General features: G+C 49.3%; 1 protein-coding gene and 2 long non-coding RNA genes across 4 annotated transcripts; 2 read left to right on the top strand and 1 right to left on the bottom strand.

Annotated features, from left to right (window-relative positions):
* Nucleotides 1-21,566: 21,566 nt before the first annotated feature.
* TRPM8 (transient receptor potential cation channel subfamily M member 8) lies at nt 21,567-102,844 on the bottom strand. Its single transcript, XM_042995728.1, has 25 exons — nt 102,728-102,844; nt 97,595-97,668; nt 91,467-91,623; nt 90,322-90,499; nt 86,761-86,933; nt 80,784-80,958; nt 79,011-79,078; nt 76,562-76,759; nt 71,551-71,653; nt 70,338-70,456; nt 65,639-65,929; nt 63,546-63,641; nt 62,585-62,714; nt 60,654-60,799; nt 57,840-57,952; nt 57,233-57,449; nt 51,370-51,461; nt 49,790-49,931; nt 48,566-48,737; nt 47,254-47,431; nt 36,661-36,851; nt 31,747-31,846; nt 30,620-30,653; nt 26,107-26,199; nt 21,567-22,540 (listed from the first exon to the last, which is right to left on the bottom strand). Exons 1-24 carry the CDS (start codon nt 102,842-102,844, stop codon nt 26,149-26,151), a joined length of 3,315 nt encoding a protein of 1,104 aa, XP_042851662.1. The 3' UTR covers nt 21,567-22,540; nt 26,107-26,148.
* On the top strand, nt 78,201-80,746 carry LOC122241066. Its single transcript, XR_006221012.1, has 2 exons — nt 78,201-78,478; nt 80,488-80,746. It is a non-coding gene; the product is annotated as an uncharacterized LOC122241066 (long non-coding RNA).
* On the top strand, nt 86,829-112,035 carry LOC122241067. 2 transcript variants are annotated; one of them, XR_006221013.1, is made up of 4 exons: nt 86,829-87,249; nt 109,261-109,401; nt 109,906-110,476; nt 111,617-112,035. It is a non-coding gene; the product is annotated as an uncharacterized LOC122241067 (long non-coding RNA). The 2 variants fall into 2 exon arrangements; XR_006221014.1 differs by lacking the exon at nt 86,829-87,249 and adding an exon at nt 105,610-105,700.
* Nucleotides 112,036-117,242: the final 5,207 nt, after the last annotated feature.

The raw sequence follows: 117,242 nt of genomic DNA, 5'->3' as shown, positions 1-117,242 counted from the left end.
CGTGCATTTGCAACGGTCGTCCCTTTGGTTCCCCCTCCTGTTCCTAAAGATCTTGCGGTTGATGGCATACGGAAATGGTGTGGCTACCGCAAGGCGTTTTTGGAAATGATGGCGGTAAAGGAGATAATTTGATATATAGGAGCTAAGTGTGTCAGGCAGGTACACGTGCAGCAGGAAGCTTCCTGGCGACCAGGCTCCTCTGCTAATGGACCTTTGTGCACATCACCTAGACCAAAAGGTGTGCGCGTGCTGATGATTTTCACGTGGTGTAAGAGCCCAACGTCGCTGGTGAGTCTTAAAAGCGACAGATACTTTATGGTCAATGGTGCATGTTCATGCACGAGAAGCTGCGTTGTGCTGTGGCTCAGGAAGACCTAGCCCGGAATCTCGGCTCCACACGCATCAAGCGTCTACCCTTGTGCACAGCACTCGATGCCTCTGAACCTCAACTTCCTCGTCTGTGAAATGGGCACAAATAGTAAAATATAAAGTGAGCTATTTTTAAAATTTTTTTTAAGGTTTATTTTTGAGAGACAGAGAGAGAGACTGGAGCAGAGACGGGAAGAGGGAAAGAGACACGGAATCCAAAACAGGCTCCAGACTCGGAGCTGTCAGCGCAGAGCCTGATGCAGGGCTCAAACTTAGAAACCGCAAGACCGTGACCTGAGCTGAAGAAGTCAGATGCTTCACTGACTGAGCCACCCAGGCACCCCTGCAGTGTGTTATCAATCGGAGTTCTACAGAGAAACAGAACCAACAGGGTGTTTAGAGAGGCAGGCAGACAGACAGAGACAGAAGCAGAAAAAGAGAGAGACAGAGAGATTTGTTTTAGAGAATTGGCTCACCTAACGGTGGAGGCTAGAAAGTCCAAGATCTGCCAGGTGGACCAGCAGACTGGAGACCCAAAGAGAGTTGCAGTTGAATTCAAAGGCAATCTGCTGGCCCAGTTCCTTTCTGCTCCGAGGAGGTCATTTTTTGTCGATTGGTGCCTTCAACTGATCGGATGAGGCCCACCCACGGTATAGAGACGAATCTCCTGTACTCAGTGAGACTGCGGCCGTTTACCAAGGACGCGGTGCGGGGAGGGATGCTGGTCGGAGGCAGGCCCGCTGCTACCGCCAGGAAGGAGGAGGAGGAGGAGACACGGGGTCCGTTGACCACCGCCGCTGTGCCCTAGCGGAAGTGGGGTGGGCAAGCGTTAAATGGACGCTACCACAGGAGGCAACGTGATCCATCAAAATATTGCGTCTGTTTTGCCTGCCCTCTGCACAAAGGGTCAAAATCGTGCGTCTCGTGACTTCGCCTACCGGCCGGTTCACGAACATCTACCGCCCCGAGCCCAAGGGTGCTCTTTGCACACATCCCATTCATCAGCACATTGCCACAAAGGTTGTTAACAACTCAGGAGACAACAGGTGTCGGGGAGGACGCCGCGGAGAAACGGAGAAACGGGAACCCTCCTGCACTGCCGGTGGGAATGCCAACTGGTGCAGCCGCTCTGGAGAACAGTGCGGAGGTTCCTGGAAAAATTGAGACTCGAACTCCCTTACGGCCCGGCAATTGCACGGCTAGTTCTGCGTGCAAAGGACACAAATACGCTGACTCATAGGGGCACATGCACACCAGTGCTTACGGCAACGCCATCAACAACAGCCAAACCGTGGAAAGAGCCCAAAGGTCCATCAAAAAGAATGAAATCTTGCCGTTTGCAGCAACCTGAATGGAACTAGAGCGTATCATACTGAGCAAAATAAGTCAGAGAACGACAAATGATTTCACTCACATGTGGAATCCAGGAAACACAGCAGATGAACAGAGGGGAGAGGAAGGAAACATCAGAGAGGGAGGAAAACCGTAAGAGGCTCTTAAATCCAGTGAACAAACTGAGGGTTGCTGGAGAGATGTTGGCTGGGGGGATGGGCTAAATGGCTGAAGGGCATTGAGGAGGGCACTTGCTGGGATGAGCGCTGGGTGTTGTATGTAAGTGATGGATCACTAAACTCTACTCCTGAAAACCCTGGTGCACTAAACTTGGATTTGAGTTAAAAATTTTGAGTTAACAAACTTGGATTTGAGTTTAAAAAAATAAAAATTTTGAGGGCGCCCGGGGGGCTCAGTCGGTCAAGCGTCCGACTTCAGCTCAGGTCATGATCTCGCGGTCCGTGGGTTCGAGCCCCGCGTCGGGCTCTGTGCTGACGGCTCAGAGCCTGGAGCCTGCTTCAGATTGTGTCTCCCTCTCTCTCTCTCTCTGCCCCTCCCCTGCTCATGCTCTGTCTCCCTCTGTCTCTCAGAAATAAATAAATGTTAAAAAAAAAGTAGTAAGTAAATAAATAAATTATAAATAAATAAATAAACAAAGACTTTTAAAAATCCCTGGTAATCTCAGGGTCTAAATGTCTGTCTGCCCCATGCAACACCTCTGGACCCAGCAGCTTTTGGCCTCCTCTCGGGCCACCGGCCTTCCTGGACGGGTCCCGGTCATGCAGGTGCCCTCGCAGTTCCTTGGGGACACAAAACAACCTCCATTCCAGAGCCCTTCTGTGCCCGATTCCTTCTATCTGACAGTGAGGGCCTCCCTTCCTCGTGTTTTTCCCAGGTCAGCTCCTTCCCATCATTCGGGTAGCAGCGTTCAGTAGCACCTCCCTGGAGAGCTTTCCCGAGCACCCCTGAAGTTCGCGTACCCTTCACCCCTCCATATCAGCTCTCCTCTTCCTCCCTTCCGAGCCCTCATCGCAAAGCCTGGCGGTCTTGCTTGCTTGTTTGATATCGTCCTTCATCGCTAGACTACACGCTCCATGAGGCAGGGACACGCCTGTCCTGTCCACGCCGGACTGCAGCATCCAGACAGGCGCACACGTGATCTCTCGGAACCTTCATCCAAGCTCTTTCCGATTCAAGCCAGCAGTGACTTCCGAGGCGCCAAAGGTCACACAAAGCAGTGTGCCACGAGATCTATAATTCTCTTAACTCTTAACCTGGTTTGAACTCAATTCCATTAGAGTCTTCCAGATTTAACTAATGGCACCACCTGGCTCCAACCTCCAAGGTCCCATTAAGTGAGCAGTGCTAATTAAAGTAATTGCAAAAGAATAGAGGAGATGAAGGAGGTAACAGTGAAACAATGTTGCCGGCACAGGGCGATGGGTTTTGTTTGTAGTTTGCTGGCACCAGAGACTTTCCAGGGCTGGATTCACTTGGCTACAATAAACAATGGAGAGCAGGGGCTGGTTGGTGCTACGGAGGGATGATCCGGGGGCGCCTGGGAGGCTCAGTCGGTTGAACATCTGACTTCCGCTCAGGTCATGATCTCATGGTTCATGAGTTCAAGCCCCGCACCGGGCTCGCGGCTGTCAGCCCCTCAGTGCAAAACCCACTTCGGATCCTCTGTCCCCCCCCCCTTCGCCCCTTCCCCACTTGCGGTCTCCCCAAAATGAATAAACGTTTTTTTAGAAGAAGTGATGATCTAAAAATGCATCATTTCTGGTAAACCTAGAAGATTATATATAAGCCAGCCAATGAAATTCAGGCCGTCATGATTTATTTCATTATTACCTTTTTTTTTTTTTTTTGCCTGTCTTCAGCAAGGTATACGGCATTAATTCCAGCAATTTTCTGCCCTTCCCACAAAAATTATTTAGTTAAGCTCTTAAGTTACATGGCAGCAAGTGAAGAAGGCCTTAGAACTTTTTTCTTTTTATTTTTTTATTTTTTTATTTTTAAAAAAATTTTTTTTAACATCTTATTTATTTTTGAGACAGAGAGAGACATAGCATGAACGGGGGAGGGGCAGAGAGAGAGGGAGACACAGAATCGGAAGCAGGCTCCAGGCTCTGAGCCATCACCCCAGAGCCCGACGTGGGGCTCGAACTCACGGACCGCAAGATCGTGACCTGAGCCGAAGTCGGACGCTTAACCGACTGAGCCACCCAGGGGCCCCAGAACTTTTTTTCTTATATAGCTCCTGGATGTGTATATAACGTTTATCATGGGAAGCTTAACAAGCAATTGGAAAAAGTTTGAATAAAGACGGTGGTGGTCCATAACACAGACTAATAAGGTTCATTGCTAACATCTCCATCATTTCTCTTGGGAGTGCTTCTTTTTCTTTTGGTCACATCTACAGTAATATTACTTGAGAAAAATCGCTAAGTTTAGAGCAAATGTAAACCAAGTCTTTGTCTGAACCAAAAATCACAAATTTTGCCTCTATCATGCAGTCTCTTATAACGACACAGTTTCTAAACTCCTGGGGGCGCCTGGGTGACTCAGCCAGTTAAGCAGCCGACTTCAGCTCAGGTCATGATCTCGCGGTCCGTGAGTTCGAGCCCCGCGTCGGGCTCTGTGCTGACAGCTCAGAGCCTGGAGCTTGTTTCAGATTCTGTGTCTCCCCCTCTCTCTGACCCTCCCCCATTCATGCTCTGTCTCTCTCTGTCTCAAAAATAAATAAACGTTAAAAAAAAAATTTCAAACTCCTGAACTCCACTGTCAAGATGTCCCTCAATTGCCTACGGTCACAGCCTTTCCATGTTCTGGAAATGTCAATACTATTGTTACTTTTATATTCTAGGGGCGATGTGTTTTTGCCAGCCAAAGCTTACAGCTCAGAGATTCTCCAGGTGTGGTCCCCAGGCCAGCAGCTTCAGCACCACCTGGGAACTTACTAGAAATGCAAATTCTCAAACCCCACCCGGGGCCAATTATGTCAGAAATTCCAGGGAGAAGACCCAGCCATCTGTGTTTGACAGACGCTCTAGGTGGTTCTGATGCACGCTCAAACGTGAGACCCCCGCGCAGAGCAGTGGCTTGCAACCCCCGGCTGACTCTGCTCCTCAAGGATGTGTGGCAGTGTCTGGAGATATTTGGGTTGTCAATAACTAGGGCACAGGATGCCACTGGGCATCTCGAAGCCAGAGCTGCTGCTGAACTTCCTGCAATGTGCAGGCCCCCGTAACAAAGAATTATCCAGTCCAATATATCAAGAGTGCCAACGCTGAGAAACCCTGGGTAAAGGAAAGAACCTTTTTGACCAGCAGCCCTGAGTTTTAATAATGGCTTCCTATTAAAATGTTTTAATGTTTATTTACTTTTGAGAGAGAGAGAGACAGAGTGCGAGCAGGGGTGGGGCAGAGAAAGAGGGGGGGACACAGAATCGGAAGCAGGCTCCGGGCTCTGAGCTGTCAGCCCAGAGACCGACTCGGGGCTCGAACCCACGAGCCGTGAGATCATGACCTGAGCCGAAGTCGGTCGCTCAACCGACTGAGCCCCCCAGGCGCCCCTAATTACAGCTTCCTATTAGTTTTCACTCATTTTGTTTTTGGTGGTGTGATATGTCCTAGGAAAGATTTTATTTTTGTGTTTACATTTTTGTTAAACTTGTTGTTGGTTTCTACCATGGTCATCTTTTGAAAGCCTCCAGGTCGAAGTCATAATTGTTCACCTAGATGTTTCAATTTCCCGTTTTACGTTGTACTTATTCAATCGGCTTGGAATGGATTTTGATGAAAGTTGTGAAGTGATGATTTAACAACTTCTTCTATTTCCTAACCAAACCATGATAGATAAGAGGATGTGCTTCACCACGACAAAAGAGCTAGCTAAGCGTCAGGACGGTTTATTCAGAATCGGCTTCACCTTCATGTGACCAAAACTTCAAAACCAGATTAAATAAAATATGTTTATGTTTCACATTTAAAAAAATAAGCGTGGGGCATCTGGGTGGCTCAGTCGGTTAAGCATCCGACTTCCACTCAGGTGATGATCTCACAATTTGTGAGTTCGAGCCCCACATCGGGCTCTGTGCTGACAGCTCGGAGCCCGGAGCCTGCTTCGGATTCTGTGTCTCCCTCTCTCTCTGCCCCTCCCCCATTCATGCTCTGTCTCTGTCTCTCAAAAATAAATAAATGTTAAAATCAATCAATCAATCAATCAATCCATCCATCCATCAATAAAAGTGTGATAGGCAGGTCAGTGCTTGTTTGGAGGCTCCACAATTACCAGGGATCTGGATTTCTTCAAGACATCCTGTCACTATGGTCCAAAAAGGCTGCCAGAGCTCCAACCATCACATTCTATCCCATGCAGCTTGAAGAAGGAAAGAAAAAGATGGGCTTCTTCTTCTTCTTCTTTTTTTTTTTTAAGCTTATTTATTTATTTTGAGAGAGAAAAAGAAAACACAGGAAGGGCAGAAAGAGAGGCAGAGTGAGAGAATCCCAGGCAGGCTCCACAGTGTCAGGGAAGAGCCCGATTCGGGGCTTGAACTCACGTGCTGTGAGATCATGACCTGAGCCAAAACTAAGAGCTGGACGCTTAATCAACTAAGCCACCCAGGTGCCGTGAGCCTCCTCTCTTTAAGGACATTTTCCAAAGGTCACGCACAACATTGCTGCTCACAACTCATCGGCCAAAAACAAGTTAGCAGGGGATTTATGCCCCACCGGAGAGAGGAGGAGGCGGTCTCCAGGAAGACCATTGTGCAGGAGGCTAGAAGGCCACCCCTGAACAGAGAGCCCCAAAGAAAAGATGAAATTAATAGAGTCTTTGACAAAGAATACTGAGAAGAGATTTATACCCTTAGTGTAGACTTTGGAGTTGAATTTCTGATTGGCACAGAGAAAATTAAGCAAACCTTTGAAAATGACGCATTGCTATTTCCAGGAAAAATAAACATTTGCTCAGGAAAGAATTCAGTTAGGAAAACTTTGGTTACAGTGTGCTAACCAACATGGTCCCCAAAACCATAGGAGCTTAAAACAACCAGATTTTATCTTTTGCTTATGGCTACACGCGCACCGCCAGTTGAAAAAGGGACTGTCCTCATCGTAGTCACAAAAGGACCCAGACTGATGGAGCAAACACCTTCTGGAACGCGGTTAACTTGCGGTGCCTGATGCAAAGAGACCCCTGGAGAATTTCACATCAGCAATTAAATGCCCTGGAGCCTGTTGGCCAGATCAGTCACACGACCCCCAACCCCCCGCCCCCCACGCTGCCCTGCCTGGATTCAAAGGGAGCAGAAAAAAGTCTTGCCACGTACCCTGAAGGTAGACCCCCAAACGTTTGACATCGAGCAACAGTGACAACCACACAAGGACACGGGGAGTTGCTGTGGAAAATACAGATAGAACCATGATCACATAAGCATCGAACAATGATGTTTGGGAGGATGGCTGTTGTGGGAAGCGTTTACTACATCGAGGTGGGGGTGGCGAAGGGGCATTAGAAAAAGGAGTCCTTGGGGCGCCTGGGTGGCTCCGTTGGTTAAGCGTCCAGCTCTTGGTTTTGGCTCAGGTCATGATCTCACGGCTCGTGGGTTCGAGCCCCACGTCAGGCTCTGTGCCGACAGCTCGGAGCCCGGAGCCTGCTTCAGATTCTGCGTCTCCCTCTCTCTCTGCCCCTCCCCTACTTGCACTCTGTCTCTGTCTCTCAAAATAAATAAACGTTAAAAAAATTTTTTTTTAAAAAAGAGAGAGATGAAAAGAAGAAAGCAGAACAGACAGGCAAAAGGCTTTTCAGTGTTTGCCTCGGTTCTTTGTTGGGGGTGGGGGTGGGCAGGGCACAGACTGTTATTTTTCACCATGAGCCTTGTGGTGCTTTTTGGCTTTTTAAAATATGTCAAATATTATTCTGGAAAGGCAAGAAATTAAATTTCAAGTTTCAAGAGTGGGAGGAAATGCCTCGAATGTTTGATAGCAAGCGTCTCTTTATCGTTTGAATGCACAGCCCCACACGTCGCCCTCCTAGGACAAAAAGGGAGGAATGCAGTGAGATGCCATATTGGTGCCGTTGCCCCTCGACCCCGGGTGCTCAGCCCTGGAACAAATCCTGGGTCTGTTTCCATTTTCACAAGCAGCCAATAAGCACCATTTAAGAGCAAGGCAAACTAAAGAACTCAATCACCCCCAAAGGAAGGATAATTTGCAGACTTTTCTGCTTCCAGCAACCATGTCTAATCTGGCGCTAACCCCTTGGAAGCACCACAGCGTTTCTAAGAGACAGGAATCCAGAGAATTCTACAACACGCTCCCCTTTTAAAAATGCAAATCAGCGGACATGTTTGCCGGCTCAAGCACGGTATGCACTCCGGAGATTTGTCAAGAAGCTTCTGCGATGCTTCCAAATTCTTGGGATGGCTTCGTGCCTCCCTGAAATTAATAAGAGATCCCCTATTTTTTTTTTCTACCTGGTAGTCATTTTCCAAGCATATGCTCGCTTGAAGAACGTGGGGGGCAGGAGCTGTTTGGAAGGCCAGCATGGCCCTGTCCCCCTGCAGGCTTCTGGAAGGGCAGCCAACCCCCCGTGACTGAGACTGTTAAACTCTTTTCATTGACTCACATGGATGTAAATAATGACAAGAGTCTGGCATCGTCTCACCAGATGCCCTGCATTGCCCTGCCTTCCTTCTGTCATCTGTGATGAAGGTGATGGCGGGAGGGAGAATACTCAAGGTAAGGGAAAAAAGAATTTGTGATTCCACCTCAAGACATTATCCCGCTTCTCCAGGCTGACCTCTTGCTGCTTAATCCTATTAAGCACGTTGGAAACTTGAGAATTACCTCTGCCCTCCTGCGGGATTCTCCTCTCAGCTCCCTCCTCCCAGCCCAGGCAGATGGAGATCCTGGGCCAACTAGGGAGAAGGTCATGTTCTCAAAGAGGCAAAAACAAAGTCATGGATAATTTCCAAAACGTTGCCCTGTTTTGATGCAGTCGTTTGGATGTTTGCCAAGTGCCAAGGACCGTGGTGAACACTCGTCCCACAGCCAGCCCCTGGGGAATACTGACCCGATCCCTTTTGGGCAGACAAGATGGCCGGACCCAGACTGTAGGGCCAATGGCAGAGTTTATCGTGCTGTCATGCCGCCTTCCACACTTTTCACGGCCCTACGGGCGATAAAGACTCTCCCCTAGGGACACCACTGGAGGGCTGGGCAATCTACTGGTAGAGGCAGAGCCTGGTAGGTCAAGGCTCAACAGGAGTCATTGGGACTTTCTCCTTCCTTTGACTAAAATCTCCTTCCTGGCCTTCTTCATGGCCAAGCACCTGCTCTACCAGAGTCGGCTCAGGTCCCAGCTGCCTGCACGGTTCCCTGCGGCTCACTCTTGCACCTCTGTCTGCCCCCACAGGCCCTCCAATGAGTCCCAGGACTTCCTCTGTCACCACGCCTTTCACATCATGTGAGGGTTGCAGTTCTCCTGTCTGTCTCCTCATTAGAGTGTGAGTCCTTTGAAGGAAGAGTGGCGTCATTTATTTTAAATAATTTAACGAGTGATGGCTGATGAATAAGTGAGTGCAAAAATGAATGAATGAATGAGTGAATGCATGAGCTCAGGTGAGGAAATCAGAGTTTCCTGACCTGCCCCGCTCCACATAAGCAGCGATGCCAGAACGGATCTGAATGTTGTGCCTCCTAACTTCTGATCCGGGGTTTTTCCCACCACCGCCTACCAAACCTGGAATGTTTTCCCTCTTTACGAGCCCCCTCTGCAACTCCGCTAACACTGGGCGAGCACTTCGCTTCAGTACTTGTAAGGGAACAGAGCACAGATGAAGGAACTCCGAGGGAAAAGAATTGCGCATCAGAAGAAGAGAACAGAGAACCCACAGAAACAAGAGCAAGGAAGAGAGATGGTCAGCAAAACCAGTGCTTCCTTCAGGAGATCGCGTAGCCGCGATCCGGGGCTGAGGTTTGTCTCGTGGAAGCAATTTACAGGGCCCGGGACTCGCGCTTCCTTTCTTCACATCTCGACACCAAAGTTCAAGGAACGTACGGAAGGAGTAAAGTACAATGACTTGAATTAACGTCAGGAACTCCGAAAGGTCTGAGATGTCGCCCAACCAGGGGCGGGCATGGAAGCTGGGAGAAGGTCCACCCTCCTGCGCCGGAGACGAAAGACAGCTTATTCGTGACGGCAGCAGCTGGAATGTCCGCATGCCTTGCGTCGGTTACCTGAGCCCCAGCTCCCCCCAGACGACAGGAGCCAGATTACACCTGCTCCACGAAGATCCCTGCTCCTGGCGACCCCGAATCTTCCCTGGCACACAGTAGGGCTCCCGACCCTTCTCTCCAGAGGAGAACGTTACCTTCATAGCAGAAAGTTGGCACGCCTGTCCTTGGTTTTGAAGGGAGACATTATCTCTACCTTCCAAGGCTGTTCATCGTATAAGAATCCTTAAGGGGCACCTGGGCGGCTCAGGGGGTAGAGTGTCCAACTCTCGATTTCGGCTCCAGGTCATGATCTCAGGGTTCAGTTCGTGAGATCGAGCCCCACGTCAGGCTCTGCAGTGACAGCGTGCAATCAGCTTGGGATTCTCTCTCTGTCTCTCTCTCTCTCTCTCTGTCCCTTCCCCCCCCCCCCTTCAAAACCAAGTAAATAACTAAAACGTGAAAAAGAGAGAGAATCATTGAAACAAAGGCAGATGTGCAGAAACCTGAAAAACCGATGGATGATCGCCCCCCCACCCCCACCCCAGGGAGCATCTGACTTCCGCATTCACTCAGCTATTGAACACTATCGAGCAGTCACATGCCAGGCACCGTGCTGCTTCCTGGATGTACACAGAGAACAAACCTGACATACATAGCTACTGACTTCGGGGAGCTTGCACTTCGGCAGGGATAAAAAGCATTCATCCAAGATCCCATAAGTGCATGCAAAACACGGTGACAAGGAACGTCAGCGGAGGCTCCGGGCACCGCAGAAGTCTATCGTGGGATGCTGCGAAAATGTGTCACCTCTGAGTCGGGCACACAGCTTCCCCAAGACAGTCTTGTCTCGTGCCTATTGTCCCAGACTGACTGTTCACAGCATCCCTTCCCCTCTGCATGGTGCCCTGTGAGGAACTGGGGGGAGGGGGGTGGGCAGGGCTCAGGGAGGGAGAGCGTGTCAGATGAGGCTACAAAGGTGAATAGGACAGGAGCACACGGAGGCTCACGGTCTCTATTAATACCTATGGTCATTATCTGCAGAGCATCAAGAAGCTATTTAAGGGTTTTAAATAAGAGGGTCACATGATTAGAGGCTCCTGGGTGGCTCAGTCAGTTGAGCGACCGACTTCGGCTCAGGTCGTGATCTCAGGGTCTGTGAGTTCGAGCCCCGCGTCGGGCTCTGTGCCGACAGCTCGGAGCCTGGGTCCTGCTTCGGATTCCGTGTCCCCCTCTCTCTCTGCCCCTCCTCTGCTCATGCTCTGTCTCTCTCTGTCTCAAAAATAGATAAAAGATGAAAAACAAGAGACAGAGTGTGTCACATGATCAGATTTTTGTATTGAAGAGGGCACTTGGGCCCAGATGGGGAGTTTAGAGGAAGTGGCTAGTGAACGAGGAGGGTCAGGGTCCATCGCTGCCTCTGGGAGGAGACCAGTAGTGGTCGAGGAGAGAATGGTTAGATTTGAGAGACACTCGGGGGTACGCCTACCAGGGTAATGACGTGAGAGGAGAGAGGCCACCAAGGAGGACCCGAGGATTCCCATCTGGCATGGCGGGTGGAAACACTGGACAGTGTAGTCAGAGAGGCAGCGAGGAAGCGAGGCCAGCGGCTGAACAGGCCTGCAGGTCAGGTGGTGGATCCGGGCTGGAGTTATTCACCAGAAAGTCAACATCACAGGGATAGTGGCCGAAGCTGTGAGGGTGAACGAGAGGCCCCACAGCGGCACAAAGAGAGAGCCCAGGCCAGAGCCCTCAGAAAGCCAACGTGAATAGACACGTAGGGTGGAATGGGTCCCCAAGGCAACTGGGAAGGTGCCATCAAAGGTATGAGGAAAACCAGGAGACTGTGGCTTCCTGAAAGCGAAGCAAAGCGAAGAGAAGCGAAGAGGAGAAGGAGACGGAAACTATCAACCGTGTCGAATCTGCTGGGTCATGAGGGAGGAGGAGGATTGGAAAACTCCATTAGACGTAAAGACATTGGACTCACTGGTGATCTCAGGAAGGCGTGTTCTGGGCAGGAATGAGGGCTGAAGCAGCCTTGGGGAGGACTCGGCCATGAGCCAGAGGGACAGAAATGGAGGCCGCGAATACAGGGACCGTGAGAATCCAGACGACGAAAAGGGGGGACAGAAAGGCCAATGGAGAGAAGGAGGGCAGAGGCTTTGCATTTTGTGGCTAGGAAAGGTTAGAGCAGGTGGAAATCTTCTAGAGGGAACTAGTCACTGGAGACGGGACGAGGTCAAATAAGGGTGGGGAGAGAGTTCACCCGAGGTTCCTGAGACGCACAGAGCTGAGCAGGTGGCGTCCAATGGGAAAGAGGAAGAACTGAGTTGGAGAAGAGGGGGGCCGGGCCCGGGTGGTGGTGGGGAGGAAGGAGGAAACCCCGGGTCCGGGTGTAGGGCAGTCTCCAAATCTGGAGGAGGGAGGTTGAGTGAGCGCTCACGGGAATGGGGGGGTAGGAGGCCAGGCTATTTGCCAAGAAGGAGATGGCGGAGGCGGGGCCGGAGCTTGGGAGGTTGGCGGAGGCCTGGTGTGGCCACCGGAGCAGGGGGGAGGGGGGAAGGGGCAGAGGAAAGCAAGGAGGGTCGGACAGAGTTTATGTGTGCCCGCACACGTGCCCAAGCACACACACTCAGGACACGATCCAGTCTCCACCTGCCTTAAACTGTCTCTCAAATCCAGCCGGCCGGGCCTCCTTCCTCCCGCCCGGTGTCCGTTCCCGAACCGTCCCTCGCCAGGATCAGCTCCTGATGAAACCAAGCAAGAGCGTCTGCCCCTCAGAGGGCTGGGGGAGCCCGCAAGGGGGTGGAAAACTGCAAACACTCACCACTTCACATCCGTCCTCCGTCCCCGCTTCACCTAGAGAAATGAATTCAGAGCAACCCACATGGCCGAGAAGAGAAAGCCCATCCGTGTTTCGATCAAAGCGGTCTCTGCTTGCTTATCCAGGCAGAGGCCGGCCCCGAGGGTTTCGGGGAGCAGGGGGCTGGGGAATGGCTCAGGTCGAGCTCTCCTTTTTCTACCATCTCAGCCATGGGCTGTCCGTGTTCCCTGAGAAGGCGAAAGAAGGAAGAATGAGTCCAGGCACGTTGGATCCAGGGGCGGGCGGTGGGTGCTGGGTGAGAGCGAATTTATCTTCCCCTTTCAGAGTGTAAAAATGCTTCCCCCAAGTCAGATGTACTTCGAGCCTGAAAATGACTCTTTCTAACAGGGAAACTGTGTCACCTACTCACAGAAGGATCTGAAGAGGAGAGCTGACAAAGAAGGGACTTAAATCCGCCGGAAAGCAAAGTGCCATCAGGAGTGGGAGGAAATGGTTCTCCTGACCTGGAAACGACCCTCACTTGGAATGAGTCTCCTGCTTCCTGACACGCCAAGGACAGGGGGGCTCAGAGCCTGGGGCTGTGAAGGGCTGGTGGGGTGGCGGGAGGGAGGTGGGAGGCCTGCAGGGAGCAGACAGCAGCCCCCCAGCATCCCCAGGGAGGGGGCTGCCAGGGGCACCTGCAGGGGCTGCCGAAGCCCGAGGCAGGAAGCCCGGGGTGTCTTCAGTTCGGGGGTCACTGAAGGCCCGCGACTCAGAGTGAAGCATCCGCAAACCGCCTAATCCGCCTGAGGGAAACTGACAGCGGGGCTTGAAAGGAAAGCATTTCTGGAATAATCCCAGAGCCTGCAGTTTCTGATGGGCAGATTCTAGGAAAAGCAGAGAGCCTGGGGGCCGGTGGGGGGCGGGGGGGCTTCATGTTGCACAGGGAGGTTTCTCCAGGAGCCCTCCCCACCAGCCCGGGAGAGCGGATTCTCTCTCATCTGTCACTCATCTCGGAAAGAATTAACCAGACGTCGGGGCCATTTGCCAGCGCTGAGATGGAAAAGGACAGAGGAAGCTTTGGGGGCGGGGCAAGGACAGCAGGGGGTGGCAGGAACCGGGAGGCAGTGCCCAGCCCCTCACAGTGGATCAGGCTGGAGTTGTGAGGGTGCTGGGCTCGCTCGGACACACTGCTTTCTTCCGCATTTACTTCCAAGCAGGACGGCAGAATGGGCCCGTGCAATTTCCCTTTCATCCACGCAAAATTACTGCAAACCCTATTTCCCCCACCTCACAGCTCAAAAAGAGAAAAAAAAGAAAAACAAAAAAACCAAAAGGCTACTAAAACTCTTAATTTGGGAGCTCTGTCTGGCACCTGGGTGGCCCCGTCGGGTAAGCGTCCGACTTCGGCTCAGGTCATGATCTCACAGTTCGTGAGTTCGAGCCCCGCGTCGGGCTCTATGCTGACAGCTCGGAGCCTGGAGCCTGCTTTGGATTCTGTGTCTCCTTCCCTCTCTCTCTGCCCCTCCCCAGCTCATGCTCTGTCTCTCAAAAATAGAAACAATAAATAAATAAATACAAACAAGTCTCTGCACTCTGGGAAGAGCCACACGCTGGGGTTGAGGTGGGAAGGAGCCGTCAAAAACGCACATCAGTGCCACCATCTGTCCACAAGGGTCCCCTGTGACCCTGCAGGGAGCCCCGTCCTCTCTATTTACACAGGTAGAGTTGCCTGGAGGCGTTTGGTTTGTTTGCAGTTTCCTGGCAAAATCTCTCCCAAGGGTGAATTTCACAGGCTAGCCATAGGGTGACACGTTGTGCCCAGAACACAGAAGTTAAACCAAGTTAATAAGTGACAGGCAGATACAGTAACTAACGTGGTGGGCGGGGCGGGTGGGTGCTGGGTGAAAGATACAATAACTAACGTCGTGTGGGTTTGGCCTGCCTGCGGGGCACTGGGCTCTGCAAGGTTCAGAATCGGGATCTGAACCCAGGCGAGCTGGTTCAAGTTTGTTCTCTTCACCACTGGCCCGTGTGTCTTTCCCCTACCTCAAACACTCTTCCCTGGAGGAACCCTCTTCGAGAGCCCTTAGCTGGTTCCAGAAAATGCTTCCCTGCTCTCTTCCCCAGAGCTCCGTTGGAAGCCCTTTCTTTCTGTATGTTCCCCTGCAGCCCTGTGCTGAAGGGCCCGCCAGAGGGCAAGACTCAGGACTGAAAACTGGTGGATTTGCCTCTTCCTGTAGACGGTGAGGTCTCTGAGGACAGGGTCGGCATTATATCCACACTGCAAGGCACCCCATTGACGTGTCTCAGCGCGCGGATTAATGAAACGATGAGAAAGACCAGGTCTTTGTCCCACGAGAGCCGCGAATCCAGGGGGGGACAGATCGGTGTACGAGGACCCTGACCCCTCACAGACGGGCTGCAAGGGTTGCAGCCAAGTTGACAAGTCAGGTGCCAAACCCACGTGGGGAAGGGCTGGTGACCTCCGCCCAGGGAAACAAGGAAAGAAGCGATGGTGTTTAATTAGGGCTGAGTAATAGCTGAGCCAGCCGAGAAGGGAGAAGAAACAACGCGAGTGAAGACAGCTCAGGACACGCTGGAGAGCGGCGAAGAGTATTCCACTTCTGTCATACGCACACCTAACCGAGCTCCTGGGAGAGACCAGCATCGTCTAGCTACGGTGACTAAAACAAACCAGTAGGACAATGTCCCTTCGCTCAGGAACTCCACGCAGAGGGAGCGGGGAGACCACGGTAGGAGCTGATAGCCACAACTTCCCCGGCCAGGATTCTGGACCAGGAATGGATTACCGCTGTGCCGAGTGCTGACCACCGCCCCCCACCCCCACCCCGGTCTGGGCCTCTGGGTAGGGGCCTGGCCAGGGCTTGTGGCCTCCAGAAGCCTTCATCTAGCACGCCGGTGACCCCCCAGATATCAGGAAGCTAGGGAGTGGGGGATCCAGGCAGGCTTTCTGGAGGAGGCGATTCTTGAGTTGGGCCCTGACAGTAGAGTAGGAGCTCACCAGGACAACAGGTGGAAGAGACTTTGGACAAAGGAACAGTGCAAAGTGGTGACGATAGATAGAGATGCTGAATCCACGGAGCAGTTACCCAGGGCCAGCTGGACCTGAGATTCCCCCTAAGCTATCTTGTTTAATCCTCTTAACCCTCCGAGGTACGGACGAGGGTGGGTTTGAGGTCCTTTTGCAGATGAGCGGATCAGGGCACAGAGAGTTTGTGTAACCTCTGCAAAGGCACACAGCCAGCCAGCCAGCAGTGAAGCTGGGATTCACGGCCAGCGCCCTTGTCCCGCAGTTCCGGGCCGGGGGCACCACACTGCCACCTGTTCAAGAATCCACTGAGGCATGAATCCAAAGAACAGAGGCAGGCCACGGGGAAGGGAGGGCCAGGTAAGTCATGTGGTTTCCCTGTGCCGTGGAGCACTGGGCAGTAAGAGGTAAGAAACGGACTGGGAGGAGGACACAGCATTCGGCCCAGGCCGGGAGGGCCACATGGGCAGCGGCCTGGGGTCTGTGTGAGACGGCTGTTTCTGGAGTTTGGGGACTAGATGGAAAGGTCGGACCAAGTGTCCGTGGACGTGGGTAAGGGCCAGGCTGCTGATGGTGCAAAGCTCCATTTTGGGAGCTGGGCAGGAGTTAACGGAGAGCCATTGAAGACTCAGGAGCAGGGCCCGATAGGCTCCGGGGTGATGTCAGGAAGACAGTCTCAGAGTCGAGAGGGGAGGTGAGACTTTGGCAGAAACATGCCTTGGAAAGATGCTGCTGTAATCCGGCCTTGCGGGAGGCCACGGGGGCTCACGATCTAGATTACCTGTGATCTGCCACAATCGCTTCGCGGTTCATATGTTCCTTTTCTGCAGATGTGCACCGTCGCAGGGAGGAGGGTCCCAAACACAGCGTCCGGCTCCCCCCTAAACGCCCCCCACCGAATGCTCCCTGATGTCTCCCGCCGACCCCACACGCCTGGCTCCCGCCTGTGCACAGCAAGCAGTGCCCATCTGTAGCCACTCAGACTTCACTCTGCACCCCCAGGAGCTCCGCCAGGCATCTGTGCAAACACCAGAGTGGTCTCGTGAGCAGAACTGGGGGGCAGCAGATTTCCTCCATCGATTTCGGAGCAGGTGCTGCTCGGATCCTTCACGGGATCGCTCCCTGCCTAGCGTGCGTCCCACCGCTCCTGCACCCGTCCCCGCACGGGGCAGACTGCATCGTGGTGTTAATTCCGTTTCTTAAATCCATCCCGTCTCCTCTGGGAGATGGTAAGACGGTGGAGGGCAGGGGCCTCCCATCGCTGTCGTCTACTCTGAACCAGTCTTATTACCCAGGAAGGGCTCACAGCGGACAGTTAATGGAAACGCATTGTACGTGTAAGGGAGCGAGGGCGGCTTCTCCTGGTCAAACAAGAGTCCCGTAGCGGGAAGAGACTGATTTTTGCAAACTGATGCGATAAAACGTGTTGATCGGAGCAGAGCGCACGTTTCTGAACAGCTGTTCTGAATTCTGAACACAAGTCTGAACAGGATCGAGCTGGGGGGGGGCTTTGGGGCGCTCTGGTCTGATCGATGAATGGGGCAGGCCACCGAAGGTTGATTTTCCCCCAGAGATTTCCATCTTCAGGAGAATAAAGGCCCAGGTGGGAAGGGAAGGAGGCCGCTGGAGCGTTTGTCTCTGAATCAGCTCCAGCTCAGCCGAGGGCCGGACTTTGGAGCGTTTTATTTTTGAGACACAGGCTGCGGGCAGAGGCTGTCTCCATGGCAACCAACAGCTCAGTCCCTACTTGACCCAGAAGAAGCTGAGAGGGGTAGGGGGACACACACTCCCTCAATTCTCCCTGGAAAAATGTGCTGGCTTTGGAGCAAGAGGATCCTGCCTCCATCCAGGAAAGCATGTCCCAGGCGGGGCTGAGGCTCCATTATCACGTGGGGTTGTGGACGATGGACATCCATTTGGCCCCCAAGATAAACCTTGAGAACCTGTTGTGAGCCCACAGGGGATGTCCCTAACCTCAGAAATAACTAGGCATGTCTGAGGGGTGGTGATATATGGGGGACTTCTTAGAGAAGTCAGCTCAGTAGAACGAAATCCCTGTAGAAACAAATCTGACTAAACTAAGGGATTTGAGGGGCGCCTGGGTGGCTCAGTCGGTTAAGCTGCTGACTTCGGCTCAGGTCATGATCTCACAGTTCGTGGGTTTGAGCCCCACGTCGGTCTCTGTGCTCTCTCAGAGCCTGGAGCCTGCTCGGATTCTGTCTCTCCCTCTCTCTCTGCCCCTCCCCTGCTCACGCTCTGTCTGCCTCTCTCTCTCTCTCTCAAAAATAAACATTAAAAATTTTTTTAAATAATAAAAAAATAAACTAAGGGATTTGAAGCCTTCTCCAATGCAACTGACCTGTGTCCAGACCATCCACGTGGCCAGAGATCCAGACACCATCAAGCCCCCAAGATGGACATCCCAGTGACCGAAGGGAAGAAACCACCACCACGGACCCATAATCTCAAACCCTGTGACTTGAATGCATCACACTCACTGGCATCTAGAGCTCTTTGTACTCCAGAGGCTCTGGATAGAGGGTACCTCGTGCCCAGCTCCCCTTTTACCTTGGCTCTGACATGGAAAGGTTGTTCATTCTTTTTTTAAACTTCTTAAACCAAGGCTAGGGCTGGAGACATAATTGGTTTTCGAGAAGCGTCAGTACAAAGCTTGTCCTTCGGTGGAAGAAGCCATCTTGTACTGTTTCGTTTACAGTTAACCTACGTAATCCTAGCAGTGATATATGGGGACCTCATGACCCATTTTTGTCTTATTTACCGTAGGCAAGAACTTCCCCCACTAGGTAAGCGACGTCTGTGTTGTTCCAGAACTGGGGCTTCTCCGTTTCTTTACCTCTATCAACAGGAGCACGGACAAGGCATGGAGTAGAGGTGTTCACGGACCAGTTTAGACTCCGGCTGACTTGACCAGGATCCTCTGCGTGCTCCAGCCCTGCCAGTTGGGGGACCTGAGATCCGTTTGAGACCTGGGTACAGTCAACAGCCAGACTTGGCAGGGACCCCTCTTCCTGTGCTGAATCTGGAGTGTCCTTGCATTTTGGGAGGCCTAACGGGTCACTTCACCCCGCAGCCCCTTCCTACTGGAGCACCTCTTCAGCCCCTGCTATCGGAGGGATGTTTCCATTTAGGCGTCACAGAACAGACATTTGTCTTGAATATCCTTTTTTTGCCCTCTTAAAGCGAGAATAATTTAACTCCAGTTCGGCTGAAAACTTCCTAGGGGAGAAAATTCGGTCTACTGGTTTGGTATAGATAAATGGACATGAAACTTTTTTTTTTTTTTTAATTTTTTTTTTCAACTTTTTTTTAAATTTATTTTTGGGACAGAGAGAGACAGAGCATGAACGGGGGAGGGGCAGAGAGAGAGGGAGACACAGAATCGGAAGCAGGCTCCAGGCTCTGAGCCATCAGCCCAGAGCCTGACGCGGGGCTCGAACTCACGGACCACGAGATCGTGACCTGGCTGAAGTCGGACGCTTAACCGACTGCGCCACCCAGGCGCCCCGAAACTTTTTAAAAGTAAAGACCATTGTCGAGTTTCGTGTGAAGCTAGTGTCACCCTATTTTGACTTTCTTGTTCAGGCCAGGCGTAAAACTTTTTTTCCCAGGAGGTGGAAGGATTTTAAAATTTCCTATACGAAATCATCCCCCCACACACAAAGGGCCGTGTGTTTTTATGAATACAGTAAAACCTTGGATGGCGAGTAGCTTGTTCTGTGAGTTCCACAAGACGAGCAAACATTTCTAATAAGTCTTAACCTGATAAACAAGTGAATGGTCTTCGATGCGAGTAGTATGTGACGCCGGGCATCACATGATCACAACTGAGCCAATGGTTCTTGAAATTCGCTTTGATATACAAGCGCTTTGGATGACAAGCATGTTTCCAGAATGAACTATGCTTGCAAACCAAGGTTTTACTGCCTATAACTCAGTAAGGAAAGAACTAGAGAAGCCACCGTTTTATTTCTCTTCTCACCATGTGCATGTTTGGTCATTGTCTTACGCACTGTCTCAAATTCCCCTGGTTTTTTGTTTTGTTTTGTTCTGCAGTGTTGTGTCTACCTAAGGAGCTGAGCTGACCTTTCCACAGAGAGGCCCTGGAGTCTAAAATGATCAGGATCATTCACTTATTTGTGTCTTCTGTTACACTCGTGTCTCTTCTTTGTGTCGACAATAAAAATCCTTACTGCTTTCTCAAAAAAAAAAAACACACACACAACTAAGTAATTTCATTTTATTCTCACTGTCGATAAAATGACCAAAGCAACACATGACAGTTCTTCCTTGTTATTTAATTCATTTACACGCTCGTTTAAACCAAGTTGCCCATTACCAGCAGTGGGGCACAGGACAGCAGCTCAGATTAGATGCACGTTCTGTACCTGTGCTATTTCCTACACCTTAACGTGTTAGAGCTACACCTAACGTAATGACTTTGAATACGCAAAACTCACGTAGAGTGGCCGTGCAAAACCAGCTAACAGACAAGCCGAGCTGAAAACACTCAGCCAGTCCTTCTCTAACACCAGTGGATTTTGAGTATCTGTCCAGGTTCTGTCATGAGCGCCAATCGGAGACGTTCTTGTGCTGCTGATACTGATGGGCATGTAGACGTCTCTCTCAAACTAATAAAAACATGGGCAACGGACATAGGAATCTGTGGCCAAATGCATTTTAGCGGGTCCACCGATAGTTATGCTAAATTTGGTCTTATGAGAGGTTTGCAGTGTGATTTCCTGATTTTATTCAAATTCACTACTCGAATGAGGGTAAGAGGCCAAGACTGTTTCTCCCCGCACAGTGGTATATATCCAATGTGCCACACACTTTATTTTTTCCCGCCAGCACAGAGAGGACATAAATCTCTTCTTGGCTTCAGAAAAGGCAGATACTCCAGTTGCCGTAGTGAAACAAAAGTAACGTTCTCCCACAAGCAGAGAAATTTTTGAAAATTCCACTCATTGGCAGTTTTTGCCACATAAATTTCCCATCTACTTTTAGCATCCAAAACCATGAACCCATCAACCCTTTTGAGGAGGATTCCCCTTTAAGCCATCAATAAAGTTTAAGTAAAAAATAAGAGTGTATAATAAATAAAAATAAAAAATAATATAGTCATTCCCATATATTCGTTCCTTGCCAGCATTCTGAATGTTGTGAGTAATCATTTTAACTAATGCCCAGACAAAATGATAAAACACTTTTGGGGGGGGTTCGTGCTTTTGTAGTTTTTCTAATTAGATGATCTTTTAATAGTTTCCTTCTACGATTTCCTTCTGCAGCCATTGAGTTTATAGTGTATTCAAAGCGGAGAAAACTAATTCTGGACATTTCAAGTGCCTTATGTTCTTTGAGCACATCTTTTGGGCAAAGACACCACCTCTTGCAGAGAAAGCTGGAACGAGAAGTGTCTGATAAGATCATCTCCCCAATTCTATACCGATAACTCCACTACCTGCGATATTCATAGAAGGATGTTGGTTTCTGCCTAAACCAAGGGTTAAATATAATATCTTATGTTAAAAGAGTTCTAAGTTCATGTATCTTGCAACTTAGACGAACGTTAATAACTCCTATTTGCTATACAATTATGAAAAAAGCCTCGTAAATGGTTTGATCATAAATACACGCTCCTGGGGATCCAGCCACAGCAAAATTTCCCAAGTGCAGGAAAAGATTCATACGCCAAGATGCTTGTCCCACTGACCAGTTGGAAACAGCCTTCAACGACCAGCATTACGGAAATCACTGGAGGTTGTATATTATGCCATTATTCACATAATGTGTTAGAAGACCAGGAACGTAACAAAACATCCTTGATAAAATACTCAGTGAAACAGCTTATACAAAATCGTATATGTAGTATGATGACATCATGTGCAATTTTAAAAGACAGATAAAACATGCATAGAGGAAAACAGATTTGGAAACGCCTCCTAAAATGTTAGCAGTGATTATCTTGAATCACTAACAGGAGTATTTATAGTCTCTCTACTTGTCTATGTAGTCTGAATTTTCTACAACATCCATGAATTATCTTTACCGGGAAAAGAAGAAAGAGGAGAAAGGAGCCTCCACTGAAAACAAAATCAGGGGTACCTCTTAAGGTCCCATTTTTGGGTGATTATTCACACCGTTAAGAATGGGGGGCTCCTGGTGAGGGTAAGAGGGTAAGACGTTGCTACATCACCTCCGCTGAGAGATAAAAAGCATAATGAGAAGTGAGAACAGTCTTTCCTGAGCAGAGCGGGCCCCTCTTGTCCCGGCAGGTTTTAGAATCTGCCCTGACTGGGGAGACTTTTTAACGACATGCCGACTAATTAGTCACATATTCCCAAAAGGAAAATAGCCGGGGATCAGTTGAGCTAAACAAACCAACCGTCCAGGAGGGAACGCACGACCGGGTTCTTCTTCCCGGGAGAGACTTTCTGCAACGCGCAGGGGTCAGAAGTAGGGAAATCGAAGAAAGATGGGGGGGGTTCAGGATCATACGCCGATCACACAGCAAGTCCGCGGGACCGAGACTCAGGAAGTAACCGGGCAGCCTTGAGGGGAAGCTCTTCCTTAGTGCCCATCTTCCTGTGTAAGACCAACCACACGTCCGTTTCTCAGATTTGAGTACACTGGGGTGATTAAAGCCATTTACTTGGTACCCCAGGCCTGAACAGTTCTTACTGAGTCCTCAGTAACAAAACTGTTCATCAGCACTTGACTTTTTCCCACGTAGATTTCTGAGATCACCTGTGAAACAGAGAAAGAGCACCGTTTTAGGAACGGACTTCCCACTTCCGTTCTCAGGAGACGATTTGCTTCTAAATTCACTGGTAACGTACTGGTCATGGGTCCAAATACACTTCCAAACATGGATTTTCTTTCGGTACTGAATTGGCTACCAGACCGCTTTCTTTTTTTTCTCTTAAAGGTGTGAGTTCTGACCCGTTTGCCATGAGGACACAATGACCACAGGTGAGTGACAGAGGTTCAGCTCAGCCCAGGTTAAGACCCAGAATGGTTCTGAGTGCTTTATTCACTGGGTGGTTTTCCACTAATAAAAGGATGAATTGAAGGAGCGTCTAGGTGGCTCAAGTCGGTTGAGCGTCTGACTCTTGATTTGGGCTCAGGTCGGGATCCCAGAGTCACAGGATTGAGTCGAGTTCCCCACTGGGCGTGAAGCCTGCTTAAGATTCTCTCACTCTGGGGCCCCGAGTGGCTCGGTCGGTTAAGCATCCGACTTCGGCTCAGGTCACAGTCTCGCATTAGGTAAGTTCGAGCCCCCGCGTTGGGCTCTGTGCTGACACCATGGAGCCTGCTTCGGATTCTGTGTCTCCTTCTCTCTCTTCCCCTCCCCTGCTCACACTCTGTCTCTCTCTCAAAAGTAAACATTAAAAATATATATATATATTCTTTAAAAGATTTCTCTATTCTCGCTAATAATAAATAAATAATTTTTAAAAATAAAAGGGTGAGTGGAAAATAAAGTTAAAAACTGCAGCAACTTATTGAAATAAAGTTTTGTCATGATATCCAAGGGAACGTCACATTCTTTCACTGACCTAGAATTTCAGTGTAGCAAGGGCAAGGATCAATGGATTATTGTGTAAGGATCAAACCATTTCCGGTGACTGCCTTTCCCAAACCTCAACCCTCGGGTCCTCAGTTCCACTCTAAGTGTAAAGGTCTGAGAAAACGAATGGCTTTGCGCTGTCCCCAGTTCTTAATTCCTTTCAACCTTAGTGTGCGAGAAAGGAAAATAGCTGTACAACCATCTGTTGATTTTATTCCAAGTTACTGGATCAACTTGGGGATGGAGAGCCTAGACGGGCCAGTTGGTGAAGACCTGCCCCTACCAAAGCCAGTTCACTCCCACCTGCAGCTGCATTCTCTTTCCTTGCCCTTCCCCCCAAAAAGATTACCGCCATCCCTCCAGAGAGAGAAGTATAGAGAGACACTACAAGAATAATGCTTTAGGGGTGCCTAGGTGGCTCAGTCGATTGAGCGTCTGACTTCAGCTCAGGTCATAATCTCATAGCTCGTGAGTTCGAGCCCCGCGTCGGGCTCTGTGCTGACAGCTCAGAGCCCGGAGCCTGCTTCTGCTTCTGTGTCTCCCTCTCTCTCTGCCCCTAACCCACTCACATTCTGTCTCTGTCTCTCTCAAAAATAAATAAACATTAAAAAAAATAAAAGAAAAAAGAATAATGCTTTAGCAGCATGTAGATGGTTGCCTATAAAATTACATTTTCAGTGAACTGTATGATATGCCAGATAGACAACAGAAAAGAAAAGAAAAAAGAAAAGAAACGAAAGAAAAGAAAACGGGTCTTATATTGAAAAGAAAAAAAATATACAAAAAAATTGGGCACGCCAAATTCATTGTTTCTAAAGATACCAGTGGTGATGAATTTATAGGATTTCTGTTTTCTCATATATTCCTCTTCTTAGCTTCTTTCTTTCTTCTTTTAATGTTTATTTATTTTGAGAGAGAGAGGGAGAGAGAATGAGCAGGGGAGGACAGAGACAGAGAGGTAGAGAGAGAAGCAGGCTTTATACTGTTAAGGCTCTATGCCTTTCCGATTGAATACGACACGCAGCCGTCTTGCTCTAACAAAGTCCTCCATATACGATCCATAATTGTCAGAACCCAAGGGAAAGTATGGAGTGACCAGAAATATTGAAAGGAGCCTAACGCAACACAATTTCCCCTGTAACACGATCAATCCGCAATGAGAAATTCTACAGTGTAAGTGTTTAATGCACAGCCTGTAATCAGTGTCTGAGCCTCAGCACAGATCCTGACACAGGACGTCTCTGAGAAGTTCATGGGCACTCAGTAAACAGTAAGGGAAGGGAGGGAAGAGGAAGGAAGGAGGGAGGGAAGGAAGGAAGGAAGGAAGGAAGGAAGGAAGGAAGGAAGGAAGGAAGAGGGAGAGGGAGTCAGGAAACCTTAACTGCGTTTCCATTCCTTGCAATTCACTTTCTCAACAAATTCTAGTCAAATGGAATCCCCACTGCTGTTTTTTCCTATATCTACACGTTAACATTTTAACACTTAGGTTCAGAAGGTGGACAGGTCATGGAAACACAATATTAAAGCAAACGGTAAGATCACGGAGCAAAGCCTTGGGTTCAACTGCCAGTTCCCTGAATCACATTTTTACCGTGCAACTGAGCTATGGCTGAAAAGCCTTGAATGGCTCACTAAAACATTTGTTGGTAGGAAAAACATGACCAACATACATTTGTCTATCCCACAGCAATAAACATGTATAGTGTATAGTGTATCATGAGAATAAGGTACACGTTTTAGGCACTGATCCATAAAAATATCCATAAAAGAGAATTAAGTAGCAAGGAAAAATGCCACGTCTTGGACAGTGGGACCTTGATTCGATGAATGCCAAAAGAGCTACATGGTTTGTAAGTAACTTTCCAAGATTCAAAAGGACATTTGCACCCTATTGCTGCCAGTGCTAACCTCTGTGGCAGAGCATCGCTGATGGAAAAGTAATGTGAATCCCGGCTTCTGCTTCTTCCTTCCTATATCCCTACGTTGTTTGAATTTTGGTAACAGTGCATCATTTTCAAATCTGATGACACAGGAAAATAAAAGAACCGAAAAAAATATCATGATTTTATTTATTTATTTCTTAAGTATAATTTACTGTCAAATTGGCTAACATACGGTGTGTAAAGTGTGTTCTTGGCTTCCGGAGTAGATTCCCATGATTCATCACTTGCATACAACACCCAGGGCTCATCCCAACAAGTGCTCTCCTCAGTGCCCATCCCCCGTTTCCCCCTCTCCCCCACCCCACCCCCATCCACTCTCAGTTTGTTCTGTGTATTTAAGAATCTCATGGTTTGGGGGCGCCTGGATGGCTCAGTCGGTCAAGCGTCTGACTCCGGCTCAGCTCATGATCTCACGGTTCGTGGGATCGAGCCCCACGTCGGGCTCTGTGATGACAGCTCGGAGCCTGGAGCCTGCCTCGGATTCTGTCTCTCTCTCTCTCTCTCTCTCTCCCCCTCCCCTGCTCACGCTCTGTCTCTCTCTGTCTCTCAAAAATAAATAAATGTAAAAAAAAAAAAAAAGAATCTCATGGTTTGCCTCCTTCTCGGTCTGAAACTATTTTCCCCCTTCCCTTTCCCCATGGTCTTCTGTTAAGTTTCTCAAATTCCACATATGAGCAAAAACATATGATATCTGTCTTTTCTGACTTATTTCACTTAGCATAAAAAAAATCACGATTTTAAATTAGCCTTAAAATATGTAAATTTTCAGAACAAAAATATAACCCATTAAAATGACTTACCTTGCTGTAATTAGATTTTTCTCCATTAGAGTCCATGAAGTTCTATTTGATTTTATTAGCAATCTCTTTCAGAAGACCCTTGAGATCATTAATCTTGAAAGGGGAGGAAAAAAAAAAGTCAAACTGGTCTTAAGATGAATTTTCCAACTTTCAATTTTAAATTATGACTTTTCCATGAAACAGATGTATATACCAAATAGAAAGTATGGCACATCTTAGAACAGAGTGAGTAGCGTGTGATATGGACCCTGTCCACTGCTTACTTTCCAAAATCGTGTCACTAGCCAATACTCGTTAGCACGATTAGTGGGAGCTTTTCTCAAAGGTAAGTCAAAAATGGTTCCCACGTCGAAATGATAGGTTTTAACAACACAGGGAAACGATGTGTAGAGATAATAATGTCATGTGCGATGAACACTAATAAAATTATAAGATACTAACAAAGTTTCACTCTGACAGAAGCATAATACTAATAAAAATGATGTGATATAATACTAACGAATCAAGTTTTTGCAAATAAAGTGTCCACTCCCACCAAAAAAGCATAAATTGTAACACAATTTAAGTAAAAGGCAAAATAAAATTACTTTCAATACATGCATCTTTCGCAAACTTACTGCACCAGACGAAGGAAGCTTGTTCTTTTTTTAAAATATTTTTTAAAATGTTTATTTATTTTTGAGAGAGAGACAGAGAACGAGCAGGGGAGGGGCAGAGAGAAAGGGAGACACAGAATCTGAAACAGGCTCCAGGGGCCGAGCTGTCAGCGCAGAGCCCGACACGGGGCTCGAACTCCTGAACTGTGAGATCATGACCTGAGCCAAAGTCGGAGGCTTACCCGATTGAGCCACCCGGGCTCCCCGAATGAAGCTTGTTCTAAATTACATGCCACATCAGTGCACTCGATAAAAGCTTGCGTACTGGGGGATAGTGGAAGGGCTTTAATAAGCTGTTCGAAGCGGATGCCAGATTCCCAGAGCTGGCTCAAGGAATAAGGGATGATCCCCAAAGTTCTCCGTGGTTGGAAAGGAGAAGATTCTTTTGTTGCTCAGAAGAGGAGGGCACAGGATCCAAGAGGGAAGAGAAAGGGGAGGGGAGAGGGGAGCAGGAAGAGAAGGGCGGAGAGAGGTAGTGGAATCCTGTGCAGTTTGAGGGCTCCCTGGGACCCACCCAAATTCTCCCCAAACCTACAAAACTCATGGTGTCGGTGGGCTTCTGGTAGGAGCCGGCAAAGGGGCTGAGCTCCCCGGCCAGGGGCGTGAAGTGGACGGAACCCGCAAGCTCTTCTCTGAGGCCTGCACAAGGGGGCGGACGGCCTTCAGCTATGCTTTCAGTTCCAAGAGACTTCCTCAGCCCCCACCTCGCACAACCCCGCGGCTCAGGCCCACCGTCCCCACCGACAGTGTCACCGCCAGGCCCTCGGTCGTCAGGAGACCTCGGTCCCCAAGCAGCCTGGGCCGCGGGAGACAGGTCAGCCTGTCCGGTCCCCTGGCTCTCCCGATGACCTCTGACCCAGGCCTGGTGGTGACCAGGAGACCCGAGGCTCTGCCCTGCCCCTCTCTCCCTCCAAAGCCACCCCAGGGGAAGCCACGAGGGAAACAACACGACAACCAAAAACAGCCTGCTTTCTCCACACACACAACACCCAGACAAGGCCCAGCCGCCTCTATTCCCAAACCAGACTGTCCAAGCTGCTCTTTGTGGCCACCCCGAGGGCTCGGATTGGTCTTTGAAAGCATCCGCCAGGTACGTCCTTCTCACGCTGAGGCTTCCCCTGCCCAGGAAGAAAATCCAACTCGAAAGAGGCAGTTCCCACACAGGGCGGCCCGGCCACCCCCGCTTCCTTCCACTCAGAGCCGTGCTTCGTTAGCTGCCCGGAACCCTCCGTGCTTCTCTGAACTTGGGACCTTCACAGCTGCTGACCCTGCCCCCCGCTGACGCAGACACGGGCGGCCTGTGGGATGCGTGCCGGATACTGCATGAAAATCATCGTCGCCGTCGCATCCTGCACACCTCGGCTCCTACGACCAGCCCGCCCCACAAAGGATCCAGTCGTGACATTTGGGGGCCACATCTGCTTTGATGGCACTTAGCCCCAAGCCTGGCACGTAGCAGGGGCTCCTTCAATATTGTGTGCTATGTGACCTAGGCACAGAAGCAGCAGACGACATATTTAAATATAAAAATACATGAGGTAGAAAAGTGAATATATCATTTACGGATATGTATACTATTTATTACACATTATATGTCTAATATAAAGCCTCAATCTTAGAATACTATCCCCTGCTGCTCCTTTCATGTATTCTCTTAAAATTCCCTAAATTGTCTGTAGTCTTTAAAAAATATCCAGCAGGGCACCTGGGTGGCTCAGTTGGTTAAGCATCCGACTCTCGGTTTCGGCTCAGGTCACGATCTCGTGGTTCGTGAGTCCGAGCCCAGCGTCGGGCTCCATGCTAACAGTGTGGAAGCTGCTGGGGATTCTCTCGCTCTCCTTCTCTCTCTGCCTCTCCCCTGCTGACCATGTCTCTCTCTCAAAATAAACCTTAAAAAAATGTCCAGCACTTTTCTCTTCCCTCCCCATTGATTATAATCCTGGTACACATCTTCGCACGATCATCCACGCACAGCCCTCAAGTCCAAGAAAACAGGAGTCTTCCCAGCCCCTCCATTAACAACAAACAACACAACTTCAGAAGGAGAGCAGCTGTAACAAAATATACCATCGTGTGATAGCGTGTCCCCAAAGATGGAGGCCACCACCAGTTCCTTTTGGCCCCCACGCAAGTGCCACTCTCACTTCAAGAGGTGGGTCACGGAATCTGGGCCAGCCTTGACCGCTTTGATCAATAGACTCTGGTGGAAATGACATCATGCCAGGTGGAGGCCTAGCCTTCCAGGGCACTGCCAGTCTTTGCTTCCTCGCTCTTGGAAGCCAGCAACTGTGGACGAAGGGGGACAGCCCCAAGACCACCATGCGGCGACAAGCCCAAGCCACAGGGATCAGACGTCACACGTGGGAGAGAAGCCACATGGAGGAGCATAGGGGTGCCAAATCCTGGCCTTGCCACCCACTGAATCCAGCCCGATAAATCCAGCCGAGCCCACAGGAAGCGGAACCGCCCGGCTGATGAGCCCCCAGACTCTTGACCCACAAAAAAACAAGAGCCAAACAAAATGGCTGCTGGGAGCCACTGAAGGGTGGGGGGGTGTTTGTTACGCAGCAGTAGGTAACTAAAGCAAATTGTGATGGAAGCATTTGATTGTCGGCACAAGACAGACCATCATCCGGAGTAGTCGACTCCAATGTTCACAGCTGGCAGTTCCAGAGAAAGGGAAGACGAAGATTCCGAAGGAAGACAAGAGCTACTCTGGGGGACCAGACACAGACACACCGTCCAGACAGGACCTGTCAGGCAGGTGACCTGCCTCGCATCAGGGGCGCCCGGGTGGCCCAGTCAGTTAAGCACCTGGCTCTTGATTTCGGCTCAGGTCATGATCTCACGGTTCGTGAGATTGAGCCCCGTGCTGGGTTCTGCACTGACAGCGTGGAGCCTGCTTGGGATTCTCTCTCTCCCTCTCTCTCTACCCCTCCCCTGCTCAGGTGCTCTCTGTCTCTCTCTCTTTTTCTCTCAAATTTAATAAACTTAAAAAAAAAAGAATTCTGGTGGTAAATAACACATAAATAACCCCCAAAATTTGAATTGGATAACTTCTCATGTAAGAGCTCTACGACGGGGTAGCTTTCGGTCATTTCTTCACTCAATAAACATTCATTGAGACCCTAGCGGTCCAGGCAGGGTGCTGGAGAGTCTGCCTTACTCGATGGGGTACCGTCTAGCCACCACACGGCATGGCCCTGGGGCAGAATGTGATTGCCGTCATCCAGGATGCCGTTCTCAAAATACCGTGATAAAACACCAGGTATCATTTCCCCCACAGAGCCTACCAGGGATCCGGTACTTATGAATCAGTTGTAATGTCTGCTAATCCTAAGTCACAATTTCCGGCCACCCAGCTCAGGGAGGACGTGGGCACACTCTCCCCACGCCTAATGCTCACGTGTGTATCCGTGCATTCGCAATGCCCTTCAAATTAAATAGCTAACAAATTAGAGCAGCATCGAGGACGAGCACAGAGGCTCACAGCCTCCCAAATCACTCTTCTGAGCCTCGCTGGTGTTTCTGGAACTGCAGGCATCTTACACCTGCTTTCGCAGCTGAGAGAAAGCGCAGAGGGGGCCCTGGGTCAGACAGACACAGGAGACAGTCCAAAGGTCGGGAAATAGGACTTTAGCACACAGGGGGCTATCTGAGAAGTCACTCCGCTCCAGCCCCCAGACCCTGCACGCTGAACAAACACGGAACAGGGTCACTTCTGTCTTTTTCTCTTTTTTTTTAATAATTGACTTCTTTTGTTTTCAGACCACAACCACTGGCCTCCCGCTGAAAGATCAAAGACAACACAGATTTAAAAAAAAATAATGTTTCCCAAACTATCATCAGAACTATACCTTTGTATCCAGCTGTCTAAACCGATGCCTCATTCTTCAAAGAAGTTAAAAGAGAGACAGAGAGAACAAGAGAAGGGCAGGGGGGAGAGAAAAGGCTATTAGACTCCATTTTACAGTCTTTTAAAGAACAAAACGCCGATCGTTTTCATTTTCAGCTAAATCCGTGTCAGCTACGTCCTCTCGCCGACACCCACACGAAGCGGGATCCCACACTCACCCCCGTCAGAAGTACAGCATACACATGCTATCTCCACTGGCAGAGTTGTGGAATCTGACCTGTAAGGTCCACCCCCCCCCCCCGTCCCCCCCATTCCAGAATCAAGATCTCCGAGACCAGGAGTGGAGAAAACCTTAGGGCATCTGCCTTGTCACTCAGAGAAAGAGCATGCCATCCATCCCACGTAATAGCTGGGTTAAACTCGGCAAAGGGATTGGTTGTGTTTCTATTTACTCTTTCTTCGTTAGAGTGAATTTTGAGCCATGTTTGGAGCTCTCAGGAAGAGTGACATCATCGGACCGTTAGCCACGTTAACCCGCATAATGAGAAGGGCACCGCTCCTAGAGGCCCTGCATGCCCTTTACTTGGGGACCGTCTACGGATGTAGCTGTGACATAGCTCATTCTATGGCATGTTTACAATGACTCCATGCAACTCATAACTGAGCTTCAGGACTTCTCAAGGACAGCCCGTAACGGACCCACCAAATGGTCCCCCGTTCTAGTTCTTCATCACAGAGACAGGTGTGCGTCACCTGTGAGACGATGCCAATTGCCCGAGATGGGTGGGTGGGTCTTCCCGGAATCCACCTCTGCAGCCATGGCAGAGCGACCCGCGCTCTTGTCACCTGGTTCCAAGGCCCCGCCCTACAGCCTCCAAGTACCTCTTCCCTCCCCGGGGCCTCAGAGGGCAATCGGGATGGCAAGTGGGTGGTCCTGCCCTTCTGGAAAGGCTGATACACACTCACGTGTTTCTCATCTTCAATTGCCCAGGTAATACCTTTTTGGTGCTTTTTCTTTCTGCCGTAAATTCTCTTCCCAGAGCTTACTCAAAGAAGCTACTTATGTTCTACAAACTTAATGTACGCAAGGGGGGGGCCGTGCAAAGCAGAAGCGAACGACTGACATACTCCTCTGAGGTGTCATTGGCTTTCGTGTTGATCTTGACGAGGTAATTTTCTTTCATGACACCCTCCCAGGCCAGAGTCTCGTTGTCTTCGTTTTTGAAACCTTGAATAATGAGACCAAAAAAAAAAAAAAAAAAAAACATCACACTGTTTCTTCTGTCCCTTACCTCCTAAATCAACACCTGCTCGTCATTTGGTGATACCCTGGACCCGGAAGATTTAGATTCGTCCCGCACAGGCTGATGTGAGTGACGTTACTTGCTAGTAACAGCCGCAAAGCGATGGAATGCTAATGAATTTCTTGGTAACAATGCAGAATTGGAGCTGTCTGAGTGAAATAGGAATGCAATCTTTATTCTAAACAGAAATCAATCAAAAGCCTGTCTGGGTGTTTTTGTGACTTAGTAAAATCATTTCACCAATGAATTCTGTCCTCACGTTTTATGGGTGCTCCTCTCCCATTTTGATGACATAAAAAGGCTATGTCAACCAGTCGGTTGGATAATTACGGATGGATCGCTACTCTCTCAACCTACAAGGGGCGTAGGGACTTTGGAAGAGAGGACCATAAAGCCCGGACATCATTCCTACCCTTGTGAAATAATACGCAGTCTGGGTGTGGACCTCAAGGAAAATTCTTCCACTCAGTCCTTTTCCTTTCATCTGAGGCAGGGCCTGCTGTAAAACTGGCCTGGGGCATGTTCCAGCAAGATTCTCAGTTCAATTTCTTACAGTACCTGGGCCTCTCAGAAGGCAAGCAAACAAAATCACAGATCAACAAGGCGCCTGCGTTTCAGGTAATGGCACAACGGACAGCAATCCTCCGTACGAACTCGTGGGGGGAAAAAAGCACCTAGGTTCAGGAAGGCGTCCACTTGCGGAAAAAAAAAAAAATCTAGTTTTATTTTTAAATTGCCTTCAAAGTGTAAGATCTTCCTGGATTTAAAAAGAATTAATCGGGAATCAAAAGCAGAGCCGATAGGCAAGTGACGGATTTCAGCAAATCCTATATAGCAAATGCCGGTTTATAGAAAATAATTCCTAACTGGATTTTTTTCCATTGGATTTTTCCTAGCAAAGTGGTTGCCAATGTCTTCTGCTCAAACCGCGATGCACGTAGAAACCCAGTGAGAGCACTTAACAACCAACACGGAAAGGAACAACGCACACTCCTGGACACAGATGGCCAAAGAGTGACAGTGACAAATGAGCGACGGTCACGAACGACAGTGACCAAGACAAAATGGCAAGTTGTTTAGCAGTCGAAATAATGCCGTTGAGATGATGGCATGGCACTTTCACCACCCAACGTGGAAAATTAGCAAGGTCTACAGTAATAACTATGGCCTGTGTGGGCAAAGATGTGGATGAACAGGTGTCCCGTAAGTTGGGGAAAAAGATCTGTAAATTGTTACAGCTGCAGCACATGATGGAGAAGGTGGAGGAGGGTGGCAGACAATATCAAAAGATTTAAATCTGTAAGTACCCTTTATCCAGAAATTTCTCTCCTATAAATAACTCCAAGGGGAAAAAAATCAGCAGTACGCTAAAAAATGAAGGCATATAGCTATTTATCGTCATGCCGTAGGACACGGAAAGCACCGAAACCCTCTACGTGTGTAACAGCGAGGGACTGGTGACGTTGAATGTGGCGCATCCGTAGGCCGGGAGAGTCTACGGTTCAAAACTGTCGTACAGGTTGATATTTATGTGTATGGAAAATGTGCATGTATTATTAACTAAATGAACAACTTAGGTTATGGATGTGTCTGTACAGAACAACCTAATTATCATCCACCCGCACGAAACTAATAGAATAGATACCATTATGTTAACAATATCTATCTCTGAGTGGTGGCTTACGTGTGTTCTTGTTCTTTCTTATTTACGTTTTTCTGTATTTTTCAAATGTTCCATAAGGAATATGGATTGGTTTTTTCTCATGGAAAGCAATATATTTTCTAACAGTGCAATTACTGGGAAGGGGCGGCATACTTTGTCACTGTTACTTTATGATGTCACCAAAAAGCAGCAAAAATGGAAGCCTGGGGGACGCCTGGGGGGGCTCAGTCGGCTGAGCGTCCGACTTCGGCTCAGGTCATGATCTCACGGTCCGTGAGTTCGAGCCCCGCGTGGGGCTCTGTGCTGACAGCTCGGAGCCTGGAGCCCGCTTCGGATTCTGTGTCTCCCTCTCTCTCTCCCCCTCCCCCACTTCTTCGCTCTCTCTCTCTCTCTCTAAAAATAAACATTAAAAAAATTTTTTAATGGAAGGTTGGATTCTACCTTATCTGAAAAGTTGTTTGAAAAATCTTGGCATCTTTCTCCAAAGGACAGTTTCGAGCTTAAATCCCACGACGTCCCGGTGACTTGGAGGCAAGTGCAAGGTGCATTTGGGAAACGAGTTAGCATGGGAGGCTCTGGCAACCACCGAGTTCCGCGGTTTCTGGAATCCATGATCTCCAAGCAGCGACAAATGAATGAATGGCGAGCAGGGCGTCCAGAAGTCTCCAGCGAGTAAACGGGGCCCTCGGCTCGCCCTCTCCCGCCATCACTGTGCCCGGCATGGAGAAGGACCTGTCCCGCTGTGCCCCCCTATTCCCTCTATTTCTTTATTCCTCCCTGAGACTAAGAACTATATGGGGAGAGAGGATGTCATCTTTTTCTCAAATGGTTGTAAGAGCATCATTCTCCCAAGGAAACAGGTGCGGATTCACATAGCTCATTTCTGACCTGTTTGCCTCCCGAAGCTGAAGTCCTGCCCGTTTGATGGCCAAATTGGGGGTTTTGCTCCCATTTTTATGTTCTTAGCGCGCTTACTTCTTGACTAAGTTTTGGGGGAACAGAATGCATTGGGTCGTCGAACCCATCCAAATTCAGAAGACTGATTTGCCCTTAGTGATACACTGGATTTTCTGGTTGCACTGATCTTGGACAGAGCACAGGGCACGTGTGGAGAGTGGATCTTCATTCCAAATCCACCTGCCCAGCCCCAGCCGGAATCCAACCAGTGATGGGGATTCACGACCTCACACAGCTATTCATTTCATTTACTGATAATGTGATTTGTTGGACACTGTCTTAAACTTTTACCAACTCAAAATCTTCCTCCCTGAAATTTTTATCCACGGTTCTTTCTCTGGAACCATGTAGGTAAAACTATGGGCCAAGCAGCCCTCACATGCTTCTGTTCGCAACTGGTACCCCCAGAACAGAGTTAGTATTTGTGAAGGAAGGAAGACTTTGAGCAACAGGACTGTTTTTACACTGTTTCTTCTCTATGCGCGACAGGGTGTATCCCTTTTCGTGCTTTGCTTTCCTTGACTTAAAGTTTGTGACCGAAAAGTTCGTGCTTTTCCTGATGATTTTTAAAAGAAATTTATGGGATGCCTGGGTGGCCCAGTCGGTTAAGTGTCTGACTCTTGATTTCAGCTCCAGTCGGGATCTCACGGTTCGTGAGTTCGAGTCCCACGTCAGGCTCTGCGCTGACAGCGTGGAGCCTGCTTGGGATTCTCTCTCTCATCTCTCTGCCTTCCCCTGCCTGTGCTCTCTCAAAATAAATAAATAAACTTAAAAAATAAATAAAAGAAATATAAAGCCTCTCACGGCCCCGAAACACACAAGCCCTGGTGCCGTGCGTGATGAAGAGGTCAGCCTGCAGGCCTCCCCCAGAGCCAGATCCCCTGGCTTAAATCCGAGGTCAGAAGGCAAAATGAATGGGCTGGCGGTGCCCTTTCTATCTTTTCCTCTGTGCCCAAACACCCAAATGAATAAAAATAAGCCTCTCCCTCCTTTCCTGCTTAATTTGGTCGAAACGTGTCTGCAAGCTAGGAAGATCTGTCTGGGTCCGTGGCCCCAGGATCAAGGGTTAAGAAAACCTAGCCTAGTGCAGGGAAGAGAGCTGTACCGGGGGAGGGTGTCCCCCAGGGTGACTGAGAATTCCCTGATGATAGATTCTGGCTCCCACAGCGGTGGGGGAAGGAGAGGGAGCCCAGTGGGGACCCTCCTGCTCCTTACCCCTTATCGGGGCTAAGGAGGTGGGTAGCCACGGGAAAAGGAGAGCTGTGGGCGTCCCCGCCTTCCCGAAGGAAGTGGGTCCCCATCAGGGAGAGTCTGCGTGGTGTGGACTAGAGGTTAAGGGGACGCAGCGCTGGAGAAAGTACCGGCAAGCCCTGGGAGTCGAGGGGCCAGCCAGGGAACAGCTGAAGGACCCACCAGGTGCCCACACAATAAAGGGTCAGTTGTGCACACACACCAGATCAGAGAGCACGGAGCCGGCCTAGAGCAGTACCACTGTTTCCAGAAAAGACTTTCTGCTTCTTTCCCCTCCTCCCTCCCAGTGCTCCAGCCCACAGAGGGTCCGTGACGGCAGCTGGCGGGTGGGAGAGAAGGGGCGAAGAGAGAGGCAGAAGCCAGCGGCCCACACTTCCTTCCAGCTCTACCAGCTGAGAGGGGGTACAGCAAAAAGGGGAGCCTCCCGCCTGCATGGCCATCAATGGGCGGGTGAACAGACCAGACCGCACGTGCAGTGAAGTAATGATAAGATTTTCGATTTCGCAAAGAGCGACCAGGAAAGTCAGGAGCTCTGCTGGGGCGGGGCTAACGCCTACCAGAGTCGACATCTCACGGAAGCAAGACCGAAGTCGCGTCTCCACGTCACACTTGTTCGACCTACTATTTGCACGATTATGATGCTCACCCGAAAGTTATCCCCCCAGAATGAGACCAGCCCACAGATCTGCAACGCTCCCTTAACCTACTCTCTCCCTCGGGTAATTCCCTGTCTCTACGGACATACGCATGGGAGCGAGGCCGTGACTATGACGAAGCCCCTTCCCGCTGCCCCGCGCGGACCTGGCGCGCGTCCCCCACGACCGATCACTGCTCCTGTCCCCGGGCACGGAACGGACAATGACTCACAGCAAGGAGAGGGCTCCGTGTTTTTCCTCTTACAGCAGCACTGGAAACACTTCTTCACCACCATGTAGAAGTAGGCAAAGACCACGAAGGGGAAGGGGATGTTCAGACGGTTGCAGTACTCTTGCACCAGGAAGTATCTCTGGAACTTCCAGACCTGGTCGTTGTTCTCCTGGACGGTGCCCACGGTGTAGCTGGTAGGAGGGGAGACAAGGTCAAGCCTCAGCCTGCCACGCGCCTCCTCATTTGATTGCCAAACACGGTGGCATTGATAATGAGGCATGACTGCGATATAGCTTAATGATAGCTTAAGTCCAGGCAGGGGAGGAGAATCCGTGCCGAGACCGGGGCCAGCACAGCTCAGCATCGGGCACTCTTCAGTTGGGGCTGGGCCAGAATTGTGTCTACGGCTTTGGGGTCTGGGGCTTGGGGTTTTAGCGCACAAAAAATACTGTCCAGGGAACTTTTAAAAAGCTTTTTACTTCAAGACCTTTCAAGGATTCCCTTCGGTCGTCGGTCTGTTATTGCGTTAGTCACAAAGAGGCGAAGGTATCGACTCTGTTAGGAACAATTTGCTCCTCATATGTTGCTAACGGGAGTTTAATTATAAACAGTCTGGGAAGGAAGTTTGTTCATATTTATCAAGGGCCTTAGAAATGTTCATCCCTTAGGGGATGCTCTATCTCCAAAGGATTTGGTTGGACAACTTAATTGAAGAAAACGATGAAGCATTTTACCAATTGGGAAGTTCAACCATCCCTTAGGGGCACCTAAGCGGCTTAGTCGGTTAAGCCGCCAACTTTGGCTCAGGTCATGATGTCACGGTCCATGAGTTCAAGTCCCACGTCGGGCTTTGTGTTGACAGCTCAGAGCCTGGAGCCCGCTTCGGATTCCGTGTCTCCCTCTCTCTCTGCCCCTCCCCTGCTCACGCTCTGTCTCCCTCTCTCTCAAAAACAAAATAAACATTAAAAAAGAAATGTTCATCCCTTTGATCCAATGACTTGATTTCTGGAAATTTAACCTAAGACTATGGAGGTACTGAGAAAAGGAAATATATCAAAGGATATACACGCATGGCCGTTTTCCACACCCTGAAAAAACCAGCTTCCCCAACCTCCCACCTCAATAGAACGGGACAACAGAAATGCTCGACACTAAGAAAACGAATCAGCCATCATGGTTAATCAATAGGACTGCATTACGTGGCTGTTCAAACGAATGATTACTAGTAATTTTTATACTTTGGGGAAAGGCTTATAACACATGGTAAGTGAAATAATTAGGCTCAAACTCACACTTACCACACCATCTTACTACGTGAGTCACAACTCCCAGGGAGAAATAAATCCGCCAATCACAGTGGTGATCTCCAGCCCACATCGTGAATGTTCTCTATTCTCTTTTGTTCCCTTCCTAAGCATTACGCAATGGGCATGAATTATTCACGTAATTAGAAAAAACAGCCACTGGCCAGAAGAATGTCTCATTGTGCCACCGATTTATCAGTTACAGATCAAACCAACCATAACACAGCTAACGCTGTGCACCAGATGCTGCTCGAAGCAGCCTACTTCTACTAACGACGTCATCTGCAAACAGCTCTCCATGGGATAAGAGTCCTACTTTCGTCTACGACGGACGGATCAGAGAACTGAGGTATAGCAGGCATAGGAATCTTGTCTGAATTTCCCAACTCGGAAATGGTAAGGCCAGGCCTTGGGCCCCGCGGTCCTGCCCAGCGTCTGCCTGCCTCATTACCACATAATACCACCTCCCAGAGTAAAGCAGGAAAGGTTCTGAGCTATGCTGTGTCTCCAAAGGATTTGGTTGGACTACTTAATTAAAGAAAACGATGAAGCGTTTTACCATTTGGGAAGTTCAACCATCGCAGATACTTGTATTGCTGATATCAAATAACCACCACCCCCACCCCCTGCCGCCCCGAGAGCCAAAGAAGCAGCAATCAGTCTTTGAAATCTATAAGCAAATTCTGACTGGGGTTGCATTCAGTTCTCCCAATTCTGGCTAAACACTTCGCAGGCCAGGCCTGGATGAGGTGACCAGGCAGGGGACCCGGGTCTGTCTGTTGTGAGACCTCATTCTTGCCCCGTGGCACGCTACGATCTAAGGCTTAAATACCTTTAGCTAAGAAACGATCACACACACGGGCAAAACACTAACCTACACAGCTATGGCTTTGGTTACAGAAGCTTGGCTTTGCTCGTGCTGGAGCCTGCTGATGAACGGGACACCCCGGGTCCTGGATTCCGTGCAGGACTGGTGTCAGCGGCAGGTGCCCCTTCAGCACCTGTAATAAGCCCAGCCCCAGGGAGCCAGCCGTCTTTGCAGGAAGGGAATTCATGTTTCTTGAACATCTATAACACATAAACTCCTACACGAGGCACATAAGACGGTCGCTTGGCTGATTCTCATGTCAATTGTGTCCATTCTATGCAGATTTTTTTTTTAGGTGGAAAACAAGACTGTGCTGTATGAGACCAGAGCAGAGTGAATTCGGCAGCTAGCTTGCAGTTTCTTCCGGATGTAGGTCAGGCTGCTCTGAGGCCACCACCAACATCTTTATCTGTCCTCGCGGGTCCCCGCTGGCTCTTCAAACGGCACCGTAGGCCCCTGCACTGAAAGCGGGGAGGGTGGCGGGCACACCCCGGATTAATGAAGTCCAGGCTGAGAACTTGCCAGAGGTCCGTCTGTTACGTTGTGACAGAACAAATGCCACCATCCAAATCACTGTCACTGGAGGATCTCAAAATGCTAACGTAACTAGTCAAACAGGCAAAAGCCACAGCATCTATTTTAACGCATCAGATGTTGTTCTCTGAGGTTCCGCCCGGAAGGAATCAACCACTCCTGTGGAAGGGAGGGACGTGTCGGATGCTTTCGAGCTGGGGGAGCCGGCCTCTCCGGCAGGTGGACCTCTCTCCCTTCCTCGGGAGCTCAGCACCGCACTCGGGCCAAGAAGAGTCCCAGTGGGAAACGATTTGCATCTTGGCTTCTTAACTAGTCGCTCAGAAGCTGCGAGAACATCCCATGTCTTCCGGGTCATCTAGAGAAGGGATTGGCCAGCTGTGACCGGGGGGCCAAATCCACCCCCCACCCCCACTGTTCTGCAGGGATCGCCACATTAGAATGGTCTTTGCCGAGCAGAAAGGTGGGGGTGGATGCTTGGCACTGGGCCAAAGCCAAGACCCTAGCTGGCCCTCACAGGAAAAGTCGCCTGTCCCTGGTCTAGAATGGATTTGGGCCCATGCCCATAAACTAAGGTCTCCATTGGTATCATCCTCCTGGGCAAACAGTACAAACCCTTATCCACATCCCAGGGGGCGACAAGCAAGCCAGCTGATTACTGGACTTGAATACCCAAAAGCCACTTTGCATAAATAACACATTTCTGGGGTTGGCCATGCTGGGGCTTATTTATACTGAGGCCCACCTTCCCCACAGGGCAGGAGCTTCTAAACTTCTCCACCCCTCCCCCCGCAGATGAGTTCCGGACTCAGCCAAAGAGAGAGACATGAGCGTTCCCCAGGGAAGGCCAGTCGATAATTGAGCACCGCTTCAAACTGCTTTGTTAAAATAATTTTTATATTCTTTAGGCACTGCGTTCCATCTCTGTAAAAGGAGAGGCAGGATCCTGGTGCCAATACGTGAGCACCACCCCCCTCAGCAAATGTCCAGAGCAACTCAGACACCGTCTCTCCCACCCAGGTTCTGGGCATCTCCCTGTCGGCCGCTGACCATCCAGAGCCTTCCTGGAGAGGAAGTCCACGATGTTCCCTTTGACCCTACGACTCCACGGATATCATGTGCCCTCCGCTACCCAGCTGGTGGGAGATCTGCAGTGATGACTGAGTTTGGTCCCCTAAGACCACCCAAGTGCCTTCTGTGGAGCAGGACTGAGGAGGCAGGAACCTCACAGGGACACAAAGTTTCAGAGATTTGCTGACACTGAAAATGTTACCAAGAGATAACAAATGTTTAGGATTCAGATAGCCTTGAACGTAAATGAGATCCAGCAGCACGTTAACAGGATAATATGCCATGACCAAAGAACAGAGGACGACTAAATATTAAGATCATTTATATAATATATCATTTTCCTAATACATCGCAGATCAAAAGGAAACATGCCATTTCCCTAGCTGCTAGAAAGTCTTCTGGCAAATTCAACATCCATTTCCGATTAGAAAAACTAAAAAAGAAGTAGGAGGAAAAGAAAGGAGTTTAATAAATAAGAAACAGGAGGAACCTTCCATGGCACAATTTAAAAAAGGAGAGAGAGAATAAAAGAATTCAGTAAGGAGACTCATTCCAAAATAAATAAGCAAATCTGTAACAGCCTTCCTACATGTCAAAAATTACTTACTGAAAAAAAAAAAATAGGAAACAATGTCTTGTTCACAATCACAAACGGCTAGGAGAAAAGGTAACCAAAAATCTTCCAGATCCATAGAGTAAAACTGTTAATTGTCACCAGGAAACCACGTATCTTTGAAAAAGTAGAGAATCACACCATTTTTTTCTGGATGGTAAGATACCATTTTTTTTTCAGCATCCCCTGAATGATTCTGTCAAGTTCACATCATCACAATAAAATTCACAAGGGTTTTTTTTTTTTTTTGAAGGGGAAAGAATAAAGAGTTTTGGAAGATGAGCCTTAGGCGCCTCCCTGTTATTAAATGTACAAGAAAACCCAGGAAAAGTTTTGAATGAGAATAAGGAGGGGGACTTGCACAACAGATGCTCAAATCATTTTTTTAAGTCAGTAATTAAAGCCATTTGGTAGTAAAAACCAAAATAGACTGATCAACAGACCAGAACAGCAAGTCTGCCAAAAAAAATCACGAAGAAAAAGAAGACGCTAAAACAATGGCAGAATTTTAGAATGAACTGAAAGACGAGAAACTTGCCAGCTAGATCTCAATCAGGAAACACCTCCTCTGAGCTTTTCGCAGATTTCACACGCTTTCCATCTGTTACTTCTTCCCAGACACGCCAGCAATATCCGGCCAGACCTGCCCGGTGGCCTTGGTGACCCCGACTTCTGCTGCCTCCCCCCAGACCCCTCCTGCACATCTCTGTTCCCCTCTCATTCCACAAGATCAAAAAAACAGGTTCAAAGTCAACAGTAAGAGACAGCCAACCATTTCACTACGCTGATTTTTTTTTTTTTTTTCAGAGAGAGAGAGAATGAGCAGGGGATATAAGCAGAGGGAGAGAGAGGGAAAGAGAATCCCAAGCAGACTCCACGCTCAGTACAGAGCCCAACACGGGGCTCGATCCCACAACCCTAGGACCAGGACCTGAGCCGACATCAAGAGTCAGACGCTCAACCAACTGAGCCACCCAGGCGCCCCTCACTCCACTGATTTTGGAAGTGCAAACTCGGTTTAGTGGTTTGCTCTCAGAATCACACGACTAAGACTGTGCCCTGTGCCCTGCATCAAGACCCAGCAGATGCTCCTTCATCTGCGAGAAAATGTCCTACTTCTTTAACGTGGCATAAAAGACACCCCACAACCTGGCCGCTGCCTCCCTTTCCACCCCCTTCAGTGGCTGATTCTCCCCAGACTAGCTTTATCTCCCCTGCTTCGCCCCCCACCCACCGCCTTGAGTCAGGCTGTGAGCTCCCCCCAGTAAGGGGTCCTCTGAGTGAATGTTACCTCTGCTCAGTGCCACTGACCCTGGCCCCACCTCCAATGTTCTGTCACACCTAATAACGCTGCCCTGATCTCCAGTCTCTGAAAACAGCCTTTTTAGTACTTCTTATATAATATTCTATTATAATATGTTATATTACATAATATCGTTATACTACCTTATGTTATGTATTGCATTATATCGCACATTGTACCATATCATACTATATGAATATGTCTACGTGCCCCTCAACTCCTTTAACAGCACAGACTTAACTTCTCTCTGCCTCCAACTCCTCATCTGCAAAGTGATAAGAAAGCCACACCTCCACCAAAATGGTCAATGACAGGCACCTGCATGGCCGCACCAGAAGAGAATCAGTAAACACGAGCTATTCTTAAGACCACATTATCTGCTCTTTTCTTCTTCTCACCCCTTTCAACAGCGCCCCCTAGCCAGCCGAAGTGTCACCCAAACCTCTAGTTGGTCCTGGTGATTATTTTCTTTTTTTCTACTTTTCTGCATATTGTAATGAACGCATATTCCTCCTAAGATGGAAACATATTTTGGTTACAGAAATACTCCTAGATGAGGACATGTTTGACGGATCCCCTTTGGGAAAAAAAGGCAAAGGGTGGAATATCTCCAGGACGGTGCCCGTGAGCATCACGGCTGCGTGTCAAGATGACCCGGAGTCATCTACTGACTGTAAGTTCACTTCATGCTCTGATGAGCTGCACAGGGCCCGTGATCGATAATTTTAATGCAGAATAATCACAGAGGTTTACATCCATTACCTCTCCCGTTGAATGCCATCTAGAGAGCGCTCGAATGCTGCTTTAAAATTCCCAAGTGCTCCTTTACATTACAGTTCATAAGGTTGCCGTTGTGTACGGTTAAGCTTTCACATGAATGCTTGGATGTGATGCGAGACAGGGGTCACCGCCTGGCGGCCACTGGCCCACAGAGCCCAGAACAGCTCCCACGGCCGTCAGAAACAGTGTTCCGAAGATTCCGCCCAAGGGTGGCGGGAGGGTGGCTCCTGTTACTCACAAGTTCCCAGACAGGCATCAACAAAGAAAAGGTCTCTGGTTTAACCCGGGACTATTCTCTTTTCTTTTTTCTTTTTTAATTTTTTACGTTTGTTTATTTAAGTTGAGAGAGAGAGAGCGAGTAAGGGGGAAGGGGCAGAGAGAGAGAGAGAGAGAGAGAGAGAGAGAGAGAGAGAGAATTCCAAGAAGGCTCCGTGCTGACAGAGGCGGGGCTCAAACTCACGAACCATGAGATCATGACCCGAGCCTAGGTCAAGAGTCGGACGCTCAACCAACTGAGCCATCCAGGCACCCCTCACCAAGGACTATTCTAGGAGACCCCCCCAAGGGAGGGATGCCCCTAAGTTGTCACACCTAAGCGCCGAATAGGGCAACAGTAGGGTACCATGCCATGGTTGGGTGTCTTGGGGAGGAGGATTGCATTCAAGACCTGAATGGACACAGGTAAGCTGGACGGCCGTGTGGCCAGACCCATGGCCAGGCATTCACTTCCTCAACCTGAAAATGACACGCTGGGCTCCAGTCCCTCCAGGCTCTGGATTCTATCAGTTCATCATTATAATGCGGATAATGGATTAGAAATGTGGCAAGGTCCTCCCTTCACAGCACACAGACCCAGGACAGATCTAAGTCATATTCTACTCTGTGCCTCTCTGAGATTTACCGAATTAGTGCAACTCAGATGTCACGGCTTTGGGAGCTATCAGCCCCTTTGGTTAATTTCTGGGGAAACTGCATGGTGGCCAGTTTTCACACGGCCTGTCCCGTGATCGGTGTAAAGGTTGTAAGGGCGTGTCCTCCCTCCCTGGTTTTCATGTGGACACATAATCACCCAGCAGCTGCCACTCTCTCTGCAGCTCAGACTGGGACCTCAGGCAGCATGACCCTGTGTAGCCTCTTGACTCCCGAGTCCTTCCCTGCCTGGCCACCCGTTGGGGTGGTGACGGAGAGGGTTGCACATTCTCTCCTTAGGTCCACGTGGACACAACAACCACATGATCTCCGTGGCCCCCCCAGGCACAGAACAGACATTATACATCTATGTGCTACAGCCCCCGCTGGTCTGTGACCCACCAATGACACGTCTCAGGAAATGTAAAGACCTGGCAGCCAAGCTCCCAAGGTGTAACTGAATAATGAACTAAACACAGGAAGGGCCCTGTTCTCATTCATCCAACCCGCAAAGGTCCAGGTGCTGAGCCTGACCCGTCTCCATCCTCTAGAGCTTACGGTCCAGAAGGACAGAAGGTTGTCACTGTGTGGGGGGGTGCGGGGAGTCTCTACACAAAGTGGGGAGGGCATCAGGGACCACTCGGGCAGAGGATGATGCTCAGCTCCTTAAAAGGCGAGCAGGATCGGGGCAAGAGAGCAGGCAAGATGGAGTAAGTAATCCCGACAGAAGGAACAGCACTTGCAAAGCGTCAGATGTCGTAGGTCACCACCCTGTTTCAGGACGGACACCCAGGTGCTCCCCAGGGACAGACCGTGAGACGTCTGACTGTTGCTCAAAAGCCAGGTCATGGACAGCCTTGGAAAAAGCTGAAGAACCTGAAATTTACCTCAAAAGCCATGGGGAAATACCGACATCCTCTCAGAATTTTAAGTAGAGCAGTGACATTTTAGAAACATTACTGCGGCCACAGTGTAGAGGTGGGACCGAGGGAGGACGTCTTTGTACACGGGTAGACCAGATGGCCACTCACTGCTCAGCCTGCTAGATGGGTGACAAGTCCAGAGGCATGTGGCCCCACCCACCCCTGTGCAAAAGGAGGCCACAATCCTTGTGTCTCTTGGGAGCCCAGGGCTCTATGCAACAGTTGTCTTTTTCTTATTTTTTCTCTACATTATAGAAGCTTTATGCGATTACTGTAACAAGTGAAATACATACCTGTATTTTTTTTTTATTTTTTACATGTTTATTTATTTTTGAGAGAGAGAGAGAGTGGGAGCCGGGGAGGGGCAGAGAGAGAGAGGGAGACACAGAATCCGAAGCAGCCTCCAGGCTCCGAGCTGTCAGCACAGAGCCTGACGTGGAACTCGAGCTCAGGAACCGCGAGATCATGACCCTAGCCGACAAAGTCGGATGCTTTACCAACTGAGCCACCCAGGCACCCCATACATTTGTTTTTTTAAATTAATTGTACTAATTCTTTTAATTTCTTGGTTTTTACTGCAAGAAAATGAGATTACACCATAAGAACTAGTCTGCAATTTGCTTTCTACATTTAACAAAATATCATTCTTTCAAGTCCATAAAAAGAGATCTATCTTTTTTAAAACCTGCGCGATACTCTGTCATCTGTAACAAGCTTTCTTCGGCCATCCCCCCAGTCAACAGGGCATCAAACAATGATCCAACAAGCATCCTTGTATATATGTCCTTAGGAAAGAGTCCCAGATGCGAGAGAGCTGCCTCAAAGATTTGTGTGTGTTTTCTTTTAATAATTCTTTTCATATCACTTTCCAGAGACTGAGAGGCAATTCACATTGCCAGCAGCGATGTCCATTTCTCAGCATCACCCCCAACACAAGAGGCTTTTTGAAATTTCTGTAGATCTGATGGGTCCTAAGCCAGCATCTCGTTGGCTTTTCTGGCCTTTCCCATCGACAAGACGGAGGCCCTTTTCGTGTTTCCTTCTCTGAATTGCCGTTCCTCTGCCAATTTCCTATTGCATCATCTTTCTGCCATCCACCTGCAGACGCTCTTTCTACATCGGGAATTAAAAAGTCTTCGTTCCTCTCATGCCACCGTTTCCTCCAAGCTACCACTTATCATGTGACTTCACCTGAGCTTTCCTTTACCTTCAACACGTGCCGTACGAAACCAACGGTGTTTACCTTGCCTTTCGTCGTTGCTGGGTTTCTGACTCCGACAAGGTGTTTCTCTTCCACCCCAACGTTTAACAACGATACACTATTGCTAAATTTTCTGTCTGTCTGTGCTGGGATCACATACCCAAAATGACTACCTACCTTGGGGCACCTGGGTGGCTCAGTTGGTTAAGTGTCTGACTTTTGATTCCAGCTCAGATCGTGACCTCACAGATTCGCGAGTTTGAGCCCCACATAGGGATCCACAATGATAGTGTGGCGCCTGCTTGGGATTCTCTCTCCCTTTCTCTCTCCTCTCTCTCTCTCCTCCTCTCTCTCTTTCTCTCTTGGAATAAATAAACTTTAAAAAAATGACTACCTGCCTTAAAACAACAACATACAACTAAGTAGCTCGCACTGAAACTACCACAGAAACCCGGTGAAACCCTCTTAAGAAAGATGAAGGGAAATGAAGACCACGATTTTCTGAAAGTATTAGGGAGAACTGCCAAAGGCAATGAAAATATTTTAGAGTCACCGTCGCATTCTCTCTTCACCTCATGAGACATGAGCCCCAAAAGAAAGTCACTCTCCTGACTCTGCTCTTATGATTTGTATTTAAACTGAAAATTGTTAAAGCAGCCACTAACTAGAGGCTGAGTCCTTTAAACCCTAGAATCCAAGCCACCGAATCCCTAGAAAATAAAGACATCGGAGAGGAGCTGAACCCCACTGCATCGGTATCATGTCCACATCGTGGCACCCGGGAAGATGGCTACGTGGACGCTAGACGTACAGAGTCTGGATGTGCTGGAGGGCGTTACAGGTACCTGTCTTTGGTGTCATAGAAACTGGCAGCACAGCTCACAGGGACTCACTCGCTGTGTTGTCAATATAGTCCCTCGAAGGCCGCACCCCCTCCCGTCCCCTATGCCCTAAGCTCTCACCTAACTCCCTCACGGGTGGGCTTCTAAGATCTTGCCCCCGGTGCCTCCGGCCCCGCCTGGTACACCGTGAACACCCGGGAAAGTCACGACCGAGCACGTGCTCAGACTGGACGCGAATGAGCCCGTACCCGAACATGGCGACGAGCAGGTTGACCAGCAGGATGTTAGTAGACAGCATGTAGATACACACGAGGGGGATGGTGATCCACTCGGGGAACCGAGGCAGATTGTGCTCGTCCAGCTCCACACACAGCGGCTTCGACTCATTGCCAGTGAAGGTGCAGTGGGCAAAGTCGTACGTGGTACCTGCGGATGTAGAAACCAAGAGGCAACGTGAGGACCCTCTGGAAGAGGCAGTGCCACGGCACCTGGGGTGAGGGGGTGGGGGACACAGGACAACCCAATGAGGATGGCTTGGGGGGGGGATGGCGATGATAAAAAGCATTTGGGTTTTGTGGACATTTGATACCTAATCAACAACACTAGCGGATGGATTGGAGGTGAGGGATGAGGTCACAGGAGGGGTCAAGGATAGGATTTGCACAACTGAGTGGCAGAGCCCAGATGGGGGGGCCTTGAAAAAAGTCCCAGTCCTCACAAAGGACTAACACTACTGGGTGCAGTGGGACTAAAGCCACGAGGATGAAACGTACTCCCTGATGAATAATGGTGAGCACAGTGTGCAGAAGGGAAGTTAACGATAGCAAGGTGCCTTTCCATCACGCACAGGAAAAGAGCAAAAGTCTTGGAAAAGGCTGCAGCAGAAGAGGCCAGGGCTGCCCAAGGCCACAGGGCTAATCGAGAAAACACCAGGGAGCTGAGAAATGTGACCAACAGGGCAGGGGAACATCGGGATCACTGTGTCGTGGCAGGACCGAACACGACAAGCCCGGGCTATCGTCGGCATCACAAAGATGCTTTCGACAGCTCGTTCAAAACACACGCTGGCCTGCACATGCCCCACTCCTTCCTTACGTAAGCTGGGTGTGGGCACATCCGTGTCATCCGTGCTGCCACTAACCTGCCTCCAAAAGAGAGCTGACCGTGGGCCACAGCTGGATGTTTAAATTCCAACCGCCAGTGCAAAAATTTCAATATTGCTCCTTTTGAAATAAATGGGCTCCCAGTTATACAAGAGAGTACAGCTCACAACACCTGTTCCTAAACTAGCGAGGCTTGTTGCTGTCAACTGCCACGTCGCTGTTGAAAACACAAGAAACGCTATTTTTTGAGAAGTCGAAACGTCGCAGACTACGCTGCTGAACACGTCTGCAAGGCGGGCGTAAAGTCCTGCTCAAAGAAAAGGTCATGAGGGTCAGCGTTCACTCCCTGGTGTTGACTCAACGCCAGCTGTGGATCAGAGCAGGGAGCCCTGGAGGCCGGTTCCGGAAGCAACCCCCCTACCCCCGGCTGTCCCCACCCGGGCCGGGTCACGCTCACCGTCCACGTCGCTGGGCACTTGGCCGAACATGGCCAGGTAGGGCTCGTAGATGACCGAGCGGAATATCCACCTCCAACGATGCTCGTTTTGCCTGAGGATCCCTTGCCTGGCCACGCCAAAGGCCACCATCCACACCGCAAACAGGAACAGGAAGAAGAACACGTCAATCAGCTGTCAAGGGAGGACAAGAGAACAGAGTCAGGACCGTGCCCCGCGGGTGGCTCGTCTGCTCAGCTGACCACAGGGAAGGGTCGAAGTTCCAGTCACCCTGCGTTCCCCCTAATTTGCCACCTTTGGGTCTTGGGACAACTCTTTTCCAGAATTAAAACCAACGGATGTATTTTGGCTTTAGGTCTCCCAACCAGCTCAGCCACAGAAACCTTCTGGATGAGAGAGCCCAGCTCGAGAGCAAAAGAGGGGCCTAATTCTGGAGCACCTGTACCTCTACTCCTCATCAGGCTCCCTTTCTTTAAACCCCTACATTGCGTCCTCGGTATTCTTTTTTTTTTTAAGAAAAATTAAAAGCTGTCTTTATTAGACAAGAACGCACGGTTTAATTTCTTTTTTGACTTTTTGCACACACAGCATGACTTCATGGTGACATGGTGCCTCAGATATGCTTTGAATTAAAACCGCAAACTCAGAGGACCTCAGCGTTGGAAAGCAACCTCCAGATGAGCTAATCCAAACGCCCATCTGACTTACAGACAGAAGCACAGGAGGTTTGGGTCATCTGGAAAACAAGCTTAGGAAACCCGCATCGTCAGTGGATAATTATCTTTCTGTTGGACGTCCCTGTGCAAGGGGGCTGGTAGGGCTCGCCCTACATCTATACTACGTGGCTACAGAATCGAAGCTCTGATCATCGCTGTGCTTCTAGCCCCCTGCACGCTTCCAGACGAACATTAACCTCTGCGGTCCGCATCTATAAGATGGGTATAAATGTCGCACTCCTGCCTCTTCTCTGAGTTGTCCAGACTCAAATGAAAACAGCTGGTAAAGACTGACATCTGGACAGATCGCTTCACTGGCAACACATTTAATTAGCCACTTGCTCTTACCAGCCACCTGTTAAATTTTAAACCGGGGGAGGCCCCTGATGAAAGCACGTCGGAGACAGCAAACCTTGCCAACTGTGACCTGCGGGGGGACCAAGCCCCTCTACAGACAACTGGAGGCGTCTAGCAAGCAGAATGCGAACCACAAACACCCTCCATTCTTACCATTCTCTGCAACATGATAATCTTGGGTCCTAAATTTCTGCTTACGGTGAAAATGTGGATCAACCTTAGAGTGAATATGATATAATCCAGGCAAAAGATCACCCGTCCGGAATACAAAGAGGTTTTATTCGAAGAGTGGAGCCTATGGAAGGAAGAGAAGCAGGGCCCGTGAGACTTTGACAAAAGAGTTCAAACTTTTGTTTTTAAAACTGATTATTTATTTTTGAGACAGAGAGAGACAGAGCATGAATGGGGGAGGGGCAGAGAGAGAGGGAGACATAGAATCGGAAGCAGAGTCTAGGCTCCGAGCCATCAGCCCAGAGCCCGACGCGGGGCTCGAACTCACGGACCATGAGATCGTGACCTGAGCCGAAGTCGGACGCCCAACCGACTGAGCCACCCAGGCGCCCCTGTTTTTAAAACTGACCGAACACGAAGAAACAGGGTCAGGGTGCCGAGAGTGAGTGGCAGCAGACCAAGGACAACACGTGTCAGTCACTGAGGACCGAATGCCCTGGTCTTCTGCCCTCGTGGCCCCCGGTGGAGCAACGACAGGGCACACAAGGCTTGCAGAGGTTTTTGCCGCGTCCTCCTCAAACTCTACCCACTGCAAGAACGCCGTCGCATTATCGCTAACTTCCTGGCTCCCTCGGCCACCATGATGATCCCGGTCCCCAGCCCAGACCAGCCGCTTGGGACTAGGTTCTGCCAGGTTTCCCCTAATGAGACCTCACCTCATTTGCACCAGATCATTTGACTCGCTGACCACCTGCGAATGTGTTAATCGGGAGCCATGTGTTCTCGCCGCCTGGAATTCTCTAGAAATCACGTCCAACCCACCGTGATTCAAACGCTGAGCCCCAGCACAAAGGAAAGGTACCAGAGGGGGAAACGGGGCTCTCACTCACTTGAGACTGCGGAGTGAGCAACGGGTAGGCGTTCGTCCAAAGAGTCAGGCTTCTCTGCAAGGGATGCCGTGTGCACAGCTCGAATACGACCACGAGCTTTACCTTGAGGCTACTCGGGGAAGGCAGGCCCGGAGGGGTGCGGCACGGGCGATGTGCGCCATGGTCTGGGTGTACCTCAACTTCCCTTTCACGTGGCGTGCACATTGCTTTTTGCCTTCAACGGTGATGCTAGATGGGTTTTTCTAATCATCCGCTCTGACTCTGGGAGGGCGGGCTCCACAGCCAGCACTCACGCGGCAGTTAGGTACATTTTAGAAGATTACGTGGTCCGAAAGGAACACGTTACACAACATTTCACGTGCTCATCATCCTCTGCTTCCTCCGTCTCTAATCATCCCCCTCCCCAGAATTCTGCGAGCACAGAGAGAAAAACCGTGAGGAACTTTTCGATTACAGATCACCAGGAGGGAGGAGAGGAGACGTAACTCCATGCCGACCACGCTGGGTCTCTAAGAGGCTCAGACGGTGGCGTTTGCAGTAATCTCGAGATGGAGGGGGAAGGGGAGTCAGGTTGATCTTGGGCTTGAAGTAGAAAAGATCTTTTCTTCACCTCTTCACTCAAGAAAATCCAAAAAACGCCTGAAACTGGGAAAGGGGGTGAGGCCAACTTACCGAAACACAATTCCTGCTATGAAGTAAAAAAGCCCGAGCGTATCCATGACATTCCACAGGTCAGTGAAATAATTCACCCCATTCATGTACCACTGCAGCGCAGAAAGGGACAGAGAGAGAGAGAGAGAGAGAGAGAGAGAGAGAGAGCGCATCAGCAGCAGGGAAACATCGACTGCTTCCAGGTTTTTTTTTTTAACGTTCACACATTTTTCCCCACATCCTTTTTGAGCCACATGTCCCATGTGCCCTGCCACATGCCCCGTGATATTCTGGGGGGATTGGAAAGTAGGTTGCACACTTGCTGTTCCGTTACTCATGTGTTGCTGACAAAGTCAGAAAAAGGACTCATGCACCATCGCCGTTCTTTAAAGATGAACCGGAAGACAGTGAGCACAACCTGCGTGGACAAATGTGGAACACCCAAGCTGCCCAGTACAGTGGTATAAGTTGTGCACTGCACAACTGACGACTGTTGTCATCATAGATTTGCGTATTTGTTGTAAATACTTTTTGGCACGTGGCAATAAAACATCTTGATAAAAGGAATTTTTTTTCTTTTATTATTTTAACGTTTATTATTGAGAGATGGAGAGAGACAGAGCACGAGCATGGGAGGGGCAGGAAGAGGGGGAGACACAGAATCCGAAGCAGGCTCCAGGTTCTGAGTTGTCAGCACAGAGTCCGACGTGGGGCTCGAACTCACAAACTGTGAGATCATGACCTGAGCCGACGTCAGATGCCTAACCGACCGAGCCACCCAGGCGCCCCAGGAATTTTCTTTTTTACTTTGCACACAGGTGTTCTATGCGGCACCTGTGAGGACAGGCGTAGTCGCAGAAATGACTGACAGGAACAGTGTGCCTCAGGGACCCTTTCATCATGACTTGTGGGTATTGGGTATGATTTGTCAGAAGAAAACTTGTCAGGAGATAAAGAGGGAAAAGACGATCCAGTAGAAGGACAGCCCCTTGGTGATCTGTCTGCTGGGTCTGGGGGACTCCAGGGTAGTCACCTGACCCTCCCGTCCGTCCCTCTAATTTCAAACATGTTTACCGAGAGCCCACAGGATTCCAAATGCCTGTGCCGGGCTCCTGGCACACAGCATGTCGGATTAGGTGCGACGCTGATTCTCAAGGAATCCACTGGCCCCGGGGAAAGGCAGTCATTGGACATGTTTGAAATGAAATGTGGTAAAGGCTGGAGGGCTGGTGACACCAAGCCCAAGTGAGCTCAGATAAGGAAACCACCAGACTTACTTGAGCGACGCAGGAAAACATCGGCAAGGACGTGTCCTCAAAGGTACTTGGCACTTTTCAATTTCACTACGAAATCAAGCACCAGGGAAATAAAATCTCCCAGCCCCGGTTCGACCACGTTCCTCTGTGGGATGGCTGAACGCGCGGGCCCAGAAACCGCATCAGCATCCCTCGCCGTCCATGTGGGCGGCCCCAGTCTCACCGATTACCCGCCAAGAACCGTCTGTAAGATGAGAGCGGTTGGGACAGGCCCCAGCCACCTGCTCCCCCTTTAAAACCCTGATCCGGGAGGCAGATAGGAACACGGCAACCAGGTAGATCCAGTCCAGCTCGGCCTCTCAGAATCCTGGCCTGAGCCGGGGGAGAAACCCTGAATAGATCGAGCCCGGGGGTTGGAGGCACTGTTGTGGTAAGAAAGCAGGGTTTTTTTTTGGGAGGGGGGGTTTAATGAACAGAGGCCTCTTTTCTGGGTGGAATGACAGACAGGGGCTATACTCACCAAATACCAGAACCATATTCCAGCATATCTTTCAGGATTTGGGGATTCATTGCGCCTTAACACTGAAGGGATGATGGAACTCATCTCGTGTTGCATAAAGATCCACAATTTGATCAGTGGACGATTGTACATACGAACTGCCTTGGTTGAAAATGTCAATTTAGCCTATTACAGCCGCCCCCGGGGAAGGAGACATCAGGAGAGTGCACTTTGGGATACCCAGACACAACCTGAAACAGGTAACATCCTGTCTGGTTCCGGGTTTTTCCTAACGAGGGTGAATTCGGTTCATTAAGACGGTGCCAGGATAGCAAAGCAGATTCCCGGAGGAAACCAAACTGAGGATTCCAGCCGCACGAGTCTGCAGGCAGAAGAGAAACAGCGACCCCCAGTGTCGGATTCCTTGAACGACGAGAAACCCGGAGGCCATGCTCCGCAGTCTGGCTCACAGACCTCAGGGTCAGCTGTCCGGGTGGGGGGCAGAGACGGACTTGAACCCTTTCATCCCTCCGCCTCTCTCAACCCTCAGCCCGAGGCACTCCCATACCATCGCCTTAACGCACACAGGATCGATGAATGAAACCGGTCCGTTCCAAAGTGATGTTTAAGAGGAAAAGAAGAGGGGCGCCTGGGTGGCTCAGTCGGTTAAGTGTCCGACTTCGGCTCAGGTCACGATCTCAGTCTGTGAGTTCGAGCCCCGCGTCGGGCTCTGTGCTGACAGCTCAGAGCCTGGAGCCTGCTTCAGATTCTGTGTCTCCCTCTCTCTGCCCCTCCCCTGCTCATGCTCTGTGTCTCTCTGTCTCAAAAATAAATAAAAACATTAAAAAAAAAAAAAAGAGGAAAAAGAGGAAATATTTGCCCAAAGCTGGATGCCCACATCATCACCCTCCGTATCAAACATCACCCATTATAAACGTACACAGGATAGCGGGACTGGGTCAGAGCTGTGGGCATCACCTCCTCCCGGCAGGCCCCCGGGATGACTGGGAAGTGCTTCTCCGCAGCCCACTTCGCTTCCCGAGGCTCCTGCCCCCCACTCTGTCTACTCTGGGTCTCTCCCAGGGAACACGTCACACTACACCTGCCCAGGGTCCTTCTCCAAGCAAAATGCACTTGTCCTGAGCCTCCTTCGAATAAATGACTTCGTAGTTAAACGTCCATACAACTTTGGATGGAGATATTTGTGACCTAAGGACTTCTAATTTTACAGCTGCAACCCTCTAGGCCAACCTTCCAGTAAATGTAAGACTCTGGGCAGTGCTGTTCTTTCCTCGGAAACTCCCAGAAACGACCCCCGCCGATCCTCTCTAACCGGTAAAAAGCTCCGTAAGAACAGAGAGATTTGCGTGCTTGGTCCGTTGCTGTATCTCCAGTGTCTAGAACAGTGCCTGGCATCTGGTAGGTGTTCAGTAAACACTTACTGAAAGGCAGAAGGCACGAATGAAGTGTTTAGCTTACGCCAAGACGTGTCTCCCTGCGTCTTCCAGCCGCCGGGCCAAGCCCCGCCCTCTCACGCAACCCAGAGTAAGTCCTGTCTCTGGGCCCACGACTTCTCTAGATGCCTGGAGGAACCAGACAATGGCTGCAGCGTCTGTGCCTTCATACCATGCGGGAGGCAGGGTCAGCCCCGAGACTAGTGAAGAAATGCCTGGGAGCAGGAATGAGCGAGAAAAGAACATTCCGAGAAGCAGCCACCGGTAGCACCCTCTGCTCCAAAGGACACCCTCGAGCCCCTTGATCCCGGGCTTCCCAAGTCTCCCTCGCTCTGGCCTCATGAGCCACCGTCGCGGCCCCCGCTTGCTCCCAGCCAGAGCACCGCCGTGGGACTGAATGAGGAAGACCCTGCCTCGCCAACTCACCTCTTAAAAAACATACACTCTCGGGGCGCCTGGGTGGCTCAGTCGGTGAAGCGTCCGACTCTTGATCTCAGCTCAGGTCACGATCTCACAGTTCATGAGTTCAAGCCCCGCATCGGGCGTGGAGCCTGCTTGGGATTCTGTCTCTCCTTCTCTCTCTGCCCCTCCCCTGCTTGTGTGCACACGGTGTGCATGCACTCTCGCTTTCTCTCTCTTTCTCCCTCTCTTTCAAAATAAATAAATAAACTAAAAAAAATATTTTTAATTAAAAAAAAAAACAAACAGAGGTGCCTGGGTGGCTCCGTCGGTCTGGCATCCGACTTCGGCTCAGGTCTTGATCTCGCGGTCCGTGGGTTCGAGCCCCGCGTCGGGCTCTGGGCTGACGGCTCGGAGCCCGGAGCCCGCTTCCGATTCTGTGTCTCCCCCTCTCTGCCCCTCCCCCGCTCACGCTCTGTCTCTCTCTGTCTCAAAAATAAATAAACGTTAGAAGTTTTTTTAAAAAACTATACATTCACTTGCCAGATATGCATCAATGTCATCCCTTGAGCTAAGCCCCTCTGGGTCGCATATGAATACGAAGCAAATCTCTGCATGGGGTCATTTTCGTGCCACTCGCTTCTGGACAACAGCAGCATATGTATGAGGAGCTGAGAAACCACACCCGGGAGTGGAGGAAAAGGAGGAAGGCACGGCCCCAGAGCCCGGCCACACCAGGCCAGGAGAAGGGAACACGCGTGACCCCACGTGGAGAGCCAGCTCAGCGCCTACAACGGCCTCAGGAGGTTCCCAGTAAAAACGGTGCTGTTCCCTTACTTCCTCACATCGGCCTGGGCCCCTTCCTGCCTTAAATGTGGAACCTCCTTCCGTCTTTGCTTCTCCCGAGCAGGACGTTTTCACCCCCTGGCCGCAGACACATAGTAAGTCAAAGCCAGCAAGTAAAAGACAGCTGGGAGAAAGAGCCTTTACAGAGGGGTTATGGGGTGAATCGCACCCCCCCAAAATTCATACTTTGACGTCCCAACCCCCATGTACCTCGATGGGGCTGTGACCTCACGAGCCAGTAGGTGGGGCCCTCAAGAGGCCGACGTGAAGTCAGAATCCTCTGTGCGTCAGCAGGACCCTGACCTGGGGAACAGTTGCCGGTAGACAGAAAGCCTGATATCTTCCCACGCGCGACACCCATGTGGGTCGTTCATGTTGCTCGAACCCCCACCTGTCCCCTATCTCCATCCCCCACCTGCACCTACGGGGCCAGGGAGGGCAGGCGCAGGGCCCTGGCGCAAAGACTCCCTCCCTCCCCCCGGCCCACAGCAGACATTGAGAACCGATCAAGACACTCGCCGGCTGAGAACAGAAACAGACTCAAATCATCCTCAGTCGAGGGCTCCTAGAAGCCACAAAAAAAGTCTATTAGACTTGGCATGATGGGTGAAACCACTTTGGGATTGCCGGACCAGGCAGCGGCACTGTGAGGTCAAGGACGGCGCTCTATGGCCCTCCAAATCTCTTGTGGCACCTGCCGTAGCATCGCGTACACATAAACACCGAGGCCATGCTTACTGAATGGGTATGATGTTGGGTCTGGGCTCAGAAAGGGGGCGACAGAAGTGACAGCAACAGCACTGCTCTCAGATCATCACTAAGTCTGAAAGGGTTTCCCGGGACTTTTCATAACGGTTTAGGGACAGCATCACCCCTGCCGTCAACGCTCATCTGTCCAACAGTTACCAAGGGGGCACCTGCTATGTGCCAGGCATGGGCTAAAGCTTTGGATTGAGTGGTGGGGAAAGGATGCCACAAGACGCAGATCCCAAAGACACTGCAGAAAAGCACCATGAATAATTCACACGCACTCCCTGAACCCCACAGGGACTTCTATGACTTTCTACCACTGTCACTCTGACACGCTGGGCATTAAGATGCTCTTAGCTTGAAAGTCCCCCCATCTCCCCTGCCTCCCTTGATGACGGTAACGGTAATGGCAGGCGTGGGTTTGCCGTCCAAGGTCAATCTTCTCTTTGAACACATTCCCAATCCTGAGTAATTCATTTCCATCAATTAACATTAATCAGCAAGGAGCGAGCTTGGTGCTAAGAAGTCTCACCGGAGGGCTGAGGTATTGAAAAGGCCCCATTTACTTTAGGAAAACCATGACTTTGGAACCTCGGAAGCAACTTCTGCTCCTCGCTGGCTGTGGGAAGACAGCACCTACTGAGCAAAGGAGGAGGTGCCCCACGTGGGGACGGTCCTACCTGTCTTACTTCATCGCAGAACAGGACAAAGACCAGGGCGTAGAGGACCAGCTCGGGGGAGTGTGGCACCGAGTGAAAATCCATGAGCAGCACGTAGGCGAACAGCAGGAGGAAGGCGATGTAGAAGACCACGTTCCAGGCAAAGACCACAAAGGGGGAGGTGAAGAACGCCACGTAGTACCACAGAATCTTCTTGTGCTTGTCGATGGGCTTCTTCCTGGACCAACAGATAAGAGCACCGCCATCACCGTCCGAAGCATCGCGGCCTGCGGGGGCCTCGGACCCACGGCCAGGGAAAGGGGAGCCAGATCGACCCCGCCAACACTCAGCCCTTGGCATTTCAGGATTAACAAATCCGAATTCTGCCTTGGGTACTGAAGATGTAACTCTATCTCCAACTTTTTGGATCAAACCCGGGAAAAGCCAGAGAAGATTCCCAGTCCTACTGTGTAGGGCATGCTGCCTACAGTCCCATCATACATTCCAGGCTTTATAATCCTTTACCTAAGGATTTACCTAAGGATACGTGCGCACACTCTCTCTCTCTCTCTCTCTCTCTCTCTCTCTCTCTCTCTCTCACCTGTCATCATATGTCTCAGTTTCATACCTAAATGACACAAAGCCACAGCCAACCAAGGGTATAATAAACAAACACAGGATAATCTTCCAATTCTTGGTGTCTCGGGAGATCTCTCCATACCACTGCTTGGAAAGAAAATTCTACAAGGAGACAGAGACAAAGGACACAAGTCCTTATTAATGCAGCGAAATGCAGGATGGTTTGTAACCCTTCTTCCCAACCCTCACACCCCTTCAAAAGAAATAACTCTCCAAATCAAGGTCCTATCCTTTTATATTAGTTACCTGGACTCTGAGGGGCTTCGATAAAATGATTCACGAGTCTGTTTGATTGTCAACCCTTTCCTGACTTGGGTTCTGTGAACTTTAACGCTTATTTATTTTTGAGAGAGATAGAGAGACACAGACCGTGAGCGGGGGAGGGGCAGACAGAGAGGGAGACAGAATGTGAAGCAGGTTCCAGGCTCTGAGCGGTCAGCACAGAGCCCGACGCGGGGCTCGAACCCACGAACTGGGAGATCGTGATCTGAGCCGAAGCTGGAAACTTAACTGACTGAGCCACCCAGGCGCCCCAAGGTTCTGGGAACTTTAAAATAGAAGTTGTGTGAGTCCAAATTCCCTAAAGCCATGATTTTTAACCACTTCTAATTCTTAAGAAAGTTTAAACATGTGTCCTTCTAGCACCTTCCTTCCCCCGATTGCAAATTCACACACCCGTCCAGCGCCACCTGCAGGACCCCCGGGGTTATGTCCGGAGGCGGACAGGTGACAGGAAGGGGGAGACAGTTGGCATCGCAGCATCACTCAGAGTCCTAATGCATGGATAAGCTTCTCCCAGACTGTGCCAACCCCTGAGAGGTGGGACGGGGGCCCCCCAAGAACGTGGCAATGAGAAACCTCAGGTCGCCTCTGGGAGCCACACCCCACATCAACACAAAAGGGCGAGTGTAGACCGGTCCTCATCAAAGGAACACACAGCTTCAAAAAAGGCCTTTGTTAGTCAGGAGGGGATTGGCGCTGGCTGGGAGGCTCAGGGCCTGTGTGCCCCGCCAGACCTTCCATCTCGGAGAAGCCGCTTCCCCCGGGGAGCCCGCCATGCTCTGCCGGGCGGCTGCAGCCAGGAGCGTGCCCGGCCCAGGAGGGGCAGCCGCAGCAGAGGACGGCCTGCAGCTGGTGGGCAAACACCAGCTGGCCTGTGCCCACACGGGCCACGCCAGGGCAGGCTCCCTGCGGCCCCCACAAGTCCCCGCAGGGTTGAGCCCTGTTGATCAAGGCGACAGCGTGCTCCTTAGCGTACCTGTGTCTGCCTCCTTCCCTCGCCCCTCTCACCGTCCCCACCACCCCGTGCACTTCCTGGGTTCACCGCCAGAACGAACTATTTGCATTTAAATCCTTGCTTTGGGGCCTCTCCCTCAGGGAGCCGGACGAAGACAGGTCATACCTGTCCAGCCCTCCGCACCCTCGTATTCCTGCCGAGGGGACGAGCACATCCAGCGGCACCGCTAGGTCCCCAGTCACGGGAGGCTCTTCCCTAGCTCAGCCTCCACGGCCACCAGCAAATTCGGACCCCAGGCAGCAGCCTGCACACAGGAAGCCAGCTCCCTGGGCCCACGTGTCTGGCAGCGAGATTTCTCGCGAACATTTATGGATCGGCCTCTGGTTGAAACCCCTGGGACTGGAAAACTTGGAACAAGAGCAAGAGGCAGCCTCCCCCAGGCCCAAAGCTCTGGGGGCACCAGCAAGGTCAAAGCCTGAGGTCAAAGGCGCGGTGAGCTGAGCGTGGCCCCACCTCGGCATCCAGCCCCGCCTCCAGGCCATCCTGCCCCCAGGGCGGGCCTCACTCTCCCCCCCTTATGGTGCAGACCCTAAAACAGCAATAGCAAGACTCTTTGTGCCTTCCTGGTCACCGATGACTGTCGCCATTTACTCTGGCTTAGCTGTATAGCAGCGAACGCGTTTTGGGTTGTTTTTTCCCACAAACGCTTTGCTAACTTTGCTAATGATCGGTTGCACCGTGTAACGGAAAGTCCACCTGACGGACAATCAACACGGATTCAAGCCTCAGCTCTGCTACTTCCTGGCCGTGCAACCGGGAGAATGTTCCAGAACCTTTTCTGAGCTGTTGCGTCCCTATCAGCAGAATGGGATGACCTCCACCTCCGCACGTGCTGTGAAGGCAAAACGTGGTCACGCGCATCACGTGTATGACACGTAAGGGTGAGCCCGCCCGCCGCTTCACACCCGGGCCCCTCCAACTGGGATTGTGGGTGGGGGAAAAACCTCTCCTCGGCGACCGGAGACGCCAAGTGCAAACGGCCGGTGGAAGTCGGTGCGGAAAACCTCTAGTTAGGCCTCACCCAGTTCGAGCTGGTTCCTCTAAGTGCCGCTCCTACCAAGAAGAGCTATGACAGCATCCGCCGAAATAAAGGGCCGGCACCTGTCACATCCCGCCTCCCCAACCCTCACGGCAACCTTCCTTTACAGAGGAGGAAACTGAGGCTCAGAGGGCTCGCGTGCTTTGACCCAGCACCACGCACATAATTAGGGATCCGGTGGGTGGAGACCCAGGCGCGGGATCTGGGGACCCAGCCCTCCGTTACGGTGCAGCGCCCCCGCGCGCTTGGCGGAAAGTCAAAGAACGTTCTCTCTCCTGCACGGTCTCTGGAAGCAGGGGTCTCTACCCGCGTCTATGTGCTGCCACCTCCTGGAGCGTCACTCAACTTTCCCTGCTCCGGCTTCTCCATGGGAGGCGACGGTTTTGTTTTAACGCCGCGCGGACAGCACCTGGCGGAAAAGGCCCACCTCCGGCGGCGGCGACGTTGGGCGACGGCGCGCCGTTTACCTGGACGCCAGGCTGGGCGATGAAGTGCTGGTCCGTCGCCTCCACCGCCAGCTCCAGGCAGTTGCTGCCGCCCCAGGCTTCACAGGAGTACACCAGCAGCTGCTCGGCCAGGTCCTCGTCGCTGCTGTAGCACTCCGTGAACAGCTCTGCGGGGACAGTGTCGCCAGAGGGACCGAGGCTGCGCGCGGGGCCGGCGGAGGCGCACACAGCTCCCGCCCCGCCCCCCACACCCCAGCCTTGACTTTGCGCGGAGCCTGGTTCCCAGCAGGCTTCCGCAACGCCAGCGCAAGGCACCGCGTCGTCTCCCAGCCAACAGAGGGGCTCTCGAGGCACACCAGGCCCAGCGCCGCCCTTGACGCGGCAGGTGTCCGCACGCGCCCCCTGAACCGAGCGGCGCTGAGCAGGCAGCCCCCCGGCCTTGGGTGGGGCTCAGCAGAGGGGCTGCGGACCCTCTGCCTCCTCTTCACCTACGCCCCCATCCCGTTTACCTCCTGGGCCTCCTTGGTGATGGCTCTTCGCAGACAGGGCCCCGTGCGAAACCACGACGACCACGACAAAAACCATGAGAAAGTGGAAGAAACACTGACCTACTGCATCAAAGCCGTGCTTACACGTGGAGACCCAACCAGAGAGCCCGGGGAATAAATCCGCGCGGGGAATTTTTCAAAAGTCAAAACCCTAGGATCTCTTCTCTGAAGTCTATCGGAAATAAACAGACTCTCCTCGCAATTTTAATGTATTCAAAGAAAGCATCGGACACCCTTCGGCCAACACAGAGAAGCCAAAGTCACGAGAGTCTGTTCGTTACCTAAGACAACGGACAAACGTGTGCGTTTTGCGACGGGCCACATGGCCAACTGAAAACCCTCAAGTGAACCGGGAAGAAAAAACCAAGCAGGTCCAAACTGTCTGTCGGTGGGAGGCAATTGTTCTGGGTCGCTCACGTTCCTGCATGGTCTGGACCTTCTTTTTTTTTTTTTTAACGTTTATTTATTTTTGAGAGAGAGAGACAGACGTGAGCTGGGAAGGGGCAGGGAGAGAGGGAGACACAGAATCCAAAGCAGGCTCCAGGCTCTAAGCTGTCAGCACAGAGCCCGACGCAGGGCTTGAACTCATGGACTGTGAGATCCTGACCTGAGCCGAAGTCGGACACTTAACCGACTGAGCCCCCAGGTGCCTTAATCTGGATCTTCTCAGCAAAAAGCACTGCTTTGTTCAAGAATGACCGAACAGCAGACAGAAGACAGGCATTCCAGAAGGGCAATGCTTAGCAATGCCTCTCTGTTCCAGGTAATGAACAGTCGCGCCCTGGAGGGGAGCATGGGAAGGTCACCCACAGCCCCAGTAGAAGCCCCAACTCTCCTAAACTTTGGGGAGCTGCACCATAGGCAACAGCAGCCCGTAATCATGTCACTCCAGGGGAATGAAGGCACGAGGAACCAACCCAAGATTCTGGTCTGGCTGCTGCCTTGGCCATTAGCAATAAACCATCTGTGTCCCTGACCCAGGGGTTTGGGGTCTTATCTGTAGGTTGCAGGCAGGCTAACTTGATAACCTGCAAGTCGAATAAAAATCTCAGATCTGTCACAGTGTCTCGACAGCATCCCAAAAGACTCCTCCCCTGCCCCCCAATTCCCTGCGGTGCTGAGTTTCTTAGACTTGGCCTGGGCGCGGCCCTGGCGGTTGTGGGACGAGACAGCCCACATTTCCTGCATCCATCCTTGGACAAGTCAATAAGTGCCAGGGCCAAAAGGACCATGGCTTCGGCCACAGCATGCACACCCCTGACCGTGTGGTCTGCAGCCCCTAAATCGGGCCAGATAAGGGAGCCTGGACATGCCGTTGACCTCTGCCACCTGTGGGTGCTACAGGCACGTGCGTGCTCCTGCCACACGGACGCCCGCCATGGTGCCCCGCTCCCGGAGACTCACCAACTGCGCGGGTCTCGTACTCATTGGCCAGCTCCTCAGACTCCCCTGCCGCATTGATGTCATTCTTCACCTTGGCCAGAGTCTTCAGAAGCTTGCTGGCTCCCAGGGCTGCCAGAGTGCAGCCCCTGGTCTTTCAGAGGGGCGGGTAATGTTAGTTAGTTCCTTATCCCTTCAAGTGGCCAAGTCAACATTAACGTCAGACAAGGACAAACTCATGGCAAGAGCAGGAAATGGCAAAATCTGAACGGTTCATGGTGATTCAAAGTCAAATTTGCAATATACACAAAACACTGTCGACCCTGAAGGCACTCCCAGTCTTGAATGTGGAATTGGCATCTAAAAAGAAAATATCAAGCTAAATGCCAAGAGAAACTGATGGCCTGAGGCCCAACGGCCCGGCCGCCACGCTGCGTGTAGCAGCTGAAAGGGAAGAGGGGACTGAGAATCCGGGAGAGCTGACGATGGGGTTAGTAAGACTTGCAGAGTTAACACTCTGCACTCAACATCCATCTTCGTGCTCCAGTAACGGAGAACGTCTCTTCTCCGCAACTGAACACAAACCGTTATGTGCTAAACCACAAGGACAAATCTCAGCAAGCTTCCCAAAGCAGAATTTACACAAGCCCTCCTTCCTATCCCTGATGCCATAAAGGCAGAAATTAATTTTAAAAACTAAACTTAAAAACTGCATCCACTTGGAAAACAATCCCGCACCTGCGCACACGGGAGAAGCGAGAGCCTCCTGGGTTGCCCACCCAGCACAGCTACCTTCCAGGAAGGTACCTCCCCTCCCAAACACCCCTCCGTCGCCACGGAAACAGAGGCACAACCACGTTCACCTGATGTGAGACATTCCGTCGTGTTGGTGATGTTTCAGAGTAGGCGTGTGAGTTTCGAGGTCAGAACGACCACAGCAAAGCATGCATTTGGAGTAAATCTGGCAGGGGGCCCAGACATTTACCTGCTCCCAAATGACCTTGGAAAGTTCCTTCTTGTTCTGAAGAATGGCCCAGATGAAGAGTGCTTGCAGGGGGTGTCGAGTTATAGGAGACACGTCCTGGGAGGAGGTAGAACATGTGGTCAGCACACAAATGGGAGATCCCTTTAGTAGATACGCTGGCGTAAGAATGGAAGCAGGTACCAGGATGCCCCAGGGGAGCACCCCATGTTTGGAGGGCTCTGTATGTTAGTATATGAATCCAGTATAACAGCACAGAGGTGCGATTTTCATCACGGCGACTCACCGGGTAGGACGATCTGACAGTCTCTTACCTATCATCAAAGACGGAGTATGACTAGACAGAAAAGCACAAAGGGCAGGAGTATGTCTGACAGCAATGTAAAAACCGAACAGCTTCTGACAGCCTGAAGCATTCCTTCTCGTCACAGAAGTCCGTTTCTCATCTACAAGAGTCGCTCAAACTAAAGTCTAACTTGCCCACAGTTTAAGTTCCATTATTATGACGTAAAACCACGCTTCTGTCTTTGGAGTGTTATTCAAACTTCCAATTCCTAACACATTCACCAGCTCCTCTCCAGAATTCCAGATCTCTCAATGGAAACTTTTCAGATGGAAAATAACTATCTATCTATAACTTCCCTACAGGTTTAACGAAGATCCAAAATGCTTCAGGCAGGATTACGGATATCGCAGAGGGTTTTAACATAAATAGTGTCAAAAAGAAGCTTTCTTTCTTTTTTTTAAATGTTTTTAAGTGTATTTATTTATTTTGAGAGCATGAGTGGGGCAGGGGAAGAGAGAGAAGGAGAGAGAGAGAGAGAGAGAATCCCACGCAGGTTCCAGGCTGCCAGCACAGAACCCGACTCGGGGCTTGAACTCATGAAACCATGAGATCGCGACCTGAGCAAAACCAAGAGTCGGACATTTAACCGACTGAGCCATCCAGGCCCCCCAAACAAGCTTTCTGAACACTTCTGATTCCTTCAAACACCTAGCTCATTGAGATTTTTGCAATGCACATGTATATACATACAAAATTCATAGAATTATAGGAGATAATGACTTCGTTTGAGTTTCCCCAGAAGCAATCAAGAATTTGAGACGAGTAGTCAATCTGAGAAGTGATCCCAGGGAAACCCATAGGAGAGTGAGGCATAAGATCGGAAAAGAAAGAACGAATGAGAAGGGTGTGTTATCAACAAGTTGTCACTGTAGGTAACTAGAGATTACTACCACTAGGGAGTCCTGGGAGCCAGTGTAGAACACATGACTTGGAATTAGCTCCTCCAGGGGTGCCTGGCAGCTCAGTCGGTTAAGCATCTGATTCAATTTCAGCTCGGGTCATGATCTCACAGTACATGAGATTGAGCCCCACGTGAGTCTCTTTGCTGACAGCTTGAAGCTTGCTTGGGACTCTCTCTCCCTCTTTCTCTGTCTCTTTGCCCCTCCTGTGCTCTCTCTGTCCCTCTCAAAATAAAAATAAATAAACATTAAAAAAAAAAAAAAAAGAATTAGCTCCTCCAAATGGGGAGGGAGCTGGGATATTTATACACCAACCACTGGCAGTCACGGGGCCCCAAGCAAACCTATGGCAAAGAGCATACAGTTGGAAACAGAGCCTGCCTGTGGTCAAGAAGAGAGAGGCCTGAGAGGATTCAGGTGCATCGACAACAGCCTCCCAGATGAAAACCTGGATTATCCCTTTGGAAATAATCACTGCCTCTCTGTCTACACACGAAAACCTGGCAGTCCCTCACATGGGCAATCCATCATGCCCAAGAGGCTCAGACATGAACAGGGGCCATTCACTTTTCCCTCTTCCTTGTTAGGCACCTTCAGACAGTGTGTGTGCCACACCAAGCTTTGCAGTTAAGAAAAACTGCGACAGTAATTTGAAATATAGCACAGAGCTTACAGCAAGATATCAGACGACCCAGCAGGTAGACTCATGATCTTAAGGCAAGGCAGTAGCAAAAATTAACCACGCCAACATGTTAGCTACTTTATGGCGGCAAGGGGAGACGTGGGAGAGGGGGAGGTGGAAAGATTTTTCGAAGAAAGATGCAAAAGCGGACAACCGCCCTGGTACGTACGTGAAGCTCTACGTCTATCTCGTCCCTGCTGTTTCTGTCTTCCTTCCGGAAGCCTCTTCGGAAGTTAGCTACCAGTTTCCAGACAAACGTGAGGAGGGCGTCATTATAGGAATTCTTGGCAATCTGCAGGTTCCGATACACAAGGGTGCTGAAGTGGTTGGAGAAGAGCTCGGTGAGGACGTCGTTGGTGAGAAACTTCCGCAAGTTCAAACCGTTCTCCAGGAAGAGGCGGACGAACTTGGGTCTGTCCTTTATGAGAGCCGTAAACATGACCTCTTGAAGGTCAGCAGACTACGGAGAAAGCAGAGCAAGGACTCAGACCCCGAGGCCACTGAGGGAAACACGAAGCGTTTTCTTTCTCAACCACATCGCATTTCCAGCCACCAAGTAATAGTACCTTCAGCTTGTGTTTAATCCTGTTTGGGGGAATACGTGTTATCTTTTCAGCTCTAATACAACATTGGATTATAGCCCAAACAGACGGGGAAGCGACGAGGTGGAATCTTGGGCTTGGATGTGGGTGTGCAGGTGGTTTGGCCTCTTGCTATGGCGGAGTAGAGAGGACGGTGTCGGTCAGGAATTTATCGCGGTGCCTGGCACGGCAGAAGTCCTCTGAGGCAGTGTGGCTCACACCGTTTCTCTGAAGTCTACACTACACACTGATTGTGAGCCAACCACCGGCACCTTGGAACCCTCCCGTTGCCCAGCAAACCACACATGACCAGGCCAATGGCTGTGGGACACTTGACAAGTATACCTGGTCATTATTTACCTTTACCCCCACTCTCTGGGCCCGGTGATAAACCTATCCCATGGGAGCTTAGGGAGAATCTTATTAAAGATAATTCATGTTTACGTCAGACCCAAACCAGTGGATGACAGGCCACTGTAGCTCCCGGATATGTCCCGCCTGTCCTCCAGAATAGATCCTACAATGTGATTCTGTTGCCAACATTACAGTTTAGAAGGCTCTTAAAAACCCACACACTTCCGGGGTGCTTGGGTGGCTGAGTCGGCTGAGCATCTGACTTTGGCTCGGGTCATGATCTCACGGTTTCTGGGCTCAAGCCCTGCATCGGGTGCTGCACTGATAGTGTGGATAGCGTGGAGCCTGCTTGGGATTCTCTCTCTCTCTCCTTCTCTCGTTGCCCCTCCTCCACTCCTGCTGTCTCTCTCTCTCTCTCTCTCTCTCTCTCAAAATAAATAAGTAAATATTAAAAAAAAAAAAACATATCCACACATTTCCAGCACTAAAATCCAGATTTAGAAGTGAAAACCAGAAAGTCTGACATCACGGAGAACCATCAGCCAGAGCCAAGTGACAGCTGCTCCCGGGGACCCGGAGACTCCAGTCCCCAACGTCCCGGCCACTCCTCATAACTGTCCGCCCAGCCCACTTCCCTCATGATGCTTTTCTGACCCCAGTTTGGGGGAATATCCTCTGCCAAGGGCGGCATTAACCGTTTCTGTTTCTGTCTCATGTTGGGCCTCTGGGGATCACACGTTGCCTGGAGACAGACCTGCCAAGTGGCCCCTGAGTCCCCACACTGTGGCTCCAGGTGGGATAAGAAGGGGAAGGGAGGCCTGCCCCGGGCCAGCACGAGACAGCTACACCTTCTCTTCTGTCCCCAAGGCACGTGTTCCTTTGCCCAGCACTTCCCATATCCTTCTAATCATTGCCTTTCCCTCGGTCACACGCTTGATAGGACAGGGTCCCCAGACTTCAGTCAGAGTCACCTTCTGGAAACACAGGTGGCTAGAGACCATCTTAGAATTTCTGCTTTAGCAAGTCGACATGGAGCCTGACAATCTGTGTTGCTAACTACCGAGTCCCCAGGTTATGCCCACGCTGCCACTGGTCCGGGGACCACACTTTGAGAACCACTGGAATACGAGGAAAGAGAAAAGCTTTGCAGTCAGACACGTCTTTGTTTCCAAATCCTGTCTCTACCATTACCTAGATGGGTCACCTAGAACAAGGCCGTGTCTCCGAGCCTCAGTTCACTCTTCTGTACAATAGGTGTTTGCAGGGATGAAACCAGCTAACACAGGTCAAGATTTTTACAGGGGCGTGTGGGTGGCTCAGTCGGTTAAACGTCCAACTTCAGCTCAGGTGATGATCTCATGGTTTGTGGGTTCGAGCCCTGCGTCAGGCTCTGTGCTGACAGCTCAGAATGTGGGGCCTGTTTTGGATTCTATGTCCTCCTCTCTCTGCCCCTCCCTGGCTGGCTCATTCTCTCTCTCTCTCTCTCTCTCTCTCTCTCTCTTTCTTGGTCTCTCAAAAATAAATAAGCGTTGAAAAAATTTTTTAAATATATATATGTCTTTTCAGACACTTGAGGGCAGAGCAGCCCCTCCAAACCCCATCAGTAACTCTTGATCCTGTGGTACCCACGGAGGCCTGGATTATTAACCAGCAAAATGAGATCGTCCCTGCGATGGGTTGGTGTGAGGGACAAATAAACAAACACCACGAGACTGCTCTGTGCGCTGTAAAAGGTTACACCAACATTACCATTATGCCAAAGGCTTTTGCTTATTTTTAAACAGATTCTTATGTAGTGTTTAATACGTGCCACTGTTCTAAGTGCTTCAGAACCATCATCCGATTTCATTGCCGTAAGAATCCAATGAGGTAGACGCTATCGTTATCACCTCCGTTGACGGATGAGCGGCGGGTGCTGTGCTGGTAAATGTCTGCCAATCGCATCTCTGTGGGGGAAGCAGGCGCTCATTTGTGGTCGTTTTCAATTCCTGTGGTGTCAGTGCTCCCACTGTGCCCGATTTCCAGGCACCAGTGTGGTCTCACTGAACGCAGAATTGGGAGCAGAGGAGAAGAGGCACATCACTGTCTCGAATTTCCAGCATGAGGAGACGGCAGATGTGATCAACCTCCAGAGCACAGGTGGTAGAAATGCAGTCAAATAATGCTCAAGTGATGAGTCTTGATTATTTATTGCCTTTGGGTTTTCTTTAAAGTTTTTTTTTAACATTTATTCATTTTTGAGAGACAGAGAGAGGCAGAGCATGAGCGGGGGAGGGGCGGAGAGAGAGGGAGACACGGAATCCGAAGCAGGCTCCGGGCTCTGAGCCATCAGCACAGAGCCCGACGCGGGGCTCGAACCCACGAACCACGAGATCACGACCTGAGCCGAAGTTGGACGCCCAACCGACGGAGCCACCCAGGCGCCCCTTACTGCCTGTTTTTAATTTAAAAACATTTAATTCTGAGTTTATGCAATTTTTAATAATGACTGTACTTAACAAGTGACACAAATGACACAAAATGTCTAAAACTTTAGCGGTCAGTTCTTCCAAGTCAGCATCAGCTGACACCAACGCACCACCTGTGGGGAAACTGAGGCACAGAGAGGTCAAGCGATTTGCAGAGTTAAGCCACACAGCTGGGCTGCCTCTAGGGTCCATTCTCGTAACCATTATGCCCTTCACCCTTAACTATCTTTAGTGAGTCCATAAAATTGAACGTACCGTCCGCTATATGCCTAAGTTTATGTTTATTTGCACCGTCTGACCTTACACAAATAGAACATTTCACACACAGGGATTAGTTTACAAATCACCTAACTAGATCTGCTTATAATTCTACCTTCTCTCAACTTATTAAAGCCTTGCATCATGCACTAGGGCTCATTATGCTGCAAAGACCAAACACAAGTGAACGTGTGCCAAAGGAATGAATAATTTAAAAACCCATAAGCCATTACTTCATTTGCATCACATTATGAAACCTGATAACGAGTTAATATAATATAGATCAAGTCTTTGTCTTCGATTATACAACAACGCCTTAAAAACGTTTTCTGAGCCTGACTGCGCACGATGGACGGTAAGAAATACACGAACCTTCCCCGCCACGCATACGCATATACGATTCAGTGAATTCTCACTGCCCACCAACTGATGACTTAGGTTAATCCAGAGGAGCCAAAAGCAAAGTAGCACATGGCCTTGCAGACCCAAGGGGGACTTGGGTCTACCAAACAGAGCTCCTAAGGCTGATTTAACTTGAGTAGGACACCAGAGGACACTGCTAAAAAAAAAAACGCAGTCCTACAACTCTGATCAAATTACCAGTGAGAAGAATCAGTCCACTGGGGGGAAAAAAAAATACAGTTTTTAACAGACATACCACTTCCATATTGGAGGTGCTTGTCTGGCTGGGAGTCCGGAGTCCCTCGCTCCCAAGACATTCACTGCGGGTCTTCAAACAAGCTGTTCTATTTTTCCCATACGCATCTCACTGCTGACAAGTCTCTTACCAGAGACTGGCTGGGCAGTTGGGACACGGTGCAAAATGAGTACTGTTTTTTAGTCGAGCTCCTTCTGATAAACCCCTTCCAATCATCTTGCACATAGTGTCCCCGTACGTCTCCCGGTCTGCGCCTAGGACGGTGTCTGTCCCACCGCACCCAACTGGAGAAGCACATCTCGCATCATGACCGCAGGCTGGAAACTCTGAATGGCGGTAGTGGTTTGATTCTTTCCTACAGTAGGTGCTTCTGTTTTTACTATCTCTCGACAACCATGCTACTAAGTCAACGGGGTTGTCCAAAACCACAGATGAGGGAAGTAAAGGTTGGCACCGAAGTGGAACAGTGCTTTATGAGATTTGGTATTGAAGACCTTGTCTGAATTGGCCCGACCTGACACGGGGATAACCCGGAAGGGCTTGTGTTACCTCCCATCGGCGGTCATTGGTGAAAATCTCATCACTGGCTAGGTCCAGCTGGTTCCATTCCAGAAGAAGCTTCAGCTGCCCGTTCCAGTTATCCTTATCTTGTTCATTGGTGCTAAAGGCTGTAGGAGGACAGGGAAGGAAATCGATGCCCCAGAAAAAAGAGAGTCAGAATTGGCCACGCAGCCAATGATCAGAGCCATTTATAAAGGAGATTCTAAAGCATGTTCTCTTAGAATCTGACACTCAGAATTGTCATTTCTTAGCCACATTCTCTTTGGTATTCACTCTTGTCCATATTCTGTATGTCCTAAAGTATATAATGAAGATCAGTTCAAACGTTAATATCTCTCCATTTCATATCCTAACAGTGTATGCTATGCTGATGTTTTCCACAGATTCAGACTCCATAAATGTTACATTTCAAGGACCCTGTCTGACTTAAATTATATCTAAATCTATGAAATAATGAGCCGTAGTATAACAATGCTCTCATTGTCTTTTCCAGAGCTAATATATTCTGTATCTATGTATCTCTACAAATATAATCCCATGTTAATAAATACACTGAAACAGCCAATTTTCTGGCAAACACAGCAAGAATAATGCTAATAAATGGTTAATGCTTAAATCACACTTCCTAGTGCCTTACCCTACTCTGCATACCTCACATCTCTTACTCAGCTGGCTCAACTCTACATGGTCTTTGCCAACGATTGCTTTACTGTGGGTAATACCACCTCGATGGAATTCTAAGATGGCAAAGATCACGGATGAGAATTTTAAAACAGGTTCATCCATAAGCTTCAGGAGGTGTGTAAATTCCTGAAACTGGATGCAAATTTTCTCATGTGTGTGAAGTGTGTGTGCATCTGAGTACACGGGGAGCCCTAGGACAAAGCCCCTCAGCTTCTATCAACTCCTGAGACCCAGATGAAAATCTTAACCCACGGTCACAGACAGCTCTTTGGAGAGTGCTGGGATCATATTCGACCGGTATTTTAACGACATAAAAATTCTTGTTCTATTAAATGCATTCAACAAGGAGATTTAACGCAGCAGGCCAATAATAGTTACTCTAGCTTCTGATCTATGATAACCAAACTTAAGTGCAAGATTATATTTCAATAGAGCTGTTTGAATAAATAAGCACAGGCCATGAGAAGCCGCAGGAAGCAACACAAAAGCTGAAACTTGAGACGCTATTTTTACTCACCTTTGTACAAAGCATAGGAAATAGCGTTGCTCACAATTTCATCCCCAGCTTCTTCCATTTTAATAACTGTTAACAGGTGAGAACTTTCGAGAATTTCTTTGAGCTGGCAAGATTTAAAGAGCACTGTCATCAGGCAACTGCTTTCAGACATAAGGAGCACATAAGCTTCTCTCTTTTGGTGAAGACCCTTTTATTCCATTTTGTTTTTAAACACCACGTAGAGGGCGTTCCCAATCTCCTTCCCTCCCTGTAGGGCGTCTGTACCCGTAGCGTCCAACCTCTGAACTGGAATAATGAGCCCTTAACCACGACGAGAACAGAGCACTGGTTGTACAAGGGCACACGTGTGAAACAGCCCCCAGCAAAGAGCTGAGACTCAAGGGACTAGGGGTGAGTGTGTGTGTGTGTGTGTGTGTGTGTGTGTGTGTGTATGCACGCACGAGCGTGTGTACGCCACAAAGCCTGGCACGCGGTAGGCACTCAATTGTTGAATGAGCAAATAAATGAGGAAAGAGCGACAGAAGCCACAGAAACCAAGGCGCCTGGGCGGCTCAGTCACTTCAGCATCCAACTCTTGATTTCTGCTCAGGTCGTGATCTCACGGTCCGTGAGTTGGAGCCCAATGTCGGGCCCTGTGCTGACAGCGTGGAACCTGCTTGGGATTCTCTCTCTCCGCCCCTCCCCTGCTCTCTCTCTCTCTCTCTCTCTCTCTCTCGCTCAAAATAAATAAATAAACCTTGGGGCGCCTGGGTGGCGCAGTCGGTTAAGCGTCCGACTTCAGCCAGGTCACGATCTCGCGGTCCGTGAGTTCGAGCCCCGCGTCAGGCTCTGGGCTGATGGCTCGGAGCCTGGAGCCTGTTTCCGATTCTGTGTCTCCCTCTCTCTCTGCCCCTCCCCCGTTCATGCTCTGTCTCTCTCTGTCCCAAAAATAAATAAAAAAAAAACGTTGAAAAATAAATAAATAAATAAATAAATAAATAAACCTAAAAAAAACTTTTTTTAAGCCGCAGAAACCAAGTGCGGTCATAAGGCCTTCACCCACGGGAAGCTAAAGTCCAATGTGCACAACAGCCAAGAAGACTTGGTGACTGGAGAAAGAAAGAAGGAATTTGCTGTTATCCTTTGTGATTTGTCCGTAATGTTTTATGTTAAAACCCGATCCCAGGGCTTCAGGCGCTGGCGAGCTTGGCCGGAGCTTGATGAGGCAGAGCTCCCCCAGCGGAGGAAGCCGGTTGGGTTTACTGAGCTCCGGGCTGGGGATGGGGGCCCAGCAACGTCTGGAAATGACGATGTGGAGCGGCAGAGCGTCACGTGGACCGGGGGAGGGGGGTCTCGGGCCAGGTCGGGAGGTTGAAAGCTGTGTGGCAGGCAGGGCCTTGGATTTGGACGTTAGGGGGTGACCGTTCAGCCCGCGGTCTCCTGGGAAGGCCGTGCTGGGGGTTCAGAGGCTCAGATCAAGGGGTGACCAGGAAATAAAGGAAAACTGCCTGACACATCCAGGGTGGGCAGCCCGACGGACAGGCCGGGAGGGGGTGGGGTGAAGGGAAGGGCCCTCTCGCCACACAGACAGTCCTTGCCTCAGAAGGAAAGGGTCCGGCTAGAAATCACAGGTGGAAGGGGTCCAGGTCCCACGATTCTGGGGGCACAAGTGGGGGGGAGACATCTTTTCTTTCAAAAGGAAAAGGAAGAAGGAATATGGGAATATGGACACAGAGCAAACTGACAGGGCCCAGGGACGGCTGCAGGGAATCTTACCTGGGCCCCTCCCCGACACCTCCCTCTTACCTCCTCCAGTCCTGTCCCCCCACTGCAGCCAGTGTGCACTTTCCTGCACACAACCCATCACAATTCGACCTTTCAGGGACTTCCCATCGCACTTGAACAAGGCCCAAAGTTTGAAACGGTGTTCAAGAAGCTGCCTGGCTTGGTCCTTGGTAAGCTTTCCAGCTTCCACCCTCGCTGCCATATTGTAGGTCCTTGGGGTAGGCCATGTTTGCCCTGCACCTCAGGACCTTTGCACATGCTGTTTTAGCCGTTCCAATCCCAGTCCTCACCCCGCTAACTACCTAGCCTTCAGATCACAGCTTCCATATCACCTCCTCTGAGAAGCCTTCCCCTTTCATACCAGGCCAGGCTCCCTTGGCTCGTGCCCTTACAAATCCACGTAACCTTTCTTAAGAACACCCATTTCAGTTCAACCTTATACATTGTAATCACTCAACCTAAACTTTTTTCCAATTTCTGTTCTCTCCATGCAGACGAGGGCTCTTCCTGCTGGGTATCCTGTTCTTCCTGAAGTACCTATTCCAGAACCTGGCACCTGGTATACATTCAATAAATATCAACTGCATAAATGAGTAGATGAGTTTGAAATCAATGAATGAGTGGTATCTAGACTGCTTGATAGATTGGGACACTATGGAGAGTCAACTTCTCGAGAAGGTGAGGAGTGGGCACAGGGGGATAACTCTGGTTGAACTGGTAGAAGGAGAAAGCATGATCGTAGGGAAGAGGTGCCCTGGGTCTCCAGGAAAGGTCAGGAAACCATGAGTGCAGATTTGGGGGTTGGCTGTCCACAAGATCAGTAAGGTCACCCCCAATTAGCCTGCGGGGTTGCTCAACTAATATCTGACTGGATGTATGCATTCATTAATCGATAATTCCACTCCGTGGTCTTTTGGGAAACCTGTACCAATTACAAAACTTTATATAAGTGCATAATTAAAATGCCAGACTAATTTTGTATTATTGACAGATGTCTTCTGACATGATTATAACTATGATAGATCATTAGCATATTAGATATGAATACGAATGAGGTATGAATCCCAGACAGGATAAGTGGAATGTGTCTGATTTTTAGCCTGTTTCAGAATTCCTGTGACAGATTTTCTTAAAGCAGAAATCAAAATCCTTTGTCAAGAGTGGGGGAACTGTTAGATGGCCTCTGTTCTTTGGCCATGACATGGCTCAGACTCCAGAAGAAAAGTTGCATGAGGAATAGAAGGAAAGTCACTGGAGAGGACCCAGGGCCATCGCTGGTGGGAAGCTAAGAGTTGTCAATTCCTTCCTCTGTGGGTATCCTTGACCCAACCACTGAATTTCTTCCTTCCACCCAGGGAAAGCACCTTGAGTACAGCGCTCAACATACAATGTCGCCGTTGATATGCATACTCTGGGATTGCTCTGCTGATATGTTTGGAATTGACTCAGACCATTTAGGTTTCAACACGTGGACAATCAAAAATGTACAACCACTCGGGGAGGGAGGCCTCCTTTTCCTTACCCGTGTATTTCTATGCAGAGCAAGCTCTATCCAAATTAGGTCCTGTGATACTCTCTACCCCTTCACTTACTCCTACTCAGGTTAAGAGAGTGACATATCTGATTGGTGACTTTCGCCTTGCCTGGCCAGCCCTTTCCTGCGTCTCCACTGGGATCTGCTCCTGGCAGAGTGCCCGTGCTCTTGTCTGCCCTCAGCCACACACCTAGCCTGGGAGACGCAGAAGCTATCCAGGGCCACCTCCGTCTAGGTGGGCTCATCTGTCTCTTTCCGGGGCTCAGCACAAGACAGCCCGTTATGATTGCACCCCAAGCCACATCTGTCAACCTTGCCTTCATCATCAATGAAGCTGATAAAATTTAACGTCTATCCACCCGATTCTTGTGTCTGTCTCTCAACTGGACTTGGGCCAAGATACAAGAAATCCCAGCACAAACTTTTATAGAAAACCACCAGCTTTACCTTTTTAATAAAATCGGGGAAAGGCAATAATTCAAGTAGGAATATCATACAAGAATTTGTGGGTCAGGATGCCATTCCACACCAACACCAACTCTGGAAGAAGATGCATCTGTGTTTTTCAGTTCTGGATTTCAGGTAATAAGACTTAATACAGAAAGGACTTGCTTCCTGATTATTTCAGCTAAGTGCCCACTCATATGAAATTAAAGAAGACCAGTAGGGTCCCACTGTGTGTTACTTTACCACAGAGTACCAAGCAGCCTAGAAGCCTGGGTTGATTTTTCTCATTATTTACAAGGCTTTGGTTTGTCTAGGCTTACCTTAAATAATGGCAGAGGCTACCATGAACAAGATTATCTGCACTATTCCAGGATTTCAGCTTGCCGTGTTTGGTATTTTGAGATGCTTTCACAACTAACTACTGTTGAAATACCAATGTAGTTAAGGAATATTTTTTATACTAAATCCAACCTTGAACTCTCATGACAAAATGGGCTCTATGACTAAAATCACCTGCTCATTGCCTATGGCCTGTTTTTTTTTTTTCCTTTATGGATAAATTCCCAAGTGGTAGCCTGTGCTCCTAAAACTATCTAAACATCGAAGGCCATTCTGGAATGAGTTGAGGTGAATTCACCCACTAATATTAACATGAGCTTTCTCATGAACTGAGCGATCAAGAAAATGGAAGCCAGTTCCGGTCAACAGCAGTCATGAAACAGACGGAAAAGTGAGGAGGCATGGCATTATGTTAAAATACTTTCATAGGCTTAGCGATAAGAAGTGTAATAGATATTCCGGTAAGTATGTTTCTTACACGATCTGATAAGAAGGGCGAGAGATTCTGAATGGAATCACAGGCCAATTAATTTAGAAAGGCAATCATTCCATAGTAACAACTCCTCCAGTGAATTTCTAAAACATCATTGCTTGGGATTTCTTGCCTCCCCTCCACTGATACACACAAAATTCGGAAGCTAAACATGTGGTGAAGTCAGGGCGTAAAAGGATTACCAGCTTTGCAAACAGACTTGACTTTGAACCCCATATGCTACCCTTACCAGGTACAGAGACTTGGAAGTCATCTAACCTACGTGAGCTTCAATTTCCAGCGAGAAACCTGGTTTGGGCCAGAGTATCACTTCAGTGTCACTGAGAATAGATAAAATAATGCAGCTCTAGCGGAGTCGGGCACGTAAGGCTTCCTCCCTCCCCAAGAACTTAGCTGCCTTTTTCTCGGCACCCAGAAGTCCCCCTAAAGCTCACCCATTTGATCCAACTCTCGGTCTCTTCCTCAGGCAGCCGGGACACCGTGCGGGGTAAGAAGCGCACCAACTTCTCCTTGACCACGGATGACGTCAGCACATCCTCTACCTCCACCAGGCTCGCGATCACGTCCGCAATCTGCCCTGAGCCTTCCACCACCACACAGGGGATTTTACTCTTGATGGAGGTGTTGATGGCCTGGGAGAGGGGAGACAGAGTCGGCCAGAAGAAAGACACACTGATGGCTAACACAACACACTCGGGACCAAGGTGGTCAACCAGACACCTTGACACATCTCTGCACATTTTCCTCTGTTTTTTCTGTTTTTTTTTTTTATTTTGAGAGACAGAGACAGAGCACAAGGCATGGATGGGTAGAGAAAGAAGGAGACACAGAATCCGAAGCAGGCTCCAGGCTCTGAGCTGTCAGCCCAGAGCCCGACGTGGAGCTACAACCCACACACTGTGAGATCATGACCTGAGCCAAAGTCGGACGCTTAATTGGCCAAGCCACCCAGGCGCCCCTCCTTTGGGGTTTTATTTCAATCAGAAGCAAACCAAATGTTTGCAACTGTTTATGAATGAGAAATATGGGCCAGGTGTATTACACCCTGTGCTAATACCAAATCTCATAATAAGGACACGCGTGACGAGCTTAAGTTCTCCATAATAAGTGCTTTGAAATATCTCTACCTACAAAATTGATCATTTCAACTCCTGACATCATAGATTTGCATGACAACTTCTAAAACGGTATTCAATATTATCACTGACAGCTTATGTGACATAGGTTAAAAATATTCATACTCATGAGGTATGAAAATACCTTCAAGCAGCTACATATTTTCTATTATGTTGACACCCATTTCCCTTAGAATTCCCAAATCATTTTCCTTGCCCCTTTTACAAAAAGAGAATAAAATAAAATTTGTTTCTTATATAAATATGCACCACACTTTTATTTCCACAGAGGCTGGCAGAGGGGAATCGTTCTTCAGAGTCTTAATTCACTTGATGGCAAGATAAAGTGATATATATGCCCAGAAGAAACTTTGAGTCCCCAACCTTTAGGAGACACTGAATGCCTTCATGGAGAACATGTCACCCATGGAGCGTGTGGTGCCTCATTGGGGCAGACACCAGGGTGTTCCCAGCTCTGCACCCCACTACCTGCCCTGCGGGCAGGTATCCGCATGCTGGGGCCGGAGTGGGGTGATCAGACAGGGAGCTGTCCCTCCTCTCTCTTGTCCCCTGTTCTGGGCACAGTTACTGGCTGCACAGGTGCTCGGGGAAAATGCCATGGAACTGTAGTGGCCCTCTGGAAATCAGAATTTCAAATCTAAAATTTGAGAGAGAGATAACAAACATAACCATCTTTCAATTACTTTCTCTTCCTCTCTTCCTCTTCTGCTCTTAAAGCGAGTGTATGTCACCTACTGAGAGTTTCATATTGAAAGAGAATCGTTTATGTTTCCCTGATAAGGCTTTCCCTGAAAAATGTTCATTTACCAATGGTCTCAGTAGCAGATCTTACAGCAGGTGCTCAATAAATACACATGAATGAATGAATGAATGAATGAGAAGGCCATTGTTACATAAACAAAGAGAAGTGCTAGGTTACGATTCCAAACAACTTGGCCAGGAATTACTTGTAACTCCGGGAGGAGGCTCTGGGAGGGAAGTGGAAGATAAAGAATCGTAGTATCTACACAGAATAGTTTGGAAAATGAGGGGGCAGGCAAATCAATGTGAAATTAATTAAAAGGAGGAGTTGAAAATCACTTTCTTGTGAAGTCCTATTCCTAAAACTAGGAATCTTCAGCACGATGTGCCTGCCTTGAGACACCGACAAAAATGCGAGAACACTGATGCATTCTAAAGTCAAGCAGATACCTGGCTGCCGGCAAGATGCTCTCAGTAAGACCAAAGTCTGCACGGATGGGGTGGGAAGCAGAATTCCTGCTTGATTGCTCAACTTGGAAGTGTAGAATTGTTCAGGAAGTTTCTGTGATCTCAGAGTCACTTAGGGTTTGGGGTTCCTTCTTGTGGGTGGAGTCTTTGCAGGCCCAGGAAGCATGTGGATGGGCTTTTGGTGGGTCTGGGAATCCTGATCTGGGGGCAACCTGTGTGTTTATGATCACAGCCCATCTCCACGCACATGGAGTAACCATGGTTTTCCAACATACATGCTGCTTATGATCTGTCTTAGGAGTTAATGTCAACCCTTCTCCTTGGTGGGCTGACGGCCAAAGCCAACATTAGGTATACAGGCTATTCATGTTCTTCCAAAGCCTCCTCTGGAATATTAGAGAACATTGTGTGGCTAAGAGAATACTACCTACTTGCTGTAGTAAAAGAAATTGACCACACAAGCCCCAAAGCCCTGAAAATGCAAATTTGCTGGGTTCGCTTGTTGATCAATCTTCTAGAAAACCAAACCAAGACTCACTTTCAAAGTCTCTTTGCCACCTCCTTGGGCAAAACACACAATGGGGATCTTGCCACCGTAGTTGGAATCTGTAAGACATGAAATGTAAAACGTACTCATTAGAAGCACTCATCTACTTCAAGAAGAGGTAGACCAGGAGCTTCTGCTCCATGAGCCCAGGGTGTGAGGTGATGGCTGCATACCTCAGACTGACTATAGGGTGTGAGGTGATGGCCTCAGACCTCAGACTGACTACAGGGTGTGAGGTGATGGCCTCAGACCTCAGACTGACTACAGGGTGTGAGGTGATGGCCTCAGACCTCAGACTGACTACAGGGTGTGAGGTGATGGCCACAGATCTCGGACTGACTACAGGGTGTGAGGTGATGGCCTCAGACCTCAGACTGACTACAGGGTGTGAGGTGATGGCCTCAGACCTCAGACTGACTACAGGGTGTGAGGTGATGGCCTCAGACCTCAGACTGACTACAGGGTGTGAGGTGATGGCCACAGACCTCAGACTGAATACAGGGTGTGAGGTGATGGCCGCAGACCTCAGACTGACTACAGGGTGTGAGGTGATGGCCTCAGACCTCAGACTGACTACAGGGTGTGAGGTGATGGCCTCAGACCTCAGACTGACTACAGGGTGTGAGGTGATGGCCTCAGACCTCAGACTGACTACAGGGTGTGAGGTGATGGCCACAGATCTCGGACTGACTACAGGGTGTGAGGTGATGGCCTCAGACCTCGGACTGACTACAGGGTGTGAGGTGATGGCCTCAGACCTCAGACTGACTACAGGGTGTGAGGTGATGGCCTCAGACCTCAGACTGACTACAGGGTGTGAGGTGATGGCCACAGACCTCAGACTGAATACAGGGTGTGAGGTGATGGCCGCAGACCTCAGACTGACTACAGGGTGTGAGGTGATGGCCTCAGACCTCAGACTGACTACAGGGTGTGAGGTGATGGCCACAGACCTCAGACTGAATACAGGATGTGAGGTGATGGCCGCAGACCTCAGACTGACTACAGGGTGTGAGGTGATGGCCGCAGACCTCAGACTGAATACAGGGTGTGAGGTGATGGCCGCAGACCTCAGACTGACTACAGGGTGTGAGGTGATGGCCTCAGACCTCAGACTGACTACAGGGTGTGAGGTGATGGCCACAGACCTCAGACTGAATACAGGATGTGAGGTGATGGCCGCAGACCTCAGACTGACTACAGGGTGTGAGGTGATGGCCGCAGACCTCAGACTGAACACAGGGTGTGAGGTGATGGCTGCAGATCTCAGACTGACTACCTACCCACTGACCATGACGGATGTGTCTCTGTGCCCAAGCCAGCAACAGCATGACATGGGTCGTATTGCAATTCCTTACTGATATCTAAAAGGCTAACGTCTGTGAATGATTTAGTTTTGCCAGGTTCAAGTGTATCCTTAAGATAATTACACTCTCGCTAATCTGCATAATCCTGTGCTTTCTTGAAGGGGTGAAAACTTTACATGACTATGTGTTCTCTCCAGAAAGAGTATTACCAATACAAATGTCTTCCTTCATGTGTGCCCCACTGAAAAAGGAAACAGGTTGAGAACACCTCCAATGCATCCCTGTTACGGAGTCTATTACTACATCATGATGTACTCTGGTTCCATAACAGGACACATCTCAACACCAGCATCTCAGCAGTGGGAAGACAGAGAGAATTTGCCACTCCATGTGGCAAATAAAGGCTTTCGCTCCATTGTTGCATTGTTCCCTTAAAGTCCACTTTCTAAATCCTGACCTTGAATAGTGCGCTCAGAGATGTACTTCTCCAGCTGATTCCGCAGTTTTGCCTCAACCGTAGGATGTCCGTGGCAGCCATTGTCCACGAGTAACAGATGGGTGTGATTGTTGTCCAGGATATACAGAGGATCTCTCTTGAAGTCATCCATTATGTACTGAGCTGAAAAATATCCCTGAAAAGTACAGAGAAACTTCTCTTTGAGATTTGTGGCCCAAGATGCAGGATAGCATTTTTATATGTCAATATTAAGGCTAACTCTTCAGGTTCAACTATACTGATGTCTCCTCCCAGAGTCCTAAATGCAGAAGGGTCTTGGAGATCTTATGGAACAGGGCTTCGTTTTAAACATGAAGAAATGAGGGTTCAAAATGGCGGGGTCACTTACTCGCTGTCACATAAATGGCCAGTGACCGTGTAAGGATCACATTTCCAATCTAGTTCTTGTTCCGTTGACCTGTGCTCATTTGTGTAAAGTCATTGAAACTGATAGCATTCCAGGAAGTGTGTGTGTGCTTCTGTGTGTGTGTGTTTGTATCCAGATACACACACAGAAATCTGTGAGTGTGTGTATGTATCTACACATGCACACATACATACACTACTTATATGTGTGTGTGGGGGGATACAGGTAGACATTGATATACACACATAGATATTTGTCTGGAATCTATCACATGCCAAGACCTTTGCCAGGGTCTATGGAGTAGAAATTGAACAAGATGGAGTCTTTGCTCTTTAGAAGCCCATAGTTACAAGGCCAAAAAAACGAGGCAATTAAAGAGATATTTTGTCGTAACACTTAATTCCATACAATAAACAAGTGCTGGGGTAGCATGAAGAAAGGAATTTCTGACCTTCATGTTCCATTCGAAGGTGTTTGGTTCTTAGAGTATTAGGGTTGCATTAAAAGATGTTCAATCTTGGGGCGCCCGGGTGGCTCAGTCAGTTAAGCGTCCAGCTCCTGATTTCAGCTCAGGTCATGATCTCATGGTTGTGAGATGGAAACCCACGTCAAGCTCTGAGCTGGCGTGGAGCCTGCTTAGGATTCTCTCTCCCTCTCCCTCTGCCCCTCCTCTACTCACACACATGCACTCTCGCTCTCTCTCTCTCTCTTGCTCTCCGTCAGTTTGTCTCTTAAAAAAAAAAAGAAAGACGTTCAATCTGAACTCCAAGAATATAAGCAAAGTTTATAAGGGATGATTCAATAGGGAGAGGAAGGTTACTGCCTAGTAACGCCATATGTATTCAATCAGAACAAAAGAAGAATGAAAACAAAATCCAAATATTACAGTTCTCCTCTGAAGGTGGTCCTGGCCCAGTCAGGAGCTCCAATCAAGGAGAGTCCTGGAAATGACAAATGGGATAATATTTGCAAGACAGGGCTCTGGGCACTTGACAGGGGAGCCCTGTAAACTTTCCTGGAACAAATCATTCCTATTCCATTTATATTCTTCCAGAACATAACACTAATTCCAAAACCTCAACAAGGGAAGAATCACACAAGGAAAAGCCAAAGACCACACTCTCTAATGAATAAGGATACCAAACTCCTAACAAAGCATTGGATGATTAAACCCAGTTAAGATTATTAAGGAAAAATTAGCATTGTTTCTAAGATTAAGTCCATTAGATTATGGCTTCAAGGGGAAAATTCCAACCCAATAGATGCAAAAAGACACTTTGTACCCAACATTCACTCTGGATCAAAAAAATTATAAACTGGAGGGGCACCTGGGTGGCTCAGTTGGTCGGGTGACTGACTTCGGCTCAGGTCATGATCTTGCGGTCCTTGAGTTCGCACCCCACGTCAGGCTCTGTGCTGACAGCTCAGAGCCTGGAGCCTGCTTCGGATTCTGTCTCCCTCTCTCTCTGCCCCTTCCCCACTCATGCCCTGTCTCGCTCTGTCTCTCAAAAATAAATGTTAAAAAAAGTTATAAACTGGAAATAAAAGGATGATGCCTTATGATACTTTCTGAAAATACATGTATATTGAAGCTTTCACCAAATCCTATTTACTGGTGAAAATACTAGCCTCGTTCCTACCAGCATGACACCAGGTATTTTGAATGCCCATCGGGATACTTGCTATGATCATTGGTATTTAACATCACACTGGACATTTTAGCCCAGGCATCAATACAAGCAAAAAATGCAAGATATAATTAAATGGAAGAGTTGCATTTAGAAGTAACACTTTTATCAGTAATATAGTCGCAAACAAAGAACACTCAGAATCTACTGAAAAAAAAAGAATTCATAAAACATTTGATTCAAAACAACAAATAAATCCCTTTTTATATAAAAAACGGCCTCCAAAATTACATTGAATGAGGACCTCATTCACAATAATAACAAAAATACATAATCACTAGAAATAACATTAAGAAGAAATATGTAGGTCTTAATGAGGAAAAGTGTAAAACTTTCCTCAAAGACACAGACTTGCAGAAACTGAGAGATATCCTATCATTGGAAGGAGACTCGATATTACAACAATTTAAATTTTCCTGCATCAGATTATAGGTTTTAACATGATTCCCACTCAGTGAGTATGAAATTTTATTGTGTTGTTTTGCCTCGTGGTTTGTCTTTGTGGTTGTGCTTTGACAAAGGGATTTTATTTATTCTTTTTTTAAGCTTTTTAATGTTTATTTATTTTAGAGAGAGACGGAGACAGAATGTGAGTGGGTTAGGGGCAGAGAGAGAGAGACACACAGAATCCGAAGCAGGCTCCAGGCTCTGAGCTATCAGCACAGAGCCCGATGCAGGGCTCGAACTCACGAGAGCCGTGAGATCACGACCTGAGCCAAAGTCAGACACTCAACCAACTGAGCCACCCAGGCACGCCTGACAAAGGGATTTTAAAGTTTAAATACCAAGAATAAGGAGAGGCGTGAGCTCTTTTTTCATACATGTGTATTGCAACAATACTTTGGAAAGTGTAGCACTGACTCCAGAAAAAAGAAAAAACAGCTGATGGAAAATGAGAAAAAGCCCAAAAGAGATCCTCAAAATATATAAAACTTCAGTGTTTGTGAAATGTGGTATTGTTTCAGACCAGCTAAGTCCGGGTCCTGGTATAGCCCGTCTACTAGGAAGGGGGGGGGTTGTAAGCCACGAATAGAGACCACAAAGGAAGATCCGGTCAACAAAGTTATTGTAAACAACTTCCACAAAAGACCAAACACTCTTTTTCAGGGAAGACAGAAAAGAAACAAAGAAGTCGACCACAAGATCCTATGTGTTGCATCACCAGAGATTATCATTAACAGACACATAAAAGGAATACAAACTAGTGCTATAATTTGAGTATTTAAAAATAATACACACTCACTGTAGGAAACATGGAAAATGCAGGAAAGTGCAAGAAAAATGAAAATCATGCTTAATTCCACAACTCAGTGGTCAGCACCATCAAGACTTTAGGGAACTTCTGTCTTTCCTAGGCACACAGATTAACTAACATAGCTTTCATAATTTTTTATTTAAAACTGCAAATATTTTCCATACCATCAGAAAAATCTTTGGAAGTATTATTTTCCACAATTTTCCTTCATGTTTATAAAGTAATCTACCAGAAGATCCCTCTGCTATTGAGATTCCTAGCTCTTTAGGTTTCTGTCAATTCTGGATATTGTCAGAAATATTTTAATCATCTGTTTGTCTAAATATTAAATTCCCAGTGAGATATCTGTAAGTACAGTATGAACAGTTTTCACATGCTTGATATATACTTTGCAATGGTTTTCCAGAAAGGGCACCGATTTGTTCTTTCTCCAGCAATGCATAAGGATCTCACACTTCTGTATGTGTTGGAGACCATAAACATCTTTGAAATTAACCAATAATAGAGTTTTAAAATTTTTTCTGGGTGAAACCATCTGGCCCAGAGCAATTTTGGAGCTTTTTACTTCCCTTTAAGCTTGTTCACTGATAATTCATCTAGTCAGATTTTCTAGTTCTTCTTGTTGAAACGGGTTTTGAAAATTATAGTTTTACAGAAAAATATAAATTCCCATGAGATTTTCAAATTTTTTGGCATACAATTATATGTTACATCCACACCATTTTTCTCAATATTTGTTATCATGTTTGAATTCTCGGTTTTATTTATTCCTTAAATTAAATTGTTAAAATGATTTCGGGGAATAAAGAATATTTCTATTCTTCCTCTTTTTTCCTTTCTAATTTAGTTCCAATCAAATATTTTTTTTATTCCTGCTCCTCTTAAGTTGTGTTAGAGTGTCATTTTTCAAACCCATTAATTTGAACACGATGGTGGTTAAAAGGCCGTGAACCATGTTTCTGCCACTTACTAGCCATGTAAAAAAAAGAAAATTTCTTACTTTCTCTATGCCTTAATCTTCTCATCTATAATGAGAAGGTAACAGTAGCACTTAACTCCTTGTTGAGTTAGCTTCAGTGTTGTGAAGATTATTATTAATATCATTGAATTATTTTCTTTATTTTTGCTAATAAAGGTATAGGACTATGCATTTCACTCTGAGGGCAGCTTTGGCCATATATTGTTAGTCCTTGCATATAATATTTTCATTTCCACTGCTTTCTAAGTGACTTGCGATTATATTTTTTGAAAGCTCATTTTTGACCCAATAGTTATTTAGCAAGGTGTTGCTAGTTTGTTTCTTGCTTCCCAAGTGATTGGAACTCTCTGTTCAATCTTTACATACTCATGTCACATTTTACTTGTTGATAGAGGATGGGCCTCATAAACTGCCATGAGGGAAATACTGAAGTCTTTTGTGGTCGTTGTTCCAATCCAGGGGGATTGGTAGTTGGTACATAAAGTACCTACTTTATGGGGTTGCTCTTGTGATTTTTTGAATTCATATATAGAATATATCCACCACGACAGTGGTGATTCTCCAACACGAAGCTGATGCCCAGGACAAACATGGCTGAGAGACAAGCAATGCGATCTTTCCCACACAGCCTGCCCACTGTCCTCAGAATTCTACCAGGCGACACTCATCCTGAAGTTGGCATTTGATGTGAGATGATTTTGCCTTCCCTGGCTGCGTGTCCAGCAATAACAAATAAAAGCTACCATTGACTTTGCACAATTATTCCGTCCCATACAAGGTTATTATTATAAAATAATACAAGGTTATTATTATAAAAATTCGAAGAGAACTCGCTCAAGACTCTGTAGCTAGAAAAAGTCTACTCTGTGTGCAAAGCGCATCCTCCAGCCACCCCACCAGGCTGCCTCCTGGAAGATTCTCCGGAATGGCTCCTCGCTTTTCTCGGTCCCTTCTACACCTCAAAAATACAGATGTAATATCATTTAAACAAAAATAAAAAGAACCAGAGTAATTCTAAAACTCCACCTAAACTTCTAAGGAGCCCCAAGTGGGAGAAGGTAGAGATTAAACTGGGATTTCTGAACATCTGGCCCAAAGCTTCTAGACAGACATCACCTGTTGCTTGAGGAGGTTTTCAACTCACTAGAAATGCTGTTTTCAAAATTCCATGCTTGATACAAAACCTCATAGGTCTACCTTGCATTTACAACGTGAAATGTGTATTGATTACTCTCTAAATATGCCCTCAGGAAACTCTGAGGGGAGAACTATTCACAGCCCTCTTAATCCCAAATTAACCAGGGTTCACAGCATTGATTTCAATTCCTGTGAATGTAGCCAAGCAATAAGGGTATGGTGGCCAGAGCTTAAGCCCTCCTGGGACAGACTCAGGTCATAGCTATAAAGAATAAAGAGCCTGACTTTAACACGATATTGCCAGGCAGAAATTTTAATCAACAAGACGCATCCATTGGTAACTCCTTCTCAGGAATTCCTTGATCGTGTCCTCTTTGTTTTTAATTGTCGGTCCCAAGGGTGCTCCTTATAAGGCCGACCTCCCCATAAGCTAGCTCCATCACAGAGCCCCAGTGTGCAGGCCAGAGCCCCAGGCCACGGCGTGACCTCACAGACCTCCTCCTGTTCCATACCTCAGCGTCACAATTCCTGAGGAGGGTGTCCCTGTTGGAGACCATGCCCCAAGCCGCTATGCCAATGGCTACGATGTTCTCCTCTGAATTCCTGCTGATGGTGTTGTCTCTCACCACCTCCCCGATGTACTTCATCAGGCCATAATGGGTGCCTCCAGTGAGAATCCAAGCACCTGTCAACGAGGGAAGAGAGCAGATAAATGCTCAGCTGGCTCTGAGTATCGTTCTTGTCCTGTGGCCACACACCCCCAAAGAAGCCTCCACCCTGCGAGCACCAGGGCCCAGCACTGCCAGCCACACCTTATAATGGGCCTTGCCAAGGGCCGACCGTATGGAGAAGAAGGAAAAGAGGGTCTCAGGAGGCGTTTCTAGGAGATCCTGCTTTTAAAAAGACACAGATTCTGGGAATCGCTCTAGATCTTAAGCATCAGCGTCTCCGGGAGGAATGGAAGGGGCCGAGGGAATCTACATCCTTAACCAGCTTCTCAGGTAAATCTTATTATGGATAATAAATGCCGGGCCTGAGCCTGCGAGCAGGGGAGGCAATGCCGCCATGGAAAGCAGAGTTCTCTTCTCTCGGACTCCTACCCCAGTGCTATGAGCCTAGGGCCGACAATTTAGCTTTACTTCATAATTACACAACTTTGCACACTGGTATTTTACGGTTTATATTTGGTGATCTTCACAATGTCAAGTGCTTTGCACATTCGTCCTGCTTTGGTTTTTTAAGAAATGCAGAAAATACTTATAAAATATTATTTGGCACAATGACCGAACCTAAAGTCCGAAGTGACCGTGGTCTAACGTGCTAGCCATGAAGGAATCCAGCCTGAGGATGGGCACTGGCATCTCTTGATTAGCTCTGGTGATGGAAGGCTCACTTTGCCCCCAGTTGTTAGAAGGTCCCTTTGTTCACTATTTGTCTCCATTCTCTCTCTTTTTTTAATGTTTATTTTTATTTTTGAGAGAGAGAGAGCGACAGAGACAGAACACGAGCGGGGGAGGGGCAGAGAGAGAGGGAGACAGAATCTGAGGCAGGCTCCATCCAGGCTCTGAGCTGTCCACACAGAGCCTGACACGGGGCTCGAACTCACGAACCGTGAGATCACGAACGGAGCCAAATTCGGATGCTTAACCCACTGAGCCACCCAGGCGCCCCCTGTCTCCGTTCTCTCATTGTACTACTGTCTTTCGCGAAAAGGAACGAGTTTAGTCGCCTTTCACATAAAAGTCCTTCCCATATTTTTAGGTAAATGCAGCATGGTCCTTAGGACTGTCATACCCGGTTCCTGCAGCCATTTCTCAGAGGATGTGAACTCCAGACCCTCGGCACCCAGTCTCCTTCCTCGAGACAGATTTTCATCATCAACCTCCCCCTTTCAACCCAGGCAATGGCAAGTAGAGCAGCCTCCACGCGGCCAACGCAGAGGACGAGACTGTCCATGTGCAGCCCGGGCCCCCCACCCCTTCACCTCCCTGGAGGTTCTCAGGCCAGAGACTTGTGTCCATTTCGGTGCTGTAGTCCCAGCACCGACACCGATTCCTGACACACAGTAGGCGCTCAATAAGCATTCTGAATGAATGACGTGTGTTCAGGACTTAGTAGTAAGGAAAGTGACCTGCTCCGTTTCGTACCGGAGTAAACACCTGCTGTAGCTCCCCCTGGGGGGTCAGGAAATTGAGAACAAATGAGGACAACGGCCCAGTTTCCTCTTGATGTTGAAAGAAAAACTCTTACCTAAAACAAGACGTGCGGGGGCGCCTGGGTGGCTCAGTGGGTTAAGCATCCCACTCTTGGCTTTGGCTCAGGTCATGATCTCCTGGTTTGTGTGTTTGAGCCCCACATTGGGCTCTGCACGGACACATGGAGCCTGCTTGGGATTCTCTCTCTCTCTCTCTCTCTCTGCCCCTCCCCTGCTCTTTCTCTCTCTGCCCCTCCCCCGGTCATGCTCGCTCTCTCTCTCTCTCTCTCTCTCTCTCTCTCAAAATAAATAAATAAACTTTTAAAACTAAAATAAAAGAAGGCATGTGTCCTTAGCTCTCCCAGTTAACTAATTTTTTTTTAATATAGTTTATTGTCAAGTTGGCTAACATACAGCGTATACAGAATGCTCCTGGTTTGGGGGGTAGATTCCCATGATTCATGGCTGACCTGCAACACCCAGTGCTCATCCCAGCAAGTGCCCCCCTCAATGCCCATCCCCCATTTTCCCCTCTCCCCCACCCCCCCATCAACCCCCAGTTTTAATAAAGAAGTTCCTAAAATATTAGGCTTTGATAAACTGAACCTAATCATGAGGAAGCATCAAATCGAATGACGGAACAGTCTGTAAAAACAATGTGCCTGTGTTCTTCAAAATGTCCTGAAAGACCAAGAAACTCTAGATAACAATCCCAGATGAACAAAAGCCTTTCAGTTTGCTTTGACATGAAAAGCTAAATTCAATGGAGTCCACTGAGGGGGAAAAAAGGTGTTTTCGGTTTTTTTCTCAAAAGGATAATATTGGAATAATTAATTAAAATAAGGACTGTTTTTTAGATAACAGTATTGGGCAGCTGGCTTCCTCAGGTTTGAAAATTGTACCGGGTTACGGGAGAGAACACCCTTGTTCTTGAGAGATTCGTGCTGACATACGTAGGGGCTAAAGGTCGTGATGCCTGCAATGTATACTCGCAAATGATTCTTTAAGAATAATATGTGACTGTTTTGGGGGGCTTTTTAATGCTTATTCTTGAGAGAAAGAGTGAGACAGAGCACTAGCAGGGGAGGAGCAGAGAGGGAGACGCACAATCCAAAGCAGGCTTCGGACTCTTAAGCTGTCGGCACAGAGCCCGACGCGGGGCTCGAACCCACGAACCGTGAGATCATGACCTGAGCCCAAGTAGGAAGCTTAACCGACCGAGCCACCCAGGCGCCCCTGGTGTGACTGTTTTTGAAAAACCATATGAAAAATGTGAGAAAATGTTACCAAGTGGTCATTCTAAGGGAAGGATGTACAGACATTCATTATGTTATTCTTCCAACTCTTCTGTAGGTTTGAAATTTTTCATAATAAAAAGTGACAAAGAAAGGAGGTACTAAAGCCGCATATTTCACGTAACAAAGCCACAGCTATTTGTCCTGGTCTCAATTAAACACTTACCTGGCGCCCACCACCTGCCAGGCCTTAACCACTGGTCCCAAAAGCGCATCGCTGGTCTCAAAATTAAAGAGCAAAGAAATCAAACTTTCCTGTTTGACGCGCCAGAGTGTTCTGGGTAAAATTTTCCATGCAGAAACAACACAATGAAAACCTGAGCTGACTCAAGGAAACAAAAGCACCCACGGGGAGGCCCCTCGGCGATGTTTGCTTTGGGACCCCCGCCCCCCACCACCTGCCAGAGCCCCCTGTCTGCCCACTCACTTGAGGACCTCGCTTTTAAATAGATCGCGATTAACCGTGTGCTGCTAGAGCCTCTAGGTTCTGCGCATGAACTGCATTGGGGGATTTCGTTGGGTCGCCCAGCCCAGGGCGGAACCCCACGACGCGCTGTCCCCGTCCCCGCGCGGGGACCCCGCACCTTTCGACTGCGCGATGTAGATGAGGCGGCTGAAGATCTTGCGCATGCGCGGCTTCAAGGCGAAGTTCTTGGCGCCTCCGGTCACGGAAATGACAAGGTTGGGCGTTTTCAGGTGCCAGTGCTGGGTCAGCAGCTCATAGAGGGTCTCCGCGTCCGTGTCGCAGGACAACCGGATATACTGCGGGGAAGGGGGAAGGCGGCAGGGTCAGCGCACCTGTCGCCACAGCCACCTGCTCCTGTGGGGAGGGGCGAGGCAGCTAAGGGGGCCCGGCGGGGAAGTGTAAGAAAAGCACTAGGCTGGGGGGGGGGGGTGCCTAGGGGATGGGGGCGCCACCGAGGGCCCCCCGGGCCGGCTGGAGAACCTGGGAATTTATCCCACAAGCTGTGGGGCGCCTGTGAAGCGTCTGAAGCAGAGCACGTGGGGTTTACATGTTAGGGAATCTTCCAGCACTAGGGCTGACTGCAGACCACGGCCCAAGACTGACACAGGGGAGCCAGCCGTGCACACACGAGAGCTGGCAGTGACCCATCCTGGAGCAGGGGCCCTGGGAGAGACAGCAGTGTGGGTCACCTTCTGGGGCTGCGACCACGGGGCTGGGGTGGGGAGGGGGGTTGAGGCATCCAGACCCAGGCTCCAGGCTGCCTACGGAGGGTACTGCCATGGACACAGAAGACCCAGGGTACCACTTTCCGGCCTCAAACCTTGCGGTGACACCCCTGTAAGAGCCTGACATGTGGGTGTGTAGAGGGACAGGGCACCCTATTCGGGGCCATATGTCTTCTCAAGAATGCCACGCGCTAAACTAAACGAGACAACTCCCAAAAATGGTCACCGGCCTTCAGCAGCAGCGGGGGGTCCACGTGGATGTTCCGAGGTCGCCTGCCGTGTGCCCCGGGGAAGGGCCTCTGAGGGACAGCCGGTCACCAGCTGAGTTTTCCAGTCGCACATAAGGTGATCACGGCTTTTTGACTTTCACAAGGTTTATCTTTTCCTGCAATCGTTTCGGGATTGACTGCCCGTCCCCTCCTGCCTCCACACTGTTAGACAATTCAAGGTACCTCCAAGGATTGTGTTACAAGGTTACCAGGTGCCTCCCTGGTTGTGTTAGTATATGAACCAGCTAAAGCAGAGAACCGTCTCTTACCTTCCCTTTCTTCCCCAGAGTCTCAAACTGAATATCCCCAAAGGCGTCCGTTGGAAATTCCTTGGTGTGTTTCTTGTAATTCCATTTCTCATTTGGGTTGATCTGGGTGCCTTCCACGTGCTGGCTCTGGGCATAGCCACACTTACACACGTTTTCCCTGAGCGGAATGATACCGAGAGGAAGGAACAGATCTCGTTAAGCCTCCTTGACGGGGTTCATCATGTTTTTAGAGGAAACCGCACAAGATTAGCTTAAATAAACGCACAAAGAGATCTGACCATCGAGTCTTATTTCCAGACTATAGTCATCATCTCGGGTGACTGTTTACAAACCATCTTGGTGGCTTAGTCCTGTCGTCTGCTATCCATCCACCAAAAAGCGGGCTCCAGATCGCGAGCTAGGGTAGAGGAGTGCCCTCAGGGAGTTGTCTCTGCATAAACAGCCATGAGGTTATTACAGGATTAAGCCTCGGAAGGCTGAAGACCACGACTGACCTTCCTGCGTGGTTCACAACGCGCGGGAGCTCTGAGGCGGGCCTCTGAGGCAGCACCAGACTTTCCGAGGTGAGGTGAGCCCTTCTCCCGGGAGGCAGGGGGCCCCTGGCCGGGGCTCAAAGTGACCCAGAGTTTAGAGAGACCATCCCGTCTACACTGGACGTCACCTGCTTGGGAGACTTTCCACACTTGGGCTGGACAAGGACAAGCTGAGCAACACATGAACACTATTGCTTCCCATGAAAAGTGCAAGGGAACTAACATGTACGTGTTTGCTCAGTGACACGTGTGACCATACAAAGTTGGAGGAGGATGAAAAAAATAGGCAGTAAGAGGTAAAGGATTGAAAGTCCGCCCTGAGTCAGGCCTGGGTCGAGCTCACTGCACCCAGGGAATCACGGGATGGGAAGCCTGCTCTCCGGTCTGGGGGACCTCTCGGGAACAGCCAGCCTGGCTGTGAGGGGCGGCACAGAGTAAGCGGACCCCTCCTCTACTCCAGCACAGTCCTTCTCCCCCCCTTGCTCGAGAGGGTCGGAAACAGTGGCGCACACTCTGTCGAGGGACCTTCAGGCTGCGGCGGGGCCATACGAGCAAATCAAGGAATAGCAGACGTGGTGACACCAGAAAAAGAAGAAAAAAGCAGTTAAAATAAAATCTATAAACAAATGCGATGACTCCTTGGCTCCTGTAGCCAGGGCTATGTGGCGGCCTGACCACCACGACAAAAATGTCAACGCGGCCAAAGCAACGCTCCCCAGTGAGGCACCGCTCACCCTTCTCCTGCCCCACCCACTGGGCTGCCCCTATTCTTTCTCCCATCAGTCTTTGGACAAGATTCGGGAGGGCGCTGGGAATTCAAAGGAGCCACGACCAGTGGAGAAGCAGGACAGAGTTCTGTCCCAAGAGGCTGGAGACTGGCAAAGGGAGACCCATGTTTGGCCACTGAAATAAGCCAGAGGGGCAGAGCTCTCCTTCTCCAGAGAGGGGAAGAAAGGGATAATGGAGCAAGACAGAGCCACCACCAGTGAGAGACCAAATGTCCCGATCTGCCCAGGAAAATGCCACTTTATATCTGCTGTTCAAGCCCTGGGAGGGTCAGAGCCTCCATCGTGCTATCAGTGTTCCAAGTCTCAAAGTATGCAGTCACCCTAATCACCAACCTGCTAGAAAAGATGCCCCTCTGGCAGACACGAGCCTGTGACGCCTAGCACATTTGTGCAGTGCACAACCTGGGCAACCATACATAGTGACTCTGAAGCAAGGATTCCCTGGGCAGGCTGGGTCAAATAAAGGTATACAAGCCTGAGAAAACCTGTTAGGGTTTATTTTATATTCTCTTTCTTGGCACATAAGGGCATCCGGCAAATATCCTCCAAACGATGAAGGAATAAATGAGTAAATGGATACATTGATTAGTCTCCTGTAAATCATCTGTATCTTAATCATTCTTCAGTGATTTTTGTAAACTAGGTATTTTTTGCCTTCTGGAAGATGGGCTTAAGCATACACAACTGTCACATGGCTGTCACAGGAGGACGGGCAATATTATCAAGGTCTTCCTCACTGATGACTTTATTTAACAGATGGCAAAATGTAGAAATAATTCTAAAAACACTCTGTGGCAGTAGATCCCATCTCAACTGTACAAAATGACAACAGTGGTCTTGTTTTTCTGTGACACCTTCTAAAAGTTCGATGGAGCAGAAACCAGTTTGGGGAGGAGGTTTTACGATCGCTCCAGAAGCAGACAGATTCTAATAGGGACCAAGATTCTACTACCGGGAAGCAATTGGCCTCAACCGTGTGACTTGAAATGACTCACTCTGCTAATGGAGACCTTCCTGAACTACGGGGAGCCCAGGGTAACTGCCAAAGCCACACAACAAAGACTGTCCCTAATGAGGAACAGACGCATCCCAGCAGGAATCTTCCCATGCTGCTCGATCTCCTAATGGTGATACTTCAGTGCGGTCCCTGCTGGAGAGTGTGCATGTGATGTGGACCCCAGCGAAGCTGTCCCTGTTCCTCAACCCCATCCACGCGGTCGGATTGAGACAAGCCTTTCCTTGGGTTCGGGGTGACATGACTGTTTCCAACGGTAAACCAACCCTTTTAGGTTAAGCTGGCGTGAGTTCCTTGTAACTGAGAGTCTTCCTTACGGTAGAGGATGGAAATTATCTGTGCTCAAAATATATGCCAGACTTTCAGTATTTTCTTGGGCTGTAAAAATCGAAGTAAAGCCTGGATCCAAAGTCACGCAGCAATGGTGCCTTGGAACAGTTTGGAACAGTTCTCTGGGCATCATGCAGTCGGGCCAAAAAAAAAGTGAATTGACCCCGGTTTCCTCGGTGCTTTTCTTACTAAGTCCCAGGGCACTTCTTGAGTCAAGGCTGCCCCCCAGTGGTCTCAGAGTCCTCCCCACTAGGGTCCAAGTTGACTTCCTCTCCTTTCCCTTTAGCTGTTACCATCTTGCTATCTGTTGGGGTCTGTCCACACCCACCGAAGGTCAGTGCAGGATGGGGGAGGGGGGGAGAAGTCCCTGCCTCACCTGTCCTGGCTACAGCTGAAGACAGACTCTTAAGCCCTTTTCCCTTCTATGGGGAGGTGTGTGCCTCAGGTGACCTTGGCTGAGAGAGTTGTCTGGCTCCATTTTGATGGTCTGCAGGCTGGTAGTCCTCTACACAGGAATTTGCATGAATTGGTTTACAAATGGAGAGGAGGCCAGAAAGGCATTAGGAGCACAGATACCTGCAGGAGGGATAGGGGTGACGGAGAGGGGGCGTGGGGCAGATGGGAGAACATCAGGACCCTAGTTCTACCTCTAGGACCAAGTCTGAAACCTATAGAGCGACTCGGTCAATAAGGCAGCCATTAGCCATGCGCGGCGATGTAATTTTATGTTTAAATTAATTCAGATCAAAACTAAAGAAATTCAATTCTTTGACCGTACTAGCCACATTTCAAATGCTCAATAGCCACCTGTGGCTAGTGACTACCGCAATGGGCAGTGCAGATATAGGGCATGTCTATCGTGGCGGAAAGTTCCATTGCACAGAGCAGCTACAGAGAAGGTAGAGTTCTCCTTACTTCTACCTAGAATGCAGCATGGCCAAGGCAATGCGAACTGAAGAGAACAAACCCAGATCGGGGTCTCACAGTCTCGGAAGTGCCAGGAGGCAACCCGGAAGCGGGGCAGCAACATTTCAGAGGGTCCTCAGCAGTGGGTGCAAAGGTTGGGGCTCACTCTCCAGTGACTAGTCAAGAAAGTGGAGAGACTTGACTAGTCTGGGCATAGCACATACGAGCAACCCCAGGAATTCTCTGGGGAGACTTGGACAGCCTGTGTTAGTTTGAGGGGGAAGCAAGCAAATTCAGGGTATCAATATCAATAGTCCCTTCATTTGATTTCCCTGTCCGATGGGTACTTTGGATGACACAGAGTATTCCCACCATCTATGGAGAGATGGGGAAGTTCAAAGAGTCTAAGGTCTTGACCTTCGTCTACAACCTTGTGCCCTTAGGAGAAGGGAATCAGAATACCCTGAGGCGTTCTGGTCTTCAGCTTGTGTTGCTGAAGGTGGGGACTGCTCCCCTTCGTTTCCTGCAAGATTCAAGCTGTCATCAAGCACTCTAACGTAGGCAACTACAGGTTTCTCCGTGTGACATCCATTTCCTGGTCTGCTGGTAGGAACACCCTGATCTTCCTTTGAAGAACCATCCCTCTCCACCCTGGGTCCATGTGGACACGATACCCAAGCCTGGCCCATCAACACATCCCATTCCCCAGCCCCAGGGATGAGTTTAGAGGTGGGCACATGGCCCAAGCCAGGGCAAAAGGAACCATGGACATCAGTCCAGAATTTTTGGTGGAATTGCTAAGAATGAGGCCCTCTTTCCCCCACTGGCAAAATGGTAAGCTGATAACCTGTGACATATGGTGATCGTTTTGACACCATTTGTTAAGAGGCTGCTCCCCCAGAGGACAATAGAAACGACAGGTGGAAAAGAGACAGAGTCTTGGTGCTATTAAGCTCGGGCTCTGGCTGTGCTTTTCAGCCGAAAGGTCCCATTACTATCCCTTTGACTTAAGCCAATTAGACTGGACTTCTGCACCTAAGAAACTGTTGAGGAATACAGTCTGTCTGAGCCAGTGTCGTTCTTAGAAAGGGTGGGAGCAGGGGATAAAAAGAACACACAAGCTAGGAATCAGAAAACCTGGGTTCAGTCCTTCATCCATCTCCCACTGGCCATAGGACCTTGGGCAAAATACTGAACTCTCGGGGCTCATGTGCCTTGTCTGTCAAATGATAGCAGCCACCTTGAAGGGGTGGGGTGAGGGGGGTTGTAGAATTAGCGATCAAGTATGTTAAGTCCTTGCGATATAGCAGGTTCCCAATAAATATTTGTTGAGTGAATGAATGAATCCAAATTGTATTTTCTACCCATCAAACAAATATATTAACAGCAAAATCTTTCATTGAAACATTCAGGGAATAAAGAGCTGACTCATGAGGTTTACACCCCATCAAAATGACTCACGAGGAATATGTTTTCACCAGTGGCAAAACAGAGATTCTTAGTTTTTCTGATGTTCCTTTTCTCACTCACACGAAGCAAGAAAACACATTTATGAAGAACCTTTTATGCCCTGAGGCATCACAGCATTGAATCCTTTATGCGTCACAGCATTGAATCCTTACCACAACCCATGAGGAATTCTTTGCTAGCGTTTTAGCATCAGAGAATTCGGTGCAGAAAAAAAGGATAATTGGCTCAAGGTCACGCGGTGAGCAGGCAGCCGAGCCAAGGTGGGATGCGGGGCTGGTTCCAATGAACCTGCTTTTTACTTGTTCTTACATCCTTCCTCTGTTCGCTGATTCTGTTCCGCAGAAGGTCAGTGCTTTAATTATAAACGACAGCAGCAACTATCTAACCAATGAAGAGTTAGATTCTTTCTTCTCTCAGCAGCGGGCAACAGAGGAAAGGCAGAGGGACAGGATGAGAGGTGGGCGGCACGAAAAATGTCTCTTTGGGTCCGGGTACATCTTCTATGGGAAAGATCAGGGGTCCGCTCATTCACTCCCTCCCTCATTAACTAACATTCATCGAGGACCTCCTCCTGCATTCAGAGCCGCTGGGGGCTGCTCCCCGTGTTTGGAAACCCAGCCTTGATGGTACAAAACACTCGAGACTCGGAGCGGATGAACCCCCGATTGGATGGGAAGGCCCTACATCAACAGCCTCACGGAGGAGTCGATCGGATGGCCACGTGTGCTCGTGCCCGGGGTCACCTGCCAACAGCTACAACACAACACCCTTCATTGCTGCGGCCACTCAGGTGGGCTCCCAGGCTCATGGGAACACCGAAGGGGGCGACAGCCTCTCTTAGAGCCTCTACCAACTATTGCCAAAGCTAAAAATACAAAACGAAATGCTACCACCCTGGGGACCCGCTCGAGGGACCAAGTCCGAGCTACTTGCCAAATTCTTCCTGCTCGCACACCATTTCTGAGAATCGCAAGATGAAAACAACTTTAATAATGAACTAGTGAGCATTTGTTTGTTTGTTGTAATGGTTGTTAATAATTTATTTTCCAACCCGGAAGCAAAAACGGAGGGGAAATAGATACTTACGTGGCTTTGGAATCTTTGGTAAAGAAGACACATTCCCGTTTCTTAAAATTTGCTTGAATAAAATTCACCAAGTCCTTTGGAGAAAGAACGTTGGACAGCATATCACTAATTTATTCGAACACACTGCTGTTATTAACAAATACGAAAGATGATCTAAACCTACTTCAAAGGCTTTAAGAATTTACCACGTATTCATAGCACCCAGCGTCCATCCATGCTCTTAGAGTACACGACGGTTTTTAAAAGAGGCATACATTTAAATTTTATAAATTTAATTTTATATAAATGCGAATTTTTCTAAAAGTCAACTTGGAGTTATCTTGTAATAAATGTCATGATACACATACAAATTATGTTTTCCCGTCTCTAGGACTACCAAGGGAATGTATGCATTTGTTGATAGTTTACCATAAATAATGTATCAAAGCAGATTCTCTGTCCTCTTACACTTGCTTTTCTAAAGAAGACATATTTCAGAGATTCCTTCTGGGCTTGTATTTTCTCCCCCATGGGCAAGGTGGTAAGGCATATCCGGAACCTCATTCTGAGAAACAACCACAATTTTTTATACACCCAAAGCTTCCCTTCAGATGGGAAAGCAAACTATATGGAAAGAGATGAAAAATACATTGGAAAACACTGTACTTCTGGGGCACAGTCGGTGGCTCAGTCGGTGGCTCAGTCGGTGAAGCGTCCGACTTCGGCTCAGGTCGTGATCTCGTGGTTCCTGAGCCCGAGCCCTGCGTCGGGCTCTGTGCTGATGGCTCAGCACTTTGGATTCACTGTCTGCCGCTTTCTGCCCCTTCCCATTCACACTCTGTCTCTCTCTCTCTCTCAAGAATAAACATTAAAAAAAAAAATTTTTTTTATGGGAATGCAAGCTGGTGCAGCCACTCTGGAAAACAGTATGGAGGTTCCTCAAAAAAAAAAAAAAAAAAAAAAAACCTAAAAATAGAACTACCCTACGACCCAGCAATTGCACTACTAGGCATTTATCCGAGGGATACAGGTGTGCTGTTTCGAAGGGACACATGCACCCCCATGTTTATAGCAGCACTATCCACAATAGCCAAAGGATGGAAAGAGCCCAAATGGCCACCGATGGACGAATGGATAAAGAAGATGTGGAATATAGATACAATGGAGTATTACTCGGCAATCAGAAAGAATGAAATCTTGCCATTGGCAACTACGTGGATGGAACTGGAGGGTATTATGCTAAGTGAAATTAGTCAGAGAAAGATAAATATCATATGACTTCACTCCTATGAGGACTTTAAGAGACAAAACAGATGAACCTAAGGGAAGGGAAGCAAAAATAATATAAAAACAGGGAGGGGGACAAAGCAGAAGAGACTCCTAAATATGGAGAACAAACTGAGGGTTACGGGAGGGGTTGTGGGGGGGGGGATGGGCTAAATAGGTCAGGGGCACTAAGGAATCCACTCCTGAAATCATTGTTGCACCTAATTTGGATGTAAATTTTAAAAACTAAAAAATAAAATAAAGTTTTTTTAATAAACATTAAATAAATAAATAATTTTTAAAATTTTAAAAAGAAGAAACCACTACACTCTTCAAGTGGAAGGCCAGAATTGCAACCTACGCAATTGGTAGAGAGACTATATATAAAGGACTTCAAATCACGAACAACAGGACAGACAACCTACGGGGAAAATGGCAAAAGATGTGAGCACAGAGCGAATAAAAAAGGACGCACGGATAACCCGTGCACGTGTGAAGAGAGGCTCACCGGCATCGGTAATGAGGCGAACGTGAAGCGAAACCGCCGTGACTTCTCACTTCCCCGGGGGAACCAGGTTGGAAAAATCAAAAAGGCAACTGACGCGGAGAGTGATGAAGGGGAAGGCAGTGGGGCCTCGCGCCCCCTAGGGGTGGGTGAGCACATTGGCGCGACCACTCTGGAAAATGGTCTACCGTGGCCGGCAAATCACGCCCCTAGAAAGCGCCCCGGGTTGGAGAGAGAGGTAGGTCTGTCCCACGAAACGTGAGCCCACAGGCTGAGAATGCCTGGCCACGGTGGTCAGCCTTCGGGGAGGGGGGGGGGGGGCTGTCTTGCCCTGGGGAGGTGGGGCCGGCAGTCCAAACCCTCAGGTTTGGGTGCAGGGGGCAGGGTGCTGGCAGGTGCCGTTCTCAGACAAGGTGGTGCAAGTCTGGCTTCCCAAGTCAGGCTGCTGGCACCAAAGCCAGCCGTGACTCCTCATCCCCGACAGCGGGGCGGCCACCAGCTGCGCACGCATGGGGGGGACAGGCAGCCTCTTGGCATGAAGTCCACGGTGCGCCCAGCAGTCGGCCCCTTGCTCCCGGCCCCCCTTCCTTCTGAGACATCAGAGAAACAGGGACCACACACCTCCTCTTCCCGGCCCTTCGAACGAAAGTTATCCCACAAACCCCGGATCTTAAACCAGACCTCATGATGGAGAGGTGTCCACCCTTCACCCACCCAGCTTCACCCTAAGCACGTTTCCCAGGGAGCCCCAGCTCACACACCCCAAAATGTTCACGTGGCATTGCTCCTAATAGCAAAACGCAGAAACCCAAATGTTCCCCGTAGGCCGGATGAACACAATGGATTGTTGGACGGCAGTGAAAGGAATCGACACAGATGAATCTCGAAAATATAATGAGGAAGAAAAAAACAAGTTTCCCCATGAATACTTGTAGAATTTCATATATGTCAACAACAGATAAAAGTAAATAATACATTGTTTAGGGATATATATATATATATATATAGGAAGGAAGGAATGGGTCATAGAAAATTCAGGATTGCAGTCACCTCTGGCAGGAGACAGGGGACAACATGGAGGCAGGTGGGGGCCCTCCAAAGTCCTGGTGATACTCTGTTCCCTAAGCTGGTGGCCGGCACAAGAGTGTTCATTTTATTACTCTTCCTTAAGCTGGAAATTTACACTTACACATTCTTGTCCACAGACACTAAGAATACGGAAAGCAACGATGATTCCTACCCTCATCTGAATGCATAATTTTTGAAAGGCTTTGATGCCCTTCCTCCCTGATAATATTTTCTAACCTCTTAACTAATTCTAAATCTGCTTAACCACAAACAAAGAAGATTCAACAGATGTAGAAGCCAGCGAAATCAGTGGTCGTTGAGGGTCAGTGGTGTGAACACGGCTCTGTTGCTAAAAATTCCCTCTGTTGCTAAAAATGCACTTTGCAGAAGGGTGTGTTCCTTTTTTTTTTTTAATGTTTGTTTATTTACTTTTGAGAGACAGAGAGAGAGAGAGGAAGACACAGGATCCGAAGCAGGCTCCAGGCTCCGAGCTGTCGGCACAGAGCCCAACAAGGGGCTCAAACTGAGCGAAGTTGGCTGCTTAACCGACTGAGCCACCTGAGTGCCCCCAAAAGTGTGTGCTCTTGAGGGGCGCAAACAGGGCTTTCTAGAACTGCGGCGTCCTTGGGTGGTCTCAGAAGTCCTACCCAGGGGGCTGCCAGCGCTGCTGAAGGTGTGACCAGAAAAGCCGTCCAGAAATCCCTTGGGAGCCATGGAGTGGCCTTGTCCCACCGTCAGCCTTGGTCCATCGCCCAGAGGCATCAAAGCCCCATCCAAACCCAGAGTGAGATGGGTAACGGCCTTCCCCGCCTTCCCCGGAGGTCTCTCATTGCCTGAGGCTGGGGGACAGGCCCCCTCGTCTTCGCCCACCGTTTGTTTCTGCAGGGCCAGGGCTAAGGTGAGGCCAGGGGCAAAATGTAGGGGGCGCGGGGGGGGCTCTGTGTCGGGGATGGACAAGTAGGCAGGAGGAGTGCCTGAGAGCCAGCACTGCCTTAAATACGCGGGGGCCCGGGGGGTGGGTGTTTTTGCCCCCTTGTTTGTTCGTTCAGAGCTCCCTGGTAGCTCACAAAGCCAGCCCCGTGTAACCACCGGTCAGACCCGCACACTGATGGGCCCGGCACCGGAGCAGCCTTCCCCATCCCTCTTCCGTCCTCTTTCCCACAGCAAGCCACCATCCTGACTTCCAACATCCCAGTCCAGGGGGACCGTTGGTATCAGACTGCAGTGTCGTCTTTATTTCCGGACCAGCGAGCACATTCGATCTGCCCGGAGGGTGGGCACGAAGCCAGTGGAACCTGCCCCAGCAGGAGCACCGGGGACAGCGCAGAAGGGCCCCTGCTGGTCCCAGGAAGCAAGGACTGGCGAGTCCCTATGACCTCAGGACAGCGTGGACGCGGGGTTAGAACGGGAGACACGGGTGCCCCGGACACCAGCTAGAAGCTGTTGCAAGAACAAATGAGAACCGAACAGAGATGCAGCCGTGGACTTGAAAGGAAGGACTTAGATTCGAGAGTCGTTTCTGGTGAGCCCACAGGATTGGAAGCAGAAACACCAAGAATGAAACGAGGGTTAACAGGGCAGCATCGTAAATGTCAAGAGTGTCCATTAACAAAGGCATCTTTTCGCAACTTATTAAGGTTACCACCTTTCAAACAAGGACGCTGGAGGGGCATCTGGGTGGCTCAGTCGGCTGAGCGTCCGACTTAGACTCAGGTCATGATGTCACCGTTTGTGAGTTTGAGCCCCAACTCAGCTCAAGGCTGTCAGCAGAGAGCCCGCTTGGGATCCTCTGTCCCCTTCTCTCTCTGCCCCTTCCTGACTGGCGCTTGTGCAAGCTCTCTCTCTCTCTTTCTCGCAAAAATAAATAAACATTTAAAAAATAAAATAAAATAAGGATGCCGTTGGGGCGCCTGGGTGGCTCAGTCGGTTGAGCGTCCGACTTCGGCTCGGGTCACGATCTCGCGGTTCGTGGGTTCGAGCCCGGCGTCGGGCTCTGTGCTGACAGCTCGGAGCCTGGAGCCTGCTTCGGATCCTGTGTCTCCCTCTCTCTCTGCCCTTCCCCTGCTTATGCTCTGTCTCTCTCTGTCTCTCAAAAATAAATAAATGTTGAAAAAAAAAATTTTTTTAATAAAATAAAATAAAATGCTGCAAAAACAGCACAAAAGAGAAAATGCTTCCATGTTTGACAAAACATAACCCACAGAACAACGTACTATACGGTGAGGTAGGGTCTTTTCAGAGAAGGAGTACGGGTCCCCAAATAACATAATGACCAAAGCAACGCCTTCAGACGGCCCAGCACCGCCTGGACTCACGCTTTCGCTGTAGGACACGTCCGTGCTGCGGGACGTGCTGGAGTACAGGGTCCGGGTACTGTCCAGCAGGCCGTTCCTTCTGTTCCTCATGCTGAGCCTGGCACCCTCGAAGGACATCTTTTCTGTGGAGAACAGGGCGGGGAGGGGGGGTTAGCTTGAGTCGCAAACAGCAAAAGGACTTCGCGGAAAGCCTGTCACAGGCCCTTTTGCAGAGGGCCCCTTGCTCTGCCCCAGGTCCCCCACCAGTCACTGCACCCCCGCCCTGCTCTTCTGGCCTCATCCCCCCCTCACCCCTCTGGCACCTGCTTGACTTCCTGTCTTCACGGCCCCTCCCACCTGGGGCAGGGCCCCCCTGGATGCTGCTCTCTGAGGCGGGGCCCCGCATCACAGACCACCACACTTGGGAGGTTCGCAGTGGCTGCTTCCAAGTTAGGGGCTTTGTAGGAAAACCATAAAGAACAAACAGTAACAATGGCTTGTGTCAGCCAGAGGAGGCGGCCAGACTTTGAGAAGGATCTTGGCCTTGATCCTCCCCGTGGTAGCAGGGGCCAAGGGCCTGTGTGTCTAAGGTGGCTCTGGGACGAGGGGCCGGCACTTGGGGACCAGGGATACCTGGCAATTCCCTCTCGGGCCTGGGAGCAGACCGTCAGCCCAGGGGACCGAGAAGCCTCAGCCGCCTTGGGGAGGATCCCGGGGCCGCCCCTGCTCTCCTTACTCCCAAACCCCCTCATCAGACCTTCAGGGCCTCCCTCAGACCCGGAGCCCAGGTTGCAGACAAAAACACCCACGGCTACTCCCTCCACTTCCCTGTGTTGTCTGGCAGACACAGCAAACACATTTCTAGAACGAAAGCATCATCCTTCCCCGTCTCCCTGAGTGTCCTCCTCTGGCACGAAGCTGCCACCCATGATGGCCACACCACATCCAGGGGCAAGTCCCACCTCCTCCCCGGTCACTAGCCTCTCCAGGAGCCCACAACTGCCCCCGGGGCCCCACCCTCTGTCTGGAGCCTTCTTCTGCAGACCCTCTCTGTCTGTCTGTCTGTCTGTCTGTCTGTCTGCTCAACCTCGGGGCCTCACGTCTGCACCACTTCTGTGGGGAGGTGCCGTGTGACCCCCAGGCAGAGGCACGCCCCGGTGACTCCTGTAGCACCCCTACTCCCCACCCAGCTGCCGGAACCCCTGATTCGTTTAATGATCTGTTTGGCTCCTGGACCAGATCTGTCTTGTTCAGCATTATATGCCCAGGACCCGGCAAGGCACACAGAGGTGATCTGTACAAATATGTATTGAGCGAAAAATTTAAACGAATAAATAACACCCCCTGCTGACCCCTAAATCCTCCTCCTGCTTTCGCACAGCCTTCCCTGGGTGTGGAAAGGTCTGGACCCACCGCCCAGCCGGTGTTCCTGCTGTCTCTGGCCCAACGGCCCCTCCCAGGCAGCCTCAAAAGCCTCCCACCCCACAGAGACTGGAAGCTTCTTTGAAACCCACTCAGAACAGCTGGTACAGGCTGTTTAAAACAATGAGCGTTTCTTTTACTTCTCTCCCCAGACATTTGAAAGAGAGGCTCGGAGTATTAATTGGTACTTTACATACATTATCGTAAAACCACAGATCAATCCTGCAAGGTATTTACTGTGATCCCCATACAGCAAATTGCTTCTAAGTAGGGCACCAATGGTCAAGAAATGATTTCATTTGCCCCGCAATGAAAAACTGCTTTTTTTTTTTTTTTTTTTTTTTTGCTGCAATGGGAAAAGGTGTATTTTTGCTTTTTAATCACATTTCAGTCAAACAAGACACAGGCAAGTCACGTAAGATGTGCAGGGGGCGGCCCTGTCCTGGCACGTCCAATGCCTACATGAGATATTCGTTTCCACCTGCTCTTCTGAGGCGAGCTGATGCTCAAGTCGATTGATTATGAGTTTAGACTTTCTTCACGACATCTTATGTCACAGGTGCTCTGGGTGATCATCCTGAACGGGGTCAGGGGTTAGGGCGTGGGGGAGAGAGGAGCCAGGCATTAGCAGAAGGGGCTACAGGGCAGAGGGCCACAGGGAAAGGGCAGAAGAGACACCCGGGGGGAGAGCCTGGAGAGTGAAAGGAGGGTATCCAAGGCCCCCACACCCAGGAACCCTGGGAAAGGGGGAGTGAACTGGATAGGCTGACAGCCAGGAGGGGAGGAAGGAAGAAAAGTCACACCAGGGAGAACCCAGCCCATGCACTGGTGCTAAGGAAAATAGGCTCGTATCAATAGAAAACCCGGTAGAAAAAAATGGGCTAAGGGCTGAAATCCAAATCCATCAAAGAGGGAGCACAAATTGCTAAAAAACGTGAAAACAGACTAATCTTCCTTTCTCATAAAAGCCATAAAAGGCCCATAACAGTGAAACTCCACAAGGAGGTGTTTTCAGATGATAATATTTGATGGTGGGAGGATGGTGATGAGACAGACAATTCCAGACGACTGGGTGGGGTGAAAACCCTTTTACCGCCTTCAAAGCAACTTGGCAGTAAAGTAGCAAGGCATTTAAATACTGTCACCCCAGGGAACCAGCTTTGGAGACCCTAGATAAAAGGGAGAGTCAGAAACACAAAAAGTTGTACTGAAAAGCTGTTGATCGCAGAGTTCTTTCTAATAGGGGCGATCAGAAACAACCTGAATTTCCATTACTAGAACATTCCACCCAAAAAAAGTAACAGGGTGGTGCCATTAAGGGGGTATAATTTAATGACATGGAGAAATTATTATGATTTGTTCCAAGTGCGGGGGGGGGGGGGGCGGGAAGAAAGAAAGAAAGCAGGCGGCGAGGAATCCTGGTGGTTAAGAGACACAGCTTCACGGACCGGCTCTCGGATGAACCACCAGGCCGCAGTGGGTCCTTCACCCTCCTGGCCTCCTTATGAAGGCGGCTCAGCACCTGCAGGAAAGGCATCTGTCTCCGTAGGGAATGTAAATGCCTTACAGATGGTGTGTAGAAGGCACCCGGGAGTAAATACACCGAAATGCTAATCACTATATGCTAACGTGGGGGGAGGGTAGGATAGTCATTCGTTTTATTTTTTTTACTTTTTATATTTACCAAAAGTAAATACATTGCTTGTGCCGTCTTCAAAATACACTTAATAAACAGGATAAGCAGTGGCCATAACAATGGCAGTTTCAGCGATGTGGGTTGAGAGAGCATGTAGACACCGGTGGAGACAACCGGTGTGGACCTCCCCTCCAGAGGAGCAAACGGGAGGGAGGGTGGGCGATGGCTGACTTGGGGCCTGTTTCAATCTCTCAGAAGAAAACTAGCAGACAGGGGCAGGTATGATAACTGCAAGAATAAGGGCGTGAAGAAGAAGGGCTTTGTGGGGCAGGCAGGACTGCTGAAGCGGTCCCCACTAACATCACCAATCGGAGATAAATAACCAATCAAAGATCAAAGGAAAGGAAAGTCAACAATCACATAATGAATACGGATGAGAAACTTTGGCTGTTTCTTCCCCCTCGCGTCACAGTTTCTGAACCCCTTCCTGGATAAGGAAGTGATTGGTGTTCCTCTCCCGGCACCCTGGTCCTACGTGGCCTGCCTGACTCTTACTGCGGAGATGAAATAGGGACAATGTCCGGGTGTTCAAGGCTTCACTCAACAGCCGAGTCTAGAGTGTGGTTTTCAAAGGGCGTCCTGGGGGCCTCCCTCCCAGCTAAGAGGGGCTGAGGAACGCCACACACACACACACACACACACACACACATCGGTGGGAGCAGCACTGCCTTCGCCCCATTCACGCCTCCAAGGTCCTAGAAGGTCCTAGAAGGTTCTAGAAGGTGGCCTCTGTGGAAAGGTTTCTGCTGTTGAAGAGCAGCTAGAATCCAGCTCCTGAGCTCTGGTCTGCTCTGCACACCTGCTCCCCATCACCCAACGGCACTGGCAGACAGGGGATGTCTGAAGCCTCAGTCTCTCGGAATCGATGAGAGAGCCACTACTGAACTTGAGGAAAAGTAAGTTTGTCGATGGTTTACCATGCCCCGAAAGTTACAAGTGATGGATTTATCCATGACAACCCCCAACAAATGGGATTTGGAGTTTCACATACAACTTGGGAAATATGATTGCGTCACTCCGAAACTAGAATGCAACGGAAAACGTTATACAACCATGGCATCCAAGTGTATGGTGTTGAAGCCTCACCAGAACTGCCTCTCGGATACTGCTTCTTTCCAGGGATCCAATCTGCAGTATTTGGGGTTCACATGACAGAGACACGGGCTTCCCACCCATTTGGAGGGCACTGGAGTTTGATGCTTAAAAGTGTGAGTTTCAAGTCTAGGACCATCTCTTTATTTTCTCTTTAACTCAGAGTGTATTTCTTTAAATTCATGGAACTCTGGGCTAGGAGTTGGAAAGCAAAGTCAAGAAAATGACGGCCCGTGATGTGGATAGAACTTCTCTAATAGAATCCACCAGTAAAATGACAGCAAGGGCACCCCACAGTGTGTAATAACCATATTTGAAGGGGGTGATTTCTTGTAACGCAGACCCTCCATTCACTGTGCTATTCGTCTCAAAAATCGTGGGGTTGGCAAACACATCAGGAAAGCTCAAACATCATACCACAGGCCAGGAAGTCAAAAGTTCAGGCAAACCAAGAGAAATACTTGTCTTTAATAACGAAAAGTTCAACGTCAAGAGGAATTCAAGTCAACACGCCGAGAAACGCTTGTTTATACAATCAAATTTCTAGGGAAGGGCACCTGGTGGCTCAGTCGGTTAAGCATCCGACTCTTGATTTCGGCTCCAGTCATGATCTCCTGGTTTGTGAGTTGGAGCCCGGCGTCAGGCTCTGCACTGACAGTGTGGTGCCTGCTTGGGATTCTCTGTCTCGTTCTCTCTCTCTGCCCCTCCCTGGCTCATGTGCACTCTCTCTCTCTCTCTTTCTCTCTCAATCAATAGATGAACTTAAAAAGAAATAATAATCAAGCCTCCAGGGAGATGAAGACTGTGTGGTAGAAAAACAAAACAAAACAAAACAAAAGCAAAGGCTTGGAGTCAGGAAAAACCAAGCTTGACACAAGGCTCAAGCAGCCTCGGCCTGTGGATGGTCAGCATTACACGGGACGAGCCCACAGCAGCTCAGCACAGTGCTTGGGTGACATTAGCTTCGGTGCTTCTGTCCTTACTGCCACCATGAGTGTAAGGACTTCAAAAGAAGAATGAATAAGGTGTCACAGGAAAAGCAAAGTGGCAGGAAACACCACCGATTCTTAAGCATCGTGACCTCCTCCCCTGTCTCGCCCACGAGGGAAACGTGTTTCATCTACTCAGCTCCTGGGGCTCATGGGGAGTGAAAAAAGGAGAGAAGCCTAGAAAAGCTGAATAGATTTATATTCCAAAGGACCCAGAGCCAGTCACAGGAGAACAAATGTGGAAAATGGGAGGGGGAGGCTCCGGAGAGATGGTAGGGGTGTATGAGGGGAGCCGGGTGCACAGGGATGCCGCCGTGAGTAAGGCCGTCGTGAGACAGGTAGACAGCATCTTTTGGACTTTTTTCTGAGTTCAACCATTCCTCTCAGTTATCTATTGCCGTGTCGGAAATTATGTCAGAACATAACTGCTAAAAACAGCACGTACTTTGATCTCATGGTTCCTGCAGGTCGGGAACCTAAGCACAGTTGAGGTGGGTTCTCTGCTGTCAAGGTACAAGCAGAGGCTGGGGTCTCATCTGAAGGCTGGACGGGGGAAGGCCCTGCTTCCAAGCGCACGTGGTTGTCAGCAGGGTTGAGTTCCTAGGGTCAGGACCTCACTGGCCGGTGGCTGGAGGCCACCCTCAGTTTTGGCTCTGTGGGCCCTCCTATGCGGCAACTTGCTTGGTCAAAGCATGCCAGCCCATAAGGTAATAGAATCTGCCACAAGGCAAAGTCACTGGCTTTTGTAATGTCATCATGTGAGTGACATCCCAAATCACCTTTGCCATATTCTACCATGAGAAGCAAGTCACTGAGTCCTGCCGCATTCCAGGGGAGGGGACCACACCCGGACACAAACACCGAAAAACAGGGGTCCTTCGGAGCCATCTCAGAAGCCTGCCTGCCACCGTGTCCTTTCATCCACATTTATTTCCAATGCTCTTGCTATGTTGGACCTACATATCTTTTGAATAAAATATTGTGCGAGACCAGTCATAAGACTCTTCAATTTTATTTGGGTCCCATACATGGAAAAATCAAAGCGGGACCCCCTAAGGTATCTGATTGAGCAGCAATGCTAAGGAGGAAATCCGAGTAGCTTTAGGAAAGAATGACAGAGCCCCCGCAAACCTGACCCTCACTGCACTAAGTCAGTGTTGGGTCAAGTTTGTTCATCTGCCCGCTGCCTTCAGGTTACTCTCTGGATGACCGTCACCCAATTTCCCCCAGCCCCATGGCAGTCCATATAATCCGGGAATTAGACCCAGCTTGTTATTGTCAAGCTATTCTTTTTAGATTGTATATTTTTATGTATGAGAATACTTTTTATGTCTATGTTTTCGACCCTCTTTCAGACTCAACCCTCCATGTATCACTGGTGTCCCGGTGGGAGTCCATTCATACCGGACTTCTCCACCCTGGATTCATCTGTCTGCATCGGCAGGAAGTCCCTGGGGATGATTTGAGAGGAGCGACTCACAGGAGGTGTACATGGGGTACTTTTTATTCATGTGAATGTCTTTTCGCACGTGAAGAATTTGACAACGTTCTCCCCCCACCGTAGAACCTGTTCCGTTCTTATTAGACTTTTGATCTTGTAAAAGAAAACCCTGAGGGCAGCCTCATTTTTATTCTTTCTTCCCAGCATTTATTTGCTTTTCCCTCTTCTTCTATTTTTTTTTATATTTATTTATTTATTTATTTTTGAGAGGTGGGGGGTGGGGGGTGGGGAGAGGCAGAGAGAGAGAGGGAGACACAGAACCTGAAGCAGGCTCCAGGCTCTGAGCTGTCAGCACAGCAGGGCTCGAACTCCCCAACGGTGAGACCATGACCTGAGCCTAAGTTGGAGGCTTAAGGGATTGAGCCACCCAGGCGCCCCTCCCCCTTATTCTTAAATGCTAATATTTTATTGACTCCTGCTAGCTAGTGGCCTAAAATGTTTACTTTGTGAACTCTTTTTACACGCAAACTCAGGTTTGGTTGTTTTGGTTTTCTTGCAGCTCTGTGAAGCCTGTTGTTGGTGTTTTATTATTGTGTCCTGATTACAGCCCGCCCTGGGTGTGAATGGCTCCAGGGAGCATGTCGCCTCCCCAGTCAGTCCCCGTAAGGTGTAATGAAGGCAGTTGTGACCAAGACAGAAGGAGAGGGTTTGCTCAGAAAAGAAGTCTCACGACCCAGCAGCGAAGTGCCTTCCCGAACTGCCTCCAGTCCTCTTTGTGCATGAAACTGGCACCCTCCTCAGGGGTGGCAAACCCGGGCACCATCGTGGCACCCAACATCAAACCGGAGAACGTTCTCAGCTGTCTGGTGGACACGAGCTCAGTGTCCTACACAGTGACCCCTGGCAGAGTGGGAACAGCACAGGCTGAGGCTGAGGACATCGCGAGGCTCTGCCCCATCAACTCTCCAACCCGGACAGGAGCCCCTCGGGGCAACCGCGCCACCCCTTGCTGTGGCCGTCACGTGTGGAGCCACGGGGAACACGGATAGATGGGCCCTGAAAGTAACACGCCTTTCAGAAGAAGAAAATGATCCCTGTAGAGGAGGCACCATAGTCAAAAGGCCAACAGGGTAAATCTTCCTCCCTGGGCTAATGAAAGAATTGGGTCTTTAGTACAAAAAAGTCCCACCAAGGGGTGCCTGGGTGGTTCAGTCAATTAAGCATCTGACCCTTTTTTTTTTAATGTTTATTTATTTTTGAGAGACAAAGACACAGCACGAGCAGGGGAAGGGCAGAGAGAGAGGTAGATGCAGAGTCTGAAGCAGGCTCCAGGCTCCAGGCTCGAAGCTATCAGCACAGAGCCCGACACGGGGCTTGAACTCACAACCTGTGAGATATCATGCCCTGAGCCCAAGTTGGACACTTAACCAACTGAGCCACCCAGGTGCCCAAAGTGTCTGACTCTCGATTTCGGCTCGGGTCGCGATCTCATGGTTCGTGAGTTCGAGCCAGGCTAAAACAGTGTGGAGACTGCTTGGGATTCTCTCTCTCTCTCCCTCTCTGCCCCTCCCCTGCTGGCTCTCTCTGTTTCTCTCAACATAAATAAACTTTAAAAAAAAAAGAAGTTCCACCGAGTCTCCTGCCAGGCAAAATTAATTGGCTTAGAGGTGTCTTGGTGAAATCATTCAAGGATAAGAATAAACACAAAACTGTACGAGCAGAAAAAAATAAGGTACGAGAGGGAGGGAAGTAAGCCTGGCATCAAACTTCTCCTCGGTGGCACCATAAGCCGGAAGATGAAGCATATGTGTATTTTTTAGAGAGAAAAGACGGTGATCTAGGAATTACATCCTCAGCCAATTCAGCTGTGAGCGCCCCAGAGAGGTGAACTCGGGACCCAGAGAGCAGGGGACAGGGAGCCACCCACAGGGCTTGAACCGGTTCTGGAAGGGGGCGGGGTGGGGGGAAGAATCTAAATAATAAATGGAAAGGCGCCTGGCTGGCTCAGTCCATTGAGCATCCGACTTGGGCTCAGGTCATGATCTCTCAGTTTGAGGGTTCGAACCCTGCGTCAGGCTCTGTGCTGACAGCTCGAAGCCTGGAGCCTGCTTCAGGATCTGTGTCTCCCTCTCTCTGTGCCTTTCTCTCTCTCTCTCTCTCAAAAATAAATAAACATTAAAAAAAATAATAAATAAATAAATAGATAATAAATGGAGAAGACATGGGAACAACCGGTTCGCCTCACCGTCTAAATGTATATTTTGTCCTAGGTGCGCAAAGTTTGGAAGAGACTTACTGAAAGATTGCTGGGTACAAAGGAAGGAAAGAGCAATTCGCGAGCAGAGGGTAAAAGGAGAGAGACTCCAGACGTGCGGGGCTGACCCAGCACATGGAAAGCCAGCCTGCTGGGGCTGCTAGAAACTGCCTGCAGCCTGATCTCGCTGGGGGCCTAAGCAAAGGGGTGAGCACGGTCAGGTGCAAGCAAGATCAACCCCCCCCCCCCCCAACCATGCCCTGAGCCAGCAGCCTTCAGGGTACAAAGAGCTCCTGGGTCGGGGGAGGGGGTGGGGCCCGATGGGTGGGACGATAAAGCGGGCTCCTTCTAGCGACCGTGAAACAGTTCCAGAACCTGACTGGTGGTGGTGGTTACCCAAATGTGCTCCTGCTAAAATTGAATAAAATGACGCACGCACAGAGGAGTACATCTCAGTGAGAAATCTGAGTGCAGTCTGTGGGTGATACCGATGTCCGTTTCCTGGATTGGATGCTAGAGCATAGCGCCCCGCCCTCCCCCCATCGGGGAAAAGGGGCGAAGGCTACTTGGGACCCCTCGGCACTATTTTTCCAACTCCCTGTGAATCCACCATTATTTCCAAATAATGATTTGAAAGGGAAATGACTCCCGTGTAAAAGGAACACTGGGCCGCACAGGGGGAGCCACCCCAGACGGAACCCGGCGCCCCCAACGCACCAGCCTGGGGGCCTGTTGCCTCTAAGGCCTTGAACGCTCGTGGAAGTTGCTCAGGGAAAGCGGTTCCCGGAGCGATGGGCCCCAGGGTACAGGCACCTGAGAGGCTGGCCAGATGGAGGACTTACCCGTTTGACTGTGCGTGATCTCAGCTTTCAGAGTCTTAGCAATCTCTCGATTATTTTTATCGATGGCCCTGACACTCAAAGATTGCGGACCGACGTTGCCTCAGTAAAGAATCAAGACCCAAATGGACTCTGAAATGCCATTGGCGGTTTCACAGTTTCACAGTGGGATCGCGAAGGCATAGACGCCCGCACACGTCAGGCCCCACAGCAGTCCCCGGCCAAAGACCCACGGTGTCTCCAGTTGCCCACGCACAGAAACACGTGTTCTCCGCACAGACTGAATGGCTGGGGGCCTCATGAAAACTCAGCTTGCGGGGCCCCCGAAACTGCTCGTCAGCTCCGAGGTGGCCCACAGGCTCTGCGTCTCTAACAAGTTCCCAGGTGCCGCTGGGGCCCCTGGTCAGGCGACCCCATTTACAGCATCAGCGACCTCACCCAGGACACTGCGAATAGTCTCCATGACCCTCTCGTCTCTGGCTTCAATCCCAGCTCTTCAGAACTTATCATTGGATCTTTTTATTTATTTATTTTTAATGTTTATTTACTTTTTAGAGAGAGAGAGAGAGAGAGAGAGCACAAGGGGGGGGGGGCAGAGAGAGAGGGAGACACAGAATCTGAAACGGGCTCCAGGCTCCGAGCTGTCAGCACAGGGCCCGATGCGGGGCTCGAACTCACAAACTGCGAGATCATGACCTGAGCTGAAATCGGACGCTCAACCGACTGAGCCCCCCAGGCTCCCCGGGATCTTTATAAAACACAAGCATGTAACTGGGGTGCTTCAGAGACCATATCGTGTCAATTTGGGCTCGGTGTTCTTCTGTGGGTCATAACTTGAATTTATGGACAACGCAATTTGTCCTGCAAACACACGAGACGCATCCCCATCAGCCGTGAACGGCCCCCTCGTGCCAGGAGAAAACAGGGACGCGTCTCATGCAAGGTCTGTTATGTGCCAGGCGCTATGCTGAGCTCTTAACCCTCAGTCCTCCTGTGAGTTAGATGATTCTTATTCCCCCACTTAAACGGATGAGGAAACCAAGGCACAGAACGTTATGGATGCCACATTACCACCTCTTGGGGAAGAGACAAACTGTCATTTACACTCCATTCATACACCGTTAAAATTTGAATCGAGGAGTAGAAACCTCGAGGGGGAGGAGGTTGACCTAATGCTCTCTTCATTACTGGCCTTCACGGCTCATTCCGAATCATCTAGAAATCACCCATTCCTAACAGAATACTCCTGCATCCTGCGAGCCCAAGCCCGTTGCAAAACCAAAACCAAAACCAAAACTCAATCTGCTACGCGATCGTCCGGGTGCAAGAAAAGCATTGGGCATGTGTTTAAAATTATGGTTTCCCTGCCTCTCGCCACCAGGGAGAGAGGTGCTCTTCGAGCAGGATGTGTTACCTAAGTCTCCGTGTGGTAAAGGAGACCAGAGAGCAAGTTTTCCTTATGTCACCCGAAATGAGAGGGACCGTCTCGTTCGTGCTCCGAAAGAATGTTCCAAAGGGCCGGTGCCGAAGCCCGACCATCTCCACTGCCTTCACTCCCTCAATGAATCAATTATTCATAACGGTGAGTGATACTTGCAGAAGCTTCAAACAGAAATGACACCATGCGGAGACATCTTCTCCCTTCCCGTTCTCGCCCCAGCCCTGGAGGTTTACCCAAGAGTTACAGTGACCCCACAGGGGTTAACGTGCGCCTCGCCTCCCCCGTCTGCTTCACCCTGGAGGACTGAGATCGGTGTCGTCATGGGAATTATCCCGCATTCCCGAGGGGCCCGTAGTTTTGTCAGTCACATTTTTGAAGTTTGCATCGATGGGTAAAAACTGGGGGAATGGTGAAAACCCAGGGGAGCTCCTAAAATCATTGATCCCAGGGTCTCTGGCCCCAGAGAGGAGAGAGGAGAGAGGTGAGTCCTGGCAGCAAATGAATTTGAAGGTGCTAGTTGCTGAGAGCCCCCTAGAATGAGGGGGAAACACCAGGGGTCCCTCTATGCCTGGAGCCCTGTCATCTTCACAGGTACCAGGAATAACATCAATTGTTAGGCAAGACAAAGAAGATGAATACAGCGTGATACCAACTTTGTTCCAAATTTTAAAGAACCATAAATCAAAAGTCACAACCCTGAAAGAAAGTTCTTTACACTCTCGAGACACCGAGGAGCCAAAACCCCCTACCATGAGGGGGTCTGTATTCTGCTGAAGAATCTTAACTCCGAGAAAGTCAGCGCTGGCAGTCAAGGGCTCAAAACCGAATAGAAATGAAATCTTTAATTATTCATCCAACCCCTCAGTGTTTCACTTTTGCTTCTAAAGAACACAAGCCATGAGCGTGTTCCGGAAGCTGACAAAAGGTAAGCGAGCACAGTGTGTAAAAATCAGCCAAATATCCTTTTCTCCTTCCATCAAAGACTGTTGACGCTTTGGACACGTTCTTTCTTGATGCTAATTTAGGCTCCCTCATCGTCTTGATTTAAGTAGAAACTGTTTGGTGACGTCCCCGATCATCCCATGTTTGGAGAACATAGGATCGCTTTAGACCGTCAGCTGCACAGTTAAGATGCCAGTGCATTTCTTAAAAAAGCTCATTTGAGGAAATTTCTGACTCTGTCAATCGGGGGGGGGGGGGAACGCTGTAATTATATTTTAAATCATTCAGAAACCTGCTGCAGACGGCTACACTGCTAAATACATCCAAACGAGTACCGTATTTATCCGTGGACCACCATCACGCTTATCCCCACAGCTCCCTGAGAAATTTCCCGTCTTGTCTTCTGTTCCTTCCAAATCTTCACAGATTTCACATCTTCCCAGAAAATCTAAACGATGCCCTTCCCAAACACACTCTATTCGTGCCAATTCTACGAGTCACAACAATCGCGACATTTACGGAGAGACAAAAAAAAGCAAAGGTTGGTAACATACCAGCTGAGGTAGGATTTTTGTCCGGCAGGATTTGCTTGCGCTGGAAGGATCCTGCTGGCCTCCCCTTTCTTGCAGAGGAAGGAGGCTTTTATAATCTGAGCTTTCTCAGCCCCGCCCTCCTCCCCGAGGCTCTTGGAACGAGAGGAACAAAAAAATTTAAGCAGCTAAGAGAAGACTGGAAAAGCCACGACCGTAGCAATGTAGTGATCGCATCTGAGTGGCCAGAGCATAACTAGAGAACACGGTACTTTAAGTGCTAACAGAGGAAACACAAACATTCTCTCTCTTGGCTTCCAATGTCAGTGTTAAGTCACACGAGCATTTAATTTCTACAATTTATGGCACATCTTAAAAACCACAAAAGAAATCGGAAATGCTCATTATGGAAGGTGACAACAAGATCAATGAATAGGTGAAAAGCTTTTAATTGATTAGAAGAAAATCATAAAGGACATTTAATAAACTTTTTTTTTTTTTTTTTTTTGCAGTTTCTGTTCACTTTGTCTACACCAACTCAGCGCTGGGCTAGCTGGGGTGTCGAGGGGTAGCAGGCTGTCTCAGCAAGACTAGCTTCATTCACTTGTAGTAACACCTACGCCTTCTTAACACTTGGCCTTGGTAGTCACTCCACCAGCAAGGCTGAAAAGTAATCATCATCAGGGGGCGGCCATCAGCCGTCTTATTGAAATGATGCACCACAAACATCATTTCAATAGTTTTGTCATCGGTAATGCTCCTGGAGTGTTGGCTGTTCTTCCTTTCTTTTTTTTTTTAAGATTCTTTTAAACGTTTATTTACTTATTTTGAAGGAGTGAGCCCGTGCCACGCAAGCAGGGGAGGGGCAGAGAGAGAGAAGGACAGAGAATCCCTTCAGAGCGGAGCCCGACTCAGAGCTCGATCCCCTGAACTGTGAGATCACGACCTGAGCCAAAAATCAAGATTTGGACACTCAACCCACTGAGCCACCCAGGCGCCCCTGAGATTTTATTTTTAAGTAATCTCCGCACCCAATGCGGGGCTCGAACTCACAACCTTGAGGTCAAGAGTCACACACTCTCCCTACCGAGCCAGCCAGGCGCCTTGCCTGTTCTTGCTGTGACGTATTTATATATGAAGTATGTGCTACAGGCAAGAAGTGAGAGGATAGTATAATTTTAAAGTTGATTACATAGTACAAACAAATGCAGAAGTGTTAGAGATTGAACATAAGGAATGTCAGGGGCAATTCCATCAAGGCAGAGGGATCCGAGCACGATCTAAAAGGAGGGATAAGATGCCATCAACAAAAGCAGTAGCTGCTATAAAGAGCATTCTTGATTCAGAGGGAGAAAACCCCTATGACAAAGAGAAACAAAACAACTCAACATAGGACCACAAACTAATACTCTGAGGGTCAGGCAGGTCATGAAAATGAATGGAGACACCAAGGGCAAGGCAATAGGGAAGAGTGGGGACTGTGGAAAACTGGGTATGACCCATACTGCATTTGAATGAGGACCCGCATGAGAAGAGGTCTAGCAAGAGACAGAGAGAGAATCAGAGAACTCGCAAAATCACCCTTGATGTGGATCCCAGGACTAAAACTCCCACCTTCCTACGATCCCCTTCCCTGACCCCCACACACCTATGCATACAGACAGAGCCCCTGGATCCCGTCCTCTGTTTCCTGAGCCTGCAGTCTACACAGCATTCTTCTAGGTATTTTCAGACATAAAGGAACCAGAAGGCAGAATCTACAATCTAGTGTGAAACTCAGAAAACGAATCGGAAAGGACTAGAAAGCTAGAAAATTATAGAGACTGAAGTCCAAAGTGCAGATAGGTGTGGCGGAAGGTGACGCGGAAACCGTCACAGGCTGGCAGAGAA

Source organism: Panthera tigris, chromosome C1 (genome assembly GCF_018350195.1).
Source record: "Panthera tigris isolate Pti1 chromosome C1, P.tigris_Pti1_mat1.1, whole genome shotgun sequence".
NCBI classification, from domain to species: Eukaryota; Metazoa; Chordata; class Mammalia; order Carnivora; family Felidae; genus Panthera; species Panthera tigris.
This window is presented reverse-complemented; position numbering and strand designations above follow the sequence as displayed.

Bases quoted from the DNA above. Each gene is read 5' to 3' on its own strand.
- TRPM8 (XM_042995728.1), bottom strand. From the start codon at position 102,844: ATGTCCTTCGAGGGTGCCAGGCTCAGCATGAGGAACAGAAGGAACGGC. The intron at 71,654-76,561 runs GTGAGCTTTAGG...AAATCTTGCCAG, and splicing joins CCGAGAGTTGGATCAAATGG to CTCAAAGAAATTCTCGAAAG. The intron at 51,462-57,232 runs GTAGGACCGTCC...TCTGCGCTGCAG, and splicing joins TCTGCGATGAAGTAAGACAG to TGGTACATGAATGGGGTGAA.